Source organism: Cottoperca gobio, chromosome 7, assembly GCF_900634415.1.
Source record: "Cottoperca gobio chromosome 7, fCotGob3.1, whole genome shotgun sequence".
NCBI lineage: Eukaryota > Metazoa > Chordata > Actinopteri > Perciformes > Bovichtidae > Cottoperca > Cottoperca gobio.
In genome coordinates, this window is record NC_041361.1 from 7,035,778 (window position 1) to 7,138,184 (window position 102,407).

General features: G+C 41.5%; 6 protein-coding genes across 10 annotated transcripts; 3 read left to right on the forward strand and 3 right to left on the reverse strand.

Annotated features, from left to right (window-relative positions):
• Window positions 1-17,989: 17,989 nt before the first annotated feature.
• LOC115010986 (amphoterin-induced protein 3) lies at window positions 17,990-19,372 on the forward strand. Its single transcript, XM_029435912.1, has one exon. The coding sequence runs from the start codon at window positions 17,990-17,992 to the stop codon at window positions 19,370-19,372; it is 1,383 nt and encodes a 460-aa protein (XP_029291772.1).
• Window positions 19,373-25,887: 6,515 nt separating this feature from the next.
• On the reverse strand, window positions 25,888-38,888 carry tasorb (transcription activation suppressor b). 3 transcript variants are annotated; one of them, XM_029436091.1, is made up of 23 exons: window positions 38,431-38,888; window positions 36,991-37,136; window positions 36,588-36,680; window positions 36,424-36,496; window positions 35,947-36,038; window positions 35,721-35,855; window positions 35,485-35,609; window positions 35,370-35,401; window positions 35,021-35,126; window positions 34,736-34,839; window positions 34,362-34,471; window positions 33,994-34,066; window positions 33,806-33,880; window positions 32,568-33,527; window positions 31,800-32,110; window positions 31,594-31,696; window positions 30,620-31,476; window positions 29,920-30,042; window positions 29,589-29,748; window positions 29,202-29,310; window positions 28,277-28,455; window positions 27,891-28,025; window positions 25,888-27,642 (listed from the first exon to the last, which is right to left on the reverse strand). In XM_029436091.1, exons 1-23 carry the CDS (start codon window positions 38,732-38,734, stop codon window positions 26,423-26,425), a joined length of 5,625 nt encoding a protein of 1,874 aa, XP_029291951.1. In that variant the 5' UTR covers window positions 38,735-38,888; the 3' UTR covers window positions 25,888-26,422. The 3 variants fall into 3 exon arrangements, with proteins under 3 accessions (XP_029291951.1, XP_029291950.1, XP_029291949.1); XM_029436090.1 differs by having other exon boundaries at window positions 25,888-27,639; window positions 31,776-32,110; XM_029436089.1 differs by having other exon boundaries at window positions 31,776-32,110.
• Window positions 38,889-39,662: 774 nt separating this feature from the next.
• Window positions 39,663-43,267, reverse strand: asb14b (ankyrin repeat and SOCS box containing 14b). Of its 3 annotated transcripts, none has more exons than XM_029436086.1 (10): window positions 43,201-43,267; window positions 42,520-42,682; window positions 42,383-42,435; window positions 42,155-42,286; window positions 41,913-42,071; window positions 41,586-41,831; window positions 41,150-41,318; window positions 40,516-41,050; window positions 40,228-40,381; window positions 39,663-40,135 (listed from the first exon to the last, which is right to left on the reverse strand). In XM_029436086.1, the coding sequence occupies exons 2-10, from the start codon at window positions 42,642-42,644 to the stop codon at window positions 39,960-39,962; spliced, it is 1,749 nt and encodes a 582-aa protein (XP_029291946.1). In that variant the 5' UTR covers window positions 42,645-42,682; window positions 43,201-43,267; the 3' UTR covers window positions 39,663-39,959. The 3 variants fall into 3 exon arrangements, with proteins under 3 accessions (XP_029291946.1, XP_029291947.1, XP_029291948.1); XM_029436087.1 differs by having other exon boundaries at window positions 42,520-42,677; window positions 43,201-43,260; XM_029436088.1 differs by lacking the exons at window positions 41,913-42,071; window positions 42,155-42,286; window positions 42,383-42,435; window positions 42,520-42,682; window positions 43,201-43,267 and having other exon boundaries at window positions 41,572-41,710.
• Window positions 43,268-44,249: 982 nt separating this feature from the next.
• On the reverse strand, window positions 44,250-66,882 carry dnah12 (dynein, axonemal, heavy chain 12). The gene is made up of 73 exons (XM_029435915.1): window positions 66,665-66,882; window positions 66,424-66,511; window positions 66,300-66,326; window positions 66,010-66,199; window positions 65,850-65,919; window positions 65,588-65,746; window positions 65,271-65,466; window positions 64,648-64,836; window positions 64,389-64,542; window positions 64,210-64,301; window positions 63,922-64,100; window positions 63,697-63,832; window positions 63,473-63,598; window positions 63,253-63,387; window positions 62,334-62,527; window positions 62,009-62,252; window positions 61,713-61,898; window positions 61,413-61,613; window positions 61,108-61,302; window positions 60,901-61,022; window positions 60,684-60,819; window positions 60,454-60,600; window positions 60,189-60,308; window positions 59,675-59,831; window positions 59,388-59,560; window positions 59,125-59,277; window positions 58,773-59,012; window positions 58,271-58,516; window positions 58,040-58,159; window positions 57,838-57,947; window positions 57,506-57,689; window positions 57,218-57,358; window positions 57,046-57,129; window positions 56,633-56,821; window positions 56,429-56,548; window positions 56,085-56,273; window positions 55,856-56,007; window positions 55,555-55,693; window positions 55,252-55,418; window positions 54,913-55,168; window positions 54,495-54,791; window positions 54,087-54,265; window positions 53,706-53,898; window positions 53,374-53,535; window positions 53,083-53,277; window positions 52,694-52,827; window positions 52,446-52,608; window positions 52,264-52,344; window positions 51,936-52,112; window positions 51,370-51,501; window positions 51,208-51,297; window positions 50,997-51,137; window positions 50,654-50,895; window positions 50,184-50,331; window positions 49,950-50,095; window positions 49,595-49,809; window positions 49,305-49,497; window positions 49,018-49,210; window positions 48,751-48,923; window positions 48,025-48,165; window positions 47,727-47,885; window positions 47,330-47,625; window positions 46,988-47,241; window positions 46,729-46,869; window positions 46,487-46,624; window positions 46,174-46,407; window positions 45,876-46,064; window positions 45,615-45,718; window positions 45,290-45,494; window positions 45,033-45,170; window positions 44,831-44,922; window positions 44,653-44,720; window positions 44,250-44,522 (listed from the first exon to the last, which is right to left on the reverse strand). The coding sequence occupies exons 1-73, from the start codon at window positions 66,880-66,882 to the stop codon at window positions 44,332-44,334; spliced, it is 11,928 nt and encodes a 3,975-aa protein (XP_029291775.1). The 3' UTR covers window positions 44,250-44,331.
• A 1,976-nt stretch (window positions 66,883-68,858) lies between these two features.
• On the forward strand, window positions 68,859-71,397 carry LOC115011197 (glucose-induced degradation protein 8-B homolog). The gene is made up of 5 exons (XM_029436236.1): window positions 68,859-68,989; window positions 69,352-69,481; window positions 69,606-69,802; window positions 69,937-70,134; window positions 70,347-71,397. The coding sequence occupies exons 2-5, from the start codon at window positions 69,364-69,366 to the stop codon at window positions 70,518-70,520; spliced, it is 687 nt and encodes a 228-aa protein (XP_029292096.1). The 5' UTR covers window positions 68,859-68,989; window positions 69,352-69,363; the 3' UTR covers window positions 70,521-71,397.
• Window positions 71,398-72,198: 801 nt separating this feature from the next.
• Window positions 72,199-79,247, forward strand: slc17a9b (solute carrier family 17 member 9b). Its single transcript, XM_029436235.1, is given in 14 exon segments — window positions 72,199-72,926; window positions 73,558-73,755; window positions 74,278-74,417; window positions 74,546-74,645; window positions 74,935-75,065; window positions 75,200-75,296; window positions 76,358-76,454; window positions 77,026-77,046; window positions 77,048-77,114; window positions 77,195-77,229; window positions 77,355-77,470; window positions 77,909-77,964; window positions 78,092-78,121; window positions 78,530-79,247. Coding segments are annotated over 14 exon segments (1,401 nt in total). The 5' UTR covers window positions 72,199-72,792; the 3' UTR covers window positions 78,709-79,247.
• Window positions 79,248-102,407: the final 23,160 nt, after the last annotated feature.

Below are 102,407 nucleotides of genomic sequence, written 5' to 3' on the forward strand. Positions count from 1 at the left end.
CCTCTGTGAGTGGTATGTTATTATCTATTAGTCTGTACACTGAGCAAACATTCAAACGCAACACTTTTATATTTCGCTAAGATTTCTTCTATGCACAGAAATGTAAAATTGTGTGCACACATTTGTTCAAATCCATCCACCTGACAGGTTCCATATCAAGATGCTGATTAAACAACATGATAATTACATAGCTGTGACTTGGGCTTGTCACAATAAGAAGCTCCTCTAAAACATGCAGTTTTATCTTGAAGAAATACTGACCCTAACCCTAACCCTGGATTTCACATTATCAGGGTAACAGATGTGCCTTTTTTGATCACACAGGATTCTTCCGTGAAGAAAATGCTTCTTCAAAATGCCAGACACCGTTGGAGGTGAGCATTTGCCCACTCAAGTCAGTTATGACGACGGACCGCAATCAGGTCAAGACCCTGCTGTGGATGACGAGCACACGGATGAGTTTCCCTGAGACAGTTTGTGACAGTTTGTTTTGAAATTCTTTGGTTGTGAAAAACTAAATGTTTCATCAGCTGTCCGGGTGGCTGATCTCAGACGACCTTGCAGGTGAAGAAGCCAGATGTGCACGTCTTGGGCCGGCGTGTTTACACATGGTCTGCGGGTCGTGAGGCCGGTTGGATGTAGCGTACTGCACAAATAACATTGGAGGAGGCTTATGGTAGGGAAATGAACATACAATAAGTACTTAACAACACTGATTTTAACAAAATTGTGCACAAAATCTGAAAAAAAAATTGTCTTCTGTGTGCATAGAAAAAGTCGATATTTTATTATATTGTATTGTATTGTATTGTTTATTAACTGTTTAAAGAAGTTATACCCTTAATTAACACCTCGTTATTAAATATGATCAACCTGTCTCTATTATCTGGCTGCGTACCACAATCCTTTAAAGTAGCTGTAATAAAACCACTTCTTAAAAAGCCTAGTCTTGATCCAGAGGTCTTAGCCAACTATAGGCCGATATCTAACCTTCCCTTTCTCGCTAAAATCCTCGAGAAAGCAGTCGCAAAACAGTTGTGTGATTTTTTACATAATAATAGTTTATTTGAGGTTTTTCAATCAGGATTTAGAGTTCATCATAGCACAGAGACGGCACTGGTGAAAGTTACCAATGACCTTCTATTCTGCATCAGACAAAGGACTTGTCTCTGTTCTTGTCTTGTTAGACCTCAGTGCTGCTTTCGACACTGTTGATCATGACATTCTACTACAGAGACTGGAACATTGTGTTGGTATAAAAGGAACCGCACTAAGCTGGTTTAAGTCCTATTTATCTGAGCGATCTCAATTTGTATGTGTTAACGATAAATCCTCCATAACAGCCAAAGTCAGTCTTGGAGTTCCGCAGGGTTCTGTACTTGGACCGATTCTATTCACCTTATATATGCTTCCTTTGGGCAATATTATAAGGAACCACTCTATACACTTTCATTGTTATGCGGATGATACCCAATTATATCTATCAATTAAACCAGATGAAACCAATCAATTAGCTAAACTTCAAGCATGCCTTAAGGACATAAAAACTGAAGTTTTGTCTGGACTGCCTTCTTTCATCTACGTAACATTGCAAAAATAAGACACATCCTGTCTCAAAATGATGCAGAAAAACTAGTCCATGCATTTGTTACTTCAAGGCTGGATTACTGCAACTCATTGTTATCAGGTTGTCCCAAAAAGTCGCTTAAGATTCTTCAGTTGATCCAAAATGCAGCGGCACGTGTATTGACAAGAACAAGGAAACGGGATCATATTACTCCTGTATTAGCTTCTCTGCAATGGCTCCCGGTAAAATACAGAATATAATTCAAAATCCTTCTCCTGACTTACAAAGCAATTAATGGTCAGGCTCCAGCATATCTTAAAGATCTCTAGAGCATTACGCTCCCAGACTGCAGGGTTACTTGTAGTTCCTAGAGTCTCTAAGAGTACAATGGGAGAAAGCGCATTCAGCCATCAAGCTCCTCTCCAGTGGAACCAGCTTCCAGTTTGTGTTCGGGAGGCAGACACCCTCTTCACATTTAAGAGCAGGCTAAAGACTTTCCTTTTTGATAAAGCTTATAGTTAGGGCTGGCTCAGGCTTGCCTTGGATCAGCCCCTAGTTATGCTGCTATAGGCTTAGACTGCCGGGGGACACCTCCCTGCTCTCCTCCTTCTATTCCTCTCTCCTCCCCTCCCTCTCTTCTTCTCCCTCTCTATCTGTATGCATTTATGTAAATGTATGTTACCAACTCATCATCCGGGGTATCATCCCCGGAGTGTCTGTCTCTCATGTGGCAGGTTGCCACTGATAAAGTTTACGTCAGGATCAGGAATCGTGGTTGCGCCTGCTGCCCTGGTCCTGCTGGACACCGGGAAGCCTTTTTGACATTTTCGTGGAGTCATCCATACTTTCTCTTTTTCAACATAATTTCTGTCAAATGTTGTATTTGTACTATGTTGTTTATCCTGTTCACACGACATCTATTGCATGTCTGTCCGTCCTGGGAGAGGGATCCCTCCTCAGTTGCTCTCCCTGAGGTTTCTTCCATTGTTCCCCCTTTAATTATGGGGTTTCTTTTAGGAAGTTTTTCCTTGTGCGATGCGAGGGTCTAAGGACAGAGGGTGTCGTAACCTGTACAGTCTGTAAAGCACACTGAGACAAATGTGTAATTTGTGATATTGGGCTATACAAATACATTTGATTTGTATTTTCAATTTAAAATAAAATACGAGCGGAATTTATTTTATATATTTATTTTTGTATTTTTAGATTATTATTTCTGATGCATTAAGTAGCATTTTTCTTTTGTAGTTGGTCAAAGTGGAGCTCGTTAGTTTAATCTATAGCAATGGATAATATTTTATAAACTCATCATATGTTTAGTATGTAAAATCTTAATCTGTAAAGTAACTATTAACTATCTATTAACTGTCAAATAAATGTAGTATATAACAATATTGCTCTCTGAATTATGGTTCCACCTGTTGCTTTGGATACATCACTTTTAATCAGAGGCTACATTTGTTCTGTGCATGTTCATCAGGCTTTCCTCCCACAGTCTCAACACATGCAAATCAGGAGGATCGATGACTCTAAATTACCCGTAGGTGTAAATGTGACTTATTATGTGGATCTGTGATTGCTCTGTGATAAACTGGCAGCCTGTCCAGGTTGTTTTCCTGCCTTTATATTCAGTGCATGCTGTAGAAAGCCTTGTCACGCTCCTGAATAATAATGAGAAGTTGATGACGATGAATGAATTCTCTGCATTTACTTTCACATTAATTCAGCAGCGGAATAAAAGCCAGAGTCCCTATTGTGGCAAATTACTGCCTAGCAAGGATCAGTATAATAAAGTCTTTGAGCCTTTATATTACATTACATTAGTTAACATTCATTTAGCAGAAAGGGGGGGATGAAACATTTGACATCCTAACCCTTTAAAAGACTTTGAACAAACTAAACTGTTGGAGTAATACATACTTTCTAATAAAGCCTATTTTATAAGGGTGATAAGCCAAAAATAATACCAACAGTAATAAGTAAGAACACTTTCTAGGATACCAGGCTGTAAAAAATCTTTTTGGCTGGTGCACATCCAATTTACTTTGTCATTTCAGCTCTCTTTAAATTAAAAGGCAAGACCCCTTCAATGGACCATTGCACCAATTGCTTTTTGGAAAAAGAGCCACATAATGCAAAATCAATTTATGACCAATGTATTAACATTTACAACTCAAGATTTGATATCTTATAATAGTGGACATTTAGCTGCAGACAAGTGGTGATAAAGTGAGAGACTCGTGACCATGTGCAGCGATAATGACTCATTCCCTGCTGAAGTATGTATATATAGCAAAAGTACAGTTTTGTGTCTTTTCTTGAAATCCTAGCTACATGGAGGATTAGTTGGGGCTTTTTGGCAATATAAAGACGAGTATTATAATCAATATGCTTTAACTAAATCTTGTTTACTCGCCGCATCAGCATGATTAATCTATATTTTGTTTCAAAGAAGCAGTGTGTAATTTTCCACAGGATATGTCAACTTAAATTCCCCTCTGAGTAAATTAGATTGACGACCTATCATAAATACCAGACACACCGGGATTGGCAGCCTTTTAGAATTCCTCCATCTTTATTTCCCAGCATAGCGACATGCAGAGCACATATGCTGCCAAACAGCCTTCTCGACAACAACAAAATCCAACCTGCACACGAACATTTCCTGTATGTGAATGCATCAAGCGGCAGTGGAAACAGCACAATAGTCCTATAATCGTACAGCTTTTAAAAAGCTAATGTGAGCACGCTTTCGCGTATGCAATAAGCCACTTTGTTTGTTGAAAACTCGCCAAGTGGCAAAAAAGCAGCTGCTATCTCTGCAGTCTCAAGGGGCTAGTTAATTTTAGAAAGATAATCTCCTGCAATATGCTGAGGGATTAAGACGTTAAAAGTCCCAGCATGGGAAGACGATAAGGCTGTGTAGTTATGGACTGAAAGAAGCATCCAGTGCATTTTAGGAACAGAGTGTATGTTACTTATCATGTTAATCAGCATGCAGATCAGGAAAAACAAACACCAGTTGTTCAATGACATGTCTATGTAATTTGCCACCACTGTGTCTGTGAGCCACAAATGATGACCGTGACGACAGCAGTTCATCTTTGGCTATTAACATTGTCTCCCAAGGCTGTATTGCAGCACTTCCTCCAGAGATTACCTGCAGAAGAGGAATGCCACACTGAAGCAGGGGAAGTACTGTTCTATGGCTTAATCAATGTCATTTGCATATGCAGGATAAAACTAATCCTCATCAGGGGGAGGTTCTCCACCTGAGGCCCTTTCTTGTCCTTTCCCAGCAATCCTTCTCTTATTAAATGATCCCTTGACAATATTCACCTTGCCAGAGAGAACAAAGCACGCTATCGCACGGCGTGCAGAGGGAGGGAACTCTACAGGGATGCTTGGATTCAGAATGAAAGTGTGATGCGATGCAGAGAATAAATACCTAAAGCTAGGCTGAGCTGAATTCTGGGGAAGTGCAGACCTGCTATAATGCTGTTTGGGTCTGGAAGTCAACCAAACATCAAGTTCCAGGTGAATAACAATGTGTGGATTTGCAGGAATGGGGTTCAAAGACTGCGGGAGCACAGCAAGCTTAGCCTGGCCACCCGCCTGCTTCTTGGGCAGCTGCCAAGGTTTTTAAACACCCAACACCAACAGCCGGGGTTACCCTGCTGTTTCTCCGCTGTGCTTGAATGCAACACATAACATACAGGGCAAAAATAAAATACAACTAATATACCTGAAGCAACCTGAGAATGGAGAAGCCATTCCACAGTTGCAGGGATTTGTGTCACATTAGAGGGAGGCTGAGCAGAAAAGAACTGCGTTTCAAAAGATCCCTCAAGGCCCCCGTTCATCGGAGACAACCTCTTTCCTCTCACGGGCTCTTTTTGTATAAGATAAGCAATTTTACACTGGTACACAAATGTGACATATTCCTCATGCAGGCGCTGCTTAAGAGGGGGCTTCATAGGTGGGCAAGGCTGATAAGACGACAGCTGGGATTGGAGGGACTAGAAAACCAGCGTGAAAAGGAGATGACAGAACTCAGAAAGAGGGGGATTTCTCCCACCCTTTCATTTTCTTAAAAAACATCCCTTATGCAAAGATCCACCAACAGAGAGACATTTGAGAAGTGTTGACCTGCCCACACTAGACCCATGCTCTTCTTCATGCTTATTTCTTTATGGTAATGTCTACCTCAGGGGCTGTTTGCCATCTTTCCTGGCTGGGGCTCATAAGAATCTCACCCTGTTTATAGGCTATCAAATGGATTACAGACTCATTATCAACACTGCTGTGTGGCCATATAAGCTCGTCGTTTACACCACATTTCTACTGTGCCAGCCACAACACCAAATTCCATGGCTAGAGAGTGTCAAGATGTGTTTTTATTTCGCTATGTGAGAGAAAAGTGCCTGCGCTAAAGTGTTGGTTCCGGTTTTACACTGTGTCTTATTTCTGAAGTTGGAGCAAATTGAGTTTACGGATAGACTTCATGACCATGGCAGGGAATTACTCTCAAATACATAGCAGCAGTATATTCACCAGTGTATAAAAAATGAACAGATATTACTCCTTTCTTTTTCCGCTCTACTTTTCTCTTTACTGGCCTGACCGCAGTGTTGCATTAAACCCAGATATCCATGGCGGCTGCAGAGTGCTGCGGTGTGCCATGTCGGTGTGATGTAATGCGATGTGAAGCTCTCTGAAGGTCCGGGCTCAGCGACGCCATGCATGAGACAGTTTAACATCACTAGCCATTATGAATTTACCTGCGAAAGGTGACGGGAGAAGAAACTAGTATTATTCAGCTTGGAAATGACAGCATTGGCCAGAGTCTCTCTAAATCAGATTGATGATCCATTTTCCCTGCCCCGGGGCCACAGTAATGTAAAGGCCTGGGATCCACCGAGGCTGCATATAGACAGATGGGACCTTGTCTGCTATGACCTTGCTGAGCTAATATTTCTCCCAGGCTTTTTCTGTTGCCTCATCATTATAGGTGCCATGGCTATTAACGTTAGGTGAATACTTCAAAAGACACGGTTTACTTGGACAGGACACAATCCGGGCAGAGAACAATCACAGCAGAGTGAGAGTAACAAGGCAAAGACTCATTGTTTGGCAAATGGGGAGAGTGTCATGTGTGTGCAACTTGATTCACAGATGCCTGTACAGTCATGCAGTGCTGTGCATATGCAGTAAAGCATAGAAGTATCCAAACAAACGGCTCATTAAAAAGAAAAATATGATAATCAATTGTTTCAGTGATGTTTTGAAGAAAATATCACGGCTCCAAAGTGAGATTTTTCTGTGTTTCTTTGTCATATATGACAGTAAAATTAATTTATTTGGGGGTTGGATTGTTGGTCTGATAAAACAAGCAATGTGAATATGTCTCCCTGGAAATAATAATGGGAATTATTTCACAATTTTCTGATTAATCAAGAAGATAATCGTTGCAACACTAATTAAGAGGCTAACAAATGCCCATAAAGTGGGGTTTGTTTAAGCCTTTCACTTATTGTTGTGTTATTAAAGAGGTTGTCTTACAGAAAAGAAAAGAAACATTCATAATGCTCATTCATACAATGCGACACTCCGTATGAAGCTGGTTTGTTCGGCTGAACGTACAAGAGGTACGCGCTCTACCATGCCTAAAGGATATTAACACCATGCGCTGCAAGACTGTGGCTAGAAGAATCAGTAAGGAACCAAACCGCCTAGATAACGGCCTTTTGTCTTTGTTGAGGTCGGGAAGAAGGTACCAGATACACCAGGCCGGCACTGAGAGCCTCAGCAAGAGCTTCTCCCCTCAGGCCACGAGGATCCTCATGAGGTTCTGTGGCGCCGTTATTATATTAGTCTGATGCAAGCTCGACTGTTTAAAAAAAAAAAGAAAATGTTAATGCTAAAATGTTAGCCCCCCCCTACCCCAAGGCTAACTGAGAGCCCTGTTTCCATGGTAACCAGTGATATCAGCTAACCAATTGTGTTTCCATGGTAACGGTATCAATAACACCTTCTGACAAAGGTTAAAAGGTCAAAGTTCATTTATTGTCACTGTAAAAAAACAAATGCAGTTATCGCACCTCTACGTTACACAAAGAAATCCCAGAAACATACCAGCTGTGCATTATTTTTTTAATGCATAAGGTGGAATGAAAACAGCAGCAACAAATAAATAAACATTGTCCAGCAACTTTGGCGTTTGAGCACCAAACACCATTGATGTAAACACAGTCTAACTCCTCTCATACCACCAGAGTCCTGCGTTCTATCTGCGCCGAAACACGCCAATCCACAATGGAGCCAGTCTCTGATCTCCTGTTGCTATTCCCGTTTCATCCATTCCACTTTCCAACGACCGGACATCAGCCAGGAGCAGGCTGGGTAGTGAGTGGAACAGCCCTAGGTCCAAGCTGGGCCCGCCGAGCTCTTATGTCAGTTCTCCTCCCAGGGCAGTCACAACCACCCTCAGCTGCGCTTTGTCCGGCTGGTCTGGCTGAGTGGTCGGGAGATGCTGTTGGCGGTGATCATCTCAATCCCCACGCTTCCTTCTCTAATGTTTATGAGTGTATCTCTGTAGTTCTTCTGTAGATGTAGTTCATGGGAAGTCACAGCAGCTCAGCTCAGCTGCTGAACTGTGCAGAGATCGCATGTTGCAGCTTTTTGTATTGTTACGGTCTTTGTTAAATGTTCCAATTAAATACCGTTTGTAACTGTTGAATTGTTCCAGAAGACAAACATTTTCTGTTGGAGTAAAGGGAGCTGAGCATTATGATGTCAGCCATGTGTTATAGTTTGAAACTATAGATAAACAACTTTGGCAAAAGATGAATTCCAAGGTCCAAGGTGTAAAGTGTTGTATCATGCGTCTGTTTTTATTTTCCATTTTTATCATTCACACATTCACATTTAGCCGTCTCATGGCTGCCCGTGAGTGATATGTTCAACATGGCAGTTTATTTTATCATTTTAACTTCCTATTTTAAGTCATTCCTTTGCTGCTTTGTGGGGTATTAAACCTCAGAATAAATCTACTGACATTAGGAATGGATTGTGTTGCAGGAGTCAGACTAGGAAATATGGTCTAGGAAGCAATCCAGCGGGTCACTGTTACTCACCGCCAGCCAGTAAAAGAGAGATAAGGAAATAATCAAAACAGAGAGATGAGGGCCAACTTCAACCAGATTGCACTGACAGATGGGCTCCTACTTTTATTCTTTGGTAGCCCTCCTCTCTTATTTAATCCAAACCAGCCAACGCTGTCTCTATTGATATGTGCTGGTTTACGGAGACTATTTAGTCTTTTATAACCTTTCTGCACAATAAAGAAAGAAACAAAATCAACCCCGCAAGCCCCACACTCCCTTATCTCCAGTTTCTTATCTTTCATTAGCTTTGGCCTGTGATAAGTGTTGGGGCTTTGCAGGGGGGGGGGGAGGATAATCTATTGAAATATGGTTTCATTTTGGATAGACTTTATCTGCAAAGCAAATTAAATTTTGATAATGAAGAACACTGAATCCCCCAAGTGCCCTTGTACTGCGGTGTACATACAGCACAACAGTATGCAGAGGCTGGTAATCATTGTGTAATCACTCAAACAACAGTGCACCACCAAGCCCCCGAGCCTCCAGCCACTCCCCAGGCAGCCCAGCCCCTGATATTTTCAGGGTTTATGATTTGTTCTGGGATCTAGGCAATAAGTGAAGCTTCCTTGTGGCCTTGTAGCAAGATTGAATTGCAAAAACATGTTGCACCTGCTGCAGCTGGAGCAGGAAGGAGAAGCAGCAACACTGTCTGCATCTGATGTCTGCAACCTTATTGAAAATCTGATAATGATATTTGGTGAGTTTAATGGTTGCCCTCTGCAGGCAACAATCAGTCTCACTCAATCCTGTTTTCACACCCACCGCGCCCCCATCCCCCCTTTTTCTTTTTCATCTCCTGCCTCACTTTCACAGCGTGCGGCTGACAGCGAGAGGCATGATACACGGCTGCTTCGCTCCATTTTACAACCACATCATTTTTCCTTTTGCATTTTGTTTTCAAATAGAATTAGTGTCTGCGTTAGTGAATAATCAATGAAAGTCCCTGCAGGTGATCAACACGTGCCTGTCCGCTTCTTGTGTTTATTCTATTCTCCTCAGGTTCATCTGCAGAACAGCAGCTCTGGAGCTGAGAGGCACTTCTGCTCAAGGACACTTCAGCAGGAAGGAAAGATGCTAATGTGACAAAGGTTTGAACCTGGACTTTCGTCATTAAAGGAAAGTCTTTCCCCTCATTACACCCCCTGCTCCTGTACAGTGAATGTAGAATGCCAATATATGGTATATGTTCAGAGCTTCCCTCTAACATGAAGGTGTAATGACCCAATATGCCCACAGGGTACATTCAAATTTAATCTAATGTGTTCTAATGGAGTCATACAGACTTAACTGAAAGACAGTGTACATGGAAATCCATCTATCTGCTGTTGTCGCTGAATTTAACATTTTATTAGAAGTTCTTCCAGCACGAACAATACATCACTTCCTTTTGAAGTACATAGAGGCTTTCAAGCTGCATTGGCATTTCCATTGTAACACATTTGCAATAATTAACAGAGCTAACTTTTATATTGTGATTAATAATAGAGTAGAAGATAGCATTATTGAGCCACATTAAACCGCACTCATTAAATTCACTTTCTGGAATGAACCAACTCAGACTGCAGGACTTTGGAAAGGTCAATGTGATCATTATATAATTTAACTGGAGAACAATTATGAAATGGACTAATAAGAGTCATTTCTAGTGTGCAGTGTGAGAGACACTTCCTTCTCAGTGCATCTAATTGTCAACATGTGAAGATCCATTTCAGAGCTTCAATGCGATCCAAACATGTAACATTTCTTTAGTTAGCAAATTCAATCCTGCTGAAGAACAATTTTACTTGATCTTTATTTAAGTATTTCAATGTTCTGCTATTTTATACTTCTTCTCCACTGCAGCTGAAAGCTACACTTAATGGCTTCTTGACAGATGCAACCTTTTTCTCTTGTGACCCCCTTACAAAAATAAATTGTTGCGGCCTCTTGTCACCTTTCAGATGCCTATGAGTTGTTAGCAATTCCACCCAAGAGAGATTTCCCCTCTTAACTCCTCATGTGGTTTCCCTTATATCATCGAAAAATGATTTAATATTTCACAAAAAAAACAAGATTAGGGAAAAAAAAAAAGCCAAAACATTAATCCAAATGGATGTAGCAGAACGTTCATTTCTTTCCTCCGCTCTACCCCATTAATCATCTCACGACTACTGAATTAAACAACTTAACTGTATATAAAAGACATTTAAAAAACTAGCTCCACCTCGACCGGTGCAACAGTAAAATGCTACATGCAGATTGCTGCGTTGGCATAAACAATAATATAAAAACAATAAAGAGAGTGTAAAGAGCACATTTACTTTAGCTACTTTCAGTCACAGTACAGTGTTATAAGTATTTTACTTGTAATGGAGTATTTATTTATTGCTGTATTGCTACTTTGACTTGAGTAAAGAACACGAGAACTTCTTCCACCACTGGGGCTAAAAGTAAAACTGACTTTTAAAGACATTCTTTTGAAAAGAAGCCATTTATTTTTTATGTGTAGAGCACAAAGTGGAATTGAAAAATGTACAGTATTTTCCCTCCTGTGCAGGCAAATGCCTTTGACACAGGGGGGGGGGGGGCAAAGTTGGGACTGGTTCCAGAAGACCAACTCTCCACTTTGCTAGCTTCAGCACTCAATAGCTCCATGATTAAAGCCAGTCTGTTTTATTGATTGAAAAGGAAGGAAAGAAGACTCAGAGCCTTTCTACTCTTCAGTCTCCACTTCTCTATCTGTAAAAATGGTGGGAAAGCCTCCCTTGACCATGTCCAGGCAATTTAAGTGGAGCGAGCCCCTCCTATTGCACTCAGTGACTCCGGCCATGCTCTGTTACCTCATCTCATCAGCTGGGAAAGTATTTCTGCTTGTAGCTCCGGAAAAGGCGGCCACGAGTTAAATTGAGTTACCTGTTTAGAGATGGTTTCATTTTCCACGGATGGCCCTGGAGATCCTTGATGGAACTGCTAACTGCTCATCGCCCCTCATGTCCCCCGGTGTCAGCGACACGGCGGCAGTGACATGGCTCAGGTGGCGAAGATAGCTGGCTCCAGGATCCATCACACTATCTCAAGTGCAGTCAGATAAACCAGACATTGCTGTTTTCTTTTAAATCTCATCTTTGTGTCCCGTCTCTCTGCCACGTGTATAGATCATGAAGTAACATCGGCTATTTCCTTTTGTATACGATGAACTTCTCAGCTTCACTTATTCTTTACAGCACAGATCCAATTGTCTGCATTCATGGCATGGACACACACGTACACACACACACACACACACACACACACACATGCAATCAGGCATATCAGATGAAATACGGACAAAGGAATCCCTGAGTAATAAGATAATGATTAATTTTATGGCTGTGATTTATATGAAATCTCTATATTATGTACATTAATCCTTATTGATTAGCACATAATGGATTTTCTAATATACATCACTCTACCAGCTGGAAGAGTAAGAGGTTAGAGGCTTGGCTCATGTCATGTCTGTCTCTGTTGATAACCACGGGGCAGGAGATGAAAGGCGGAGAGGAGAGGTGTAAAAAAAATAAAACTGATGTGGGGAGATAAGTGTTGAGAGGGATAAACAAAAAGGAGAGGAGGTGAGGATGAGAGGAGCAAGAAGCAAAAGGAAGAGAGCGAGAGGAAGGTTTAATGGATGAGCAAAAGAGGAGAGAGAGAGAGAGAAGATATGAGAGCAGCGGAGAGAAACAAGAGATGACAAAAATGGTGAAGGAAAAGAGAAGGGAGATGTGAGGATAACAGATAAAAGAGCAGGAGGAGAGCAGACAGCCTGCCACCCCACAGTCATGTCACACAATTTACCATGTTCTGGCCCATAATGTTTTATAGCACAATCACTGATAGCACAGTAGTCAGTAGTGATCTCATTTCACAACCCATATCCTTCGGTAATGTGAACACAAAGGGAGAAGCAGAGCCATTAGCAGTGTCCAGTTCTCGTCTACTGCTCCTTGTGCATAATTGGCTTCCATGGTAGGAAGCAAGAAAGGGTAAACAGCAAGCAATCATATTAACTCCTGTGAGTCCTAATTGAAATCCGTTAACAATCAGGGCAGATGATAGAGGTTGAGGAGACGTGGAGCTATTCATACCCCAAGCCCTCTTTCCCTCACGCTGCTCTCTGTGTATTAACACGCGGGAAGATGTGCGTTTGCATTATAATCAAGAGTTATGCTTGATTCACGTGCTCATGGGTAGCGTAAAAAGTGCTTTGTTACATGCAAAATGGTAAGCTGCGACGCCACCTCAGTGTGAAACATTGTTGTCTATTGTAGAGTCTAAGCAGCAGCAGCAGCCAGTAGAGCAGTTTGCTGCTGGCGGGTGAAGAAGCGGCAGGTCAGATTGCTCCGTGGTAAAGAGGATCACCTGACCACTTTTGTTTTGTACAGAGGGGGGACTTAAATTATAAGAATAAAAAAAAAATTGAATTAGAAATGATGACGTACACTAATACACTATGAGTAACAAGGTTGTAGAGGATAGTGCTCTATAGCAGACTTGCATAGTAAAGCTATAATCATACATCTCAGTTATATATATATATTATATATCGTGAACTTAAGTGTGCCGGTCAGACGCAGGAAACTTCCAGGCTGAAAATGAGTCCCACTCCGGCCCTGAGCACTAGAAACAATGATAGGGGATAAGGATATGCAAGACTGCAAGGATGTATTGAATGCTTCACCATTCCAGTTGAGTCCTACACCACTAGATGGTGTGCTTGTCTCTTCACGCTTACAGTACACTCCATCCACCAGATGGGTTGAGTGGAGAAAAGCTCTAACCGGAGAAGGTAGACTCACGTTGTCGCACAGCATTATGCAACATATAAAACCGCTATCACGCCAGGTGTTGGGGTTTTGAGTAAGACATTCACAAATAATGCACGGCAATCACTATGAATACATAGCGTATGCAGCAGCGCCTTGTGACAAGCAAACAATTCTGCACCGTCTGAAACTCCTTTTCAACAGAGAGCTCATCCAGACTGCACATTCACCCGCGGAGAGAAAAGAAATAAAACTCAATCCTGCAAATCTTTATCCAGGCACTGACTCATTCTTATTTGAGTCTGGCTGGCAGCCATGCCAACAAAACGCTGTTGAAAGGCAGAATAAACACTGAACAAACGGGTGTGTATGTTCAGGTTCAATGGTTCAGAATTGTCAGGCGGAGGCTATAGAAACCCTTCAGGTACATTCGCTCCTGATGCTGGTTATTTACTTTGTCAAATATGTGTTCAATTATAAAAAGAAGCTCTTCTTTTTCAATTTAAAATCGCATCACAATGTGTAAATGAAGGAATATATAAAGTGTCCAGTTGGTATGCAGCTAATATAGATATTATTATTATAATTTCAAGACTTGGTCTTTATGAGAATAGCATTATTTAAGTATAAAAAGGAAGAATAAATACAGATTAGGTCTTAAATATATCTGCATCTCCTCTGTTCCAGTGCTTTAATGTACAGCAGAAATATTCTTCTTGCATCTGAGAATATAAAGCTTTGTGTTATGGACTCTTCCCTGATGCTCAGGGGGAAGACGAGAGCGGATATTTCTTTGTGGTTTTGCAGTTTTTTCTCCCCGTCGCAGCAGATGGTAAAGAGAAAATCACTTCCTGCTGGAGGCAGGATGCATCAGGGTCAGGGTTTAAGCTTTGAGGTCCACTGTGAATCTGGCCGATTTGACAGGACTATTTTGCATACGCCGAGTCTAATCAAATATGTATAAAGAGGCGGGATTTGAAAAACAGCTTGATACAAGGATACTGATTAGATTAGGGATTTTACAGAACAGCAGGCTGGAGCCACACAGTCCAGTCTGAACACACAGGCACAAACAAAAACTCACAGAAAGATTTTCAGTGGCAAAACAATTCCAGAGGAACTCATTCTGTTGAAACTACAAATGCTAATACTGTATGATGAGACGCAATCAGCAGTAAAAGGCAAAAATGATTGTCTTGCAATTAAAATGATTTGAAGTCTGCACAGAAACTCCACTATCTCTCCGTCTCGTGTACCTGTTCATGCTTTGATTGAATTGATCTCCGAGGACACTGACAAATGATTGGACTAGAGAAAGACGGAGCCTTTACAGAATGAAAATCAATACTGAAAATAATGAGGCACTGAAATGTTCAAGTATGTCATCGTTATGTCAACAGCAGCAAAACAAGGGCTGCCTGAGAAAAATAATATGTTCCCCGCACAATTATACTGTAGCTAAAAACAAATGCAGCCACTGAAATCATGCTGGCACGATGATGCACCTTATTCAAATGCTTATGTTCTTCTAAGCGCACCAAAACATGAATCATTACCAGCTTATGCAGATGAAGGCACTGGTTTTTAGGTTTCGTGTGATGCATTTACAATCAGGGACTTAGAGAAACACTCCATGCATGCACCCATTGAACAGGCGGGAGTGTGACATAATACCTTAAAAACAATGAAACATGTATGTTTCGGATGACGGTTTTCGTTATAGTCGACAAAGTTCAATTCGCAGGAAAAGAGACGCGCTACTTTCGAAGCCATTTGAGCCATGAAATAAGCCCACATAAACATAACACCTACAAGGAGGGCCTGTTAAGAATCCTTTTCTAACATATCTCAGATGTACATGAGTGGGCGAACATATTTCTTACATGTTCCAGCCAAGCTGATGACTAGCCTTGGGACAAGATTGTGCGTAATGCCACAATGTCGGGAGATGGTGATGGCTTGTTTGGTGTGTTTTCGTATCCCTAATCCTATTCTTAAACATTGTGGAGGAAGATTTTTTTTAAACTGCTCTCAGACTGAAACCTTGCACCTTACATTCCTCCTTTAGTTTCCTGCATTCTGCTTCCTGTGAACTCCACATCTGCTCCAGCCAGCCCACCTTTGGAGCAGTGAACCCCAGCCAGCAGGCTTGAATCCACGGGGGAATCGGCCTGTGTGCCTCTGCACAGTGAGTGAGTGAGTGAGTGAGTGGGAGCCAGTCAAAGCCTTCAAGCACTTATATGGAGGAGGGTGGAGGGGTTGGGGGTAGCAGCAGTGAGGAGGTGGCTGCTGAGAGGCAAAGCTAATTCACTGTGACAGAAATCAGAGCTGTCAGGGCCACCATGACCAAACAGCATGGACAGCATATATCCAGTCAAACCCACAGCCAAGGGGAAGCAGGGATGTCTGGGGCTCAGAAAGAAAAGGGGGGGATGTACTGATTAAGGCTCTTAGAGTGAGTGTGTGTGTGTGTGTGTGTGTGTGTGTGTGTGTGTGTGTGTGTGTGTGTGTGTGTGAGAGAGAACGTGTGTGCTGGGCAGGCAAGCAACATCCTTCCACTCAAAAACCACTAAAATAGGACTGACAAGGTAGGGAGGCACGCAGGTAAGAAGAGACCTTCAAAGTCAGGGAGATTTTCAACACAGGAGCTGAAAAAAATCAACCGGACAGATGAAGAGGGATGGACAGGATTTGCTGAATTCAAGAACTCACAAAAACAGGTGTATTTACAACGATAAGTAAACACAAATCCTCGCAGGGTTGCACAAAAAGAGTTGCACTAAATGTTCCGTCCTCTGGGATTATTGGTGAAAGGTTACTGGATGACGCATGTAATGTTCATGAGGAAAGCGCCTAGGTTCTACTAATCTGCTATGAAGCGAAACACTAAAAGTTGAATGAAATAGAGTATTAATAGAAAACTTATATTGTTGATATAGGGAGAAATAAAGATAGAGAGACGGAATTACTTACTAAAGATGAGAGAGGAAGACACAGGGCAGGTTTTTATATGACACAGAGAAGGAGGAGGGGATTGTGGGAGATTAAGTGAGCTCTGTGCTATTTGTTATACACTGCAAAGCACTGCGGGATGTTTGTTGAGCGGCACTCTCATTTGGGACGAGGAGAAAGCCGGTAGGGGGACCTTAAACTTGACCGGGAAGAAAGGCGAAAACATTGTTTCTCGAGCGCCTCGGTGGAGGGGGCGGGGGGGGGAGAGCATCTGAGCAGAAGATAAGGATTAGACAGCAATGTTATGAGTCTTCATTGGTGGGATACAACTTCGAAGAAGAGAAAGCGCAGGAAAGTTGGAGTCTCATGTTGTCGCTAAGCAGTCTACTTTGGATGTGTGGTTTGAAGCGTTTTCTTTTTTTCTTTTTTTGGAGAGGAGAATGGGATTAAATAAGTGAGCCAAATTGCTCACTCGTCTGGAAGTGGTATGAACTTTTCCCCTTTCTGCCTTCAAATTCATACAGACTTACAAGTCTGGAGCGGAAAATCAGTTTGAACTGATCTCTGATAATGTTCAACTTCAAGTCCCCTGATAATAACTGAGAAGAAACATCTTTTTAAGGTGAAGTATTTCTCTCGTGTTTCGTAATGTGTTTAAAAGTTAAGGAAATTCATTTGCAACTGTTTTTATAGCACACTAATTAAAAAATGTTTAAAAAGCCAAAGTTTAATGGTTCCAGCTTCTCACATGTAAATAGTTTTTTTTGTCATCTTCTATAATAGTGAACTGAATATCTACAGGTACTGAACTGTCAGATAAAACAACACATTGGGATCATTTTTCACTATTTTCTGACATTTTCCTGCAACCATACAATGATTACTGCACCAAACCAAATGTTCTGTATAGATTAAGTTCTCATTCAAGTCTTTTTTATGTACACGCGGGGCAATTGGTTCTGCACACAGGGGTTAGAGTTACAGAGTAAAAGATGAACAAAGACACATATTATGGTGTCAGTAATACTAAATAAAGAAAAGTTACAATATAAGTCAAAAAGAAAGACAAACACAATTCTGCCTGCATAAACAACTCTTTGTTTTATAGTTCAGATACATTTTAGGGCCAATACATTTGCTTCAGACTTTCATCACCCTGAGTTTGAGAGATGCATATCAGTAAATAAATGAATATGTGACGACTGACTTAATAAAACAATGTAATCAGGGATCTTTCAACCTGGAACTACAAACTTAGTCTGAGGTGAGAATTTGCGATTCAAAAGCTGAAATTATATTTATGAAGCAAAAGGGACATTTGAACAAACGTTCATCTTTTGCCATAGATACTGATGTTCCTGCTGCATGGCATTATCCTTGTAGTCATAGTGTGTGTCTGCTGAACAGCTCAAAGCAGCAGGCGGTTTGAAAAGGAACAGCTTTTTAATATATTGTGCTGTTTCTCATCTGATTTGTATCTGACCAGGGAGAGCCGGAGGAATTAGAAGACTTCCAGAAACATGACCTCCGGACTGTATCCAGGCCATCTCCTGGTGCTGCTCTGTCTCCTCCACGGCTCTGAGGAGACCTGTCCCTCCATGTGCCTCTGTGTATCTGACACAGTTAGCTGTAGCTCCAGTGGTCTGACCAAGCTACCTCAGTCCCTGCCATCCTTCTCCGTCACCCTCGACCTCAGCCACAACTACATATCCTGGCTGGGTCCGGGCAGTTTCAAAAAGATGCCCAGATTGGAAAACCTCCGGATGTCCAACAACCAGCTCGTCTCCCTAGACCACGGGGTGTTTAGCAACGCCTCCAGCCTCAGGCACCTTGACCTGTCCTCCAACAAGCTGCAGGTGGTGGAGCAACACTACTTTGAGGGGCTGTGGAGGCTTGAGGAGCTCCTTCTCTTCAATAATAAGATCGCACATGTGGAGGCCGGCACACTGAGCGGCCTGAGCAGCTTAAAAAAGGTCTACTTCAGCCTCAACCAGATCACACACTTCCCTTTCTTCTCCATCCAAGACCATAGTCACCCTTTCCTGAGCATGCTGGACCTCTCGTCCAACCGTTTGAGTCGTATGCGATGGGAGGATGTGAAAGCTTTGCCCAGGCTGGTGCAGCAGGGGCTGTACCTGCACAACAACTCTCTGATCTGTGACTGCTCCATGTACAGTGTATTCTGGCATTGGGATCTGAGGGGTTATGACTCACTCAAGGACTTTACGGAGGAGCACACTTGCTCCATCTACGGGAACACACGAGAGTCCATCCTGTTCCTGCAAAACTCCCGCTTCTTCCGCAACTGCACAGTGGAAAAACCCGTCTCACTGCCAGTGATTGTGCTCTTCTCCAACGTGTTGGTCACAGAGGGAGAAAAAGTGCGTCTAGACTGCCAGACGTCCCTGAGTAGCGCAGACCTCTCATTTACATGGGTCTCCCCCAGCAAGGGGAACATCACCCAGATGAGCATAAATGACACTCTAATTAGCCTGTTTCCCAATGGCACCTTGGAGATCCAAGCAACCAAGGTCAATGACTCAGGTTTGTACGTGTGCACAGCCGTGGATATTAAACAGTCACTGAATGCGACCCGGGAGGTGAATGTGACGGTGCTGCTGCCTTCAGCAGATTCATTCAACACCGGCTACACAACGTTGCTGGGCTGTGTGGTGACCAGTATCTGCATCTTCATATATCTCTTCCTGACTCCGTGTCGCTGCAGCTACTGTAAACAGCCCAAATCTCCAGCTACCCCGAGTGCGACCTACGACCCCAGCACCCTAACTTCTGTGTTCTCCCTCTCCACAAGAGACCGACACAAAATCCAAACTAACAAGCGTGTAGCATTCATGGAGCCAACGTTAAGTGAAGAAGGAACAGAATGGACACCTGAAAGTTGATGGTGAACGGGGCTTATTCTTTTCCTTTTTTTGGAGGTGGAAACAAAAGACCTCTGGACAAAGGAAAACTCCTTACTCAGGAATTAGCGCTGAGATGCAGAGAGAAGTGAATATTAACGCTGTAAAAAGAACATTGTGTTTCTATTCAACTGCCAGCTGCAGTTAAAAGGCACACTGAACAAAAAAAGCAATATCTTCTGTTCTTTTCTGTCATCTGGCCCGGTGGTCGAAATAAAAGTTTCAAGTTTGGTTTATTACCCTCGGTGTAGAGACATTGCTAAATCACAGTAGAGCCATTATCAGCCCTAAAATCAGCTAATAACTTCTCTGTGTACTCGGGTACGGCACTAGGGGGGGAATATTTCTCGCGGGATCAGAGAGTGAATCTGGCTGACTTTTCACAGAGAGTATTTAAAGAGGATTAAAAGCCTCGGAAAAACGCTGCACGTTCATGACTGTGAAGGACTGCAGGAAGGAAGTTCAGCCTGTGTATCTGGGTTGAGTTGAAGTGTTCCATAATTAGTGTGGTAGAGATAGGCACTTGCACTGCACCAGCGGAAGATAACTTAATATATACAGCCCATATTTCTTATAATATGTAGCTTAAAAACGAAACACCTCAAACTCTCTCCAACTCCTGAAAACTTCTGTTCCTAATAAAGGATTTGTTCCCTTAAGATCAGTTGCCTGCTCTGTTGACATCGTTTTGGTTTTGAAGGCAATTTCAGAAAATATATTACTATCATATAAAAAAAAAAAAAAGAGGAATTAAGATACAGCAAGAAAAGCAATAAACATTTCTGTGCAGAAGCCATAGCGTTCAGCAAACATTTAAAACTCTTATCTGGCAGAAAACAGAGGTGCATCCTGCAGTGATCCATCATACATATACATTTCCCATATACACCTGTTGCATTAATCTGGCAGCCAAAAACAATAATTCTCCATCAGCACTCTGCTTATCTGGCAAATAGTGAAGTACAGAAATCAGGAGTGTCAACAAACCAAAAACAAACAGAAATTGGACTGCTCTTCAAAAGACCGCATCGCTTTGATCAAACACAGCAGAGCACTTTGAACACTGCGGAACAAACACAACCACACAATTTGAACTGAAATGACAAATAGCCTACTTCAAGCATGCTCTGACGCAAACCCTGAAGGGGGCATTACTTTGTATAGCTTTGTGGTTTAAAAAAACATCACTGTTAACATGCTTTAAATGACAGAATTACACACTTACAACAGCAGAAATGAAAGATGTTAAAGAAGGACTTGCATGCATTGCAATGAAAGAACATAAGTGTGTGGGATGTGAACATTAAGTAGATGACATGAAAGACCAAAGAGAGCTTATGGTAGGTCGGGGATGTAGGGATGTTTAAAACCCGATGAGACAAACAATGTGCCTCAAAAGAGTCAAATCAATTCCTTTAAATCCATGCATCCACAACGTTTTCAGATTGTAGTTTAATCTTAATACAAACACTGGGTGGGACCAAGGATTGCATCCAGATTGAATAGGATTAGATGTAATCCTTCGTATAATGTAGAAAGAGAAGTTGTCAGTAACCCCGCATCTCACAAAAGTAGAGCATGTCATTAGATGCGGGGCCTTTGATTAATTCTAAATCCTTAATTAAAACTTGACTTCTTTAAAGCCCCGAGAGGACTAATATTGTTGTGCAACTTGAATGTAAATTTGCAGATTAAAAAAAAGGTGGAAATCTAAAATCAAATGGGCATTCGTGCATGAAAGTGGGACAGGCTAGCTCTTTGACAGCGATGAGTTCCATCACCATTAAACTCTCAGGGATTAAGCAAAGATCCGTCAGACTAAGGGGAGCGCTGTATTGTGATGCACCACTCTGTTTAATCACACTGCCGCTGACTTTGTTCTATTTAACAAAGTTTTCACGGCAGTAAGCAACATTTAAACTGCTGAACAAAGATTATGTAACATGCTGATATGTGCGTGTGATGTAACATCTCGTGTCAAGAGACATGACTCGTTGTTTTTCAGAGAGAGTATTAGAGACATTACATGGTGCTGATGGCTTGGGGTTAGGTTTTAGGAGATTACAACGAGGATAAAAACCAGGTGCTTTGTCAATTTCAGTGTATTTAAATCCCTCTAATCTGGTTCCGCTCTCTGACACAGCACACACAGCTGGGTCGGGATTTAATGTTTCTGATATGATTAGCAGACAGGTTGAAACATAGAGGACAGGATTTGAGCATTTCTATTCAAGAGCTTTGTATTTTACAAAGGGTCCACAGTTGACCCTGGTTATGTAACCACAATGCTGATTTAAGGAATCAACCTCAGTGTGTAGGCAGCCAGTCAGCGTACGAATGAGTGAAGTTAGTAGCCTGATGCCATTTGGTATCCAGCGTTTTATTTTAAGCAGGGACAGCAAGCACTTTATCGATAATGAGAGGCCTCATCAGTGCATTTGAAAAAACAGGTATAAAAGCCATCATTATATAAATCCTATTTCTTGCTCTATCATATTGTTACACATATTTCTAAAACAGACAGCTTTAGTTTATCTGAAATGTTCTCAAATTGTTCTAACGTTTACATATTTGTGGACAGTCCTACTAACTGCACCTTTCTGTGTAGCCTGGAAATGCTGATGTCCTTTTAAAGTGTGAGTCCATATCGCTCAGACTGTCTGCAAATGATCCTGAAACCGCTCTAACAAATTACCCAAATGTAAAGGAAAGACCTGCTGATGCTTTAAAAGATGCCCCTATCCAAAGCAAAACACTCCATCGGGCTTCAATTAAAGCATGAACTTCTCTTTCCAGATTAATTGTTTTCCCTGGTTCGGCTGGGCTCCAAGGGATTTGAAATCATCGTATTCAAGAATCTAATTACTGTGAAAGGGGTGTTTTACTCTGAATAGCACCAGCGGAATTGCTTTCACTAGAAGAGGGCTGCCTTGACTGTCAACAGGGGGCTATTACTGAACTGTCAAAACAGTCATCAGGCAGAAGTGGAGGCATCCAGCTGTGGCAGATACTTATACATCTTTCAGACACCGACATACACAACCTTGGTGGAGGTCCAATGCCACCAAACCCACTAAAACCCTTACTTCATTCTAATTGGGCACTTTACTCGAATATGTGCTCGGTAAACATACACAGCACTCGTTTCCAGAACAGTCCAGTAAGCGGCTATATACATACATCTTTTTATTTCAGGAAGTAAGCAGGTTGCATCCCCAAAAAGACTGCTGCACACCAGACAACAGCTGTTTATCATACCTCTGCACTGAATATGAACGTAAGACATTTGCTGTGTTTTCAAAAGGAGGATAAACCAGCGGGATGTCCGACATGTCAAACAGGATTCTGGTCTCAGTCCTTGTCACTGTGGGGGACTTTGCACATGAATGCCTCATTAATCAATTGTATAGATCTATCACATTTCACTGCAAACAAACACGAGGCATGCAGTGATACGCTTATATAAGCCAGTCAGCATCCTGCCCCACTGTCTCTCTAATGCTGTTCTGGGCTTCAATGGAGAGAATTTGGGTATTAGAAGATTTGACAGCACAATGATTTAAGTATAAGAAGCATTTCAAGTTTTATATTGTTGGCCACTTTTCGACAACATCCTTTTTATTCTTACTCGGTGTTCAACTTGTGTCATTTCTCCCACCAGCTTTATTGTATCATGTGGTAATGGTGCCTGCCTTGTTATTATCCGTCACATTTGTCCACTAAAAGACGACAATAAACTCTGATGAAATATGGCTTTATTATTTCCACTAAAGACCTGTGCTGTTAGAGACAGTATATGTACCCTATCTACAATGTATTATGGTGTCAGTGATAGTTAATAATGTAACTTATGGTGTTATTTATTGAGCCATACTAGCAGGCATGGCTCAAGGAAGGCACTGTCAGGTTGGTCCCCGTTCCCAAAGGATGATTTCAAAATTTACAATAATTGTTTTAAGTTAAATATATTGACATTGATTAGCACAGAATTTATTGAAGACATAATTTGTTCCCAGGCGATGAGGGATATTTCTTGTAGCACCACTGTGAGGTTCACATTTGTGGTTTTGACTGAATTTCTCAACAACTGGTGGAAGGTTTGCCATGAATTTGATACTGAACAAACATTCATGAATTGTTGAAATTTTTTCTCTAGCGCAACGATCAGTTCAAAATTGCAATGTGTCCATCACTATGGCTTATGACCAAATGCATGCTAAACTAATGCCATTTGCATTATTGTTGGTTGTACCTTGTGTTTAGTGCTAATTAGCTAATGTTACCATGCTTACTAAGATGTAAACGTTACATTTGCACAACATCCACATGGTAGAATGCATTAAGCTCAAAGCACTGTCGTGTCTAAATACAGCCTCACAGAGCATGGTTGTTGCTGACGTAGTCTCATAAGTATTACCGTATTATGTATGTTTTTCAGTGCAAATACAGCCACTGGCATAGTTTTCAGTGTATAACCCCACCACAAAGATTGGCCTCTTTAGGGGCTATATGCAATCTTTCTTACGTCTCCCTGGTCAAGCTCCATTCAGAGGCAATGTTGACTCATAGGCTGCAAACTAAAAACAACAACAACTGTGGAAACTGTAGGATTTCCACAGCAAGAGGTGTGGAGGCACGTAACAAGAGAAGTGATACTCAGTCACACTCATACAAGAGTGGAGCTACATTTCATTCTGGCCTAAAGCCCTACATCCTGCAACGGTACCAAGAAACTCCACAGCTCACTGATCCCATTAGACCGACCTTGGAACTGTGCACAAAGCAAACATCTTTCTCTTGACCTATTTATGACTTTATAACTTAATCCAATGATATTTGTTTTTATTTTAAAAACAGAATCAAATGACTATGTGAAGCCTATGTGACGGAGTTGCTTGTTGTCAGTGGTGGAATAAGTAGTCAAATCCTTTATTCAAGTAAAGATGCCAATGTTACAATGTAAAAACACTGCATTACAAATCCTTCTTAAGTAAAAATACAGAAGCATTTTCAACAAAATACACTTTAAGTACTAGTTCTGCAGAAAAGCAGCCCCTGTGCCTTGAGCAGCTATCAAAATTAAACCATGAGAGGTTTAGAGGGGGTTTTACATGTTGAGGTTCACTCTCATTGCCCAAGCAGCTCTGATAACCGCGCTGTGTGCTGCCAGCCACACACCTGATGGCACACAGACAAAGTGAGCAGCTAATACAGGCTACTGTTTGGTGAACATGGTGGAGTATTTAGCCGCTAAAACGCCAGATATTTCCCTCAGCAGTTGATGGAGAACAAAACAGAGCTAAAACAAAAGTAAATGTTGGACTTACATTCTCTTCACTGTCTCTCTCCAACTGCTGGATGTGTAAACAGGCAGCTGTATGCTAACAGGTTAGCATTAGCATTAGCATCTTGACAGGTGTTGTGTTCAAGGCCTGTTTCCACCTTTCGCTGCCCCCGAGTGGCAGCAAAAAACAAACAGTTCCTACATGTTTGTGAAGCTGAAATTGTGTATTCATGCCATTTATTAGATGGAAAGGTAATGCTATATATTCCAGTTTTACAAAATACACGAAGAATACACACAACGCACACCAATATTTAGGAATATTGCTTCCTAATACTTATTATAGGACGCACTGTCTGAATCTCTGTTGTATAATCAGTTTATTTTTCATTGTATTATATGTATTTCTCTTTTAAATCAGTCAGTTTTGTACAGTAATTGAATCAATGATCAGTGTGCTTTTCCCTCCACCATTAACACTTCTGAGGATGACAACAAACACAACTCAATGAATTAACACTGCATTAGCAGTAAGTATTGCAGGTGTAAATGTAACTGTGGAGAAGCTCAGTGTTTGTGTAATGGGTGTTACTGATCTAATAGGGGGAAATGCTCTCACAGTTTCCAGAGTTACCACGGCACATCTATAGAATCAACTAGAATGGGGCTCTGGAGATAAAGTCTTATCCTATTTTCCGCATTAAGAGGAAATGGCGCCCCCTGGTGAATCATCCCACCAGATACTCCACTGAGTTAATGTCACAGTACAATATACACACGTAATAGAGGACCCTCCTAATGATCCTTTCAGTGGTGGGAGTTGAAGGGCCAATAGCACTCAGCATGAAGTCTCAAAAGGCTTTTAAGTGCATTTCCTCCAAACTGCTCTCCACACACAGATTACCCCGCAGAAGAAAATAGATTTAAGTGATTTCTGCTGCAGTGCCCTGTGCCCTCTGTCATGGTCAGAAAATTTCCGTTTGTCAAGAGTATCAAAGGCTTTTCAATACACTAGTTTTATGCGTACCAACACACATTTCTCATAGAAATATAATCTGTTGAATCATAGAATTTTTTATTTCATAATTTTACTTTAGGCTTGTTTTCCATATTACACACCTTATTTTGGTGAGGTTGAATTATCCACAGTCATACTGCACTAATAGATTGCAGGGATCTGTATGGAGTTTGAGTGAAAGGACAGTAAGACAGCTGGTGATTTATATATTTTTAATAGTTTGCTTGACACTGTCATCAAACTGGTCACACAAACAAGATTTGAAATGTTTTATTTTAATAGAATTTTGGACAACCAAATATGTAAAAGAAAATAAAAAAAAGAGAAAACCAACAGCAAAAGTGACATTTCATTCACTAGTTTTTTTTTTTTTCCTTAAAAAAATATCAGCCTTTCCCCTTGTTCACAAACCGTTTCAAAACCTGAACAAACAGAAATTACATGTTAAATTCCGAGAAGCTGGAAGGCCATTAACATTTGCTGGCAAATATAAATATAGTGGTTTGAACAGGGTCTCAAATAGCTCACATGGAAAGAGTGTACATAAAGTTTACACAACGGTAGGACACTCGGCACTGCCTGTATCAATTTTTATTAATGTAGAAAAACCAGGATCCTTATTAACTGATTCAAATCAATGTGTTTTTGACAAGGAAATATTTACATTCAGCCAGCTCTAATAGTCTCTGGAGGATGATGGCCTTTGCGTTGCCCCTTCGATCATGATTGTCTATTCAGGAGCATAATTGTGAGTGTATTTGTAGTCTGAGTAGTAATCCTGTGCCCTTCCCCTGCCTGCTGGGTAACCCCAAAAGCAGGGTGCACCTCCAGTCCCACCCCCCCGATCATGTCCTCGTCCTGGCCGAGGCCAAATTCCTACAGGTGGAACTCCTCTTCCTCGATAGCTCCCTAAAGAACCAGGACCCATACCACCTCGCATAGGCCCATGATCCATCTGTCCAGGGATGCCACCTATACTACCATAGCCCATTCCACACATTGGATGTGGAGGCAGCTTAGGTCTGACTATTGAGCCCCCCCTGGTGGCCGCTGTGGGAATGCCCACAGAAGCTCCAAGGTTGTTAGCGCAATTCACCTGAGTCCTGCCCCCCTGACTACCAGGGGTGCTGCCTCCGAGGGTTTCCCCAGTCTTACAGAGCCCACTGGGGTCCAGTGAGCCAGATGTGACCCCACCCTGGCTGTTAGCAGTCTGAAAAGTGCTGGTACCTGCTGTCCCCCATAGACCCTCCCCAGGGCCACTGAGTGTTCTGTCATGTTGCGTGGGGGTCCCGCTAGCATTTTTAGCAATGCCAGCCATGTAACCTGGCTGGGCTGAGTCATTATGGTCTGTGTAGGGAAGCGAGGTGGTAAGCGGAGAGTTGCCAGGAGCCCCAGCTCCTCCAGTGTCCGAGCCGTACGTGTGGCCCAGCATCATGAGGTGAGGTGGAGGGGGAGGTTTGACCTCCAAGGGGAGGGAAGCCAGGTTGGCTAGAGGTCCAGCTGTAGCAGAGGCTGAGCGGTATTCCTGCTCCTGGGTGATGCTGCAGGGTGAGGCAGGATAGGCCGGGGAGGCCGCATAGCTAGAAGATCCAGTGTAGGATGACCACGAGGCTGAAGGACACAGGAAGCTCTGGTGAGGATTCACAGGAAAACCTCCCGGTGACAAGCCGCCAATGTCTGAAGAGCCTATTCCCATCTGGTTGGTGGCTTTGAACTGAGAGATGGCTGTTTTGAGAGCACTGTAGTCAGACAGCGTTGGAGTTCTGTCAGGGGTCGCCTGCTGTTCTGGGAGCGGAGGACGAAATTCCTCCATCTCTGGTGGAGGCGGCTGTGGAGGCTTCCCCTTCTGAACGGTCTTGTTCTGCTCTGAGGGATCCAATATGGTGTTTGGCTCACCATCATCAGAGTCTAATGACATGTCCTCCTCTTCCACACACTCATCATTTACTGCTGGGAGAGCAGGAGAGGGCAGGGAGAGAAAAGTGGAAAGGAAGATATTATCAAGCAAATGTGTTATAGATGCATTACCAGAACAAAATGTGTTTTAAAAGCTCTGCTAGGTAGTACAGACATATTTTAACTGCTAAGATAACTGTACAGAACAAAAAAGGCAATTTGGCAAAGCAATTACACTCCAGCAAAATGACAGGAAATCACGATTGTTTTTGGTGTCGAGTCCTGCTGTTGACGCTACCAACCTGTAGAGGGCGGTGTTGGAAGCTCATTCTGATTGATGGAGCCAATCAGACTGTGGAAACCGCTCATAACGTCATCAATGCTCCCGATCACCATTCCATTTCTGGAGTACTGTAGAAACATCTCAAATGGCCTCTCTGTCAAAACACAAAGCAACATGTAAAATTCAGTGAACATTTTTATGTCAACGACAGGAGGTCAGAACAACAGTAAATACTTTTATATCATTCTAACAATGTATATAATTTAGAAGGTATAAAAGGAGGATCTCACACACACACACACACACACATCTTAACAGCAACACATAAAGTCGTAGTTTTATTCTTGTTTCAGAAGACTGGTGAAAAGATGTAGCTGCAGTTTATAGTGAAGAGGATGAACATACCTGTGAGGAAGATAAGGTGCCGCTGCTGTGTGTGCTGAGCTTGGAGCTTGATCAGGCACTCCAGGTCAGGAGCCTGTCGCAACTGGGTGTCGCACTCATGATAAGGGAGGAACTCCACCAGATGCTTCTTCTGATAGGCTGTAAGAAGGTTCAGGAGCCCCATGGCGTTGGCATTTAACCTTTAAGAGAAGAGCAAAATATAGTAAAACCATATAGTGTTGTGACATTTATTTCATAGCTCAATTCTGGCTTAAGTTGCTGAAGATAAATTTTGATTTGATGCAAGGATTAGTCGACTTATTGATAGTCAGAAAATTGCAAACGATTTTTAAAAAACAAAAATACACAAATGGCAGAAAAATGCTGTTGAGATTTACGGCTCTTCGTTTTATATCATATTACAGGGTTCTTCAGCAAGTTAATAAAAACATTAATTGTTTTACTTTTTTTGAAAGCCACTTGGTATGAAATTTATCTGCATCGGAAGTTAATGCGAGAGGCATTTTTTTAAATAGACGTTAACAATTATTTTGTTATTGTACAAAGCAACGTCTTTGCAAATCTCATGTTTTAGCATTTTTAAGACTTTTGAAAAATGAATCTTAATTTTAGATTAAGGAATACAATGCCTTATATTCACTTTTACTCTATTTTATTCTATTTAATTATTGTGTACTTGCCACTTTAATTTCTTGTTCTTTTGCTGTAACAAGGTCAAGTTCCCCGTTGTGGGACTAATAAAGGATTTCTGATTCTGATTAAGGAACCCTATATTAAACAAGACACTGGGATGGACATGTTCTGATATCGTCTACACACTCAATGATAAGTCTAGAAAATAAATCGGCAGATTAAAAGAATCGTTAGTTGCAGCCCCACTTTGATTACTATTATTTTGAGGTAAGTTCCTACTCAAGATACCGACCTCCCCAGTTCTTTAAGCTTCTTCTGGGACTTGCAGTGCACCTTCCACTGCCAGGGGTGTTCAGGGGTGCTCTGCTCCTCCAAGAACTTCAGCAGCCCCTGCAAACGATCTGGACAAAACAAGCAACACAAGATCTCAAATTAGAATGAATCCCTTATTTATTGTCCCTCCTATGCCTGAGATATTATACTTATAACACCCGTACTCAGGACTGGCTTACGCTACATGGGAAGACTTTTATTTTTACATCATTACTATTAACATTTCTTTTTCTCTGTACTCAGGTTTGAGATGTTGATCTGAAATGTGACTTCCTGATAAAAACAATAAAGCATATCTATCGATATGAAGCAGCGTGCAACCGATTCTTCGTATGAATGACTTTACCCTGCGTGATAAGCTCAGGGTTGAGGACAAACTCATCGGACACCATGAAGCCTCCGGACACAAACAGCTCATTATAAGTGTGGTTCTTGACATCGTCCAGAGTGTCCACTCCAGCGAAGCTCACTGAAGGCAACTTCTTCAAAGACACCAGAGCCGGGATCTGCAGGGTGAAAAAAAAGGTCGAGGTCGTCACAAACGGAGTTCTTCAATAACTTTGTAATAAGAAAACAATACTGTGCGGCAGATGTTAAATCCAATTAGGAATGCGATTATTTCGGTTTGATCCCCGTCTGGATCAGCTGTGACTTGAGATGACGAGAGGAGATCGTACCTTGTGCACGTGTGCGGCGATGTCCTCGTTCTGAATGATGATGAGGAGCTTATCTAAACTGCCGCTGTTTTCCAGAAATGTCTGCGGGCTGCACTCGCTGTTGCCCAGACTCTTCAAGTACTCCTTTGTGACAGACAGGAGAGACGTAATGGTTAGAGACAGACAGATGAACGTGTCCTTCTCTCTTACACTTACACATACCGACTGCCTCGACAGATACAGGCTGAGCACTGAGACATGGAACACATAGTGACAAAGAGGAGCTAGTGTCGCCTTTCACATTCCCACTGTCAATCTGCGGTTACACTTGTGCAATTTACAAGTGCAGAAGGCTGCGGAGGCTCCAATAACAACAAGTGATCTAAATGAAGGAGTATGAAAGAAAATGGATGTGCAACTAGGTCAGATTTGGAGATGTAACAATTCGGAGGAGCGCTTAAACGATTTGATTAAATATTCAACAAAACTTATTAGAGATTTTGATAATCCAGTTAAAGTCGAGGTAATGCATCAAATAAATCACCAGTTCCAGCGTCTCAAATGTGAGGAGTTTGTATTTAGATTGAAGGGTTCTGGGACCTGGTGACGGGCATTTTCACGACATTTCATTGGCTAAAACGATTAACTTCACAAAACAATCCCACAGATGAATTATTAATGAGAATGAACAGTTGAACCACATTGAGACCTTGCATCGTACCTTAATTTCCTTGCAGACCGTGCTCTCCTCACCCTCGTCCTCGGAGTAGATGTAGAATTTGACCGTGTTCTTGGTGACGTCCTTAAAGATCTCCACCAGGCTGCTGAAAACCTCAGGCTTTAGCTGACCGATGAGGCTGCCAGCCAGCAGGCCGGGCCCACTCCCAGAAGGAGGGCCTTGTTTATGGGACTTGTTCTCTGGAGAGTCTGGTGTGACGCGAGAGGGAGAATAGATCTCTCCCCCAAACTCTGCTGACACGCCTTCCGATTTAGACTTAGCCCCTTTGCCTTTGACGGGACCCATTTTACCACTCTGAGAGGAGGTGGTGCTCTTTGACAGGGAGGAGTCCGATTTAGTTTTGGGAGTCTGTATGGGGGTGCGGGGTGGTGTTGTAAGATTAGATGTTGTCACTGCGGGAGGTGGAGAAGTGACTTTGGAGGGAACAGGTGGGGCTGGGATCAACTTGTCCATCTTCTCACACAGTGCTTTGACATGTCCTTGAAGGGAGACAGGCGAGACGTAGGGTACAACAAAGTCTGAGAAGCAGCTGTTGGGCAGCCAGCAGTGGCGTGGAGGCAACCGCGGGGATAGACGCGAAGAATAGCAGATGTGCTGCGTCTGCATGATGTTTTTAATGTTAGAGGTGAGACTGTGAATTTCCTGGTTGAGTATGGTGTCCAGGCTGATGGAGGGCCTGAAAGCCATTTCCTCTACGACTGGTAACGTGGGTGGTGCAGCCGCCTTTTTTACTTCCACGGCTGCAGGCGTCTTTGGCTCCGGGTGTCTGTCTGCCACCTTCACAGCCTCCGGCTCGGACTCGGGCTCGGGCTTTGGCTCAGGAAAAGGCTGTGCTTTGTCTAGAAGAAAGGAGACAGGAAACGTGTCACAGTGATGCCTTGTGAACCAGATCTAAAACTGCCCACAAGGGTGTGTGTGTGTGTGTGTGTGTGTGTGTACCGACTGCTTTGAGGTACCTTCAGTGGCGGGCTTAACCCATGTTGGGTTGTCTGAGGTGTGCGCTTGCTCTTTTGGGGAGCCAGGGCCGAGTGGACTACCAGGGCTACAGTCCATGTCCTCCTAAACAGTGAACACACCAGTTATTGTTTTGATCTACAAACATTTTTAATTCATGGTGAAATATTCCAAAAATAACAACCTTAGAATCAGCCACACATCTCACCTCTGTGTAGTTGGTTTGAGATGCGGGCTCATTTTGTTTGGTGCGATCTGGCTCAGGGACGGCAGGTTCCCCTCTTCCTGAACCCGTCGATGGTTCTCCGTGGTTTGACTGCGCAGACATTGAACCCTGAGCCACGGCTTTGTTGAGAGTAGCCAGGAGGATCTTGAGAAGCCGCTGGGTCTCGTTGACTGCCGAGGCGTTAGTGTTGCCGTGAGCCCTCAGGTCAGTGTCGTAGATGCCCATGCTTTCCATGACTGCTGTCAGATTGTCGCTCTGCCCGCCCTCATCTCCGATCTCATCTGCTTGGGCTCCTAGCAGGATACACACAATTAATTAGGGAGGCATCGTATCTTAGTGCATTATACAGGGAGTGTGAAGAAGGATTCACAAGTTGAAATGTTATTTAAGGAGGAGACATGAGCTACCGTAAGTGAAGAGGCAGGTTCTTTCAGGTTCTAGTGCATTTAACTCTTGATAATTGTGAGAGTCGATGCACACAGGAATATTAACAGCTATCGGGATGAGCAACACAAATGCATGTAGCTCAAGTCATTTCATTTGTGCGTGTGCGTATAGTGCCAATGGGGAGCAGGTTTTTTAATTATTATAAGCAAAGCAATTACTGAGATCTCATCAGCCTGTGTGTTGAATCTAATATGAGTCATTATTTCAAACAGGAATGCACTTTCCAGGGCAGGAAGTGGGAAAATCAAGAAAACGAACATTTAAAATCAAGCTACATAAACAGCTGCAGGCAGCCTTCCTCACCTCTGCTGGGTTCCCCATTGCTCAGCGGATCTGTGCGTTGGTGTTTGTTCACGCCCCCCCCCTCATCTCCCTCAAACTTCCTCTTCAGACTGTTGCCGTCCTCTCCCCTTTCCTTCACAGGCTCCTTCACGAGTGCTTTCTTATGAAGTTGAATCAGCTTAAGCAACTGTTTCATCTTGTCTTTATCATACTCATTCTGGGACAGCCGCAACCTCTGAGGAGGCTGAGCCGGGGACTCAATTTGCGACTTGTGCTGCAACTGGGCCCCGTTAGAATGGGCCAGCCCTTGCCTCCGTCTGCTGCTATCCAAGGGTGGCTTCTCCTGTGCTGGCCTCTCCTGTGCTGGCCTCTCCTGTGCTGGCCTCTCCTGTGCTGGCTTCTCCTGTGCTGGCCTCTCCTGTGCTGGCCTCTCCTGTGCTGGCTTCTCCTGTGCTGGTTTCTCCTGTGCTGGCCTCTCCGGGGGTGGCCTCTCCTTCGGAGGCCTTTCTGCGGGTCTCTCTGTCCTGTCCGAGCCCCTGTCCGAGCCGCCCCAGTCAGAAACAGGGCTGTATTCCACTGGGGCCGGAGCAGGCGTGGGCGTGGGTGTGGGCGTGGGGTTCCGTACTTTTTCAATGATGTCCTTCGTCTTGTTCAGAGGTAAAATGTAGTTAGCAGGGTTGTGGACGTAAGAATGCAGCACTGCATCCATGTTAAACTTAGGTCTCAGCACCAAGAGCGGGTTGGTCCTTTCGTCCACGTTATATTTGTAGTCGGGCAGAATGAACGGCCGCACCGTGCCCGAATCTATACGAGTTAGATAGTCGGTGGCCTGGCGCTCCACCCCAGAGCTCAGGTCCTTGCCTGGATTGGGGCGCAACTTGAACAGCGCGTAGTGCAGAGCGGGGACGAAGGGATCCACGGAGGACAGGATAGCAGGCTGGGGCTCAGTCGTCAGCGGCTCCGGCTCGAACAGCCTCGATGCTACGAGAGAGAGAACACATATGTCCGTGTCATGTAAAAGATTTATATCTGCACTATTAAAGTCTTCATTACAGGAGTCAGGGCTCTAACATGGAACCCTCTCAACTCTGTTTTTGATGTACTTTGTATATAAAAGAGCATTTAGTTGGTAGGTTTTTAGAAAGATCTTGTATCCAAACATTCGCTATTGGCTAATAAAATATTCCAGTTGGGAGCTTCGTGCAGACGCTGCCACTGGGGCTTGGTAGGAAAAAGCAATGGATCGAGTGAATACTTACAATACTTGACAACCATCCTTGACTCCTGAAAGATGAATAATGCTTGCAGGTTCTTCTCAACGCGCCCCCGCCGCTCTACAAAACAAACAGCAACTTGTTTTAAAGCTGAACCCTCACCGAAGGAATCAAGTAGGTGTTCAACTGGCACAACAGTGCATTGTGAGAGGAGAGTAAAAGCTTTCTGGCACCTTTGGACTGAACCATCTGCGATGAGGACAACAGGAAGAGAAAGCCCCTGTCGAACAAGGACTTCACTAGCACCTGAACGAGGAGAGGAGACACTGCAGTCAGAAGCAGCGGGGTGCATCATCATCAGATAATGTGAGCGATCATAACACCAGACTGTGCTGGAACAGGTTTGCACTTATCCCAGTGTGTACACTTGCGCTATAGATTTATTGTATTCGTTTGAAACAAAAAAACAAAGCTCCGAAGGAAAAGCTTTTAGTGTGACTGAATTGAATTTGGCACAGAGTTTATTTCGTTGGCAAACTGGGATTCAATAAACTGAATTTGGACCTTTTTGTAAAATTTAATTTTTTACAGCGTGACTCACCATCCTGTCCCTTTCCAGTTTGTTGACCAGCCCTGCCAAGCTGCCATTGGTTGGTTTGCCTTTTCCATCCACCACATCAAACAGGCTGCAGGACATCCCACACTTCATCACTGCGGACCAAGAAAAGCAAGTTGGAATAAAAAGCTGACCCATAACTCATCTATTAGAGTTCTTTTCTTTATGCTCAGCTTTATCTGGAATGATGCAAACACTTAGTTTATAATCAAATCAATGGATTAGCTGTTTCTGTAATACAATGCAGCATATGCATTTAGAATAACTTGCGTAATCACGTGATTGCATAATCACCGACATCACCAGGGCATTTTTCTATCATTTAATTATCAGGTATGACATGTGAAATCTGGACTGACCTTCCCGTGATGCGCTGTAAGTGTCCCAAGAAAAGAGCACAGAGGGAATCTTTCGCTTCACCTGCTCCAGCTGCATGCCTCGACTCACCGTCAGCTTCTCAGGCCTTCAGGGAAGCAAATGGAAAACGTATCAAAGAGCAAATCATAACATAGTGATTTGTTTTTTGGGACAGCACATTGTGGCTAAAGTGTCTTTGATGATCAACAGTGGAAAGTCTGGTAACACTGTGGAGGTTTTCTAGAGATACGCTGAATTATATGAAAGGCTAAAAAAGGTTAACTCACAGTTTGTACGGGAGGTAGGGGCGCGAGGAGGATCGTAAACAGATTGGGAATAACTCCTGGCCCTTGTTCACTAGGGGACCACTCCACACGGTGTAGCAGCTCTTCCCTGCGACAGCATCAACAGCACAGGGTCAAAGGTCAGACAAGATACAAAGAGAAAGTAGGGCTCATAAGTGAAAACGCCAATTTCTTGACACGTATTCTTTAGAATGTTTTGCACTGGTTGGTGTAACGGACTAGCAGCGCGCATGTTAAAGCAGTTAAAGCAATTGCAGACCAGTGTTTTCCCCTCCTGGCGTGAGATGGCCAGTTTACAGACATAATATATGAGATTAAAAAAATGTTTTACCTCGCCTTCCTTCAGGGGAAATGGTGTTAAACCTGTTAAAGAGAGAAGCAAAGCCTGTTTACAAACACAGAACACTGTGCAAACCTCCCCAATCGTTCCCTGCAGGAATATGTACCTGTGTGACGTCATAGGAGTTGCTGCGGCCTCCTTGCCTTTGTACTGAAAGGAAACCACAGCGTAGGGGCACACGTGCCTGGGCCGTGTCTTGATCTCATCAAACGCAAACTCGAAAAAATATTGCTAAAAAACAAGACCGCACGAAACATGCATTACAATTTACGTCTAAGAAATAAAATAACTTACTTTGATAACACAAAACAAACAGTTCATGAAATGTAATAACTTGTTTACCTGTGTGAGCTCAAAAGCCCTGTAAGACAGCAGAGACGTAACCCTATTGGCACTTTTGGACAAGTGAGAGTCAAACTTCGGATTCGGTTCCATGGCATTCTTAGGCATGTTCTCATGGATGTGTTTTATTCGGCCCTGAAACATATTGAAAACATATTGGTGAGCGTAAGGTCCCACAAGAACTGCAAATCAACACAACTAAATGAAAATAGATTAGCGGCCATACCCTCATAACTTTGAAAACGATGATGTCTCCAGACGAGCCCACCTCAAAGGGATTGATTTGTAACAGATCAGAATATTTGGAGACGTATACGCCTACATGGACAAAAGAACTGAGTTAGACAAAAAGCCTCATAATCATACGCCGTCAAGAAAGCATTTAGGTATCATGCTTACCCTCTAAAACTCAAACCATACACATCATGTCAATTACTTATTGATGTTTTGAGAGAAAATGTCATTCCTCGAGTGGGTCGTGAGTTGTGAGCCAACATTTAGTCGATATATTGTTGCATACGAGTGTCGATATGGCATGTAACATTATCTACAGTTAGTCAATTATAATCACATGCTTGTCAGTTTAACAATGAAATCCACGCGAGAAACACTCAAAACAATAACATAAGATCGGTAAACATCCTTCCATCCAAAACAATAGTCTCCTTTTGAGGAAACGGCAATATGCCCGAGGCTAAGTTACCCATTGAATGATTTCCTAGTGTCGTAATCCTGGAGTGTCCAACAGACAGACCCTTCTCGCAGATCCACTGGAGCTGGACATGCACGAGAACAAAAAAAAACAAGCTCAGAATCATGTAAAAGCAGAGAAACCATCACGCGTCATAACTTGTACATCATCAACACCTTGGATTTGTCTGGATAAAGGAAGCAGTACGACTCCGTCAGCTCTTGTTCCGTCCGCCCCTCCTGCTTCATCTCTCTCCGCTTCTCGATGAACTGCCGCAAAAAGAAGAAGAGCAGACAGCGAATGAAATACGGCGGCACTCACATGCATGGCTCTCTGGTAGAATGTGTAACTTGAAGGATCACATTTTATTACAGCGTGCCCTTAGCGTGTGCTCTTTCCTTCCCGTGTGAGCTACCAGAGCACTTTAAGAATAGCAATGCTGAGTCCTTTTAACAGCTAAGCCGTGAAGCCTGCTTATAATCTATATTGCATGATTTTGTATATTTGGTTTCAACCTACAAAAAGGTCTCATGAATAAAAAAAGGGAGCAACTGAAATGTGACCAAGACATTGACCAACCTCCTTCTCCAGCAGCTCATTGTGAATGAGTCTGGCCTTGCAGTAGGAGAAGGTTCCTCGTGACGATGAGTCGAGGTAAAACGAGGAGAAAGTCTTCACAAGGTCCTCAAACTCCCGGCTGCCGGGGGGCAAAAACTGGTACAAGCCTGCACACAGAGAGGTGAATCAGTGGGTTAGAATATATCATGTGCAGAGGGGGGAAACTTGAAGTCAAACCACAGGAGACAACAACACCAATCAAACTGACAATCATCCACCATGAATATGTCACGAGAAGAGGAAACACATGACCTGTGATTAGACTTCAGTGCAATACAGCAGCAAGTGATGTGCTTGCGAACAATAAATTGTTGTGTACGTTCAGTGAAGCTTAATGGGGTTGCAGATCATTTAAAGAAAGAGCTGAACACTGAACAGTAGTAGCTCGGAATCCCTTACGTCAAACAAACCGGAGGACCGAGCCTTGCATCTGTCTCTGTTTACATAAGGTTTATTATGTCAATCCAAAACACATGCAAAGTAGTGAAACCTCCACTTGCTGACTACTGAATGAACTCATAAGCCTTGGACTGTGGGGTAACAAGTAGTTAACGTCTCTCATGTGAGGCAGAAAGATGCAGACGGGCACACAACAGTAAGACAGGTTATGCATTACATATGGAACCTACTGAGTTGACCAGATACTACACGCACGGCTGCTTAAAAGGGTGGCTCAAATGAAGTCCAGCAACTTCTGCTTAACTTTGCATATACACAAATAACTGATGTATGACAGCAAGGTTTGGAACAACCACTTTGCTCAGGGTACTACTGCGTTTTTTTTTTTTTAGACATGATGTGGCCAGTGTCTTTGTATTGTACTCTTGAGTATTGAGGTGAAGGTGTAAAAGGGATGCTCTGATATACAGGTGATATCAAGCTGGGACAAGGGGTGGGCAGCACTACTTATTGTATTGTGAAAACATCTTTAAAAAGTTGGGTGGGGTAGATTATTCATGCCCTTCACACTGAGGTCAATGTGACACACACATGTTGTCAGGTGATGGCTGCAACACACTCATGACAGCAGCAACATTACTCAATAAGACTATGGTCCCCTGAAAAAGGGTGAAGAGGCCAAACAAGCTGGGCTTTCAAAACGGGCAGTGTGATGCTTTCAGGTGCCTTCACAGGAACGTAGCTGTCTGCTGTAACGTGGGTACCTGGGTTGGACTACCAAAGCTACGTCTGCTGCAACAACTCACTACATTAGTCAAGACTTTCCGTGCGCTTACATGCTATGACGTTGGTTTAATCTAAACCTAAAATGTCGGTGGACATTAAGTTCAACTCGTTAAACTAGCGGGGCCATCCAGCTAGCTAGCAGGCTAGCAACATGCAGCAGCAGAATTATGAAAGACAGGACAGGCTCTGTTCAAAATAGCAGCGATATGGCACCACCTTTCCGTTCTCTTATCTTCCTCGGGATTTGGAAATTTTTCCGTGGCAGCTCTTCGCTCGGTCTCTTGCCTGGCAAGGCAGAACTGCTAAAGCTCCGGGCATCAGTATGCACGCTCCTCCGCCGCTCAGGGGCTTCTTGTTCGGGCATTACACAGTCTCCACATCCAGGCTGATCGCCATTTTGGTTGGCTGTGGCCGAGGTGGCGGCTGATTTCTTCGGGGGTTCGCCACCCTCCAGCTGGAGATCGTCCGTCTCGGTACATTCTGAGTCCCTTTTCCCCGCCGCGTTGGGGTTCAGGGCCATTTTCGGGCACCGTGCACGTATAACGGGCAATGTAGCTCTAACGATTACGGCGCCGCTTCACACACACACACTCCTCCTCACCCAGCCTCCGCCATTGTGAAAATGACGTACACGTTCTTCTCCACCACTGCAAAACGCTGCCGTCACGATGTTTACAAACGCCACCCAGCGGCGGGGGGGGTGTACTGCGAGACTTTATGTAGTGACGGACGTGTGAGTGAACATGGCGGTGAAAGAAACTATAATAACATGCAGCCTAATGTTTACTAATCTTAGCCACATTCTTTATTCATGAGGCAACATTGACCCCACCCATCATCACGTGCTACTATAATGAAACTTAACTTTATGTGTAAAATATTTATTTATATTATTATAACATGATCTGACCAATGGAATGTCTTTATAATTAACAATCGCTTAATCAATATTTTAATATTATTTTAATTTAGTTCTGGTTATTTTTTATGTTTTATTCTGCTTAATACAATTTTTGTATTAGACCTGTGTAAATGTTTTATGCCTCATGTGGGGGGGTCTGTTGAGTCTAGAGGATGAACATTTTGTAATTATAATGATTGTCTTATTTTTTAATTCTTTGTGTGAATAAAATAAAACTTTGGGGCAAATATGTGAAATCCTGCCGTGAAACAATGAATGCCCAGGCTAGACATAATTACTACATTTTTAACATCTTCTTTTTGCATCACTATGCAACATTTTTTATTCACATATTTAAGGCCTATTTCCCCACACCTTTACCTCAGACACTGAGATGGCTAGTAGATGTACTTACTGTAAAACCATGTACTGTATACCTAAAACCTACTCTTGTAATACTGCATTCTACCACAAGGTGACGACAAAGAGGCAGAGATCCATCTCACAAGAAAGAAAGACATTTTAAATGTTTTTGATTTGGTTGTAAACCTTTTATATCATACTGGTGTTCTGCTTTCATACCATCTCTCCCTTCAATTTCATGTATTCACATTATAAAGTCGAGAACTCTTTCTAGGTACTTTCTAGGTTACGAGATTCTAGGTATGAAATAATAATAATTATAATAATAATAACATTATTATCAAGGATGTCACTATAACGAGGCATTGTAGCTTTTTAAAACACAGAACTCCAAAGCCCATACAGTTTTGTGTAAATAATGCAACGCTTAAAGTACATAATACATGTACTTGAAAAACATCTCCAAAACACTGTGTTTTCACTATGGGTTCACCATGCTTCCCCTGCTGTAGACGTCATACTCCTTGTAGCGTATGTAATCTTTCAGCCTGGGAGGAAGAGGAAGGAAGCTGATGAAAACTGGGGATCTCAAGCGCAGGTGACTGAGATGCTGCCTTATCCGCAACCGACACAGGTGCTTCAGGCCCCGGGGATTTCCTGAATGTAAATAAAGTCAATGAATGCACGTAATGTGATCAATACACTTTAGTTGACAGGTGGAAAATACCTAAACACGGATCAGTTCTCACTTTGAATGTGACAGATCTCCTGCCACTGTTTCTGCTCCTCCAAGGCTTCCTTAAGTTTGGTGCAGAAGGAGACGTGGTCGGTGTAGTCGAGCATCATGCGCACCACCTGAGCAGATAAGTGCTTAAGCCAGGACACTGTTATCACCTCGCAGAACTAGGAGACAAACAAAGACTCAAGTGGCAGTCAAAGCAAAACCTTGACAGAAAGTGTTACTCAACTGGTTTCCATGTTTTCATATCGCTTCAATTCTTCACACCACTTTCTCTCTCAGACGAGCTTCTCCTCACCACCAGGTCTTTGATGATAGAGGTCGTCCAAGGAGCGTAGTCATGGGAACTGTCACCGTACGGACAGTCAAAGCAACGCTTGACATCATACCCATGGTTCAGAATCATTCTCAGCATGACCTCGTCTTTAAAGGCGTACTGCAGTGCTGACGGGAAGTGAGTGGTGTTGACACGGGAGTAGTAGTTTACATTTGCCCCAAACTTCAGCAACATGTTGATTAATTCATAGTTGCCCTGTCTAAGAGCCACCTGCAAACAGTTGATAGGATCCTGGTTCACCATCGCCCCAGCCTCTAACAACAAGCGGGCGCACTGAAGATCATTGTTGGACACAGCAAAAAAGAGGGCAGACCTGCGCTCGTCATCATAGTTGCAGCGCACCCTTGGGTGCAGCATGAAGTTTGGATCGTAATCAGCTTTGAGCAGCATCTCCACACATTGGGCATGTCCCCCAGCGGCTGCAGAATGGAGAGGACTCATCCCACCTTCCTTTACAGCGTCCAGCCTAGTGACCGGGATGAGGTGCTCCAGTGCCCTGTCAAAGAAGAGTGCTCATTTAAGAACATGACAGCGGTTCAAACTTTATTTGAAAAGTGGGAAAGTTAGATGTTGTAACATAGATATTCCTCCTCACAGTATGTGTCCATGGTAGGCCACGCGGTGAATTGGCATATGACCATTGTAAAGAGGTATGTTGGGATCTGCTCCATGCTCCAGCAGCAAGGAGATCATGTCGGGGTTTCCTGATGCTGCTGCATCAAACAGGACCGGGCCTGACTCTGATTCACACCACACATGGGCTCCTACAAAATGAATACAGATACTATAAGAATTTTCCTTTAACAGGCGATCTTCAGACCTGGAAAACAGTATGGAAAGATTCATTTGTTAAAAAATAAAACACACATATCACAGTATTGTGTGAATCTTTGTTTTCAAATTTTTATGAAAAGCAAAATTGCAAAGTGTTTCACTACTGCACAATAAATTGTCAGATTAACTCAATAAATAATGGGACCCAGATACGTTTGAAAGCCAAAGTGGAGGTTAAATCACCTTATCTCGTATACCTTTTTCTAACAGGACCTCCACCACGTTCAGATGTCCATTCTGTGCAGCCAGAGCCAGTGGAGTTTTCTTTTTGACGTCGCATGCATTTGGGTTGGCGCCAGATTCTAAGAGCAGATAGACAAAGTTCTCCAGGCCTAAAAAGGCGGACTCGTGTAGAGCTGTCCTGTTTAGTGGTCCTGCTTGGTCTACTTTGGCCCTGTAGCGAAGCAATAGCGTGGCCAGATCGTACTGGTCATTCAGAATAGCTAAGAAATAAGCAGCAGGACAGAGAAGATTGAAAAATGAGCAAATCTCTGTATGATTTGTTGCAATTAGATGTCAGATACCTGCCACTAATGGAGAATCCTGCTCATCATTCTGGAGATCCGGACTACTAGCATTCTGTAACAGGAATGTAGCGTTCTCTCTGAGTCCATGAACTACAGCCAGAAACAGTGGCGTCTCCCCCTTCAGAGTACGACACTGGGCTACACCTGGAGGTGATGCTGGAACACAAACAACTAATCAACATGCAAAGAATTTAAAAAGAGTCAAACAATACAATCATGATTTTTAATCACCTCTCTACCTGAGAAGATAATCTCTAGTATCCTCTTATTCTCTTGCGCTGAAGCCTCATGGAGCGGGATCCATCCTCGTTCATCAACTCTGGACAGAGCCTCTGGTTGCCCTGCTAGTCGGTTCAGTGCATCTTCATCACCTAAACACGAGGACGGTACATTACATCAGAATTTCTGGCAAGATTAAATTATAATCTGCATCAGATTGGATGGGTTAAAGAGTTAAAACAGTTTACCCTCCTTGATTGCTTTGAAAATCTCATCAGGGTCTTCACTAGGTTTCAGATCGCTATAAAAGTAATTTGCAATGATCAACAAGAGAACAGTGTAGAGAGAAAGAGACATATTTAATACTTGGTGGCGAGAGATTAACCTTGGATTCAATCCCTTGAGCTTTCTATATTCAATCAGACTTTGTTCAATGATATATTGCGTTGCCTCATCTTCATCCAAGTCGTCCTCCGATTGATAAAAGTCATCTTCTGTCTCCTTGTTCATCTGTTAGTCCAGAAAGGGTCAATGGACAAGGATCTGCACTGGGGAGACGGCCATAAAGTAAACCGCAGCCCTGAATACTAACAGGGGAAAGGGAACTACAGCACAGTGCAGTCAGTCTTATTCCTCTTGTTGAATTAGATGTCAAAACTAGTTTAGTGACACTGAAATGCACTCAACATTTTGAATGTATTGATTCCAGTTAGCAGTCCTATATTGTTCTAGCTTTTTTCAGCTCTTAACTTTAAAGGCCGTGTGAAAGCAGAGGCTTTACGGTATTCCTCTCAGTGTGGCCAAAACCAATGCACGGAGATTCCTCCTGCATGAATGATCGCTGTGAGCATTTCTTAAATATTCATCTTAAAGTATGAGAGGAAATGTCATAAAGAAAACTTTAAACAGAATCACAAGTGCTATCAAATGACCTGTAAATACATCAACATAACATGAAAAAGCAACGGCTACAAATGATAAAGTTCAACAGGTTGTCTACACAGCAAACTCCTCACTAATCCATGTAGTTTTTCTATATATTATTTATTTAATTTCTGGTGTTTACCTTTAGTCGGATGGCTGTGTACCTTCGGTGGCTTTTACAACAGTAGTGGCAGGAGGCTCCTCAGTACGCACACATACTGCAGCTATTTATATCCCTCCCACTATAAATATCAGATCACGGGGTCTTCGCAGCCAGCACCTAGCTTTGACCCGCTGAGCACTGCAACAACTGCCACCATTCAACTCACACTCACTCATAACACCAATATGAACATTATTAAAAAAACAAAAAGACAGCAGGCCCGTCTTTACACAGGCAGTGTGAGTATACATTTCCATATGGCCTATATTAGGTTACTTTCTTTTCATTTTATATTCAGTGATCATTCATAATTAAAGCGTATGTAGTTGCTGTGCTGTTTTGTGTGCTGGAACAGTGTGTAAGACAGTATCAGCTCCCAGTGAGGAACCAAGACACAAGCAGGTGTCAAACAGAAGCAAGCGGACACTGAGAAAGTTCAAAGATCAAAGTTCCTCGTTACTAGTTTTCCTAGTTCTCATTACAAACCACCTGTTGTTCATTTTAGAAAGCTTTTTTTAAATTAATTTTTTTACATTTGGCTTGTGAACACACATTTTTTCAGTACATGACTGCAAATGTGTTCGACAAGCAATGTTACATACTTACCCGGCTCCATGCCAGGAAAGGAATCTGTGAACTGCTGTAAAAACTCAAATGGCATAAGTGGAGGCTTAAATTAGTAACAGAATAAGAGTTGCTGTACACTAGGCAGATTATGTAATGTATGCCTACATGTGGAATAATCATGTTAGTTGTGTGCAGGGATCAAACAAAGGGCTGAATGTTTTTAACTTTTGTTAAATGTAATAAAACCAATGCCGTGCACTCTTTTTTCCTTGTTTTGGAATCACTGCACAATCATTGCATTGAAATGTGTGTTTTCTGTTTAAAAGTCACAGTGCGTCTGATGCTGAAAAGCGTACCATGCACAGATCCATGTATCTCTCCATATCCACAAATCCACAGTTAAACACATACTCTGTAGTTGGTCACAAACTGATGTTATGTTTAATCTTGCATTGCGAAGGAACAGATAATAAAAAAAAAAGAAATCAAAGCTTTAAAAGTGTCACAGTAAAGAGTTTGAGTCTTCAACAGGTTTGTCTGATGTCAGTCATCGAGCTGGCAGAGCATGGCCACACCACGCTTGATCCAGTGTTGAGGGCGCTTGCTAGTGGGCAACAGCATAGAAATGACAAAATTTGTGGAGTGGCCTGTGGTGGAGAGGGTGCCCTTCCTCTCACTGGTCTTGTAGAGAGGGCAGACATACAACTGAGCCTGATCGATGCTCTTCTTTTCACCTGCGTGGGAGAGAAGGAAGCAAAGGGATGAGGCGGAGTCTGGCAAATTAGCAAATTTACAATAATGGGTTTGAAATAGACAGCGGAAAACATTCAGTTGGTAATGTACAAAGTCTGGTTATTTACTTACTGGGTTTTACCCAGATGATGGGCACCACGTTGAATAGGACTTTGGGATGCTGCTCAGCCAGAAATCCACTGATGACAGGGAGACAAACAATAATTAAGGTTTATCAAGTCTATTTGTACTTCCCTTTCACAATGATATTTCATTTGTTCTTTTTTATAACCAGAGTATGAACATCTACCTTTCTTTGTCCCATCGTGCTCCATCCAGAAACATTCCATTAACGTAAACGCCATCCTCAGGCGATGTCTCTGACTCATCAATAGAAAGAACCTGTAAGATAAAATCAAGAAAACAAAACCACAGATCACTTTACTTTTAGGGTTATGAGAAGGTCTTTGAGGTGGAGACAGAGCGATCGCAAAGTGTGTGTGTCGTCTGACCTCAAAATCAAAGCCTAGCAGGTCGATGGGGACGTGGTATTTCCTGGCATAGTTCTGCATAGCCCCAGTTAGAAAGGCCTGGGTGAAGAAGAAGCCCGACAGCCAGAACACGTTGGGTTTGTTGCTGTCGTACCAATCCTACAGGCGCAAAACGTAAAAGTGAAACTATAAGTGGGGTAAAAAAAACTCAACAAAGCTCCCATATAATATACACATATCTCCTGTTCAACTAATTGCTCTTTACTAAGAAGTCTCACCTGCAAAAACTTGAGTCTTGAGAGAAAATCAGTAATGTAGCTGCCCAAAGGCTTGAGGCTAGGGTAAGAGCGCTTAGCCCATTTCTCTGGGACCTTTCCCACTATCAAACTGACTGCAACTGCTTCCAGCTCCGCATCCATCACCACCAAACCCTTAATGGCCTTCAACAGATTCTGCAGACTAACACGGATCGTACCACACAGCCTGAGAGAGAGAGGGGAGAGAGAGAGAGAGAGAGAGAGAGAGAGAGAGAGAGGGAGAGAGTCATATAGGTGATGATGCGCTGTATGTCTTAAAGGTCTGCACTGAGCTGTTTGTCCATACGTGTTGTAGCGCTCCATCTCTTGTACGAGCACAGTGTTCATACTCTCCTCGTAGAGCACTGGGAACTTCGAGAGAGCTGCTTCTATGTCAAAATTAGCTGGAAGCTGAGGAAAATAAGCAAGTCTACTCGTTAGAAATACACAACTGAGTGCATGTAAATTAGAATCAAGGTAAAGGAAACTTCCACCTGCATGTGTTTTTCCTACCGAAAAATGAATATCGAAAATGTTGAAAATGAAAGGAGGTTTGATTAGTTTATACCTTAGTGAGGATGTCATTCGCTATGTCGTACAGCGTGTTGTCACTCCCAGAGCTAGCCCCTCCCTTAGCTCCTCCTCCCTGGGTGAGTAGCAGGGAATCAAACAGCAGCTTTCTCTGCTGGAGATCTTTGGAAATGTCTACATTTTCATGCATCCCAAAGACCTCTGGATGCTGGCTCAAAGGAAGCTCCTATAACACAACAAAGATATTGTTACTCAGTTGGAAGAGATTATAGAGAAGAAAACAAATCTAATATATATTTCTCTTTGTTGTGTGTTTTTATCTCAAGTGGCTTTACCTTGATAAATTCAATGTAGTCGTCATACATAGATTTAGGTGGGGCAAAGTATTCACCGCCCGGTGAGAAAGGGTAGCGAGGTTTCTCAATGATGTCCTTGTTGTAGAAGTCAGCCAAGATGGTCATCAGGAGCCTCCTGTCCCAGTCGTCTGTCACACGGCCGCCATAGTTACACTCCCCGGTCAGGTAAGTTATGGCCTCAAAGGGTACGTCTTCATATTCATTCACAAACAGCTAAAGAGGAAAACAAATCAAATGCATTTTTAGATTCTTGTGGTGTAGAAACATGGCCACTGAAACTCTGAATGAATACCTGTAGCTGTCTGATGCTTATACGTAGGTCAGACTCATTGAAGCCGTAGGGAATATTCCAGCCCAGTGGACCAAACTTCTTCCTCTCCTGAACAAGAGCATGGAAGAAGCACAGTCCATACAGGAGCTTCTCCCAAATCTAGTGTTGGAATTCAAGAGTCAGTCCTTCATACTGTATGATAAAGCTTTTTCAATTCTCAAATGCATGTCACATACAATATGTAAACAAGCTTCTCCACTCACCAGCGCCTTATCGGGGCAGTTATTGAAGAAGTTTGAGTCAGAAACAGGATCTGACAAGTAAGACTGCAGCAGGTTGAGTCGGAGTCCTGTCGGAGGCTCGTTGGTCATTTTCACCCCGTTCTGCAGGATGGTCACTGGAAACTGATATCATAAACATAAAGGGTGTTCTTTAAGGGCTATAATCAGAATACATTTCTGTCTTGCTGCTTAAAGTGGGTCATTTATACACATGTGCCGTATGAAATGCATTGAGCTTTACCTTGGCTGATGGGTAGCTTGTGAGCCAAAGGCGGAAGTCTGGGTGGCATGTCGATGGACTGAAGTCCTCACAGATTTTCTCCAGAGTGGACATCCAGGAAACGGCCAGATGACAATTCTGCAAACACACCCACGTCCCATTCTGCATCGCTGTCGATATCATTTTGGCAGCGATGGGTCCCTGGCCCTGCCCCAGAGAGATGGACTGAAACTTGGCACCACCCATGTTTTTGTCACTGGAAAACTTCAGTAAGCCTGCAGAGGGATGTTGTTATTTCTAGTTTTTCAGTGGAAGCTTTATATCAAACCTTGACAGTCAATGATTGGTACTGTAGGGACTTACTAGCCATGGGATCAGCTCCAGGAGACAGCACAAATACGAGCGGGATGGTGGAGTTAGAGTCCAGGTAGCTCTTACTCAGGTCAAAGGGAGTAGGCTGGACAAATCTCTTCCCCAGTGTGCCAGTCACGTATTTAGTGACAGCTGGAACTATCTTATCAGGCCTGAGACAGCGAACAATGATCATCTTCTGCAGGTCATTTAGTTTTTCACACCATGGAGCAGGCAGAGGAGTGTTGCTTGGTTCTTCGCTGTCATAAATAGATTTAAAGTCTTCTGGGCTTTCGATGAAAGCCTCTCTGTGGAATAAATAAAACATAGATTCACTCCATTCTGTTAAAGAAACAGGACAGTGTAGTTGTAGACACAAGTCATACAAAATTGAGTGAGTGCTTTTCACTTTATTCCTTGTAAGCCAGACAGTTCACTGGCTCTGCAGGTCTCATCCCAGCTCTTGTCCTGTAGCCAGCTGGGGTCGGGGTTAGCAACGGTGTTCTGCAGTCCCACTCCTCCGGTCAGAAAGAACATGAAGTCAGAGAATTCAATCTCCCCTTTTGATCTGAGTGTAAATAGAAGACGATAGCAAACATTCACATACTGTAGTATATCTTCATCTGAGCATGTGGTTAAAAGCTGAAATCAAATTGTAATGATCTATTTCATTGAACCGATATCCCCCTGGTAGCGTTTACACTTACAGGAGTAGATTGCTGCAGAGGAGGAAGGAAAAGAGGAGTTTGTCCCTCTCAAACAGAGAGCGACAGACGTTACAGTACAGGTTAAAGGTGAAGTGATCACTCAGGTATCGAAGCCTCTTCTCCAGGATCTTGGACTTGTTACTGATGAATAAAAGACAAAACATAATAAGCTTCAGATGAACACAGACCAACTATTAAAAGGTATATAATCCTATGCTAAACGTTCATGTCAGATGTCATCGTGTGGATTTTGTTTCATTCAGAAATTCAAAATGTAGCCGAATCTTTGCTGACTGAGAAAGGGGCTCTGTCTCTCGCCACTAGTTTGTCCCATTTGGTCAAATATGTACAATGAAACAAATTGTATACAAATGCATATTTCCTGTGTGTGCAGGGCACATCTGCTGTATAGAAATATTTTCCCTTTGACTTTGTTCTCAATCATAAGCAATGTTGCATTTCTTCTGAATTTGTACTGATTGTAATAGACATTAGGGATGATTTGGAGGAAATGACGGCAGTTTAGGCGTGTGTACCATGAGCAATGACTAATCAATATGGACTGAGACAAGAACTGAGCCAAGTGAGTTGCTGTAATAAACCTCCTCTTTGTTAAATGTGTGATTCCTGTGTGAGAATGAAGTTTGTGTTAATATACAATAGATGGAGATAAAGTCATGAAGTCTCAATGTATTACTTTGTTAACACATCATGTGCATCACTCACCTGAGTTGTATAGATTTAATGTAGAGGTTGACGAACCAGCTGAGAGAGTACTGGTACATCGGGTCTATGTTGGTCAGATCAGCAATGCTGAAGAACAGGATGGAGGAATGTTTGGCAATGGCTCTGTAACCCTCTCTAGACTCTGCTATCTTGATCTCCGTCTTGTCTGCAATCTGGGAAATTGGTAAACAGTAGTAAACAAGACTACCAATGATCAGACTCGTCACATTCACAGTCTAGGTCTCATGACTTGTGCAATGTCCACACCTGCTGTTTCTTGCTAATCTCATTGGACATGATCTTTGCGGAGTCCAGAATCTGAATGGCGCTCTCATCTTCCAGGATATTTCCTTCAGACGACTGCAGTGTCTCCAGGATCTTGTCCTCGATCTCCTTTAGCTGCCTTTTATTGGCAGCTGACTGCAGGATAAGTACATTTCTCTCCTCTTCCAGTTCTGGTCTGTAGAGCAGAGAGAGAGCAGAAACAATGCTGTAAAGAAGTGATAAGAAGTATTTAAGTGTGTACACCAATGTGACCATTTTATAACCGCTACCTCTCCTTGGCAACCACAATCCCCAGCAGCTGATCCTCCAAGCCCTCTGGGGTGATCATGAAATTGAGCAGGGACACCTTGGTGGCCAGTTCTGGTAGGTAGTGTGGGTTCCTCAGCTTAGTGGTGATGTAGAAACGGAAATCACAGGAGAACTCAATCACACTCTCCCCTAGCTTGATGCAATCCATACCGCCTAGGTAAAACAAACAAATGATTGAACTTTTTCACAGTTTGACTTTTTCATTCAAATATCAATTGCCCCCTAAATAGCTATCTCACAGTCACAGCACCTTGTTTAAAGGTTTGTTTGAGCAGCAGTGGTTCCAGGGAGGGGTCCAGCTCCTCTCCTACGTTTTCCAGCAGCAAGGGTGTTCCAAATTGAATACAGTTTTCCAAAGTTCTCATGTAGTCCCCGTCTGTTAGCTTGATTACACTCAGGTTGTTGTCTTTCTCGGAATTCTTCGCCCACTTGTTGGCCTGACCCTGAGGGTCAATCATCAAGGGCCTACGTGAACACAAGCATAAGATAAGATTAATCTAAGGTTGAATTTTAAACCTTTGCTCATTTACCACAATGTGTACATACAGTATATTCAGCAGTAAAAGATTGAACTTCAAAACTATTTTTCAGCAACACAGACTCACCATCTACGTGAATTACTGACAATGACCCCGTTGTCGATGGAGAAAGAGTCACTGGGAAGGCCTGCGATGTTCCAAGCCCTGATCTTAATGGGATCTCCCAGAGTCTTACTGAGAGAGAAGTCATCTGCTGATGGGATGTTCTTAGACTAAATATATCAAGGTAGGTGAAAAGAAAGATAATAAGCAATTTAACATGTCAAAGAAAGTCAGAATAAAGAACGGGAGGACTGTTACTTGGCAGAGTTTGGTCCATGACTTAGTGCAGTCCTGTCTGAAGCCAGCAGTGAACGCCCCCAGATATGCGATGACACCAGCGGAGATGAGAACATCTCCAGTCAGGTTGTCATACGTGCTCTGCAGGCCATCTGCTGCTTTAGACCATCTAAAGACAAATTCATTTTTATCAGTATTATATGGTAATTAGCTTAATTGTAAATAATATTTGAAATAACAAACAATACAATATTTATGTACATCATCTTGGAAATTGGCTTATTTACATAATCAATGCATAACTAAGATGTATTTATTTTAATCACAGTATATATATATATATATATATATATATATTACTTGTGTTTTAATCATAAGAGAATATGGAGTATATAGAAGAAAGAAGAAAAGGTATTACTATTACATTAGTGTATGAGTAAGTAGGTCTGTTAGTGAAGAAGCTTAAGAGAGTCTCTACAACACTTCCTGACCTGGTCTTCTCTCCGCCCAGACCACCGATGAGTTTCTCAGCCCTCTCCAACTTCCTGGCGCACAAATCCACCTGGAACTCCAGCTGGGCCTTCTCTTCTGTCTTCTCCTCGAAGGTTTTCTGAAGTGCAGCCAAACGGTCCTCGACCTCCTTTAGCTCAGCTCTCTTCTGGTCCAGCAGTGCCATGGTAGCAGCCAGGGACTCCTGCGCTTCTGCGAGATTGGCCTTCTTAGGAGCCACGACCTAAAACCATAGAGAGTGGTTGACATTAAAGAATGAAAAGAACCAAACACGTATGCATTATCAGGACAAGTCAAGAGAAAAACGACTATGCAACACTGCACCTTTGCCACTCTGTCATACACCTCCATTGCTTTGATCCACTTGCACAGGCCCTCTGCTGCAGATGAGGCCTTTGCCACTATACTGGGGTCAAAGTCAGGATTAGTCATGTACTCACTACGGATCTTTTGCATCACATGAACCTGCAAAGAAGAAATAGAGGAGTTAGTCAGAGCAAAAATAAATGAAGAATGTAGCTTCCCTGACACTCACAGGAATGTTGTCCTTGTCATATTCTCTAAGATCTCGTAAAAAGTTCATATCACCCAGTAGCTTCTTGCTTGGACCCCAGTAGTCCAAGACCTAGAATATAAAGAATATAAGTTAATCATTGCGATATTACTATAAATTGCAATGTTAAAACTTCAGTCCAACCTTGTTTCCAGTCCCAGCTGGGTCAGCTATCTTATTCGGCTTTATATCCTTCATTACACACACGGCTGACATCACCATCTTAACCCCCGAAGGAGGATTTTTCATCGACTTCACAATTGTGACATCAGAGGGCTGAAATGAAACAGGCAGCTCAATTTACCAGACTGTCTAAACCAGGGGTGTCAAACTCATTTTAGTTCAGGGGCCACATGCAGCACAATTTGATCTCAAGTGGGCCGGACCAGTAACATCCCAGCATAATAACCTGTAAATAACCACAACTCCAAATTTCCTTTCTGAAAATGTTCAAACTTAATCTTTTTAAAAAACATTATGAACAACCTGAAATTTCTTAAGAAGAAAAAAGTGCAATTTCAACAATAGTATTAGTTTATCATTTACACATGTGTGTTACAACTTACTGATCACAGTGTATCTACAAAGGCTTTTACTTTATGATAAAAAAAACTAATTTTTACACTTTGCAAAATCATCCCGCGGGCCGGATTGGACCCTTCTGGCGGGCCAAAACCGGCCCGCCAGAAGGTTGCAGTTGAAGCGCTCACCTTCAAAGTGTTCAAGGCTGAGAGTGCAGCCTCCAGGGCAGGGATGGCCTCAGCCAAGTCACTCTCACACTCGTTCTTCAGAGCCTGAGCCTCATCGGCTTTTATAGTTGCTGCCTCCTCATCAACACGCACAACTTTACTTTTGGCTTCCACTTGTACAGACTCCACTTCAATCACCTGAAAGTCATCAAATGAAACAATTACATTCAGTATATTAACATATACAGGTATATATATATATATATATATATATATATATATATATATATATATATATATATACACTCCAGGTCGATTGAAGCTGAATGAAGATGTGACACTTATTCACCTTCATCATTTTGTTGTTGTCTATCGTTGCCTGTTCAAGTTTGGGCTGCAGGTCAACAAGTTCCTTCTTCATCTCACCAACCTGCAGAGAAACATTGTGAGAATAAGTAAAGCAAAAGCATGATGAACATTTTTAGACAAAGAAACTAAAATAATGCCGGTATAAAACAGTGCTGCACATACCTGAGACTCAGCGAAGGCTAGTTTGTCCAGACCGTTGGTGTACCTCTGTTTTGCTTTCATGACAGTGTCTCTTTTCTGAGTGAGTAGCAGACGGAACGCTGCAATCAGCTCCAGGTAGGATGTGGGTGTCACGTAATTATGGCGACCTAGCTCCGAGAGGAATCTGCGATGAAAACAACAGTTTTATGAAAGACTCATATCATAGTTTACCTTTAAATATACAAGTTATAAATAACGACATGTCGTACCTCTGTGAGAGCTGCTTGGCAGACGTATGGAAGGTTTTGCAGATGGGTATGACCTCCTGCCTCTCATTTTCACTCATCTCCAGTGACTCCAGGAAGGAGTTGGCTACTCGCTCCAGAGCTTCCTCCGGCCATGGCTGTCAGGGCATAGAGAAGAAAGGACCATGAGGATAGGAACAAAGGGAGCATGCAAAGGCAGACTGTTGACACTGTTAAGAAAAGTATGTATGAGCTAACCCATGTCTCCTTTATTCCCACATGACTAACTGACTGACACGCAGATGAATACATAGACAGTTCTTCTGTGTCTGTCATGTCATATGCAGTTTATTTGACTAAAGACAAAGTACAAACTACAAGCGATCACCCCGTTCCTAATACATATACAGTACCTGGAACCAGTCAATAGTACAGCAGTTGATAAGAGATGGAAATTGGCGCAGGCGATTTCGAAAGGCATCTCCAGTAGGACTGAAGGCCACAACGATGTGCAGGTTCTCTCGACAACGTGCCACGAAGAAGGCGAACAGAGTCAAAGGACTCAACTCCAAATTCTTATTACCAGCCTGGGCAATGGGTCGTACTGTCTGGAGAGAGTAACGTTAAACATGAATGAGTATATCCTTTGTTTACAAGGTTTACATTGCCCTATAAGGGTATACATTTGGTTTGTGACAGCCTACCTCCATGATCTCTTGCTTCTCGTCTATGGCAAACAGATTGGGCACCTCCCCTGTGTTCAGGACACTGTCCACGTCTTCTAGAAAAGCCTCATCTTTGATCTGAGAGTCAGTTAGCAAGAACACTGTCTTTTGACCTTTCACCCCAGCATTTTTCAGCAGCATCTAAAGGGTAATTCAAAGCAGGGAGACAGGCTATTGTTAAAATGTCCCATGAATCATGAAAATGCTCATTTATCACAAGCAGAGATACAAATGGTGTGAGAAGTGCTGCAACAAGTGATGCAGCAGAATTGCATAGGACACAGAATATTGTCCTAAACCATAAAGCTGACCTTGAGGTCATCTCTCCACTCAGTGATGCCATAGCTCTTAGAGATCTCAGGCTGAAACATCATCATGTGGGCCATGGATGTGGCCAGACGGGTGATGGACTGGCGTCCGCTGCCTCCCACTCCCACTAGTAGGGCATTGCCTCCTGGCTGCTTCAGCACACGGCTGATACGGGACAGGTGCTCCAGGAGATAACTACATAATGCCAACATTTAACAAACAAATACAGTTTCCATCCAAAGACAGAGTTATAAAAACACAATTTCATTAACTTACGTCACAAAAGGTCAAGTCATTTGGTTATTACTTGTTGTCGTTGAACACTAAATAGCTTATGACCATTATTTTTGCAGCGCATGTAGTTGAATATGAGAGCTGTTTACCGGAAGATGACGAGGTTCATGCGATTCTTGTGCATCTGGTTGTATTCATCAAGACACGACTCCACCACTTGAGAAAAGCTTTCCATTGAGGGTACCTCAGCGTACAAGCGCTCATTATCCTCCAGGTCAGGGTTCATGTAGTCACCAAACAGAAGATTCTGCATGTCTTCCTTAACCAGCTGAGAAAGGAAGGGCATTTATGGTACACAATAAAACAAATAGATTGTTTCAAATGCTTGTAGAAAATATATCCAAAAAAAGATATAAAATCATATTTAGATCCTGGGCAGCAAGGAGTGACAACAGGCCAAAGCAGCTCCTCGTCCTTCCTGCATCTCTCCTAACATATTGTGAAACATAATAATAGTAAAGCAGATGACAAGCCAGTATAACTGAATCTCAACTTACGTTACTGCCTTGTTTCAGGTGATCAAACACCTGGTCAAAGGACTCTCTGAAGTGATCTTTGAGGATGCCTTTCATCAGCTGGTAGAGCCATGCTTGATCTTTGTCATCCACCAGGCGGTCATAGTAGACCCGGAAGACCTCATGGACAAACAAGCGTATCATAGTGTGTTTGTTCTCCAGAGAGTCCTTATTCAGCAGCAGGCAGCCTTGGATAACGCGCGAGAAGTCCCGCAGGTTGAAGGTGTAGTGAGACTTGGCTGGAGTTGGAAGCAGGTTCTCCATAGCTTTCTTATACACCTTGAGGAATTAAACAAATGAAATGAAAGCATTGCAGAAGACAAGATATGATGCATAAGAGTCTTTTACACGTGAACAACTTATTTAAAGTGACAGCATGGTGTGTTTTTGGGGGACTCACTTCCATTGTAGCCGTCACTATTTGGTTGCCAATAGTGAAATATTGAGGTGGGAATTTATTGTTTTTGAGATAGAAGGCCACCACGCTGGAGAAGATGCGAACCATGGTGTCATCACTGAATGCATTGATGCTAAAAATGTTGAAGTGTCTCAGGAAGCGAGATGACACAGCGTTCCTCCCACCACCAGGTGGGCCCATAGCTGAGATGAGCTGCACGTCAACAAGAGAGATGCTGGAGGTATCCTTCAGGTCATACCTGCCAGAGCATAAAGGTGTACTGAACAATGCTGTAGCTTCTCTAATGCATGAAATTGGCATCTGACAGTGGGTGGCTCATACCAGTTTCCATGGTCTATAAACTGTCGAAGAAGCTCCACAGGAGGCTGTGCTCCAAACTGTTCCAGTGCAGGCATGTTCATGTCATCTACAAAGACCACGCACTTCTTTCCCACGGGGGGCCCGAACACTCCCTTCCTTCTCTTATCTAACCTGGACATGATGATATTCTAGAAGATGCAATAAATACAAAATCAAAATTAAACATCTTCCCTTTCTTGTTTGTTTAGATTATTACATTTAATAACCTTTCGCTAAGCAATATAAAAGAGGACATTCTTAGATCCTTGCTTCCTAAATGATGACCTGAGTTTGGTTGGCGCTACTGCGAGCTGAAAAATTGATAAAGAAGGGTAGATAGCGGTCTTTGTCCAGATTGTTCATCAGCTTCTCCTTCACATACACTGACTTCCCAGTGCCAGTAGGACCAACAAACAGGGGAGGCCTGAGCAGAGAAACAGAGGACAGGTTTTGTAAAATAATCCATTTTGTCAGATGAAATATAAATAAATGAAGGGTAAAATAAAATGAGGAATATTCTTTAGAAAACAGTATATATAGCACATGTAGAAGTCAAACAATAATTTAGCATTTGTATAATACTAACACTCCGTATGTGACGCAGAGGTCCATGAGGAAGGTGTAGCGAACTGTATCTATGGTGGGAACAATGATCTCTTGCACTTTGGTGTTCGTGTCTCCCAGGTTGACATTCTTGATGGCATCATTCCAGTGAACCCAGTGGCCTTTTCCTTTAAACTGTTCAAAAGATTACAGTATAATTGACTGATTTAAACAAACGTGAAAGACCTCTAAGTGATTTAATTACACAATACCTCATAGAAATAGTCATACACCAGCCCTTTCTCATCCATTGGACACTCCCATTTCCCCACAGCGGCAGGTATGGGATGATCTTCTGTCTTTCCTGACACAATCATCCTGAAGAACTCACTAAACTTCTCTCTGCTGTCTGCATCACAGCTGCCACCTACAGACCACACCAGGGAGAAGGCAAAAGCTGCCTGCAATCATAACGGAAGAGAAGGGGAGGTGTCATACAACAATATAATTGAGGTGAAATGGAAAGCACAAATCCCAAGAATGTTTGCAAAGGCAAGCTTTTAAATAAATAAGGTTATAATATCATTTAAAATGACAAAGGATTCAGTCCTTTTACCATGATCCAGGTGATAATATTTTTATCCCCATGACTCGTTTTTACAGGTTCAGTGAGCAGCATCTCAAACAGTCGACACAAGGACACCACCGTGTTACTGTTGCTAGTGGAAACCACTTCCTGGGGGGGAAAAAAAACATAATCCAGTTTGACAAATCTTCTATATTTAGTGTTTGGGTTGTTCTGGGGCTTGGGGACGCTTACTCTGCAGTGTTTACGCAGCATCCTGAGGGCAGGCGGCAGGAGCCAGTGGAAGAGCTCCAGCAGCCGGGAGCGATTGTCCGGACTCTGCAGGGCATCAGGAAGATTGTTCATCCAGGAGATCACTAAGGGCTCCCAGCCCAACTGAGACGGTTCCATGTAGATCATACCACATCGACTGACTGTGGCAGGCTGCAGTGGAAGAAAATAACCAAACCAACAATCAATCAATCAATCAATCAATCAATTAAGCTGCATACGTTGTTGATTCCGATTATCTTATCAAGCATGTTGGTGAACTATTAAAGCTTCATTAGAGCAAAATGATGACCATTCAGAAAATCAACAAGCAATTGTTGCATTTTTAGACAGAATATCAAATAAATAACTTATTCCACTTCAAACGTTTAACTCACCGAGGCCTGTGATAAATCCATCGCCTCAAAAATCAGACTCATCTGATTGGACATCTGGATGATCTCTCCACTCATCAGGCACAGCTGTGGAGGAAGAGAGAAGCACAAATTGATTTTACTCAAGTATGTGAAAAACATAAATATCAAATGTTTCTTTCTGTGAATTATGCACCTTTTTGTTGTCGTCCAGCACAGTGTTCATGCTCTCAATCCACAGTGTGTCTACGGGACCATCAAACACCACCCATTTACGTTCTGGCGTGTCAGCCGATGCAAACTCACGAAACGTGTTGGCCACAATCCCATCTGTCCACTAATAATAAGGAAAAGGAAAAAGTCAAAGGACTAAGAAGAAGAGAGGGCCACCTGTTGTCCCATCTCTACATCAATACTTTAAATAAAATTATTTTTTAATCTGGGATACAGAATAAATACAAGAAGATCCAAGAAACAGATCTACCTCATGGGAAACTAGGTCAAACTGTCCAAAGAGCTGTCCAATGGTGATGGACTTTGGGTTCAATGTCATGTAGATGATCTTCTCCTCCTCACCGTTCCCTCTCTCATTCATGAGAGTCAGCGTGTCAGCGAGAACATGTAGCACTTTGGTCTTCCCAGCAAAAGGTTCCCCCACCAGCATGAACCTGATACAAAAGAGGGAATGTCTTCATGCAAGATCATGCTTTAAATATATCCTTCAAGCCGTGTCCCAGTCGTGTGGAATACGGTAATTGCAAACCTGGTAAACACAATATCATGATATGATAACATTGAAATTGAAATACCACATACCCATGCCTGACTATCATCATCTCATATGTCTGGATCATCTTCTGTAAGAAGACCTCTGTTGGCTGTACATTGTGATTTTTACAGCATTCTTCAGCAGCCTCCAGAAACAGCTGCCAAGGACATGAAAAAACACTGATTATGATACGCATGACAATATTAATAACTGCACAGGTATTATTATAAGTAAATCAACATGTCTGACCTGGTAGTCAGCCTCAGGGAGAGAGATGCCTGGGAACAAATCGCTGGTAATTCCATTGAACAGCGGAATATCATGGGAAAGAAATTTGGGCTCATTGACATCCTTTATGGACCTCAGAAGCTGAACGTTACAACATGTGGAAAAAAATTGAAAGGGTCAAAAAAACTATTGACAAACTAGAGAATTTCCCAATTAGGGCATACAGTATAGACTTCATTTCAGCACAAATACCAGTATGTCCTCGTTCTCATCAGGAAACTTCAGCTTGAGGTTTCCTGCAGCCAAAAGTACAGCTTTGACGGCCCTCATGCCGTAATCATAATGGAACTGGGAGGAGAGCTGCTCTGAACAGAGCCTGTACGTCATCACAATCTTTGCTGACAGTGGTTTGGCATTGAGGAAGCCATATGAATACAGAGAGATCTCTGCTATCAGTGCGTAGTTGGGGACCATCATGGCCACTGTTCGGAACAACACCTGCACACAGAAGGGAAAGAAAAAATAAGGTGACGTGTTACTGGACAGTCACACACGTCATTTTATTATGTTACATTATACTGAAGGGGTGTAAAAGCAGATTCATTACAGTGTATAATTTGAAGAGCTCGGAACAAATAATGTAGATAATCAATATGTAATAAATAATGCAGAGTAGAAGTAGTAACAGCAAATATTTTTTAGAACTGACAGTGATAACCTACGATGCTTAAATATTTATTCACTGATTACATACCTTGAGGTTGTCTGGGAGTTCTGAGCGTCCTGCGTAGCCAGGGTTCATTGTAATGGACACAAAGCAGTTGGAATTGAGTTTGAGCATTGTCCCCTCGAAGTCAAAGTACTCCAAGTTCAGCTCAATGGCCCTCTGGATGCAGAGAACCTGCTGGGCCACTACCGACAGCACCTCCAGCTCGATACGGTTGAACTCATCAAAGCATGCCCACGCACCAGATGAAGCCAGACCTTTAAAAAACTATTGTTGCAGCAAGAGATTAGATCAAATAAAATAAAACCACTTTTGCATTTTAACTTTGGCATTAGAATTAGGAATATAAATCCTATATAAAAAATCCTGTTGGTGTTACTTTGCCCATAGCGAGGTAATCCAGGCCGTCAGAACAGTTGAAGACCACGCACTGCACAGCTAAAGCTTTGGCTAGATCTTTGGTGGTTTCCGTCTTTCCTGTTCCAGCTGGACCCTCAGGCGCACCACCCAAATGTAGGTAGAAAGCCCCAATCTAAAACAGAGGGAGAGTGATGGAATTTAACGTTACAATATGTGATCACTCAGCATTATTTAAATACAAAAGCACTCATGTTTAAGTACGCTATTTGTCAGATACTATACCAGTGTTCTGTAGCATCTGTCAGTCAGCGGAGTGATGACCAGACGTGGTGAGTTCCCCAGGTACTCATAGGCGTACTTCACATCACAGTTGATGATGCGAACACGCACATTGTCATTGCTCCAGTAGTACCGAAGCTGGGCTAACCATTGGAAGTCTGTTTCATTTGATACACCTGTAAAGAACGGATACTTATTATTTAGTTTTTCAAGTATATTTTCTTGGTGCTGTTTCTAAACTGAGGCAAATCTCTGTTACAGTCAATTCCACATGCAGTGCTATGAGGTACCATTCTTAATAAGCTCCAAGACCACATCCCTGGCGTGGACATCAATAGTGACCAATGCTCCTAGAGTGATCCGTGTTTGTTTGGGCAGTTTTCCTCTCACCAGCTCCACAATGTCCTTCAGCTGATTCTGGAGTTGCTGATAGTAGTTCTTTAAACCCTGCAAAGAACAACAGTCCAATTTCTATTTTAGTTTCTTTCTCAAGGGGAGACTTGTTCTTTCTGCCGTGCTCATCAAATGAAGACTTCAGGTCAGTTGGTCAGGAGTGACACACGTCACTGCTTTGTACCTCTACACTCTAAAAGCTCATTAATGTTTGCAGCACTATTATTAGACTGGAAGTAAATTTGTTGGTAAATTAAGTTTTGATTTTTAACTTGAAATCTTCACAGCTTCTTTTTCTCATAGTCAGAAAAACACTAAACATAATTTCCATTAATTAAACTGTAATTAGTATGATTTAAAAAGACAAAATAAAAGTGTAAGATTTACATCGAAAAATATGTGAAAACCTACATAAGCTCCTGCTCTGATCGCTTCATGAACCTCAGAGGTCCAGAAGATCTGGGAGGTGCAGAGCACCACCTGCCCAGGCCACTCCTTGACCCACTGGCTCCGTGCTGTCTTAGCGTAGTCCTGTCAGTACAACCACACTCACATTGATGTTCACGCATAAGAGGAACCTCAGATGCAGAATATGATACATACACAACATGACAGTATTTGAGTTAAACAATCACAGTACTGTGCCGTTGTGAAGGTATAGGAACAGTGATCTCACCACCCTGGACCTGGCTACTACATCTCTGACACTGCGAATCATCAAATCCTCCACCTGCACCAGCCACTTCTCCACAGCTCCTTTGGCTTCAGATGTGGAGATGTGCTGGATTAGCGGAACACGCTCCCCCTCACTACTAAACATGGCCTGGGCAAGAATAGAACGCAATTTAATAAAGGTTCAACAACCATGGGGTCATGTAACACTAACAATATGCGTCACTGCCTTGCCTGGATATCCAGATTGGGTAGGAAGTCCAGTTTGGAAATACCCTCAAAGCACTTCTTCAGATGGGGCTGCACTCGCAGTGGGTCCTTGGTTTCAGACAGAATCTCCAGCATTTCATCATTGGACAAAAAGAAGAACCTGGCAGCAGCATTGGTAGCAAGTATCAAAATATGCGATATTAACAAAGAATTGTGCAAAAGAAACAATCTTTTCCTTTACCGTGGAAAAAAGAGACGCTTTTTCTCCAAATAGGCGTTCAGTCCTTTCATGATGATGTCCAGGAGGTTGTTAGAATCTTGCAGTTTCTCTAGTAAACCAGGCAGTGAGGTTGCTGTCAAAATCTATGATTACAAATCAACAGTTTATCTTTCACAATTTCCTTTTTTCAGAACAATTTGTCGACCGTAAACTATTTCCGACGACTACCTTTGAGTCCTTAACGCAGTGCCTCATGACCTCTTTCCAGTTTTTGTCAACAATTTGGAAAAGTCGATCCTCTTCCGGAATCTGCTGCATGATGTCCTGAGAAGAGAAGATGGGCTCCAGATAAAGCCACTGGGCCTGCACCTTCAGCCATTCATCTATGGTTTCTTGGATACGTAGCAGACGCTCCTCCCAAAGCTGAGGTCACAGATCAAACTGTTAAAACTCTGCAGGACTGGTAAAACTCCAATGCATTGAGAATGTATTCAATATCATTAGGTGAATAAACTCTCTAACCCTAAGCTAACCTTGATTTCATGTTCAAACGGTTTAATGAACGGCGAGCCCCTCATAGTCTGAGTCTTCACAATCTGGTCGTCTAGCATTGTCTGAATCTCGTCCAAGGCGGTCAAGATGGACACTCCGGTCTCCCTGTAAGGTTGATGGTGGAAAGAAATACCATCCCAAATATGGACCATGGTTTGCATAGCCTTCTCCAGGGAAAACTCCTGTAGACATACAGGATAGTGGGGGTACATAGCATTGATTATCATTAAGGTTTTTATCTAACGCTGTAGAAGCAAACACGAAATTCCAGGAATTCTCACTTTATTAGCAGCAGCACTAATAGACTCAAACTCTTCAAGGTAAGGAGCCATGTTTTGTTTGAGAACTTTGTGGAGTGTGGTACCATAGTCAGGAGTGAGGTCATACCCCGCTGCCTCTGACATCTGGTCCCAGTGGCGAGCTCTGATGCCTGGATTACACAAGATGGACACAATAGGGATATGGTCCTGTTGACACAAACACAGTCCACAGAAAGGTTTAGCATTCACAAACAAGACTTCACTTACGATAAGACTTCATTAATGAGCCCCTTTGAGATGACAGTCACATACGATACCTTGAACTCTTTGATCTGCTCCATTACAGTGGAGCACAAACGTATAGTAGAGCTTTCCATCTTCTTTGGCTCATTCTCACGAGTTCGTTGCCTAGTCTTCCCAGCAATCTTCTCCATCTCTTGCTCAGCCTTATTCTGCTTCTGTTGGAAGAATTTGAGCATTTTGAAGATCTCCCTAAAGAACTCATCCACTTTTACTTCCATGCTCTCGCCATCTAGTTCCTGGAAGGAGCCGTACATCCATCTATTCAAAAAGAAGATAAAATAGTTATCAGGGTAAATGTTTTAATTAAAAAGCAACACGTAAAAAAAACTGTTTTTAGACCTGGTCTCTGTGCGCTGCCAGTTCAGCACAAGTCCAAACAGCTTCTGATATAGTTCAATACTGTCTTTGATGACCTCGACTTCTGGGTAACACGTTTGGTCCCATTTGTAAAAAGCCTCTTCTTTGTTAATGAAGGCGATCGCCTTCTCAGCCTCCAGGAGAAGTTTCTTAACTGCTCTGACATCCTTTATATACTGCCCAAAAAAAAGACAAAATTATTTTCCATTTGATGCCATTGTATTGCTAAAAAATAAAATGTTTTATGATGCTTGACACTGACAAGAAATTAAAAGGCATATTTTAATATGACTATAAAGTTATTATAGGGTTAAGTTGGTTTACAGGAATAGTTTGACATTTTGTGAAATGCACTGACTCACTTTCTTGCAGAGAGTTGAAAGAGAAGTTTGATACCACTCTCATTTCTGTCTGTTTAATATGAAGCCGGAGCCAGCTGACGGGTAGCTTAGCATAGCATAAAGACTGGAACAGTGCAAAACAGCTAGCTTGACTCTTTCTGAGGGCATCACAATCCACCTACCAGCACTTCTAAAGCTCACTAATTAAAATGTTACATCTTACTTGTTTAATATGTAACACAAAAATGTAAAAACAACCATTTGTGGGTTTATGGAGGGTTATTTGTTGGCCAGGCGCAGTGCTATCCTGGAATTTGTGAGGTGCTGGTAGGCAAAGCTAGGCAAGTTGTTTCCCCTTGTTCCTGTCTTTATGCTAAGCTAAGCTAACTGGCTACTGGATGTAGCATGTAGCACTGGATGTAGCATCATATTGTAAGGACAAATATGAGATTGGTATTAATCTTCTTACCTTATTCTCAGCAAGAAAGCAAATACATGTATTTCCCAAAATGTCGGAACTATTATTTCTCCAAAATGATCTGAAAGTGACGACACTGTACCTCCTGCATCATATCCAACTCAGAGCAATGCGGGAACTCTTCTATCCTACGTCCCAACTTTACTAGCTGAACCATTAATGTTTTTCTTTTGGCATGCAGCTCCTGTTCCCCTTTCTGCTTGGCCTTTTGCATCACCTGTAAAATGACATAGCCGTACGGGAATCAGGTCATCGTTAAAAATCAACCATGATATACTACTGTCGACAGACACGAGCTTTACCTCGTCACTGAGATCAAAGACATGGAGGATTTTCTGCGGCCAGTGAAAGACAGTCGTATTAAGCTCCAGATCCTCTGGCTCAAAGAAGTGGACATCCAGGAGGTAGAGCACTACACGGTTGGCTTCCTGTCAGAATGCAATGTGGTAGTAAATGTTGTTAGAATTGATTACCAAAATAAATATGCTTTAATGTAAGATACGACAGGTAGAACCAATCATTTTACCTTAATTGTTGTATTAAGTTCAGCAATACCCTTTGTCTTAGTACAATTAATAAGATTGATGATCTCAGTCATGTCCTCCGTGCTCTCTGGTACTTTCAGAATTTTCTCTCTGATGGTGTCAAATTCAGAGCAGATCCTTGGAACAGACACAAAAAGGATTGTGAGAAAAATCAAACCATTTTAAACACAGATGGATAGTTTGGAATGTTACAAGAAGTGACTCACTGTAGATTTTTCTCACGGTGGATGGTGATCAGTTTGTTCAAAAGTATTTCAGCATAGTTTTTTGCTTTGTTGGCCAGCCCCTGTTTCAGCTCTTCACAGTCCAGATGGACCATCGAGAAGTGGGCTTTTGCTGGGAGGTTGATAATCTCTTTTGACAGAACACGAAACTCCTCCACTTTCTTTAAAAAGCAGTGAGATTACACATTGACGGTCATCAGAAAAACCAATAACAAGGCCAGAATAGATCTATAATATATGCAGCATTAACTGAACTTCATGATGTGTTACCTTCGTGTACTCATCAAAGGAGTGCTCCTCTTCCATGATCTTCTCCACTCTTGCCTGTGCAGTTCCATTGACTAGCCAGTCAAAGTTGTCAACTGCAAAGTAAAGTAGAAACATCAGAAATGAATGAAAAAAATAAATAAATCATGATGATAGGAAATTATGGGATTATAAAACATCACCATAGTTCTGGAAATGTTTGTCAGGTTCCTCTAGATTCTTGCACACGGCAGTCTTCAAGGTGACCTGAGCCCAGGAAAGGATGTGATCAGCCAGCTTGGCATCCACAAACGAAGGTATGGATTGTGCCAGCCATGACTGGACCGTCTGTACTCTCTGTGAATCAATTTCATAGACATCAATACTAGCTCTAAATCTTTTTTTTTTTTTTACCTGTGCCACAACGTAGTACTTTTCCTCTAAATTGATATTACACATTACCTGCAGTGTGTTTGTGATGGCATTAAGAATCTCAAAAACAGCAGCTTCCAGATCTTGTAAGGTGGGATAAATTTCCATCTTTTCATCATCAAATGTCAAGGCCATACGAAAAATAGGAAAGCGGTGGCGATTTCTTGGATGAAACAGATTGACAAACTCCTCTACACTTGTCTGAAGCAGAGATTTCAACTGGGAATTGACAAAAGGAAAATGTCCATAAGTCTAAAAGTGTAATCAAGAAACGTGCCATAAAAATCAAGTACTAAACGAAAAATCAGTGATGCTAGTTGCTGACATGCTGCTTATGCAAAAACTAACAAAGGAGATGAGATCTCAATACAGCGGGCTATAAATGTACTTATTATTTGTATAAAGTGATGAGACTCTTCCTTGACTAATTCAATGTACTATTAAAAACTGTGACAAATTTCCATGTGTAGGTGTTTCTTAGTGGTCTTTTAATGTATGTCTGTAACAACTGGATTGCTAATAACACAATGTAGGACAGTATCGTATCATTTATATATTCAAGTACAGGACTAACCCTAACCCTAATACCTTTAAACTATTCATTCGGACTTCAAATCCAAATCAAGCCCAAAGTCAAGTCAGTATTATCTCACCTGATTGGAGATGAGGGAGGATGCACAGTCATAGAAGGAGTCCAGTTGCTCCTCTTTAACTCCCTTCAGTGTTTGCTGACTTGTAAATAAGTGGATGACTTTGGGAAACCAGCTATTCATGATATGATCTTCTGTCCTCTTACACTCCACAGCCATTTTGTTTTTTAGGCTCTTACAGTCCACAGGTGCTGAATCCCTGAACCGACAGAAGCCAACAATGAAATAATAAAAGGACCTTGGCCAATCTTCATGTGAAAAATTGTAGTTATGTGCTTATTTGAGCAGTGCCACGTTAAATTCAGAACGACTTTCCTTACCTGCATCCTGAAAGATCAACCAGGACCAGTGGAGAAAACGTCACGTAGCCAATATTCAAGACAGTTTGCATTACCGGATGAAGAATGTGCAAATTTTTTTTCAACCTATTTCGGCTTCTGATGAAGTTATCATGTCGAGGTTGAGAGAAATCAAGAATTCTGCAAAAGATTGGAAAGGTGACTTGCAAAAGGACAACAGAAAAACAGACCAACTACTGTTTTACTATTGTGGATAAATCACTTGTGTACATTAGACACTCACTTTGGTTGAGCTGTTGTGTGTTTGTCTGAGACTGGTCCTTCTGTCTGTGGATTAATAAGTATTGTGTCCACTAAAGGGAGTGAATATGGCATAAAAAGACATGGTTCACCTGTATTCTGCAAGCATAAACATACATATATACACAAATAATTGCCCATACCTGTGTGCTGAACAATCACATTGTGGAAGTCCTCGCTGACTTCCTTGCAGAGCTCCTGTAGTAGTTTCTTTGCTTTAGGACCCTCTTTAAGTTTAGGTGAAACTCGGTCAACTATGGCGTCCAACCACTGCAACGGGATTGGAGCGAATGGGCCCTTTTCTACACATTGCTTTAGGGACATGTAGGTCATCTGCAAATAGAACCAAAATAAAATAAGAGAGGTGTGACATAGATATAAGTAGGGTTTAGTCTTTTTACAGGTCAAATTTTATATTAAAAAAAAGACTTACCATTCGCTTCCGCTTCTCACTACACATCTGTAAAGGAATTATTAAAATATACCAGATTATATAGTGCAATATAAATATATGCTTTTATGTTTGAAGTGTGTGCATAGGAAGATAATTGTCATACAGAAGGCGGAAACTCTGGTTGTGGTGAATGGCTGCGCACTGCTCCCCTCTCTTTGCTCTTGTTGTAAGCCTTCATTGCTTTGGACATTCTGTAATAATTCAGTCAACATTGCAGTAAATTAAATGTCCTAGATATAACGGTTAACTGCCTAAATTAGATACTGGGATCATTATCTTATAGTTGTGGCTATGATGTAGCCTACTGACTATAGAGCTGCCAGAGCTGATCTTAAAAAACATACATTCTATCATTGACTTGGTCTTGTTGCACTCTACTCCTTCTGCGATTCCGAAGTTTCTTGAGAACCGTTGTCTTCTCCGCCATCATCTCCTTTGCTGCCGTTATCTGTCTGACCGCCTCCTGTGTGTCCTGTGCGCCGTTAATAGAGGGAAGGACGGGAGGCATCGAAATGCCGTTTCGCACTGTTTTGGCTTTGAAAACTCCGGAAAAGGCGGCCATCTCTGACAACTGAAAAGAACCAGAAACAAAAATAACTTAAGGCTTCTACAGCTGTTCTAATTTAAATTAAATGTGAGTTAGTTATGTTGCTACTGTTACGTACGTAACGTTTCCCAGAACAATCTAACGTTATGTCGCACTAGTCATCTCAAAAGTTAGCTAATTTCCGAGCATAACGACAGACTATCTATCGGTTTACCTGCTCGCTCATTCAATCTTCTCGCTTTGTTTAGTTTGTTAACTTCATTATGTAATTTTACTCAATTTAGCCTCTTTAGTACTTCTGGGTCTAGAATTAACAGCGTTGTTACCATACCAACAGTAAACATGGTAGCCATAGCAGGGAGGCGGGGCTTGTCCTGTTGCTAATGTGTGGTTAGCTAACGTGCAAACTGAGGTTAGCAACAGGATTCTGAAATATAACAAGTTGACAAGACATGAAACAGACCAGAAATACATTTATTTATAACCTTTATTTAACCAGGATAGGTCTCATTGAGATTACAAATCTCTTTTTCAAGAGTGTCCTGGCCAAGACAGGCAGCAGCATAGTTACAGTCAAAAAACAATAAAAAAACAGTCACAATCACAACATTAATTAAAACATTTACAGATACAGCGGTCTGCTTCAATATCTTTAAGATAGTTCATACAATAATTTAATATAGAGATGAAAAATCGTTTGCTGATCGATAAACACATGTAGTAATAATATATTTATTATATACTGTGTGCAGTAACTTATCTTATCTTTTGCTATTGCATGAATTAATGTAAATTTGCATTTGCTTACATGTGTTGTTTATACTTATAGCATTCCTACAATGTTTAATATATCTTATAGTGAAAAAACAATAACATAAGTAGAGAAAAGAAAATAATAAGAAAAAGAAACAAATTTGAGAATAATTTCATCCTTATAGATGAATATATTTTATATATATATATATATATATATATATTATATTATATTATACATATATATTATTATATGTAGATTTTTTTCAAATAAAAATAAAAGTGGGCAAAAAGAGAGGCAAACCATCACCAGCAGTATCACCAACAGATAATTGCTTCTATGGTGGGACTGCACAATGATGTTCAGACAATGGTCACACACACTGCACAAAATGTGGTTTCTTGCCATTGTGACTCTAGTTCTGTTATTTTACAAAGAAAAAAGAGCATACATGTGTGAATTAATTTGGTGTAGGCCTAATATATATCATAAATCCTGCCACAAATCAAATTATGTAAAGTGGGCCTATAAACATGCTTCAGGCACACATTGAAATTTCACTTCCATAACACCACCATAACAACAACAATGAAAAGTTGTACATTTAAACTCTATCATCTTGATGTGGGGTTTATTTCTAGAGAAATTAATTGAATAGGGGCTATACCCACATGGTTATGGACTGTTTGCATTCTTCAGCAGTCCTTCTTTGTGTTAATATTTTTCAATAATAATGTGCTCAGTGTTCTAGATGCTAAGCTGTGCTGCTGTGTCAAATGATGCAGTACCATGTTATAGAAAAAAAACTATACAATAGATATAAAATAACAAGCTGGTATGCACATAGCCTACACAGATAAACTTCTATTAATCCTCATCTGAATAGCAGGATTGAGACTGCTACTGCATGTTTCCATCCTTAAAGAAATACAATGGAGATGCAGATGTATAACAGGTGAAGAGAGAAAGAGAAACATCCATAAATAATTGAAAATACATTCATAGAAAAACAGGGTGTGTAAGAGCTTGTGGAAAGTAACTAATTGAATTTACTCAAGTACTGTACTCTGTACTTGAGGTACGAAAAAGTTCTAGTTTCTATTTGATGTCAAAAACCCATACGTCATTTTTTTTTAAACTTTAGCCCGATTAGTAAGATTAACATACATGTTTAGCCATATTAAGAAATGCAATGTAAAATCGCAGTTCTCACGCGGTCATACAATGCTTTTGATTTCCTGTAGGGGCAGCAGTACACGTCCCGTGTAGTCTACAGTACCGGAAATAGACAAGAAGACGAAGAAGAAAAAAAGGCTCTACTCCGCTAGCTAGCTAGCTACTGCTGGGAAGTAGCGACAACATTTTCAGGTATTGTGAATTTTAAAACCATTGATACTTGTGTAGGGCTGTAGATACACGTCGATATATGCCACTTAAACACAATAGCACTCGTTCAGGGTGTATGTGTTTTATATAAATGCAAAGAAATGTGAAAGTTGTCTTTGTTTTGATTCATGTTGACGAAAGTCAGGCTTCAATGTTGTGTTTTTCATCGAAGGCCCAAACTGTTGTGATTTAGGATTTCCGGTGTTATGTTGCTGTCAAACTGAAGAGCTAATTACCAAAACCTTTAAAACGCTATATAACTGTCCTTACCACGATGTCAGTATTTAAGCGTCATAAAATGTCATTCTGTCAACTCACAAGATTTCCCTTCTGTATTCGTTAAGGATATTATCATAATGAGTTATGCAGAGAAGCTGGAGGACATAACAAGGGAAGAGTGGATGGAAAAACTCAACAATGTCCATATTCAAAGAGCTGATATGAACAGGCTCATTATGAACTACCTGGTGACAGGTGAAGTACCGATTTTTTATTTCTCAAAGTTTATTCTGGGTTGTCTTTAAAAGTCAATTGTGCAGATAAATGCGGTGTTTGGGTGTGAAATGTGCAGGATTTTACCACTGTTTCTGTTCCACAGAGGGCTTCAAGGAGGCAGCTGAGAAGTTCCGGATGGAGTCTGGGATAGAGCCTAGTGTGGACTTGGATTCCCTAGATGAGAGGATTAAGATCAGAGAGATGATCCTGAAGGGACAGATACAGGACGCCATTGCACTGATCAACAGTCTGCACCCAGAACTACTGGATACTAACCGTTACCTCTACTTCCACCTACAGGTAAAATGAAACACAAATCCTCTCATTTAGCTGACATCTAAATGGGACACTTTAAACACTAACATTTGTATTTGCCTGTCTTGTACTTCTGTTATTTTTACATTGTTGCATCCTCTGGCTTTTTGTGTTTGCAGCAGCAGCATCTGATTGAGCTGATTCGTTTGAGGGAGACTGAGTCTGCCCTCGAATTTGCCCAGTCTCAGTTAGCAGAGCAGGGGGAGGAGAGCCGAGAATGTCTGACCGAGATGGAGAGGACACTGGCCCTGCTGGCATTCGACAACCCTGAGGAGTCACCTTTTGGAGATCTGCTCAATATGATGCAGAGACAAAAGGTAGGGTTGAAGCATATTAGTTAACCTCATACCTGTATCGTCTTGCACCTGTTTTTTTTTAAGGAATTCTGTGTGTGTGTGTGTGTGTGTGTGTGTGTGTGTGTGTGTGTGTGTGTGTGTGTGTGTGTGTGTGTGTGTGTGTGTGTGTGTGTCTTTAATATGGAAAGTATACATACAATCACACGTGTGTGCATTTTTTAAAATCTTTTCAGGTATGGAGTGAAGTGAATCAGTGTGTGCTAGACTATGAAAACAAAGAGTCAACCCCCAAGCTGGCCAAGCTCCTGAAGCTACTGCTGTGGGCTCAAAATGAACTTGACCAAAAGAAAGTGAAGTATCCGAAAATGACAGACCTCAGCAAGGGCACCATCGAAGACCCAAAATAAAGAACCACAGTGAAAACATACCGCAGCATGACAAAATGGACATATTTCCTTTATCTATTTATACCCCAACAAAACTCATAGAGTACAACCTTTTCTTTTTTTGTAAGGGTTGCTTTTTGATACTTTAATAACTTAGAATGTGCAAACTGGATTGATGGCATCATTTTAAAATGACTTCTCACACTAAAGTAACATGCAGACCATTATTTTACTTGGTATTATAATTTACATATTTGTTTATGTAAAATTAGTCTATTAGCAACACTAGTTTTTTCTGTCTGTTGGCAGGGAAAGTTGTTTGCATAGGAGGGTGTGAATAAAGCCTAAATTAGGCTGTCACTTTCTGTGTGTGACCAGTTTGATGTTCAGGGATGGCTCGGTGTGAACTGCCTCAAATAAACACAAACCTTTTCCTTACACATTTCAGCTTGTAGTATTTAGCTAGTGCTCTATGTGACAGCAAGATACTTGGGATCTTTCAAACTACTGTGACTTTGAAAGTTAAATTTAGCTTAAGATTCGTACTGCATTATTGCTTGAGACATTATTGAAAAATGCAAACCTAGAAAAGAAAATTTCAAGCTATACATCACGGCAGCAATTTACAAGTGGGACAAGGCAAGATTCCTTGAATGCTAAAAACGTTGCAGCGTACTGTGACTGTGCACGCTTAAAGGCAGCCTCAGATTCATACTGTTATACAATATTATAGATGATATTAAAAGATGTGAATTAATAAATCTATGTCCACAGACATGGAGACACTTTTACAGATGGAATATTTACATGTATGGAATAGGTAGCTCTTTAGCAAAAATTTGATGTGCTTTTTTTGCTGGGATATTATTTTGCAATAAAAGTGACTTTTAAACTGCAAGTCATGTTTTTAATTCTGGAACTTTCCAAGTGGTACAGCAACAGAGGTGACAACTAAGTGCATTCATTCAAGTACTGCAATTATGCACAATGTTGAAGTACTTTTACTTTACTTGAGTGTTTCCATTTTATGGTAAATTATATTTCTACTTTACAACACTTGAAATAGAAACGTGTACTTTTGACTCTACACTCGACACTACTATTATGTAACTGATAAACTTACTAGTCACTTTGCTGATGAAGATTTTTGTAAAAAATGTGTAAAATTGTGTTTACAAGTTAATGTTTCAGTAACAATAATATTCATATTATTGGATATCAGAATGGTAGAGGAAGTTTTTTTGATAACTTTAGCTACTATGCAGGTTTAGATTATTAATACAAAATATACTCAACTGATAAATTATAGGATATAAGAAGTTATGCTACCTAGTTATTAAAATAACGTTTCCAAGTGTAACATTAAAGTGATATACACATTAATGCATCACTTATTTTAACCAAAAAATATTTTATGATTCTGAAATGGGCCAGTCTGCATAAGTACTTTTACAGTTGCTACTTAAAGTATATGTTGATGCTAAATAATACCTTTGTACTTTAAGTACACTTTTGAATGCAGGACTTTTAACTTTGTAACAGAGTATTTTTACACTGTATTGCTACTTTGACTAAAGTAAAAAACAGTACTTCCTCCACCACCATCCTGAGCATGCGAGATCAGCTAAAAAAAGTTGTGCTGAATGCAGGTTGTTATATAACCATATCCTGCTAAAGCCTCAAACAGCCAGGGGCAGACGAGCCACTCCAACAACCTTGTAGGCAGGCACTGCGCACATCTCTGCCCCACAGCAGCTTCTCAGTACGGGCACCATCACGTCTCCATCCGGCAAGGACAGGTCAGGAGGAGAGTACATCCTGGTGCTCAAACGATGCTCACATAGACAACACACTTACATTTTTGACATATTGCACCGTCATGATTGGACAGGGACCGGAGCCAGAGGCGTCACTCTCTGGTGTTTTGGAATTGATGACACTGAATCGGTTGACTGAACAGTTGAAACCGGTTTTGAAAATACTTCCAGATTAACCCTACCGATCAAAAGAAGAACTGCGCGGTCGGCAGGAGAGAAAAACTGACACGTGGATTACTCTTCCTAGGGCATCAAGAAAACAGACTCCCTCCTCCAGCCACAGTGCTATGACTTGCCTGCCTCCCTGTCAGTCCAGTCTCACCGGTTATGGACTACAAACGGATAGGATTGCAGACAGTTCATGAGAAGGTTGGATGTGTTTTGTAAACGTTTACTTTTGTGATTTACCGACCGGAAAGAGGTCGAAAATAAACAGCCGAAGCGGTTGAAAGGAGGCTGCTGTTAACTCGCGTTGAATGGCAGTTATTCAAAAATATGGCAAGAGCTATAGTCCAGATTTGGTCTGTCACAAGGAAAACTATCCGTCTGACAAGATCGGAGCTCCTGGATGTCACAAGAAGTGGCCTGAACACAACACCAACTGGTCAAGGTAACATGTTTAACCCTAATCGAGACATACATTCACAGTGCCGTTTGTTTGATCCTCTTTACACATGTTTGAGCTACTTTACAGGCTAATACATATCCCCAGAGAAGTTTGATTAACCTAAATCAATACTGATACTTTTTGAGAAACTCTTTGCTCTATAACCCTTAATGTCATGGAACAGGAATATCGATATTTAGTTATCAAAGTACTTCGAGATCTGGTGGGTGAAGGACACGTATCATCTATGGCGGTTCATGGCTCTTTAAGATGTAGTACTGCCACATAAATCAAATGGCTCGTAAGTAAGCGGTGCTTCCTATATGAAAAATGAATTATCATAAAATATCATTCAATTATTATATTGTTTTGACACCAAAGTCTTAAAAGGATTTCCTTTTATTTTGAGGACATTGCATGTATCCCCTGTAGATTCAACCAAGCCATAACGGAACTCTTAAACCAGATAGCAGCCACTTTAACTCATGTCGAATGACCATGTAGTGCAGCCAAATTGGGGAAGTGTTTCCCTCCCCCATTCAGATAACACATCCCCTGTCAACTGGTTTTACGTCCAAAGTTTGTCCCTAAATGTCGCCTTTGTTCAAAACATTCTGCTTCCCCTCCTGTGCAGGCCAGTGGCGAGGGTATGGACGATGGTGCTGCTGCTCGGGACATGCCTCCTCTACTGCGCCCGTGTGGCGATGCCCATCTGTGCCGTCAGCATGGCGGAGCAGTTCAACTGGAGCAAGAGAGAGTCGGGCATGGTGCTGGGCAGCTTCTTCTGGGGCTACTGCTTCACCCAAGTGTTCGGAGGCTACGTCAGCGACCGGTGGGTAACATTTGAGCTCAAACAGTAGTCCTGTTGTGAGATAATAGTGGCATAAGTAAACTGAATTCCCTTATGTCTACACAGAAGTGTATTATGAATGCTGCCAATGACACTGGCTTTCAATTGCCACCTGTTTTAGCCTCCTGCTCATAAAGTGTCATTTGCATTAGATGGTTACTGGCAGTGACGCAAACAGTCCATTTGTTTGCTCAAAGTGGATGGATAACACGGTGATTAAAGCTCCATGTTTCCTCTGTATCATCATGGTAACTCTTGAAGGGTCACAGTGTCATGAACAGATAACAGTTTTATCTCTCCAGGATTGTCACATCAGAGTTAATAGTCTAAAATGATTCCTCAAAATGCTTTATCTGTCAGTACTTGTCATATAAAATATCCACAGTGCCTTATTTTACTTCTGTTAGTGTAACAATGAAAATAGTTTTGGCAGAATTACTATTTTCACTAGTAATACAAGACATATAAAGGATCATAGTTGAAGACTATGTTCTGTGTCCACAGGGTTGGAGGTGAGAAGGTCCTCCTGCTGTCAGCAGCAGCCTGGGGGTCGATGACAGCCTTCACCCCCATCCTGGCCCACTTCTGCTCCCAGCCAATCTTCTCCATGACACTGGCCCGCTTCCTCATGGGCTTGTTGCAAGGTGAGATAGTTGGCCAACTTTGTTGCTGTGTTCTTCACATCGGCCCACGTTTCCCCTCAGATGTTTGTTTTGTGTCTTTGAATTACTTTCTAAACATCAACCAATTATGTTTGGTGTCCTGATTTTAGGAGTTCATTACCCTTCTCTGGCGAGTCTGTGCTCTCAGAAGGTGGTGGAAAGTGAGAGAGGTTTCCTCATGAGCACCGTGGGTAGTGGCTCTTACCTGGGGTGAGTCTAGCGTTATGTAATAATTGGAGAAAGAGATTAGTGTTTCTTCCTAGAAAATCACTGTTGACGAGTGCAAAGAGGACGGGCTCATGTAAAAGCGGTGTCTGTTGTGATCCCACAATGATAAAATGGTGATTTTATTATCTTTAGACAGTTCTATTATAACATCCTGGTATTATTTGTCATGCCGTTCGTGCGCCTAACCAATTACTTTGTTGCAACATCTTATTACAAAGGTATGTTGTTTTTTTTTAACATGTCATGTCTTGTTGTGAACCTTTTTCCCCAGCACGCTGTTGATTGGAGGGGCTGGCTCCCTAATGCTGGACCTGTATGGCTGGCAGAGTGTTTTCTATGTGTCTGGTGTGCTCTCAGTCCTGTGGGCCTACTGCATGTGGAAATATCTGCTGAAAGGAGAAGGCAAGGGAGGCTTTAAATGTGTCGACCGTATCTGTGACGCCATAGCACGCTCCTATCTTGTAGCTGCTTCTTTGTACAATAGGAGTCAGTGTCCTCTTGTATCCTCATGCGCCTGTGTTCGTCTGTGTTTGCAGGGCCTATCATCACCCTGGAGTCCCTGGGAAGTGGTGGGCCCCAGTCCAAACTGTCTAAAAGACATTGGTTACGGCTCCTCAAACAACCTGCAGTCTGGTGAGATAAGGATAAAGGAAGTGGGAAATGTGTGTGGGTGTGAATGTTTTGCGCAAGTCTCTGTGTGTGCTCTTTGTAGCTCCTTTGTCCCTAGGCTTAGAAGAAAAATTAAAGAGCAATAATGTAGAAATGTCTTAACACATCCTAACTTAGTAAGGAGATCTCTGTAATACAACTGTTTCTGTAATATATAATATAATAATAAGCTTCATGTGTATAGCACCTTTCATACAAGAATTGCAGCCCAAAGTGCTTCACAGCATTTACAGTACAATAATCACAGTGTAGATGTAAATGAGTCTGAAGTACCATTATAAAGATAGCAGAATTAAAGTAGTATAAAATAACATTGGAGTATTGTGCCTAGTTTCCCTATCTGTGCGGTACTTAACGACCCTCCTGAAACCACATTCATCACACCATTCTTGTAAATGTTTTAAACTATCAGAGCCATATTTTGAAAGCATGAGATCAACAATGGGCCCTTGTGGCCTTCAACTGGTTTACTCCCTTTGCTACACATTCCTGGTAGTCTACAGTTTACAGCGTCACACAGACGTCTCCGTGAGTCCAGATTCTTTTGGCAAAATCTTGGTTAAAGCCCGCTTCATAAACAAACCCCTGTTTGTTAAGTTTTATGAAACGGATCTGTTAAAGCCAAAAGATCCAACTTTTGTTATGTACCAGATTTTGGAACAGTAAGCTTGGTCTCTGGCTGCCTCTGCTGTCTGTTAATGTTTCTCATATTGAGTTCTTCTATGTCCTTCCACTCTCTGTGGCCTAGATACTTATATACTGTCATGCATCTGATATGCTCAGAGAACCTCTGTGGTTTTATGTGAGGCCTCAGATCCACCTTGAGAGGCTAGTTGCCTGAACACGGATTTGATTTATTAGACAGGAAACAATAAATGTTAAACACGTGGCACAGCCTCAAGCTTCAAATCACGAGACGATGCTCAAAGAAATGGGGCGTTTCCTTTGTTGACACTGAACTTTGGTATAAATATAGTTTCAATGCACTTATTGAGTTTTTCTTTCTCTGTCTTCATTCTGAACAGTGCTGTGATCGTTACGCACCTTTGCACAGCGAGCACCTTCTTCACTCTTTTGTCATGGCTGCCAACATACTTTAAAGATACGTTTCCCGATTCCAAGGTAACCAGGCTATCTATTGATCACATATTTGATCCCAAGGTAAGAAGAATAAATAACGTAAAACCAAGAGTCCACAGCTATGCCAGTGGCTCTGTGAGACAGTGCTTTGAGTTAAATGCTAACGCTAACAGCTAACCTGCTGATATTAAGATATTAAGAAGGTATAATGTTAACCGTGTTCATCATCTTTGTTTAGCCTGTGTGCATGCTAACATTCACTAATTAGCACTTAACACAAAGTACAGCTGAAGCTAATAGTTTCTATGTTGACCTCATGGTGGTGCTAGAGGACAATTCAGGTGATCCTCAAGTCAAGTCATTCCAGTCAGTAGGTTTCATCCTCTGGGCACCATGATGTGCGAACACAAGTTCATGGAAATCCTTGCACTAGATAATAAGATATCAGTCTGAACCAAAGTGATAGACCAACTGACCAACTGACTGACATTGCCATTCCTAGAGCCACAACCAGACAAGTTCTATCATGCTATAAGAAATGACCTAACACTCGATATTGCCTGCTGTTTCTGGTCAAGTTCATTCACACCCAGAAAATGCTTTATCTCTCCAGGGTTGGGTGTTTAATGTCGTTCCCTTGGTTGGTGGCCATACCCTCATCCATCTTCAGTGGCTTCCTATCTGACCACCTCATCAGTCAAGGTAAAGCACCTGATGAACAGATATTATAATTATCTTTACCGATAAAGCAGCTAAATAACTTCTCTCTTAAATCCCCACAGGCTTCGACACCGCCTCAGTGAGGAAGTTGATGCAGGTACACTCTTTGACAGTTGCCTTATTATACTGTGTGCATGTTATCTGTTTGTTATATATAAATGTCCTCTTTCTTCTTTACACTTAAGTAAGATGTGTTTCTGTGTGTATTCATTCCTCTGTTAGTTTTTCTCCATGGGTGTGTCCAGTGTGTTTACCCTTCTTCTGTGTCGCAAAACCACCTTCACCTGGGCTGTAGCATTTGTGTCTGCCACCATGGGCCTCACCACCTTCAGTCACAGGTACCGGCACAGAGAGTGTCCTTTGGACATTAGTTAATGTTTTTTCTTCAATGTGGATTTTTTAATTTCATTTAACTTTACCTACTTTACTTTACTAGTTTTACTCCAATATTTCTAATATATCTCCAACTCCACAGTAACACTAGCTTTTAATGAGTTTACTTCCTAAAGAGAAAATATCTATTTATTTAATTCATGTTCCAGACCTTATTAGTAGCATATATGCAATAAAGGTACAGTCGATGATACCAGCCTGGAGGCAGAATATAGACTGTCCACGACACTTTTCCCCGAACACAGACATTTATTTTCTCTTATGATATGTTTCTAATCTTTATAGGGCTGGTATTTGTCAGACTGATTATTAATTTTACTCTGAGTCAATGTAGCACCTTATATGGCTGATGAAATGTCTAATGACATGTAATTCTTTTACAGCGGTGTATCTGTAAATGTTCAAGATCTTGCTCCTTCCTGTGCTGGAGCTTTATTTGGTAAGTTAAAAAAGAAAAAAAAAACCTTTCCAGAGTTTCTGAAAATTTCTTATGACATTTTCATAATATACAAAAACATTTCAACTGAAATTTTAATCAAGTCATAAATTTTGCATTTCTTTTACAGGTGTCATGAATACATGTGGTGCTTTCTTAGGTGAGTTTCTGACATTGGGAACACATTTTCTGTGTTGAATCTTTTACCAGCAGTTGCTAAAACACACCATCTATTAAGGGAAATAATTCATACACTTCTCTAAATTCAAACTTTGAGCTGATGTGTCTCTTGTCAGTCATGCCGGCTCCTATGTGCCATGCATATTTCATCAAGGGAGCATAATGGAGTTTGTGTCAGATGAATAATACAGAGGATGACAGTTTGTGGTCCTGTGAGGAACGTGTAATGGACTGTGACATTTTCTCTGCAACATTAACATGGAAGATACTGTGTGATTTGTTAATATCTTTGTGATAATACGTTATTAATGGTGTGTGTGTGTGTGTGTGTGTGTGTGTGTGTGTGTGTGTGTGTGTGTGTGTGTGTGTGTTTTTTTTTCCTGTGCAGGGGTTCTACTGGTGTATTTCTCGGGGTATCTCATCGAGGCCACAGGCTCGTGGACATCCGTGTTTGCCCTTATCACCACCGTCAACCTGCTGGGTCTCTGCACCTTCCTGGCCTTCGCTGAGGCCCGCCGGTTCGACATTGACTGTAGTAAGGTACACCACCACAACATCCACATCTAAATCATCAGCGAACAGAGGAACTAGCATGCTATCCCCCAAGGGAGATACAACCTTGGGCAGCCAGCAGCTAGGACATTATCCGCATTGGAGAACTATCCAATGGACAGCAAGTGGCACACGGACAAAGCCTGCATATATCACCTGGCAGACTTTGATTGGCTCTGTGTCTGGTTAAGGAAGTACTGCAACAGTTACTGAAAAGCACACAGCAGAACCTGCACATTGTTTCTGAAAAATCTGGTATAAAAAAAATCTTCTTCCTAGAAAAACACAGCTGGGTCAGAGGATGCGCCGTCAGTTCAGGGTGGAATGGCAAAGAAAAAAGTCTACACTACCTCCAGGTCTCAGCTTGTTTAGTGCCTGGCGTTTAAACAGTTGCTGCGCTCGTCATTTGTTACAGAATGAGTTGCATAGAAACGAGTCAACCAGTCAGAAGTCATTGAAATGGTTGCTCACATATTATTATATGTAAGAATAATGGATGTGGTAGTCTCAGGAGCTCTCTGACAGTTGTGACAGACCAAGGTGGTGTGTTCTTACCCTGCCCCGCAGGGTAACGAACACACCACCTTGGGTGGGTGGTGGCGCAGGGAGCGTCCAGCCTCTCGCACCTGAAGTCTTTTATTAGTGCTCACCCATCAATGTCTGAGTGACACCTCATTACCTAGCCACTAATTACTTGGCAGGCGCTCTAATGTCCTATACGATCTACCGTCTATAGTCCCCATCTCCATGGTTACAAGCTCATCTTATTATTACAGTCGGAGCAGGTGAAAGGGGACACTGCGTTTCAACAAGGCTGCGACGCAGTGCGTTCTCCCTGTTTGTCGTCTCATAGATTATGTTTCAATACGAAAACCAAAGGTAATTCATTATTTTTATTTCCCCTCTATGTCTTTGCATGTCATAGAAATACAAATACCTCACAACGTTTGTTTTTAGAAAATAAATATATTTAGTTAGTTGATAGGAAAAATAAATATATTAGGTAAGATTACAGAAGATCATAGTAAATTATTAACAGTGTGATGCAGTGATGAAAAACCCTTATTGGTCTTTCTTGTTCTTCTTTTCTCACCTGCACTTTGGTGGAAAGAATCTTGTTCATATTATCATTTTGGTGAATACTGCATCTCCAACTTTTGTTTTGTTATTTAAAGATCCGCCCTTATTGTCACACTTAACATCAATGTAACCAAGGCGCTACACAGGAAGTGACGTTAGTATTTAGGAAGGAGAGAGTTAGCACAGGAGGGAACCCGTTCACTTGTCATGGTGATGTCAGAGGAAGTGTCTCTGCAGTCTGTCTTGTGGGAAGGAAGCGGCGAACATTATGGCGTGTCGATATTACTGCAAAGTATGTAGCAACACAAATCTAGCTGCATAACTCTGTCTGAAGGTTGAGGTGATTGTGTGAAGCATTTATCTTTGGTGTTCACTGCACAGTTTAAAGATTTCACTTTCAATCTCGATGCTTCTTTGACACGTGTACTCTTTAAATCTATGCATTTATTTTTTTGTGCTTGAACTTTAAGATATGCTCACTGTGGTCACACAGTGTCATTTATTGATATTGTACATCGATACATTTTTGCCTTCTTTGTAGGAGTTTTGTTGCTTCTGTGTCATTTTCTCTGATGTGTTCTGTTAACTCTTGGAAGTGTATGTTTTGGATAAATATTTTGTCTTTTCTTTTTTTGTGTTTTGGTTGTTTTCATATCTGAAATGCTCAATATGTTTCTTATGTTGTCTTGGTCATTGTTGTCGGCACAAGAAGTGAATTTATTCAAACCTTTGCTCTCTGTCTTTCAGAGTAAAGATACATTTTCTGTATATCAAACATATTTAAATTGTTTGTGTGTGTGTCTTACAAACGCGCATAAATCTACTGACCTGATGAGAATAATTTATTTTGATGTCTGATCTGAAATGTGATACCTACGCCGAATGACACTTTGTACCTACACTATGTTCTTTAGTGATCATACACAAAGAGTATGCCTAAGCCTTTCAGATACTTAATTTATTTACAGTGCAAAATACTCAACCTCCAACATTTTTTGTATTTTTTAATAAGCCTTATTATTGTCAAACCAAACGCCCCACTTTCCTCAGATGTTTTACCTGCCTTAGGAGATGTGTATTATTTACAACTGCTTTCTTTGTTTGTTCCTATTTTTCTGTTACTGCGTTGACATCTTGCAAAATGTAAACATTTATATGAGAAATAACTGGAGTTCTGTTCACCAACGTATCTCACTGTAGGTTCCTGAAAGCCTATGACAAATTCTTTTTGATAACATGTAAGATATGTATGATACGTTTGTGGGAGAATATGCAGCATTCTTATGCTTTTTAGATATGTTGTATTTAAAAGCATATATTAACTTTGAATTAAAATATATTTTGTCAACACTGGTGAGTTGTTTCAGTATGCTGCACTGTCTGTGTGTATTTTCCCCGTGGTGCCACAGTGAGGCAGCACAGTATCAGCAATGAGGAGAGCACATGGTTCCAGCTAGCCTCCAAATACTTTCTTCTGCCATGTGGAATGGAGGCCTTCTATGTGGATGATCTCTTAAAGTTTTCATTGAGATAACTTATAGTAAACATTGCCCATGATTACATGAAATGGTATATTCATACATCTTAATGCACCACATAATGAGCAAGGATTTTCCACTGTGAAGCTGAGAACCATTTGTCTGCACATCAGTAGCCAAGTCTGCATGTGGATCAGCTGCTGAGCAGCGTCTAGTGCAGGTCTGTCCTGTTCACACCAGCGGCTCACTGCAGGCCCAGATCCCGAGTCCGGGCTAGCAGGACGTATGTGGTGGCACCATATGGCAGGATGCTGTGTGCCATGTTGGCTAGCTGGCACTGCCCACGTGTGAATGGCCAGACGCTAGTCAACCCAACCCACTCTTTCTCATGGGACAGAACGGCTCAGGTTGCCATGGAGATAGGCGGCTTGTGGCTGCCGCGTAGCAATAAAAAAAGAAAGGGAGGGGGGTCACAAGTGAGTAAAAGTAACAAGTCAGATAGAAGTCAGTGGAGTGGAGTGAGTTGGCAGTGAATTTGGCCTTTGATGTATAGTTCATACAAAAACAGCCATGGTGCTAAAGAGGTGGTCAGTCACTTATTGGAGTGCTCTCGCTGACAGGAAATGGTGTTGTAAAAGCAGACATAATCATGATGAGTGGCCCACTATTTAATTAGCAGAGATGAAACGCTGTGAGGGTGAGCGTAGAGGAGAGGGGAGATAAACCCTCCCCCAACTTGTGGGCTAGTAAGAGTAACCCAGTAAAGGCAGTCCCCATCAGAGAGCCAGAGATACATGTAAATGAAATAGCCCCATTAATTAGTAATTAACATCAAGTTAATGACATTTCACTGTGTCGCCATCTCATCCTATGTCCTTCCTCTGTGGTGGAGGGGCTGCTTCTCCGGTCCCTGATCTGAATGCTAATTAGTGCAAAGCTAAACCGCCGTATAGGGCTACCTAATAATATAGAGGCCTTGTTTAAGACTGGTCATTGTGTGGGAAGGATTAATGACTTTGTAGTGGTAGATCAGGAGGCTTTATAAGTCAGCCACTCCTTAGAGGGCTGTGATATTGAGGGCCATTGACCGGTTTTATGTGCTAATTGCGTTGCGCCTGTTAGCTTAATGTTGCATTATCCCTCATGACTTAGAACTACTTTTAACCATTCTTCTAGTTTTTTAAAAATATATCCAAGAAATATTTCCGGTAAGTGAGCATTAAATGGTTTGGTATGTCGAGTCTAATTATTTCAGTGTCTTGCATGGTCGGATTGAGTTTGAGGGCCCTGCAGTTGATACACTCATTTGTATTGGGTCCCCTCCTGAGCCCGAATCAGCTCTGTGACTGTAATTTTACATGATTTGACTGCAGCCAGGGACAGTGTCTCTGTGAAGCCAGATGAAACATGAAGTTAACACTCTGCACACAGCGGTGTTCCTGGAATGGACAAGAATGTCAGCTCCAAAATGAAGGAAATGCGTTCACACATTGATGTTCCGGGTTATGTCCTGCAATGCTAAACTGAACTGTGCTTTGAGTCTGTGGCAGTTTACTCTGTCTACATTATGAATTCCTCTTGTTTCATATAGCTATCAACATCTCTCTCTGTCTGTCTCTGCCTCTCTTTGTTGCCCTCTTTCTTTTTTCTTTTCCTTTCTTTCCAAACTCTGTTCTGATACACAATTGACCCTTTAAAAGGATCCCATGAGCCCAAGCACAACCACCATTAGCAAACCACACACACACACACACGCACACACAAAAACACAACCAAATATGTTGATTTCTGTCAATTAAACCCCATCAGCTGTTTGCCTCCTGCTAGACATATGGCCTGTGTTAAATCTAAAGAGCAAATGGAGCCGCTATTGAGAGGGGCATCATTTTAATGGAACCCTGAGGGACAAGACCCACACCTGCGTAATAATAACATTAAACCGTGCTCAACCCACCGGCCAGATGAGGTGTGTGTGTGTGTGTGTGTGTGTGTGTGTGTGTGTGTGTGTGTGTGTATTCATACCCACCAGCAACAGGAATATTAATCTTTACAAAGTAATCTTTATTAGTAATCCAACGCTGACAGTTTTGTGAAACTAACATTTCAGTGTATAGGTGCTTCTATAGGCTCCACAGGTATGTTTGGTTTGAATCCTTCTTCACATTGTTTGTTTTCTGGTTTCAGGGGCAACTCAGGCGGTTTTTTTCAGTCTCTAATATTTGTTATTATATAAGCCAGAAAAACAATGACAAAAATGCAGACCATCTCTCCCCTGCAGACAGAGTGAGAGTATAGAGCTTTATTATTATTCTTTTTTCTTTTTTCTTATTTTGCCAAAAGAGTGGTTATGGAGTTCACAGGTCCAGAAATGGAGACAAATGACTGAACAAATGCTTAGAAATGTAATTTTAGAAAACAATATGGTGCTATTAGTTTTAAGACAAGATGGGAACAAGTGAAACGCTCACAACTGTGTATATAGCAAATCTTCTTTCTATAACAATTGTAACTGTTTTTGTTAGATGTAGATGCTTCTATGTTGCCACTGACCGTGATAAACATACCAGTCTAGCAATTACTCTATAAATAAATATTTTTAGTGAGGCTGCAGCTAACAATTATTTCCAATATTGCTATTAATCTACTCGATTAATCGTTGGGTCTATACGATGTCATTCCAATCGCTGTCAGTCAGTTTATTATCACATGAGACAAAGAAAAGCAGCGAATATTCACAATTGGGTGAAAATGTTAAACATATTTGCTTAAAAATGACATTTATAAATGATCAAGATTAAATTGCAGATTAATTATCTGTTGATTTGATTTATTGATGAATCAACTAATTGTTTTAGCTCACATTTTTTGTAGATTATGTAAAACTGCAAGTGAATTAAAATTCAATATAACCCTTGCTGTGTTTTAAATCCATTATGATTGATAATGAATACAAAGTATATTTGATGTAATGACGATAAATCATGTTTAATTGAATGATTAAATTGTAATTATATGATTTCTACAAAAAAAAGTAATTTGACGATAACTAACAATTTGTTTCATTGTGGATTCATTTGGTGATAAGTTTTTTAAATCAATTTATCTCTTAGGCTATAAAATATCAGAAAACTGTCCATCAAAGTTTCCCATTGCCCAATGTGTCGTCTTATTTTGTCTGATTACTTTGTCTAATTAACGCGCTAAAACTCAATGCGGTTTACAATTATAGAAAATCAGCAAATCCTCATATTGGAAGTTTTTTCTTGAAAAATTACAAAAAAACTCAAATTAAAATAGACTAATCGATGAATCGACTAGTTGCAGCAAACAAAACAATACCTGTATGTTACCCACCAAGGTTACAGGCAGACAAATGGTTGTTAAATAGCTCTGTTTATCTTATTATTTTCACTCATAGTTCCTAATAATCTGCAGCATTCTGTTTGTGCATGCACGCGAGGAGGTTAAATACCCCACCCCCGTTGTGCCCCCCACCCACGTCCCCCCCCTCCACTCATCTGTTCCAGCTCTCCCCGGCTTCACACCGCTCACATCTCCAACACCACCAGATCTCCCCTTTTTCCCTGCTTGCTCTTTACTAAAGTTTGGCTGTCAATCAGCAGTGGCCTCAGGCAACAGGCACTGATGAAAAGACCCCTGAGACAAGGAGACCCAAATTAGATTTCAATAAGGATGTTGAATATTCATATCAGGGAAACATCTAAAGGTAAATGCTTTTTGATCTCCGCGCACAAATATCACTTGTGTGCATTCCCAGGTCCTGGCGCTCTGGTTCTACAGTGTTTTCTCCCCCAGCCTGGTCCGGCTCGGCCTCGGCTCTATCTCACTCCTCGGGGGATGCGATGGAATAATGATGATGGGGCTACAAAGGAGAAAAAGAGCCATAATGAATGTTTATACTAAAGGGACCCAATAGAAAGGGCATTCGTACTAAGTATTCAGTAATTAGTATTTAGCAGAAGTTGATCGCTGAGTGCACACATTCAAACACACAGAGACACACACATATCCAGGGCAGAATCACTGAGGCATAATCATTTGCTGTGTAAACTTTAGACAGGGGAACCTCCCTTGACAGCAGCAGTCAAAACACAGTTTCATTTCTCCTGTCAACATGTTTACTTTATTTTTATAATTGACTCCACTTACAATCTTTCTCCCCAAAATGTCAACAGAATTCACAAAGGTGACTGTTTATTTTTCTGAGCATACCTGTGCTCCGTTGCTTATGAGCGCTCCACAGAATTACAATTATCTTGTTAACATTGCACAGTGTAGATAAACATGTCTCCTAACCTCGTGCTAAAACAGTCTCTTAACTTGATGTGCATTTTGCTTAACAACTGTACTGGTTATGAGAACAAACAAAAAAAAAAGGGCCAACATCCTCTTAATACCCTGAAGAAATTGCCATCACTTCCGTCTTAGTGGAGATGGAAATGTGGGGGAGATGCTTTGGTTGGGAGGGATGGGGGGAGTGGGACTGCCTGAGGCTCTATTTCCCACAGAGAGTTCACTTCGCTCGGGAAAAACGCTATGAAGCGAGTCCCGAAATGAGACCAAAGGACGGGAACACCGTCTCCTCTTGACACAGGAAGGGACCATCCAGCTAATAGTCCACATCAACTTCTATCATCAACAATGCGTCATGAGTGACCATGATAGTCCTGATCAAGCAACTGTGGCTCATGATGCAGGGAGACAAGCCAACTTCATCCTTCAACAGGGCTAATAAAAAGAAAGACATTCTCATCTTACATTATACTCTTTCTCTTTTAATTTCTCTCACTCTGCGTTCCTCTCAACCCCCACCCCTTTCTTACAACATGATGGTCAGCCCATTGCCAGGCAATCTGGTCTGTGATGTTGTTCACACCTTCATCGAGCCAAAAACGGAAGAAAAAAAATCTTTGACAAGATATGATGACTTGCCCAGGTGGTGTGTTTCACTGGTCTCTTGGTCTTACAGGGTGAGGGCAGCCAACCAAGGTGTGTGTGTGTGTGTGTGTGTGTGTGTTGTGTTTGTGTGTGTGTGTGTGTGTGTGTGTGTGTGTGTGTGTGTGTGTGTGTGTGTGTGTGTGTGTGTGTGTGTGTGTGTGTGTGTGTGTACATCAGCCTACACTATATGATGGTGTGTTTACCCCAGGCCCTGTGCTGTGCTGCTGTGATGCCGAGTGTCACCCTGCTCCGGCCTGAGCCCTGCAGCCAGAGAAACCAGCTGTGAAACTGACAGGTTCGTCTTCTGCACTCACCTACACTCTTTCTTCCCGTGCACACAAAACACACACACACACACACACACACACACACACACACACACACACACACACACACACACACACACACACACACACACACACACACACTGATTCATACACATGCAACCACAATACACATAATGAGCCACACATGCAGACACACACACACACACTTTCATGGCCTGAGGTTTAAGTACACATGCACACACAATCCCCCCCCTACATCCACACATATCCACAGACCATCACACAAGCTGCAGGCAGTCTCTCTCATGCCAGCTACAAACACAGTGCAAAAGGAATATGCTTACAGAGCTCCGATATATAGCGGCTACTCATAACCTGAACACATTTTTACAATTTGATGGAAAAGGATGTTGAATACTGAAACTGAAATATGTTTAAAACCATTGTACCCCAACAATTATTCCTCATCATTTAAGCACTCGACTATGTTCTATTTTAATCTGCATTGCTTTATTAAGATGTAAATAAGACAGCAGGTATTTAATGACTTCTGAAGACATCAGTTTGCCTCTTATTTAAGGAAACAAAAGGCAATGCAGTTATGTGATGTGTGTAACAATACAGTTTAATGTCTATTTGTAAAAGTCTGTTTCTGAAAGGTTTTACATGTTATATAAAGATACTGAACAGAATAAAACAATTATCATTTTTACATGCATATTAATTGTAAAAATAAATAAATGTGTTGTGTTATATAGAATGTATTTCACCTTAGTTTTAGTAACAATATTAAGTCCAATACATTATAAACTGTTATCTTGTGCACATTTTATTTTCCTCGACACCTACATCCAGTGAGAGCTCGGGCAACATTAAATTAGAAATTGAACCTAATAAATCGCTCGATCCTCATAAACGTTGACATGGATTTGCATCATCAGATATGACTTAATTCCCCCATGTGAATGCATGAATCCTTCCGTGTACACATGTAGATTTGCATTGAGGTATGTGGCACATACATGTACGTGTGTATTTTGTATCATGTAGGTCAATGAGGACATGCAACATTGCCACAAGCATCTGAACTTGTGGTCCATCCAGGAAAAGCTGATGAGTTACCCTCAGGAGATGTTGCCTTCTATGGCACCTTCCCCCACACCCAACGCACACCTAGCGTGCACACAAACCTTTACACACACACACCCACACACACACACATGGACTTTGACACACAGTAGTGAAAGTTGCCATGTGTGTCCAGGTGTCTGGCTGTGCTGTAGCACCCTTCAGATGTCACAACGACAGAAATCAGTGTTCTGACCAGAAAGTCTGCAGGCAGCATCAGTGTGTTACCGTGTCACATTTGTGTACACGAGTGTGTGTGTGTGTGTGTGTGTGTGTGTTGGTGCATCTGTGCACGCATATGCACGTGTGCTTGTGTGTGTACTTGCGGGTGCTTATTCCTAGAGGGTGGGGGGTGAGAAAAACAAGTGAGAAAACAGCAAAACAAGTTAAGAGACAATGAAGAAAGCAACACTGGCACCTGCTTCCCCTGGTGTGGAGGGCGAAGAATTCACCTCAGAAACTACACTGCCTGTTCCTTTGATGTGCTCTGCCACTAATGATGATGATTTCATCTCTAGATATTTCGATCCAACAGCATGGACCGTATCACCTTTATCTCTCCTTCTAACCCACCGCTAACATGCTCTCTTCTAAACACACATGCACACTTTTCTTTTTGGGTTCGGTTATGTGGCCAGATGTCCAAGTTGACATAGCGCTTAAGGCGTTTGACTGGATGAAACAGTGCATTGGCTGCGGGTAAAGAGGGATTAAAACAGGGCCTGAGGCACTTGTGTTATATTGAAAACATCCTGGGCTGCTTTGTATGGAGATTTGCATACATTGGGGTCTGTGCGGCGATGGCCCATCTGCTGAAGTGCATTGTCCCCAAACAACAAAGTGTGTTTAAATATTTCACATCTCCATCTATTGGGACTGAGGTAGGAAAAAATTAGTGAGGGAGAGAAATAGAGGGCGATGGAAGGGGGTGAGAAAAAAAAAGACAAAAAAAAAGGAACGGATAGATTGGCACAGCTTTGAATTTGAACTGCTCCCAAATGTGCCTCAGTCAGAGCCACAGTAAATAACACTATTGCCGGCCAGGATCCGGGAAAATGAGGAGAATCTAAATATAATATGTTGTAAATCTGAATTCTGGTGGAAAACGTTTGAATACAGATATGAAGATGTATGTTTTGTCGACCATGCAGAACTAGTATTGTGCTCGAAATATCCAGCTAATTATAAAATGGGTTTTAATAGCGGGCATAACTTTACATTTGACTGCTGAAACTTTCTGTATCATGATACTGGATATTCACCTGATATTAATACATTTATTTTATCATGCTTGCGGTGTCAAATTAACTATGAAAGACACTGATTATGTTGATAGAAAAAAACCCCGGGAAAAAATCGATAGTAGACACTTTTTTACAGACTGGCTCTAGTATTAAGTTATCATCCCTCTAGCCCAAACCCTCTTTATTGTATTAATGTCATAACTCTGGATTTCTGTGACATTTAATGGCACTGTAAAATTAGATAATTACTGTAATATATCTGTGTACTCATGCCCGTTTCCGAGGTCAGAAACATAAAAATTAATAAGGAACAAGTGGAAGAAAGGGGACAGAGTAGAGAGATTAAATCAGAGAGTGTGTGTGTGTGCTGTGTGTGTGCTGTGTGTGTGTATGTGTGTGTGTGTTTGTGTGTGTGTGTGTGTGTGTGTGTGTGTGTGTGTGTGTGCAAGAGACTTTGAAGTGACAAAGATGGCAAAAGTTAGTTTTATTAATGCAAAGAGAGCACAGTCCGAAGTTACTTTGACATCCAATGTTTATGCATCCTCTCTTGATACCCCTGCATTTTTATTTCCACTCTCCTCTCCCCGTGTGTCTTTCATTTCAACCAAAACACACATCAAAAGAAAAACATGCTCAGGGCAGTGGATGTTGGATGGAACAGTAAGGTGATTTAACGACGGGACGGTTTGTGTGTAGGCTGGACAGCCTGGTGCAGCCTCCGTCTTCACAACCCGCACACACACAAACCCATGCTCACATTTACACGTACACACACACACACAAGACAGACACACTGACACCAAATATCTGAAAAAACAGCCAAGATGGATGTGAGGAACATGTTGGCTGCACGGGGGAGGATTTTGGAAAGAAGAGCGTGGTCAATCTGTTTGTTTCTCTGCCACATCCAAGAAGAGTGATAATTTAATTTTCTCCCTTTTATTGTACTCCTAATGTCAGACTTTGAAAGCTGCTGAGGTTTATGTTTAAGAAAAGAGCATATCAGACAATGATTTGTATTTATTTTGCAAGAAAATGTCAGTCGTTCTGTCTCTCTTGTTCCCACATAGTGAGACATCAAGGCAGCAAATATAGACAGACCTCACTGCATCTCCCTCTGTCTAATCATGTCTCGTAAACCAGTTCATTTATGCAAACTCTTTAGTCGTAGAAGGTCACTGCTGGAGAGTCTGTGAAATAGTATAACAGACACACATTAACCCCCATTTAATCAGGATTACAGAGAACAACCAAGCATTATTTAACACACATCACAGAGCATGACAGCAGTAGGGAAATATGGGACACACACACACACACACACACACACACACACACACACACACACACACACACACACACACACACACACACACACACACACAAATCCAGCACAATCAATCTAATGGTGTGCATTAGTTAACTGCCAAATGTTGGGCTTTTTATGGCAGGATCACCCATCCCTTGAAAAGATAAATACGGTGCACAGATCCCAGTAATTACAGCAATCCCCTTACAGCACACAGAAACCGTCCCCACTCACCAGCCTCTCTAGAGCACTGTCGTCCTGTAGATTAAGTCATTTAGGACAGTTTTAGGGCAGCGGGGTGACGGACAGAAGAGGAGCTGGATGAGGAGACAAAAGGACAGACAGGGCTGGTGTTAATGCGTTTTGTCTTTACAGCATTTTGGGGGAGGGGTTGTATTTAGAAAAAATAAATATAGCCACGCCAGACAAAATGAATAGATAAGGACGCAGTCAAATGCATGTTGACACACCTGTGATATATGTAGCAAACACGTGAACGGTATGTCGCCCAGTATCATGACCCTCATAACCCCACTAATGAATGAGTGAATAGGAATCTCAGTCATTAGTCAACACTTAAAGTAAAGGTTCACGACCTTTGTGTGGGTAATATCAGATGAAGTGCAATAAAGAAAGTATCGACAGTTTATTGTGATCCCACTAAATAAAGCCATTCTGTAAGGCGACCACTACGTCTGTGATACAATGGGATTAATATTATTATGTATATGGGGTGGACAGAAAATATATGCATATATAATATAAGATAGAGCTGTGCAAATAACATGAATATTATAATGTTAAATTACTGTTAAGACTGTTAGTGAGATCTCATTTTTACTTTATTTTTAGGGCCGTAGTTTGTGGTCTTAATGCAATAAAACATAATGCAAGAGAATGGTGTTTCCATTATTATGTCCAAAAATAATATAATGCAATTCAATACATCAATGTTACACACTATTGACACCACAACTCACTGAAAACATCTGACCAAAACATTTACCATCTTAAGTTTTGGATTGCGGTGCTTTAAGATGTAGATTTTGTTTTTAAAGCTGCTCTATGGAGTTTCCATGTAACCAAACAAAGTTATGTTTAAGTTTTACTGTAACTACCCCCCAATAAGCAATCGCGTCCTTGAGGCCTAAGAAAAGAAATTCCTTACTCATAAAACATTTCCAAAGCTGATTTTCTGAATATTTTAAATCATGCTTTCTATACATTCATGTTTGCTAGCTTGCAGTCTTCTTTTCCACTTCCCTTTCCACGTTACTTTGTGCGGTCCCGCCGCCATAGCACCATAGGGTACCTTTTAAACAACTGTACAATTATTACAGCTGTTCAGGTTTTTGCGTCCACTTCTTGTATGCAGCAAAATCATAATACTTTTATAAACATATTCTTCTATCTCGAGCTTGCTGCAGACTATTCTGATACATTTCTTTCTGGTGTAGATCACAGAAAGTTTAGACTACCCAGGATGCCTGGACTGTCTGTGAATGTGAATGTGTGTGTGTGTGTGTGTGTGTGTGTGTGTGTGTGTGTGTGTGTGTGTGTGTGTGTGTGTGTGTGTAAAGGGCAGCGATGGGTGCAGTTTAGCAAGGGGAACTGAGTAAAGCCTTCAGTCCGCAGGGCGATTGATGTCCAGCGGGTGGCTGAGGAACACTAACTCACACTGCTCTCCGACTGCATCTAAAACTCTCATTAGTTTAAGTGTGTGAGAGTTCTCTGCCTCTGCACCCTTCAGACAACAAAGAGAGGCAGAGGGCCAAAGCCTCCTCAGATGGCTTTCACTACAGGGTAGGCATCCAAGGAGGTGAGCGTGCATGTCTGCGAGCGCACAAACTTTGACACAAAAACAATTTTTTACACACACAGTCCCTCAGCCTTCTACTGTTCCTCTTGCAGCATGCATGTATAACCGTGAGCATGCAGCTTAACAGCAGGGCCTAATGAGGTCTGAAATATGAGCGGTAAACAGTTGTATGGACAGATGTGGATTAATGTTCATCTTTTCTTCAAGCCAGAGATTAAAGCTGATTTACTGCCTAACAGGTTTTGGTTTTTTTTTCCTATTTGATTACAGAGAGAGAGAAATGAAGAGAGGAGGTAAACGAGACACAGTGGGAAAGAGAAACAAAGGAAGTAAACAGTGATTGTGTCTCTTACTTTTGGGGAAGTTGCCAGAGGAAGCCAGACAGTGAAAGTGGAAGGAACAAAGACAAAAAAAAAATTGAGGGATTGGATGGAAGAGGAGGCAGAGGGAAGCGTCAGATGCTCCTTATTCCTGTTGTGGGTTGCTGAAGTGAAGGAGGAGAAATTTGAGTCATGGGGACGGAATCAGAAATGTCAACAGATTGAGTCAGAGCAGAGCTGGGACCGTCTGGAAGGAGAGAGTATCAACACTGACTGAGGGGCATGCAAGATTTTAGGGCTGTCAATGGGCTGATGGCAAAATTATTGGACATGTGTGTAGATGTGTGGATGTGTGTGTACATGTTGCATGGGGGAGGATGTGGGATTGGCTTAGTCTGCTGTCTATAATGAATGGTTAATGTTAGTCGGGGAAAAAATGAATACGGTCACCATCTGCTCCATCTAAGTCCATGTTCTGTGCATGTGTGTGTGTGCACATTTGTGTGTATGACAATCATGCCGACACACACACACACACACACACACACACACACACACGTACACACAATGTGCTCTTGGAGAGGGATTTGGAAATATGGAATGGAAGAAAAGGGAGGGAGGAAGAAAGAGATGAGGAAGCAGCTAACAGAAGAGAGACATGCAACAAAAAGCTGCACAAAACTGGAGAAAGAGACAATGAAAGTGAGAGAAAAAGAGAGAAAAAGAGAGGGGGGGGGGACATGATATTCACGTAGGCAACATCATATGTGTTTAGATGTAGCAGAGATGCAGATACAGGTGAGCACAAATAGGGCACAGGTCATGATTTCTGTCAGCTTTCTCAAGCACATGTAGCCTATGGCTGCAAACACACACGCTTTTAACACACACACACACACACACACACACACACACACACACACACACACACACACACACACACACACACACACACACACATAGACCAAAACATTCACAACGCACTATGAAGGAAAAGAAAGGATTGTATTCCCAACACTGTGAAATAAATTAAACTACACATACAGTACCACTTTATGATTTCGTTTAACAACACACTACACTTACACATTGTGGGAAGAACTATTCTGATATTTTACTTGAGAAAAAGTGTATTAATAATTTGTGAAAGTGCAGAAATAATATCAGTTAAATGGATTTACTGTAAGTATTAAAGTAAAAGTAATCATTATGCAGAATGGCCCCTGTCATTATACAATTGGATTGTAATCATTTAGGCCAAAAGAGAATTATGATGCTGTAGCTGGTCCAAGCAGAGAATTCTATATTCACCCTTTTATTTGGTTTATTCTACATCTACAACATCAGAGTTAACGAACTGATTGCTTGTTTTGTGTGTTTGTATGAAACTGATAAGTAAACACAGCTGTCAAATTAATATAGTGCAGAAAAGTACAATATTTTCTTTTGACTTTCCAGCAATGCAAATACTTTGTATTCTTTGTCATGTGTCAAGTCGAGTCTCATGTGCTGTATATTTGTCAGAAGTTCAGTGTGACATTTTAAAAACGAGTTAGTATTGAGTTATGTAAAATCCAATAATAGTATTGAAGGTAAAGGTAGGCAATTCATTTTTTTTTTTTTTTTAATATTACCATAAATGTAGGACCTCTGTACAGCTATCCATTACGAGACTACCCTTTAAATACACAGTAACAGTATTTAAAGCTTTGGGGGGGATTACAAGTGTTGAGGACACCGGAACAGTATCATCCCGGCTGCGCTCACACATAAACACACTCTCGCCCACTCACACACCAACACAGAACAAATGCATGTCCGTTTTTTTTTTGTCTGTGAACAAATCACATTTGTCTCCACAAAACCTCCACAGTTTTAATGCATCATCACTCTCTCGGGGAGCCATGACAGAAAAGGAGCCGCAGCACTGATAAAACATTTGTGATACATCTCTGAACACTGGGTTGATAAGTAAATACAGCCTACATCGATAATCCTCATGTCACTATGCGCTCTGTATTATGTGAAGAGTTGCATACACACACACACACACACACACACACACACACACACACACACACACACACACACACACACACACACACACACACACACACACACACACACACACACACACACACACACACACTGCCAGGTTGTGATTAAATTCTCTGTGGCCTATGATCCGCCTCTAAATCTTTGCAATTTTCATTTTATGCAGCTTTAATATGGATCATAGTTGCTCTCAGAGTGCCCCATCTCCTAATCTGGAGCAATCTGAGTTGAGCCTGGCTGGGCCAACAGCTGACGCTAAGCCAACCAGTCACACTCAACCAGCCAGCAAGTCAGCCACAAAGCCTCTGTACAGTCAGTAGGCCCAAAGTACCATGAGAAAAGAAGAGGTGGAACGATTCAAGAGGAATTTGAATTATGAAATAGTGTAGCAGATAGTGAGTGAAATAGCAATGATAGAGGAATAGAACACACACACACACACACACACACACACACACACACACACACACACACACACACACACTATACACTAAGATGTGTGGTTGTCTACCATGTTGGCAATTTTGTGGGAAAAAAAGTTTTTTGTGAAAGTCTTAAAGTTTAAAGATGCCACTCTAGTTGTTGCTGCTCATAATAAATACTGTACATGTACATAGAAATATATCTTGATCTGCTTATGATATGAGGCTGAAGGAGGTGGAGGGAGGGGCTGAGGTCATGGAGCTACGGTGTGTCTGGGTGGGGTACCATGTCAGGGCATATTAGACACACGCACATAGAAAAGATTTTCACATGATATTCAGAAACATACAAACACACACACACACACACACACACACACACACACACACACACACACACACACACACACACGACCCTGTTTTTTAGAGCATGTGGGGGGGGGGGGGTAAGAGGATTAAGTAATTAAGGGTACACTGTTAAAAAATGTATATTAATATTTTAAAGCTTAAATCCAAACCCCTATACAGTCTCTTGTAATCATGTAACTGTCCGTGTCAAATTGTAAAAAGATACATTTATGATATCTTACATGTAATTTAGTAGCAGAAGTAGGAATTTGCGTGTTGAGTGTCTTGTCTCTCCAAATCTAGATTAAACTGTCATGTCAAAATACTAACGAGTAACCAGCTGAAGTGTTGGACCAGGAGCAGGCTCCCTGCTGGGACTCATGTAAATAATACTGCTGCTGATGGAGGAAAACCCACAAACTGAGAAAAGCTAATGCGCTCTCTCTCTCTCTCTCTCTCTCTCTCTCTCTCTCTCTCTCTCTCTCTCTCTCTCTCTCTCTCTCTCCATCTATCTATCTCGCTCTCTCTCTCTCTCTCTTTCTCACACACAGCATTACATCACAAAGTTTGCTTTCTTTGTCTGTAGCAGTGATGATTATTTCCTCAGATGATTTTTTGTTACTGATGTTAATGAGGAGCAGAGAGTGAAAATATAAGAGGGAGAGTGAACATCAGGGGAAGGGGGTCACCCCACCACCTCAGCCTGCTTAATCCTCCCAGTGGCAGACGGCAAGACCAGTTAGACATCAGGAAACCCTTATGGACATATTTATTGCACCGCTTTTACCTTCGTGCCCACATGTCATTTATGTGAATATGACGAACGTCTATGCTTTTTAAATAATATACTGTACGTTATACAAAGCTGGTACGGTCATATTTTAGTTAACACTGTAGACATTCAAACACATGCATTTTCAGTTTACCTCAAAAAGCCCTTTTGTCCGTGACTACGTGGCTTTCATCTTTTGTGCATTGTTCATGACATAGTTTATCCATTTGCTTGCCCATAATCGGTCTATTATCTGTCTATGGATGTTCTTCTAACTAATCCATCTTTGTTCAAATCCAGTTTCATTTTAAAATGTTAAAGGTCCCCCCCCCCCCATATCAAACATAACCCATCCACACATCCAACCTTTAAACTCTACACTTTCTCTTCAACATGTGCATCTGTCGTGGCAAAACCTTTGAGGGTAAGTCTGGCGAAAATCCAAATGACATGAAAAATCCAACAATGAATCGATCCCAATGACAAGTATTGCCTGCGTAGCCAAAAAATCTACATCGTTGTTATAAACTTTTAAAAGTGCATCAATGAGCCACAGTGTTGCACTGCGTAACCCACATTAAGTTTCTTAAGTTAAGGATGGGTTTCGAGTATTATGGTTGAAAATCATAAAGACGACACTGAAAGTAAGAGACAGGAGTGGATACAAGACTTACAAGAGGATGAATGAGATACAATATGTGCAGAGGCCCAAACACAAACCTTTTTTATGCTTTATATTCTGACCAGGAAGAGATTTTATATGTATGCATTGAGTTTTAAATCAATAAACATATGTTTACAAAACTTGGGCCCTTTAGTTTATTTTCTCCCACATACATCATCCTGCTGCCATAAAGACTCACTTGCACACAAAAGCTGAAAATAGTACCCCACAGATGCATTTAGGCCTGTTTGATTAAAATCGGCTAACACCACAGTGCTCAGCTGTTTAGGAAATCATTTGGCCTTTTTATAAAAGATATATATTGACCCATTTTAAAGTGGCAAAAGACACATTTTATGCATTAACTTATCATTATGGCTTTCATTCTGAAATATTCACATGGATGCAGTGCAGTGACTTACAGAGCTCCATAAATTAATGGAGTACTTTTTTTTTTTAATTGTAGATTATTATAATATTTACAAATGAGAACACACTTATTAACTTTGTCTGTCTAAAATAAACGTAAATGCCATTTATATTTAAATGAAACCTTCTATTATTGATGGCCATTATGAAATGTAAAAAGAAAGGGCTGGCAGTAGCTGTCTGTGTGGACACCACACGCGTGCGAGAGGCAGCATGGAAGCAGCCTCACGCATGCATTGTGGCCCAGCATTATGGAAGCCACCGTGCTCTTTAATTAAGCATTTTTGTTTTTGTGGACATTCTCAGATCTGTGTCTCGACTCTATAATGTCTCTGGAGTCTTTTTGGCCGCACAGCTTTGTTTAATCTCTGATAAGCATCGCATATATAGACAGGTGTGTCCAATCTTGGTAATTGAATTTACCACAGGTGGGCTCCAATCAAGGTGTAGAAACGTCTCAAAGATCAAGAGGAATGAGAGGGACCTGAGCTACATTTCAAGTATCTTAATAGAGGTTCTGAAAAGAATAGTTACATCAATGTGATATTCCAGTTTTTGTTCTTTTTTAATAAAACTAAATAACATTTCTCAAATATGCTTTCTGAATGCGCTGTATAAATTACATCACTCATTACTGCAGAGCAGTCAGACATGTCCTTTCATAAATGGCACTACAGTGCTTTTTGGCAAACCAGCAGTATGGTTTTAATTCCAACAAACTCGTCCCTCTCTGCTGAGACATGAAGGCCGTTGTCAGGAAGTGGACAAGTGTTGGTTCACCTCACTGAACATGATTAAATCACACAATAACCTCCATTCTCTTATCAAATCCTCTTAAGCAGGCTGTATTACATATCTGCCAGACAAAGAAAAGTCAATCAGAACAATCAACCAAGCTAGGCCAAGCCCGCCCTACCAGCTTGTCTGATCCCATTGTCGTGATTAAAATGAAAATGGAGCCGGGACATTACCAGAAATCCCATGTTCACCTTATAAGGAAGATCAGAAATGTGTGTGTGTTTGTGTGTGTGTGTGTGTGTGTGTGTGTGTGTGTATGCGTGCGCAGAAGGGGATAATATAAATGTGTCCTGTGTAATTCCCTGGCTTGGATCACAAAACACTGTTTTTATTATTTGCAATATTAATAGAAGAAAGATTACGATTCATGGGATTGGATTAGCAATATTAAACATTTCCATTCTCAAAAAGTAATAAATTAATTTGTTTAAAAGCAGCGTGTTTTGACAAAAACATGTTTTTATTGTGTTGCACGGAAGCACCTGTACAGCACATGTGAAATTCAAAACAACAACACAAAAGTGCTGATGGATTTTAGATTGTGGTTGTTAACAAATAAGCCACTAAAGCAGAAATGTCAAACTCAAGGCCCACGATAATATGAATATTATCCAATATGTCGATCCTGTTCAATAAATGTTCACCCTGTTCGGCCCTCAACGCAGTCCCTCTCTGTGATTGAGTTTGACACCCCTGCACTAAAGAATTGGTTTTAAAATATGGAATACAAATCACGTAAATTTTACATTTCAGCATATCACGTTCCATGGCATAGTCTTTAGTAGGGCTGCAACAAATGATTATTTTCATTATAGATTAAAATGCTGTTATGTTCTTGATTATTCAGAATGTGAACAATGCCTGGTACAATTACCACTTCCTAAGGGGGTCTTAGTGTTGTCCAAAATCCAAACATATTCAATTTACTATCATGCATTACAAAGGGAAGCATCAAAGCTTGCTGAAACCACCATCAAAAGTTGCCAATTCATTGTCTGTTAATCGACTAATTGCCTGCTTGTTGTTCCAAGCAGGCAATGGTTTCCATTCATTTCACAGTATGCAATAAATGTGCATACACTTGAAACTTAAATTACACAATCTAGTGTTAATAGCTACAATCCAGGTAATAACATAAATTTGCCCAAAAAATGTAAATCAAGACCACGTAATGTAAATATGTTATTAAAGTCTGATTTTATAAAGGTCTATGCAAAAATGACCCGACTTCTCACTTGATTTATTACCTCAGTTAACATTTTCCTGACGAGTTTATGGTCTCAGTTGCTAGTTTCAAGTCTTCTTCAATACAGCACGATGTTCCTTTAGTAAATGATGTTCCCATTTAGAGTAAAATAGAAAATGTAAACAAGTAAATCAACCAGTGCGGAGAACACTAACCGAGCAACATAGATCAGAATCCCTTCTCCTCCAGTTTATTTAGAATGACTTCATAAACATAATTATTTTTGTTCACTTTTATTTTTAATATTCTGTATGTTCACTTTGGCCCAGATGGCAAGCAAACATTGGACTTCTGCAGAAGTTCAAGTCAGTCCTCTCTCACTGGTGTTAACCTGTAGTTTACCTGTGTCCATCTCAACAAATGCCCACACAGGCAACCCATAATCCCTGCGTTTTGGTTCACATGCAATTGGATCAGATTTGTTTCGGATTATGTTCTAACTGCAATCGAACTGCACTAGGGTTCTTTTGGAACAGTCCACCTCTTGCAAGCGATCTGGAACCGGTTGTTTTGGTCCAAGAGTATAATTACTGTGTTCACTGTGTCGTGTCAAGTGTCCAAATGAACCGCAACAGAGTTTGATTAAAACAGACTAAATGTTGGCTGCTGAAAGTGAAACTGAATGTCTATGGTCTCTGCAAATAGATTTTCCATCAGGCTACTAACAATTTACGTGGTCTTTGAAGTTTTGCCATCAGTACTGCAGTTACTACATGTGACGATATGTGATTTTGTAACTCACAGCCCAAAACCAACATGCAAAAAACACATAACATACAAAGTCACAATTAATGCCCCTTTGATGAATTATGCATGTTTGCATGTTTGGTGAACGTATCAGTGTGTGTGTGTGTGTGTGTGTGTGTGTGTGTGTGTGTGTGTGTGTGTGTGTGTGTGTGTGTGTGTGTGTGTATGTATGTGTGTGTGTGTGTGTGTGTTAGAGACTCCTGGGCGGGTTTACAGTAAGGGGCACGCTTCACATTATTGTTGCTCCAATTCACTTCCTGGGATAATCCTTAGCACAACAGAGGGAACGGCAGGTGACTTGGACCAGTAGAGATACAGTATGGGGCTCCATTAACAAACACACACACACACACACACACACACACACACACACACACACACACACACTCACCCACAAACACACACATATATACACATTTTCAAACACACAGAACCAACCATTCATAAATAATATCAATATGACCCTCCCTTCACCCTTCACTCTTCCCCTGTGCTATATCTCCACTCCTCTATTGTAGTTTCCTCTCTTTGCCTCCGCTCCTCAACTCTTGCTGAAACATATTGTAGCCCTGCTGCCTCAGAGTGCCATTCATCCATCGCCTCAAAGTCATCTCTGCCATTAACAGCAGTGTCTAATTAAAGCTGTAAATGACAAACACATAGACACAAACATAGGCCGTGCTCTAATGGACTGCAGAGGCAGGAGACTGATGGGCAGCTGTCTCTTGTCCATCCTCTGTGCAGATCAACCTTGAGACAGGGGACTTGGGGGGTGTCTATTGGACCACTGAGATAACACTGGAAGGTTATTAGAGCATTGATAATGAATGATTTATATACAGTAGCCTGGCAGTTAGATAAGTTAATTGATTCATTAATTGAGAACACTATTGTCTTTTAACAAGGTGATGTTTTCATTGCAGTGTTTGGTATGTCTCACATATGAGTTCATCTCTTTCCAGATATTCATATTAGCAAAAACAAAATCAGCGGGGGATACCACGAACACAAACAAGAGGTGTTTTTCTGTTGTTTGACTCAGGACCAAAAACAATAGGAGAACAATAAACTGTTTCCGTGGATCATATCCGGCGTTATTATCCTCTTATTTGCATTCTATGAAAAAGGAATAACAAGGTAGTGAAGCTGTGGCTTATCTAGAGCTTGTGTATTTACCACTGTGGTATTAGCATTAGCAACCGGATGCTAACTCCTTTATTTAGCCGGTAATGCTACGTAAAGAGAAGGTGACAATAATGAAAAGCCTTTAAAAGTCACTCTTTCTTACTGAGCGAGGAGAGAGGTGGCTTTATTTAATAACATTTCTGCTGACATCCCCCTCTATCCACAATGCAGCGTCTGTTTCTATTTGTTTTTGTCTCTCTAGTTCGATCACTAAAATCATCCACTATTTGCTTCCATCACAATGTCCTGAAGAAACCTCAGGATGAAAAAAAAAAAGAAAAAAGCTAAAAACCCATTTCCATATTAGTATGAAAATGTTGAGTATTTCAAAGGAATTATCCCTTTCCACAAAACAGAATAAACCCCCTCTTATTCCTGCTTATCTTTCAAAGACTGTGATATTACCTGATAGGATGTTGTACAGTGTGAATACTATCAACAAGACATAAAGACGAAAATAATGTAACCAGGTCCCCATTGAGGAGATTAGAGTGAGCATGTCCCTCTCCCAATTTATCTCTTCCCCAAAATGCCTTGTTTTCTCTGTATTTCACCCGCTCTCCCTCCTCTGTCTTTCAGATGGAATTATTAACTAACTGGAAGCTACTCTTTCATTTTCCTTTGTCCCACAGCTTATATTACAAAAGTAATTTGCAAATTGTGCAGGACAGGGGGTTAATTACGTGAAAGCAGTAAATAATGAGAGAGTAGATGGTTGGAATAGTTTGAGAAACCTGTCTCCTACTAAATTTACGTTCCCATACAACTACTCTACTTTCTGAATTACATTTCGAGGGAAGCTCATTTTCTCCCGGAATACAGTCGCCGTTTCAAACATGTGGTTAACGCTGTAAATTTAAACCAAACAAACAAAAACGCAACAAAACTACTAAAAAAAGTTATTGAAGTTACGGAGGTAATTTAAAAAATGTTAACATAGAATCTGGGTTTCATAGGGGACACAAACAGTGGTCTCAAAACAAACATTTATCCGGGAAAAAATATGTTCCCTCAAAATGTAATTGCCAATAATAATAATAATAATAATAATAATAATAATAATAATAATAATAATAATAATAATAATAATTAGCTTTATTTGTATAGCACCTTTTATAGCCCAAAGTGCTTCACAGCAAGAACATAACAATTAGTACAAGATTAGACTCAATAATCACAGTGTAGATGTAAATGAGTGTGAAGTAGCATTACATTTAGTATAAACATGGCAGAATTAAAATAGTATGAAATAGCAGAATTAAAATAGTATAAAATAGAATAATTAAAATAGTATAAAATAGCAGAATTAAAATAGCAGAATTAAAATAGTATAAAATAGCAGAATTAAAATAGTATAAAATAGCAGAATTAAAATAGTATGAAATAGCAAAATTAAAATAGTATGAAATAGCAAAATTAAAATA

Excerpts from the sequence above, each read along its gene's own strand:
- LOC115010986 (XM_029435912.1), top strand. The coding sequence starts at position 17,990 with ATGACCTCCGGACTGTATCCAGGCCATCTCCTGGTGCTGCTCTGTCTC.
- tasorb (XM_029436089.1), bottom strand. The coding sequence starts at position 38,734 with ATGGCCCTGAACCCCAACGCGGCGGGGAAAAGGGACTCAGAATGTACC. Across the intron at positions 33,528-33,805 it reads AAGGATGGTTGTCAAGTATT|CATCGAGGCTGTTCGAGCCG; the intron begins GTAAGTATTCAC and ends TCTCTCTCGTAG. Across the intron at positions 29,749-29,919 it reads TCGCCGCACACGTGCACAAG|ATCCCGGCTCTGGTGTCTTT; the intron begins GTACGATCTCCT and ends TTCACCCTGCAG.
- asb14b (XM_029436086.1), bottom strand. The coding sequence starts at position 42,644 with ATGAACAAGGAGACAGAAGATGACTTTTATCAATCGGAGGACGACTTG. Across the intron at positions 42,072-42,154 it reads ACTAGAGATTATCTTCTCAG|CATCACCTCCAGGTGTAGCC; the intron begins GTAGAGAGGTGA and ends TTTGTGTTCCAG. Across the intron at positions 40,136-40,227 it reads GGAGATCTGTCACATTCAAA|GAAATCCCCGGGGCCTGAAG; the intron begins GTGAGAACTGAT and ends ATTTACATTCAG.
- dnah12 (XM_029435915.1), bottom strand. The coding sequence starts at position 66,882 with ATGGCCGCCTTTTCCGGAGTTTTCAAAGCCAAAACAGTGCGAAACGGC. Across the intron at positions 63,833-63,921 it reads CACCGTGAGAAAAATCTACA|GATCTGCTCTGAATTTGACA; the intron begins GTGAGTCACTTC and ends GTCTGTTCCAAG. Across the intron at positions 50,332-50,653 it reads CTGGGCGGAGAGAAGACCAG|ATGGTCTAAAGCAGCAGATG; the intron begins GTCAGGAAGTGT and ends ATTTGTCTTTAG.
- LOC115011197 (XM_029436236.1), top strand. The coding sequence starts at position 69,364 with ATGAGTTATGCAGAGAAGCTGGAGGACATAACAAGGGAAGAGTGGATG. Across the intron at positions 69,482-69,605 it reads TATGAACTACCTGGTGACAG|AGGGCTTCAAGGAGGCAGCT; the intron begins GTGAAGTACCGA and ends TCTGTTCCACAG. Across the intron at positions 69,803-69,936 it reads ACCTCTACTTCCACCTACAG|CAGCAGCATCTGATTGAGCT; the intron begins GTAAAATGAAAC and ends TTGTGTTTGCAG.